Below are 144,179 nucleotides of genomic sequence, written 5' to 3'. Positions count from 1 at the left end.
CAGAAGTTGGAACTGATGGACATTTAAAATAACTATGATTAATGTATGATTAATGGAAAAGATTGACCACATGCAAGGTTGGATGGGTAATTTCAGCAAAGAGATATAATCTATAAGAATCAGATGGTAGTGCTAGATAGGAAAAGCACAGTATCAACTGGCTCATCAGAACACTCAACATCATGAGAGTATGCTTGAAGATAAGTTAACAGAAATTTCCCAAACTGAAATAAATACAAAGAGCAAAAAAGTGTGTGTTCATGTGGAGGGAACTAGAACATTTAAGTGGCTGTGGGACAATATCAAACTCTACCATATGCATAATTGGACTGAAAAGAGAGAAAGAATGGGGCAGAAGAAATATATGAAGAACGATTGGCTGAGAATTTTCCAAAATTAATGACTAACACTAGATCACACATCTAAGAAACTCAGAGGACACCAAACTTGATAAATTCCAAAACAAACAACACACACACACACACACACACACAGGCATATCATATTCAAATTATTAAAACAAAAAGAAAGAGGAAATCTTAGAGTCAGCCAGAGAGAAAAGCAAAATTACATACAGAGGGACGAAAATAAGATTTAAAGCAGATTTCTCATAAGAAAATAAGATAATGAAGTGACATCTTTAAAGTGCTGAAAGAAAAAACTTTCAACCCCAAATCCTACACTCAGCAAGAATATCTTTATTAGAAGGAAAAAAGAGAGAAATGAATACTTTCTCAGGTAACGTACACTGCAGAAATTCATTGCCAGCAAATCTACTCTACAAGAAACACTAAAGGTAGTTCTTCAAGCCAAAAACATACATCAGCCTGAAACCTGGATCTACACAAATAAGGAGAACTAGAAATGGAATAAATTAAACTAAAATTATTTTCTTCCTTATTTTTAATTACTCTAAGACAAAACTTACTGCCTAAAGCAAAATAGTAGAAATGCATTTATTACATGTTTAAAGTATATGTAAAACTGAAAGATGTGACAGCAATAACACACAGGATGGGAGGAAAAAATTGAGAATATATGGTTATAAAATCATTACACTAAATATGAAGTACTACATTATTATTTCAAGGTAGATTGTGATATATATATATATATATACACACACACACACACACATATATACACACACATATGTATATACACATATACACACACACACACATATGTCCATTCATCCATTCCTAGGGCAGCCACTAAATTTTTCTTTTGTAATCCTCACCCGAGGATATGTTTTTTATTGATTTTATTTTATTTTTATTTTTTTAAACACATCTTTATTGATTTCAGAGAGCGGAAAGGAGGGGGGGAGAGAGAGATAGAAACACCAATGATGAGAGAGTCATTGATCGAGCCCGCAACCCGGGCATGTGCCCCGACAGGAAATCGAACCCCGATCTCCTGGATCCTAGATCGATGCTCAACCGCCAAGCCACGCCCTGCTGGGCATGTTTTTTATTGATTTTAGAGAGAGGGGAAGGGAGAAAGAGAGAGAGGGAGAGAAACATCGATGTGAGAGAGAAACATTGAGCAGTTGCCTCCTGTGTACGGGACCACGCTCCAACCAACTGAGCCACCTGGCCAGGGCAACCACTAAAATTTTTCAAAGGAGGTATACATAATAATTCTATAGAGGAGATAAAATGGAATCATAAAAAGTGTTCAGATTACCCAAGAAAAGGAAAGGGAGGAAAAAAAAAAGGAAACAAGGAACAGATTTACAGAAGTCTAATTTAAACCAATGATAGTGTATCAATAATCACATTAAATGTCCCGGAATGGAGAAAGACTTAACATGTAAACACTAAGCGAAGGGAAATGGAGTGCCTATATTAATATCTGGTAAAGTGGACTTTAGAACAAGGAATATGATTGGGAATAAAGAGTGGTGTTACAGAATGATAAGGAGGTAAAGTCTCCGAGAATCGGCAACAATCCTAACTGGGTGTGCACCTAACAACAGAAGCCCAAACTCCATGAGACAAAAACTGTTAGAGCAGAAAGGAGAAAGGAGGATTCATAATTGTAGTGGAGGCTTCAACAGAACAAGTGGAAGATCATAAAGATCAAAAGACCTGAACAACACAATCAATAAAATCATTTTCCCTTAGCTTCCAGCGGTAAAATCCAGTTCCATTCCTTCATTCTTTCTGTGTGGTTTACCCCTTACCTGGAAGCATTTAGGATCTTCTCTTAGACTCTGGGATTCTGAGATGTCATGATAATGAATCTCAGTGTGGACCTTTTTCATTTGTTGCACTGGGTGTTTATTTGGTTGGCTCATATAATCTAGAGATTCTGTAATCTTTGATAATTTCTTTTTTTTCTGTTTCCCTGTTCTGTTTTTGTGGAATTTTTAAAAAATCCTCACCCAAGGACATGTTTTTACTGATTATTTTTTTGAAAGAGAGAGAAACATGGATCAGCCTCCTGGATGAGCCCGCACTGGAGATTTAACCTGCAACCTAGGTATGTGCCCTGACCGAGAATCCAACCGGCAACCTTTTGGTACAGGACGGTGCTCCAACCAAGTGAGCCACCCAGCCAGGGCTTTGTGGAATTTTTATTAGAAGATTTTGGATTCTTATATTAAGCCTCTAATTTTCTCATATTATTTCTTCTACCTTTCTGATTTCCATATTTTTTTCTTTTTAATTTACCTTTTTGGAGATATTTTCAACTTCATCTTCTATGCAGTCTATTAAATTTTTATATTATAGTTATACCATATTTTAAATTTCTAAATGTTCTTTCTTGTTCCCTGATTATTCCTCTTTTTTATAGACTCCTGTTTTGATTTCAGAGTGAGATGTCCTCTTTCAACTCTCTGAGGATGTTATTTCTGTTTAAGCTTCCTACAGCTTCCTTTACCGTCTCTGTTTTCTGCGGGTTCCTCTTCTCTCCTATTTGTTTTGCAATCTGACTTTCATATTGAGAACTTCCTTGAATGTCTGATTATCTTGACTGGAAGGGACTATTTATATTTAAGAGCTGACTAAAACGTTAGAGTCCATGGAAAGATGGGCTTTATTATAGAGGGATGGGGGCCTTTCTGTGGGTTGTTTTCAAAGGTTTCTAGAAATTTCCAGAAGACTTTTCTTTGAACAATTTAGTCTGTTCAAAAGTGACTCCATTAATAAACATGAAGAAGGAGTGGTGGGGACAAACCTAATAAAAAAATATATGAAAAGAATGGGGGTGGGGGTGGGGCTACAGGCAATAAAGGGCTTATTGGAATCAAAGAACATAGTGAAGTAAATGGTAGAGGGTGGGGAATTCCTTCAACCCAAATAAGGTAATAAAAGTTGGGGAAATTTAGTATAAAAACCTGAGTGTGGAGAGATATTAAATGTGTGGTTACTTGTGGAGACAGGGCAGGGGAGAGGGGAAAGCGCCTACAGTTAGCCTTTGATGTTCACTTAACTTTCCCTGTTGGCAGGCCCACACTTCACCTCCAGCCACCGCTGCACCCCACATCACTACATCGAAGCCTTCATGAGACCAACTCCATCATTCGTGGGACCCTGCACAAAATGAACATGCAGAGCCCCTCGCTCAAAAATTAGTAAGAATTTCATGGAGAAATGGGAAGATGTTGGTCAAAGGGTACAGATTTTCAGTCATAAGATGAATACATTTTTGGGTTGGGCTTGTCACCACAATGCTCCTTCACTAGGGATCTGCTTAAAGCTTTCAAACTGTTCTCATTTTGCTTTTTATAGCTACTGATTACTTTGTTTACCAGGTTGACCTTCGCCCAGAGGCTGGAGAAACAAGCCACTACTTCTCCGTCTGAACTGTTGGGTGAGTCGCCTTCTTTTCTCTCCTCCCTTCTGTTGGGGCCTCCAAGTTCAGGCCTGCATGCTTAGAGTGTCCAGATCTGACCCCACCTTCCCCGAAGTCCCGTTACTAATAAGGGCTGTCAGTGACTGGGCTCCCACAGGTAAGAGGGGCACACATGCTGCTCAAGGCCTTTTTTGGATACTCATGACAGAAATCTAGATAATATAAGGCGAAGCAAGAAAGTTTTGACTAAAGTCAACAAGCCATGACAAGCCAAGTAGAGCAGGCCTCAGAGACAGTAACAGGGCATTCCCTCCATTCATATCTCGGTTTCTGCCTGCATGGGGCTCTCATTCTCTCAAACCAGTGCGTACACCAGAGGCCGAGGCCACCAGAACTTCAGGATTCAAGCAGAACAGCCATTCCACTGTTTGCTACACGAGTATGTTTTTGGCTTTGTGAAGTTATCTAAGATATTGTTCACAGACCTAGAGGTATATACCTACATGAGGATTAGTGTTTCATGTTAAAAGACGTAGAGCAGCTCTGTAACACTGCTGAGAAAGTGATTATCTCCTTGGACCCTAAGCGACAATACAAATAGTGAATGACGTCAGGAAGGAAACCCAGAGCACAGCAGAATGCCATCTGTCTGGACCTTTGATCTTAGTCCACCTGGGCCAGCTTTGAAATGAGCTGTATAACTCACAAACATTGGACATATTCTGGAACTGAGGCCTTTTTTTGTACTGCACCTGAATAAACAAAGAGTCATGAGATTGCTTCCTCATTTCCCCTCCATCAGAAGTCAATTTCCTTCTTAATAGGCATACTCATGTTTCTAAATTAATATTTTCCCTGCCCAAAGAGTGATTTAATAATATTCTTTTTAAAAATATATATTTTTTATTGATTTCAGAGAGAGGAAGGGAGAGGGAGAGAGAGTTGAAACATCAATGATGAGAGTCATTGATCGGCTGCCTCCTGCGTGCCCCCGACTGGGGATCAAGCCCGCAACCCGGGCATGTGCCCTGACCAGGAATCGAAACTCGATCTCCTGGATCCTAGGTGGATGCTCAAATGCTGAGTCACGCCTGGCCGGGAAGTATTCTTTTTTTAAATATTTTTTTGTTAATCCTTACCCAAGGATTTTTTTCCCATTGCTTTTTAGAGAGAGTGGAAGGAAAGGAGAGAGGGAGAGAGAGAAACATCAATGGGAGAGAAACACACCAATCGGCTGCCTCCTGCGCGCACCCTGACCTGGGTGGGGATCGAACCTGCAATCCAGGTACATGCCCTTGACCAGGAATTGAACCTGTGACTCCTCAGTGCAAGGGCCAAAGCTCAAATCACTGAGCCACATAGGCCAGTAATTTCATAGTATTCTGATGCCACTTAACAGAAGAGGTAAAATTCCTAGATCCATTGGAAGAAATAATATACACTCCAGAAAGAAGAGAAAATAGGAAATGAAAGATTCTGAGGAGATGGATAGAAATGAAACTTAAATCAAAATATTGTTTACTGGAACAGAAAAGCAGAAGAGAAGAAAAAGTGAAGAACCGGTATAGTACTGGAGAGTACAGCTGAATGGGGATCTGTAAAACCTTCTGAGAAAGGAACATAGATGAATGGGTAGATGATAGATAGATGATAGATAGATGATAGATAGATTAGATAGAATGGATTAATGGATCCAGGTGTGACCCAGGGCCTGTGCTGCCTTCTTAGATGGCACAGAGTTGAGTGAACATTGTCTCAAACCCACTCACAGATGTCCACAGGTGCTGACTTACAGAAAGACAAGTGACATTGCTTAAAAGAGACTGGGGAAAAAATTTAATATTTGTAAATTATTAGGCAGGAGACAGAAGGCCTAAGGAATATACATAGTATTGTTGCTGCTTCTCGCAAGCTGTCTATGGGACGTTAGGAAATAAATAGAGAAGACATGAGGCATTTATCATTCTGGACCTTGACATAAAGGGCTGGAATGAGAAGTTCCTAACTGGAGAGGAGGTGGATCCCACAAAGATAGGGAAGAGCAGGCTTGCTCAGAGATTAGTTGAACTGCTCAGGAGGATTTTTCAAATACTAAAGCATATTTGTTATTTTGTTGTTGTTTTAAATAAAGGGATGTACAAAGATGAAAAAAAAAGTGATTCAAAAGCCTACTGTGTAGAGTAAATCTTAATGCTAAACAATAAATAAAGTAATCTAGACACTTGTTTAAACAGTACCTTAGAGATTTTTGTACAAAATATGGCTAAGGATGGAGGGGAAAAGCAAATACAGCATAGAAAGAAGAGGTCAGGAGGCTCCCCGTGATTCTTATGAGGAAAATAGTTGAGAAACAAAATGCTTACAGCCTCAGTTTCCCCAATGGGCAGGGAAAAGCCAATAAGGTAAGTTTATAGTTTTAATTAATTAAGACTGGTATGATAAAATTTTAAAGTAGTATATGATGGAAGAGCTTACTTTATTCAAAAGAAACATGTGTTAGGTAGCATATCAAGAAAACTTGCAGTGACCTTCACGAAGTGAATATATTTATCAAGCACATATAATGTGCCAGCAAGTGGTCTAAACATTGGAATCCAACACATGCTTTCAAGGAGCTTATGGTCTACAATCTCAAACTGCTTTTCAAATCCAATCACGTGTAAATAAGCTCAACTTGTTCTAGTGAATAAATAAGGACATACCTGTGAGAGAGCTGCTATTCTCTGAAAGGGCAGTCTTTTTGAAAACACAGAAGATAGAAAGAAGGAAACAGAACCAAGGGTGACTTGCAGGGTTAGATGCGTAAGAATGGTATCATAAACATTATTAAACTACAGTATACATGACCAAAAGCACACCAATCACAGTTGTATCGCTCAATTCATTTTCACAAACAGAACACACCTACATAATAAGCACCCAGATCAAAAAACGGAACACAGCCAGCATCTCCAGAAAACTCTTGGGCTCCTTCTAATCATCTCACACCCCACCCCCCCACCCTTGGCCAAGGTTAACCACTATCTTGATTTCTAACACTGTACTTCGTTTTGCCAAAAGCAGTTCACTATCTTAAAACTACTTTGTTTAGGTGTAACCAGTACATGTTTAAAGTGTAAAATTAAGTACCACCAAGTCAAGATACTGAACACTTATTTCCATCACCCTTAAAATGTCCTGTGTTATTTTGTAATCCAGCTCTCCTTCTGCCCCTGTCCCTAGGTGGCCTCTGATCTATTTCTGTCAGTAAGTGTTAGTTTGCATTTTCCAGAATTTACACAAATGGCATCATGCATGAAATGGGATCATATACGCTGTGGTGGTTTTTGTTGTTGTTGTTGTTGTTTGGTCTGGCTTCTTTGACTCAATGTAAGGATTTTGAGATTCATCTATATTGTTTTGTAATTCAATGGTTTGTTTCTTTGTATTGATGAGGATCATTCCTATCATATGGATATACCACAATTTGTTTATGCATTCACGTGTTGGTGGATATTTGGGTTGCTACTACCGGTCTTTTAATAGTTCAGTTATTCTAATGCATGTATAGGAATCTCATTGTGGGTTTCATTTGCATTTTTCTGATTACTGGTGAGGTTAAGCGCTTATTCGTGCTTCATGGTCACTTTCATATATTTTTTTGTGAATTGTCTGAGTGACTTTTTTTTTTAATGCCAAGAACAGCAAAAGAGAAATAAATGTTCAGGGGCAAGAGAAGGGAAAGTGGATACTAGATGCAGCGCTGACTGATAATTAGGACAATGCAGACTCTGTAACTCCTACTTTGCTTTTAGTCCACTATTTCAAGGAGAAAAATCTTCAGGCTAAAAGGAGGAAAGGCAGCCTCACATATGGGAAGAAACAGTAGATCCATAAGACAAACTGGAAGGTGAAGAAGAGACCTAGTAGTCCTCCAATAACAACTTCCCTCTTCTGTCTTTAAAACCTCAAAGTTTTAGCTAGATACAGGGTGACCAACCTCCCTGTCTATCCCAGACTGAGGGAGTTCCCGGGATGCAGGACTTTCAGTGCTGGTACTGGAAGAGACTTGGGTAAATCAGGATGAGTTGGTCACCCTAGGTAGGTCCTTGGTTACCCAAACTGAAGATGGTTATTTCCCAGCCTCCCTTACAGGTAGATGTGGCAATGTGATCAAGTCACAACAAATGAAATAAAAGCCAAAGTGGTGTCTGAATTTTCTGAGTTGCTCACATTAAAAGAAAAAACATGCTTTCCCTTTTCTTCCTTTCTGTCTTCCCCCTGGCTCAAATAAAGAAGTGGGAGAAGCCATCTTAAACTTAAGATAGAATCTGCCTATTAAGAATGCCAGAGCCACAGGAGAGAAGGACATGGAGTCCCTGGTTATTATAAAGTTGCCATAATAACCAGGTGTGCTTACCCAGCTCTTATTTGAGAGAGAAACAGACTTCTATTTTGCTTACGCCCCTGTATTTTAGGCCTCCTTTTACAGCTGCCTACCTAATATAGTATTTAAGAGCTCAACCAGGTAGGCTACATGATTTCAATAGGTTTAAATATTTTTTATCTTCAAAGAGGAAAGAAGGCATGGCCCATAAACCCCAAACTGGTGAGTTCCATGACAGTCTTGGGTCGTTTTCTGGAGTCGATAATGATAAAAGGATGTTGGTGATTCACTTTAAAAAAGGCAGCAGAGATTGCTAGGCTCTAAAATGCTTGCACCAAGAACGAGTCTTGTTGAACTGGTCTTGGATTCACCCTCTTGAGATGGTTGCTATACTGGTGGGTCAACAAAACATGCACTTGTAACAAGGCTACCAACAAGAACATACATGATATCCATGCAGACTTGTTCTTGGTACAAGTACAACACGGTTGATTAATGACTGGTTGAATAATCATACCCAAAGGGTATTGGGTAATGCATCAACATCAGCGAGAAAGGAAATTTCAAGAGGTAAGCCTGATCTAGCTAAATATTTTATCAGTGATTTGGATGAATAGATGGTGAAGTACTCATCAAATTGGCAGGTGACAAGAAAAAACAGTAAATTCTAATGCTGACAGAATCAGGACTAAAAGTTCTTGCTGGCTAGAATGACAGGATGAAACTAACAAAGTAAAATGATATGTGTTCATGCACTCAGACTTTAAAAAAACACACACCCATCCAGCAAGATAAGAAATGGGGGAGATATGAATTAGTATTAGGTATGGAAAAGAATTGGGATGTTTTACACGGTGACTCAAAATGAGTCAACAAGGCAAAGCTGAAGCAGTTCTGACTGACTGCCATGGGGGGCACGGCTCTGCTAGCAACATTCACAGTGGCAGTTCTCGCTCTGCAACATGAAAAATAGAGGCACAGCTTGAAGGAGTAGGGAAGACATGAAACTGACTTCAGATGCGAGAGGGCTGTCCTGTGGCACTCTAATTCTACAGAGCCGTGATCCCTTACTCTGATGCTCACATTTCATTCCTTTGTTTTATCTGACTGTCTTCCTCTTCCTGGCTTTTAGCATGGTACTCTGCTCCTGCTACTTATGCTCACGTATTGGTTCTTCCTGCTGTCTCTGCTTTGGGAACTCTGTCTTTTTGACCTGAAACTTTGATGTCAGGAAGATTGAGTGGACAAAAGAGTGGAGGAGCTAAGGTTGATTAGTGGGAATGTTATTCCACAAGTAGTTTCTCTTAAAGAGATGTCTGTTCAGATTGTGAGATGCATCAAGAAAGTAGTCAAAAGTACCAACTTTTTAATATGTTTTTACCTCTGAATTATAGAAGTTGCTGTGCTTCTGAGGACTAGTGGGTAATATGGGCAGTATAATTTACTACATACCTTAAATAACTTTCCTAAAGAGACAACTAAATACATGTAGTTACAAATGCATCACTGGGCTTGCCATAAAAAAGCCTCACAAGTCAAAAATAAAATGAAAGTTGAAATCCAAATAGAAACATAGCCATGGGGTTAGCTTTCCTTTTGAGGCCATCTGCCCAACCCTGGTGACCTTGAGCTTTCATTGGGTAGCAATGAAGAAAACAATGAACAGAAGCTAAAATTCAAGACCTGCTCAAAGTACAGAATCTAAAAGGATATCCTACATAAAGTTGGGAACTCTAAGGGGTATAGCATCAATATAATGATAAGCTACAAACAAATTTACCCTGATGAAAAAGACAACAAGGAAACTTGCTATCTTGAGTTTAGCATTGGGTAAAGGGGGGAAAAAATCTTCCCTGGTAATTTGTAAACCTCAGCAGGTCTCATTTGAGTGTTGGCCTGAATTCAAACTACCTACAAGGTTTAAAACCTCAATCGAAAAAGTTAAAGTAACTTCAGGCACCCAGAGAAGTAAGCCAAATCTTTTATTAAAGAATGAGGGAAGGGATAAATGGTGATGAAAATAAATAAATAAATAAATAAATAAATAAATAAATAAATAAATAAATAAATAAAAAAAATATGCCTTAAAGTCAGGCTTTAAGCAATTTCCATAAAGGTCCAAAGAACAAGAGCTTGCTGTCAAGTATTACAGAATATACAAGAAAACAGGGCAACATGAGTGAGAGTTAGCAGAGAGCAGACTCAATCTTCAAAAACTTGCATTAATTGGAATTATTGAATACTAAATATAAAATAAATTTGCTTAATTTGTATATAAAAATTAAAACGGAGGCAAAATATGATTAGAGAGAAAGACCTAATTAAAAATAACCAAGCACAATTTTAAGGGACTAAAAAGTAGTTTTCAAAATGAAAAATATAATATTACAAGAATTAGGCAAAAGATCAATAAAACACAGATGACTTCAATACTATAAATCAACTAGACCTAATAGACATACATAGATTCCATCCAATAACAACAGAATATACATTTTTCTCAAGTGCACATGGGACTTTCTCCAGGATAGAACATATTCTAGGCCATAAAACAGTCCCCAGTAAATTTAGAAATCAATATTGAAATCATACAGAGTATTATTATTTGACCACAATGAAACAAAATTAAAAAGAAATTTAGAATAGTCACAAATATATGGAAAATAAGCATAGTACTCCTAAATAACCAAAGAAGAAATCACGAAGGAAATTAGAAAATACTTTGAGATGAATCAAAATGAAACACAACATTCCAAAACTTATAGGATACAGCAAAAGCAGGGCTTAGAGGGACACTTATACCTGCAGATACTTATATTTTAAAAAGAAGAAGAATTCCAAATCAAGAGCCTAATCTTCTGCCTTAAGAAACTAGAAGAAAAAAAAAGAACTAAAATAAAAACAAGCAAAAGGAACAAAATTATAAAATCTCGAGAGGAAGTGAGTAAAAGAGCCACTAGACACACAATAGAGAAAAATCAACACTACCAAAAGTATCATTGATTTGGAAAGATCAACAAAAGTGACAAAACTCTAGCTAGACTGACAAAGAGAATAGATTCAAATTGCTAAAATCAGGAATTAACAAAGTGATATCACTTCCAACTTTTCAGAAATAAAAAAGATTACAAGGGAATACTATCAACAATTGTATGCTAACAAATTAGATAAACTAAATGAAATGAACAAATTACTAGAAAGATACAAACTACCAAAACTGACTCAAAAAAGGAGAGAAAATCTGATTAGAGCTATAAGAAGTAAAGTGATTGAATTAGCAATTAAAAAAAAAAAAAATCCCACAAAAAAAAACCCAGGCTCACATGGCTTCCCTAATGACTTCTACCAAACTTTAAAGAAGATTTAATAACAATCCTTCACAAGCTCTTGCAAAGATTAGAACAGATGGTACACTTCTCAACTCATTCTATGTGGCCAGTATTACCTGAAGCCAAATTAGACAAAGACATCACAAGAAAACTACAAACTAATATCCCTTGTAAATACAGACTTAAATAGCCTCATCCGAACACCAGCAAACTGAATTCAGCAGCATATGAAAAGAATTGTACACCATGACCAAGTGGGATTTATCACAGGAATGCAAGGTTGGTTTAACATATGAAAATCAATCAATATAATATACTATATTAATAGAATAAGGGGCAAAAAGCACACAATCATCTCAATAGATGTAGAAAAGCATTTGACGAAATATTATGCCATTTTAACAAACTAGAGATAGGAGAGAAATTCTGAATCCGATAAAGGCCATTTATGAAAAACACATAGCTAATAACACACATAGTGAAAGACTGGATGTTTTTCTTCTAAGATCAAGAACAAGACAAAACTCTCTCTTCCCACTCTCTTCCCACTTTTATTCAACATTGTACTGGAGGTTCTAGCCAGGGCAATGAGACAAGAAAAAGAAATAAAAGGCATACAGATTGGAAAGAACGAAGCAAAACTATCTCTATTCACAAATGACGTAATCTTACATACCGAAAATCCTAAAACAGTCACACACACACACACAAATGTTAAAACTAATAAACGTGTTCATCAAGGTTGTAGGATACAGCAAGAATATATTAAAAATAAATTCTATTTCTATACATAAACAATTAATAACTTTAAATCAAATTGTGACAAAATTATATATTTACAATAGCACCAAAAATTAAAATAGTTAAAAATAAATTTAACAAAAGAAGTTCAAGACACGTACACTAAAAACTACAAAACATTACTGAAAGAAGTTAGAGAATTTACTAAATGAAAATGTATTCCTTGTTCACGGATTGGAATACTTAATATTGTTAAAGTGGCAATAATCTTCAAGTTGGTGTACAGATTCAACACAATCCCTATGAAATATTAGCTACTTCTCAGGGAGGAATTGACACATTAATCCAAAATTCATACAGAAATGCAAGTGATCCAGAATAGGCAAAACAATCTTGAAAAAGGGCAAAGTTGTAGTACAGTTTCCAACTTTAAAGTTTGCTACAAAGCTACAGTTATCAAGATGGTGTGGTATGAGTATAGAAACATAGATTAATGAAATAGAGATGAGGGCCCAGAAATTATTTCTTGCATGTATTGATTTTTGACAAAGGTGCTGTCTTAATCAGTCTGGGTTTTTATAACAAAAATATCACAGACTGTGTGGGTGGCTCAGTCTATGATATTTCTCACAGTCTGGAGGCCGGAAGCCCAAGATCAAGGCAGAACAGACTCAGTGTCTGCTGAGGGCTTACTTCCTGGCTCATAGACAGCTATCTTCTTGGTGTGTCCTCACATGGCACAACGGGAGAGAGAAAAAGAGAGAGAAAAAGAGAGAGAGAGCCTCTGGAGTCTCTTTTATAAGGACATTAGTCACCTTCCAAAGGCCTAACCTTCAGCATATTGGAGGTTAGAATTTCACCATATAAATTTGGGGAGGACGCAAGCATTCAGTCTATAAAAGGCACCAAGACAATTCAATGGAAGAAAGAATAATCTTTTCAAAAAATGGTTCTGGGCCAACTGGATATATATATGCAAAAGAATGAAGTTGGTCTCTTATTTCATACCATATACATAAATTAACTCAGAATGGATCTGAGACCTAAATGTAAGAGTTAAAAGTATAAAACCCTCAGAGGAAAACATAGAAGCAAGACTTTATGAACTAGGGTTAGGCAATAGTTCCTTAGATATGACATAAAAAGCATAAACAATGAGTGAAAAAGTAGATAAATTGGACTTCACCAAAACTAAAAAATTTGTTCTTCAATGGACACCATCAAGAAAGTGAAAAGAGAACCCACAGAATGGGGAAAATATTTGTAAATTATATGTCTGATAAGGGACTTATATTCAGAAAATATAAAAATAAATTACAACTCAGCAATAAAAAAGACAAATAATTTGTTTTTTTAAATGGGTAAAGCATTTGACTAGCGATTTCTCTGAAGAAGACATGTGCCAATTAGCAAGTGTGAAGATACTCCACATGGTTAGTGATTAGGAAATTGTTAATCAAAACCATAATGAGATACTACCGCTCCACACCCACTAGGATAGCCATAATAAAAAAGATAGAAATAAAAGGTGTTGGCAAGGATGTAGGAAAATTGGAACGAACTCTCATACATTGCTGGTGGGAGTGTAAAATTGTCCAGCCACTTTGAAAAACAGTCCAGTAGTTCCTTAGATTATTAAACAAGAGTTACCACATAACCCAGTAATTCTATTCCTAGGTATAGGTATATAACCAAGAGAATTGAAAACATATGTCCACACAAAAACTTGTACATTGAATTTTCATAGCAGTATTATTCATAATAGCCAAAAAAGCGGAAACAGCTCAAATGTCTATCAACTGATGAATGGTTAACAAAAGGTGGTGTGGAATATGGTATGTAAAATGGAATATTATTTTGCAATAAAATGGGATGAGGTATGATACACCATGAATGAACCTTGGAAAAATTATGCTAAGTGAAAAAATTCAGACACAAAAGGTCACATATTGAAGGATTTCATTCAGGTGAAATGCCCATAACAGGCAAATCTATAGAGACAGAAAGTAGATTAGTAGTTTCCAGGGATTGGGAGGAGAGGGGAAAGTGGAGTGACTGCTGATGGGTATGGAGTTTCTTTCTGGGGTGATGACAGTGTTCTGGACATTGACAATGCTGGTAGATGCACAACTCTGTAACTATACTTTAAAAACACACTAAATTTGTGCACTTCATAAATCTAAAGTTTTCATCACAGGAAGAAAAATATATTTTCTTTTTTTTCTTCTTTCTTTTATTTTTATTGTATCTATATGAGAAAATGGATGTGAGTTGAACCTATTGTGGTAATCATTTCACACTATATATAAATCAAACTATCAGGCTCTGAGCCTTAAACTTACGTGGTATTATATGTCAGTTTTTTTTTTTAATGGAAAAAAGCAAAAAAATTAATTTGTGCACTTTAAAAGAGTGAACTTTTTGCTTTTTTAATTATAATACAGTTGCTATAAGAACAATAATTCGTATTAAAAACTCAGTAGTTGGGTAAAACTACTGAAGAGAAAAACTGAACTGGAATATAAATCTGAAGATATGACCCAGAATACAACGAAAAGATACAGAGAGATGGAAAATGTACATGAAAAGTTGAGTGATGGAGGAGAGAGTGAGAACATCAAATATTATGTCCAATTAGAGTTCTAGAAGGAAAGAAAAGAGAGAATGGAGAGAGCCCATATCGGAAGAGATAATGGGTAATTATTTCTCAGAATTGATTAATAACATCATTCTCAGATTCAGGAACCAGAACAGATTCCTAGGCACATCATAGTTAATCTGCAGAACACCAAAGACAAATTAAAGCTCTTAAAAGCAGCCAGGTAGAAGGCTCCTCAGCAATACAAAGGAACAAACTATTGATACACCCAACAACTTGGATGGATTTCAAGTGTTATGCTGTGTGGGGGGAAAAATCTTCAAATGTCACATATAGTACATTAGTCCTTTAGGCCTGCCATAAGAAAATTTCATAGGCTGGGTAGCTTAAGTGACAGAAATTTATTTCCCCACAATTTTGTAGGCTAGAAGTCTTAAAGTCCAACAAGGTTGGTTTCTGATAAGGCCTCTTGGCTTGCCGCTGGCTGCCTTCTCATTGAGTCCTCACATGGGAGAGAGAGAGGGAGAGAGAGTGAGAGAGTGAGAGAGAGAGAGAGAGAAAGAGATTGATTCCTGGTGTCTCTTCTTGTAAGGACATAAATTTTATTAGATTAGGGTCCCATCCTTATGACCTCATTTAACCTTAATTGCCTCCTAAGGGACCTAACTCCAAATACAGTCACATTGGGGGTAAGGTTTCAACATACAAGGGGATAAAATTCAGTCCATAGCATACAATATGATTCCATTTGCATAACATTTTCAAAAATAAAAAAAAATTATAGATATGGAGAACAGATTAGTGGTTGTCAGAGGTTAAAGGTGTAGGGGGTTTGGGTGTGACTATAAGGGGAAGCGTGAGGAAGATCTTTGTCATGATGGAACAATTCTGTATGGAAGCACGTGGTGCTTACAAGAATCTACATATGTGATAAAATGGCACAGAACTATGCATACACATTGTACCAATATTGATTTCCTCACTTTGATATTGTACTGTAGTTATGTAAGCTGTAACCATTGGGGAAAACTGGGGGAAGATACAAAGGGCCTCTCTGTACTATTTTTGCATCTTCCTATAAATCTGTAATTCTTTCACAATTAAAAGTGCTTTAAAGAGCAGCCAGAAACAAAAGACAGATTACTTATTAATAAATAGAAATTTGACTTAAAAGTAATTTCTCAATAGTGGCAATGGAAGCCAGGAAACAATAGAATGATACTTTTAATGTGGTAAAACAACTATTAATCTAAAATTGTATTTACATTGAAACTCTTACAAGAATCAAGATGAAATAAAGATGTGATCTGACAAACAGGAACAGTTTGCTAAGAGCAGATCCTTTTTTTTTTTTTTAATATGTATTTATTGATTTCAGAGAGAGGAAGGGAGAGGGAGAGAGAGATAGAAACATCAATGATGAGAGAGTCATTGATTGGCTGCCTCCTGCAAGTCCCCTACTGGGGGTCGAGCCCCCAACCCAGGCATGTGCCCTGACAGGGAATCGAACCCCAATCGCCTGGATCCTAGGTGGACGCTCAACCGCTGAGCCACGCCCGGCCGGGCTGCACAGTAAATTTTTAAAAGACAAGAAAGGATAATGGAAACAAAAACAGAAAGATAGGACAAATATAAAGCATAAAATAAGCAGTAGAAATAAATTCAAAAATCATTCTAAATAGAATAAACTCAATTTCAAAGACAAACCTTGTTGCATGGATTTTTAACATCTAGTTATGTGCCATTTTCAAGACATATCTAAAACATAAGGTACAGAGAGTTGAAAATGAAAGGATAGAAAAAATAGCAAAACAGAAAAATTGATGGTATAACTGTATTAATATCAGATACAATAGATGTTGAAGGTTAAACTAAAGAACACACATTCCCTGTAAATGTAAGAAAGAAATTTCTCAGGAAGCTTTAACAAAAGTGGAATGAGTGACCTCTGGAGTCACTGAATTTCCCATCCCTTGAGAAACTCAAATTTGAAGTCATCACTAATTGGTCCATATGTCAAGGAGGACATTAAAACACCAAAGAAGCCCTAGCTAGTTTGGCTCAGTGGTTAGAATGTCAGACCTCGGACTGAAGGGCCCGGAGTTCGATTCCAGCCAAGGGCACCTACCTCGGTTGCAGGCTCGATCCCAGGCCCTAGTTGGGGCTGGGAGGGGGAAGGCAACCAGTCAATGTGTCTCTCTCACATTGATGTTTTTCTCTCTCTCTCTCTCTGTCTCTCTCTCTCTCTGTCTCCCTTCTACTCTCTTTCAAAAGCAATGGAAAAAATATCCTCGGGTGAGGATTACAAAAATAAATAAATAAAAAATAAAACACCAAAGAAAGGAAAAGGATAAGATATATAGTTAATGAACATACAGTTTCTCCCTATCTTAAAATCCTAATATGTTATCTTATTTTCCCATTGTCTTTCCTGATTAGTCATGTATCAGAAGTAAAGCTCTGACATTCCCACCTCATTAAGACTACTCATGTCTAAAGTAAGAAGTCTGGTGTCCATATGTGTGTGTGGGTGTATGTATACATGAGTGTATGCATGGTTAGAGTGTATACGTACTCAATCACATCCATTGTTAGGACTTCAGTTTCCTCTGTTTTAAGATTTGCCTTCCAACCATTTGTTGGAGAAGGGGTGTTGAGAAAACTCCCAAAGGGAAATTGTAATGTCCTATCTCACCCAATTTAGTCAATAACAGTTAGTTGTCTGAGTTACTAACAGATATGCGAAGAAAGATAAACATTGCAAGGCCTTGAGAATATTGCAACACATTTTGAGGGTGGGGCAGGTGGCACCTGTTTGGCACTAGGATTCAGCTGGTCTTTCACAATACTGATACTCAGGTTTTTAACCGATAGATCAAGATCTATCCAAAAAATCTCAAAAATTTTCCTGGAAGATTTCTGGCATTTTGAGTGGATAGAGCCAGTTTTACCTGCTCCAAGATACTTCAAGGGTGGAGCCCAGAGACTCATGTTTTTAACAAGTATCTCCAGAGAATTCAAAATCATACTAAGGACTGAGAAACGTGAATTTAAGGTATCTCAAGGCTTTAGTGTAAAAGAAGTGGGGTCTTTTTCGATGTTTAATAATATTAATTTCTCTAGAATATTTCTTGTTTTATTTTACTTTACTCTTTTCCCTTTTTATTAAATTTATTGGGGTGACACTGGTTAACAAAATTATACAGTTTTCAGTTGCACAATTCTACAACACTGTATTGTGTGTTTACCACCCCAAGTCTAGTCTCTGCCCATCACATTTATCCCTCCTGTACCCTCCTGCACCTCCCTCCACCCCCCTTCCTCCGGCAACCACCACACTGTTGTCTGTGTCCATGAGTTTTCTCTCTTTTCTTTTTTTGCTCAATCTCTCCACCCCCCTAGTGCCCCCCGACACACCTGTCAACTTGTTTTATTTTATTGTAGACATAGAGATTATAAAGATACTTGGATATGGTATTATCACTTTACTCTTTCTTTCTTTTTTCTTTTTTTTTTGAAAACCAGCTTATTTCCAATCATCTCTCATTTATTTTCATCCACTGTGAAAGGAGATCATGTCGTTACTCGCTGTGACAGCAGGAATCTGACCTTAGTGGTCCAGGTGATCTAGAAATGTCCATACAAGAAAAAGGCAAAAATGATCATGGTTTTATTTTCTTTGCTGGTGTAGATACCTAGGTCAGGGGATGTGAGTTTTATGATCCTAAAGGAAAGTATAGCAATGGTCTCAAGAGGGTAAACCAAGCCAGCAAGTAACTCATTGTAGATGTGATCAAGTCACAGGACAGGCCAAAAAGAAGAAATGAAAACAATTTATTTCAACTCCTATAATAATTTACTAAAAAAAATGGCCTCTTATAATTTAAAATATTTATTTAAAACTTGTTTTTAAATGACAGGAGAAGGGTTAGTAGAAAAGGTAACTTTAAACAGAGAACAGAGCAAAGAAATGGCTGATTTTGTTCCCTCCTCACAGTCACAGAACTTAGTATTTTTATCAGTAGGTACAAAAATAAATAGTTTCTACTCTTCATAATCCCATCAGACACAAAACGAACGACTGAATTCAGTCTGGTTTATTGAGAATCCTTATGGCCCTAGTTGGTTTGGCTCAGTGGTTAGAGCGTTGGCCTGCGGACTGGAGGGTTCAGGGTCCAATTCTGGCCAAGGGGGGCATGTACCTCAGTTGCAGGCCCTGGTCAGGGCGCAGGCGGGAGGTAACCAATCAATGTATCTCTCTCACATCGATGTTTCTCTCTCTCTCTCTCTCTTTCTCTCCCTTCCGCTCTCTCTGAAAAAGCAATGGAAAAAATATCCTTCGGTGAGGAAGAAAAAAAAAATCATTATGTAAGAGCCACTTAAGAATTCATTCTTTGCCCTGCGGGGCGTAGTTCAGCGGTTGAGCATTGACCTAGGATCCAGGAGTCTGTGGTGTGATTCCCCGTCAGTGCCCTGGTTGCGGGCTTGACGCCCAGTAGGGGGCGTGCAGGAGGCAGCTGATCAATGACGACTTTCTCATCATTGATGTTTTTCTCTCTCTCTCCCTCTCCCTCCCTCTCTCTGAAATCAATAAAGATATATTTTTTAAAAAGATGAATTCATTCTTTAATCTAGATGACAAATGTCCTATAGATTGAAGCTCTCTGAGAAATAACTGTTTTCCTTTTCTATGCACCCCATATGTCTTCAACACTACTGACCATGTAATATCAAAATGCATATTGGTTTACTAATTGACTACTGTTTAGAAAGCACTTATTGTGAACTCACACATCCTTATGAAATTTCAGTATGCTAAGTTAAAAAGGGAATTCTTAAAGCTTCCTAAGAGCAAAAACTACTCATTAGCAAAGGGATGAGAATTATATTGGCTTCCAGATTTCCGTCTTTAGGCCAGAATACAATGGAAGAATGCCTTCAAAATGCTAACGGAAAGTCGCTTGGAACATAGAATTCTATACCTAGCCAATTTATCAGTCTGTAAGTCAGACGAAAGAATTTAACATTTGCCTTCCTTTCTGGAAAAAAAAATTACTTGAGCATGTGCTTCAAGAAAATAAAAATAGAAATTAAAAAAGATGAAGATATAGAATGCAAGAAATAATGTTCCCAACTCACAGTAGCAATGAAAAAGTTCCTAAGATGTTGGCTGGGCAGCAGGTATAAAGGGAACTGGTTCAAAGTAAAATGCAAAGTCAGAAAACTTGCAGACAAATGTATGTGATAAGAAAATGGATTCACTTCAACACATAAGTATGATTTAAGGAGTTCTATGAACTTAATGATAAGGTGAAGGCGATTGTTTGTTCTGTGAATAAGAAGAAGGTAAGGCAAACACAAACTCCATGAAAACTGAAAAGCTCTACAGCAAAATCATGGCCTATACAAAACAAATTACAGGTAGCATGATTCAGAATATCGTATGGAGCGTAATGAATGATACAACATTCAAACTTGGTTTTTGAAATAAGTGTTTTGGAGCTACATATATCTAGAAAAAGGGTTTCATTTCCTTCTCTATAAGTCCAACTACATTTCCTGATTCCGCAGAAAATAGTATTTTAATAGGACACAATTATAGTACTTTAAGTGTCCTTTATTGGATTTAGTTTTTTGAGTCAACTTATGTACAAAGCATGGACAGCTTAATTACAGTTCCAAAACAGAAGGGAAATGTTATTAACCTTCATAATGTACGAGTTGTGAGATGGAAAGGGAAGAGAGGGTATGAAAGTATAAGTGTACATATCTTCATTTTTTTATTACAAAGTTTTGAGAGATACGATTTGAAGTTGAATAATTGAGAAAGTACTTTCTCTGTATAATTTAAAGTTATAAAGTAAGCAGAAGAACTACTTATAATACAACTAAGAAAACTTTGAGAAAAGGGAGATAGAGGTAGTGTTAATAGGTTCAATATCTTATCTTTTTTCTTTTTAAAAAAATAAATATCTTTATTGATTTCAGAGAGAGGAAAGGAAGGGGGAGAGAGAGATAGGAACATCCATGATGAGTCATTGATCAGCTGCCTCCTGCACGCCCCCTATTGGGGATGAAGCCCACAACCTAGGCATGTGCCCTGACCAGGAATGGAACCACAATCTCCTGGATTATAGGTCGATGCTCAACCGCTGAGCCACACCTGCCAGGCAATACCTTATCCTTGATAAGTGAGAATCAATAGAAACTTATGTGTGATAGATGGATCATTATTCCCAACTTTTTGCTCCCTCTGGGTAATAGATTATACAAGCACACTCTTTTTTTTTTTTTACTATATCTTTATTGATTTCAGAGAAAGGAAAGGAGAGGGAGAGAGAGATAGAAACATCGATGATGAGAGTCATTGATCGAGCCCACAACCTGGGCATGTGCCCTGACCGGGAATCAAACCCCAATCACCTGGATCCCAGGTTGATGCTCAGCCGCTGAGCCACGCCCGGCCGGGCTACAAGCACACTCTTTGTCTTGTGAGTTCTGCTATGCCTCCTGGTTGGGCATATATACACAGTGTCATCCCTACCCCCATTGATTCTGGGCTTGGCTGTGTGAATTATTTTGAACAATGGAATGTGGGTGGAAGTGACAGAGGCTAGTTCTGAGTAGAGGCTTTCATAAGTATCATGTGTTTCAGTTGCTTCTCTTCTGCTACAGCCCTTTGCCATGGGAAAGGCACACCCCAAATAATGATCACTTCTTGAGCCCAAGTCCAAAATGAGAAAACACGAGCCACACCTAGCCAAGTCCAGCATAGAGGCAGCCAATGACCTGTGAGCTTGTAATATGTGTACATATTGGGGATTGTTTTATGGCAGCAAAAAGTGACAAACACACTGTCTAAAGTTGAAAAATCAAAAATTGGAACTGTAAGTGCATTATTTAGAGTTAGGGAGACATTCGTCAGGAGAGGTAGGGGTGGCAACCGTGAAACAGAATTAGTTAAAGGTGGTTTTGGTGATGTTCTTGGGGGACAGAACTATAGTTTTTGTTTCACATATTCCCGTCCCTTTTGAGTTTTGGAATCATATGTTTATATTACTTTTATATTTAAAATGTACAAATACAGTGCATACCATCTAGGAGGTGATATAAGCCTTAAACACATGAAACATTATAGCAACAATAGGATGAGGCAGCTAATTTGTGTTAGAAAAGAAAATGCTACGGATGATTAAATTATAGGAATTTGGAAAAAAGAAAAGATCAACCTGACTGAAGAGGTTGTAGAAGGTAGAGAAAATTACATGGGAACAGAAACCTTAGGGCTTAAGATAGGTGGAGAAAAGTAGTCAAAGAAGAAACAAACAGCATGAAAAATCCAAGAGCAGAGAGCAGTGACGTGGTGATATAGCTGGAGCGGAGAATTCTTAAGGGTGAGCTGTAGGCAAGGGGTCTGGGATTGGTGGGAATGGGACCAGTTGTGATGGGCCTGGAATGCTTGATTAACATGTATAGACAGAGAGTGGCTTCATGAACTAGGTGTTTTAGGAAGACCAACATAGCAGGGCTGTGTAGGATGGATTGCACTGGATACAGAGTCCTCAGAAATAAAGTAGAAATCATCTCAAGGGTCATTTAGGCGTGTGTTGTGGCCTATGTCAAGGTATTGCTATCAGGCGTCTTCTCTTACCACATCCCTTGGGGCTAAATTTATAAAAAAGCTGTGCTTCACTCCTTACTAGAAATATGTAGAATTGTTATTTAGATAGACTGGTGCCCTGTAGGACTGGAAAGATATGACTTGGGGAAAGAAGGAACAAAGAAAACATATTTTATAAATCTCTAAAACCACTCTCTTAGCTGGAAAAGACCTGAAGTCTTCTCCCCCCACACCCTACGCTACTCAGAATGGTTTTATTTCATTGCGTCTTCCTAAACACCATCTAACGATAGCATCCATTCATGGTCACTCAAAGCTACAATTTTGGTCAGATTACTCCACAGCATCTCTTTTGAACCAAGAGCCCATCATCTCTCCAGTTCTCTTAATTTCAGGTTCATGTTACTTGATTTTCTTTTCAGTAATGACTCTCCAAATCTAACACCCACCAAGACTTGCCTCCATTGTCCTTGCTGATTTTTGTATCTGACTTAGATTTTCCTTCTATTCTGACTCCTGCTTTCCTTAAAATTAAAAAAAAAATCATAAATCATAGTCATCTGACTTTATTTTCAGTTTCTTAGGTTCATTTCTGCCCACTACCTCCTTCATTCATCGGCCATATGTCTGAACTGTATATCCTGAGCCTCATCAGTTCAAGGCCAGTTCACCTGCCTGCCTCAGGCTTGTTCTCGCTTTCTCAACTCTTTCCCTCCCTCATACTTGCTGATTCAGACGCCATTGAGTCTCTGATCTAGCAGTTTCCAGCATTTTCCCCATTTTTTTCTATATGATAAACATTACAGCTCATATAAATGTTCAGAGTATATGTGTGAAATTTCCAAGAAACCGCAATAGGTCTTTCCTTTCCTCTCTGACTCGAGAAAGCCTATTGGAATGCAAGAAGCAGGGAGTGACATTTTAAAAGGCATAATCTGCAATCTGCTCTAATTTATGTTTTAAAACTTTATTCTCAGCTTCTGGTTCTAGACCAAAATGGAATAGTGGATGGAATACCCTTTAATTTTAAGAACTAAAAGCTCTGGACATGGTTCATAAAACAAACATAAGAAGGCTCTGAAAGGTGAGAGAAGAAGGCAGTTGACTAAGGACCTTGGGATCAAGGAATGACAGGCAACAAGTTCCCTGAGTTTTCCTTTTGCCTCATATATCCTGGACTGAGTACTGGAGAAGCTGGCAACTGGAAATACCCCGGGGACCGGTATGTTTTTAAAAGAATCTCCAGGATGGCGAACACACAATACAGTGTAACGATAATGTATTATCATTTTCTTAACCAGTGTCACCCCAATACATTCAATAAAAAGGAAAAAAAATTTAAAATTAAAAAGGAAAAATAAAATATCCAAGAAAGGCTTGCTTTATGGAGCCAAAGGGCCAGGAAAGGGACATCCTAGAAAACATTTAGATAGTAACTGCCCTATTCCGGCCAAACACTGCAGAAAAAAAAAGATGCAACATCACCTCTGTCCCAGTCAGAAAGGTTGAATAGAAAGCCTAGACTCCCACCTTCACCCTGTTGTTATAAGGCACTCCTTGTGACTGCCCTAACCTCTGTGGGGTGGTGTCAGAGAAGACCAAGTGGGGACAGAGTGATAAGCAAAGTCAAAACAAACAAAGTGACCCAACTATATGCAAGGGTATTGTACTGAACAAAAACGGTCACATCCTGTATGATTCCATTAAATAGCACTCCTGGAATGACAAAATTAGAGAGGTGGAGAACAGATAGTGCTTTTAGGGGTTAGAGATAGTGGGGGGGGGGGCAGGAGGTAGTGATTGTGAAGGGCTAGCCTGAGGGAGATCTTTGTGGTGACGGAATAGTTCTGTGTCTTGATTCTGGTGGTTATAAGAATCTGCACGTGATAAAATGGCACAGAACTATACACACACATTGTACCAATGCCAATCTCCTGGTTTTGATATTATACTATAGTTATAAGTTCATAGCTTTTTAAAAAGTTATAGCTATAAAACTTAACTGTGGGGGTGCAAAAAATAATTTTCCTCCCACTTTTCTAAGTTCTTCTGGTTGGACTAATAATCAAATTAACAAGAAACAGGTAAACAGGAGAAACTGTCCAAATTTATTACATATATACATATGGAGGCTCCATAAGAATACGAGACCCAATTGCTATAGATGGAAGTGGGGTTCTTGGGATACCGCTGGAATAAGCATTTCTGGAGGCCCCCACAGGAGGAGGAGTTATGGTAGAAAGCTTTATTTCTGTGGAATTATACCCCTGGGCTTCCAAAGTTTCATTTCTCTTAGTCCAGGCATAGACGTGTAGCTGGGGTTTCAGTAAAGCTAGAAGCAAAGCCACTGTCTAGACTTTCCTTTCCATGTTGGAGCCGGGTCCAGTTCAGCATCAGGCTAGTTACAGTCCATTACAGTGTGTGGGATCCACGTGGCCATGGGCCATGTGGGCGAATGCGGGGAAGCGGGAGCAAAAGAGTCCCACAGGCCCAGTGTCACATGTGTCCCAACAGAGCAAACTCCTTTGTTTAAGAGGGGGTTAAGTATATCCCAGACTTCTTGGGCTTGCAGTGGTCACACCCATTCTAGCCAATGACCTCTGTTCCCAGGTGTGACTAACAGCAAGCGTCTTCCCTATGTCACCCCAACTTTACTGGGCATGTGTCTATTTTCCCTTTGTCCAGTTCCCTTCCCCCAATGGTTTGCAGGGAACATGCCTATAAAGTCTGGTCTTCCCTTTGCTCTTTTTCTATTATTTAATAACTAGTTAATTACGATGGTATCACAAGGACGTTAGGCAATTGAGGTTTATATGCTCTTATAGACTAAGGAGAGAGAGGCAGGAGTCTGGGACTTCAAAGGGAAAGGAGGTAATTCACAGGTAAATGAGAAAGAGCAAACGTGGTAAATTCTTGCTGGGCCACCTGAAACAACGGGACACAGAGGGAAATCCAACAAATAGGCTTCACTAGGTTTCTTCCTGTCTGCCACTTTTAATCCATATTTTCTAATGTGAATAGCTAAAGTGAATAGCTCCCTTCCTTTAAGCAGATTTTTCTATTTTAATTCCCTTAGGCAGGTTAAGGGGGAGGGCGAGAGGTTTTTGTGAGTCTTTTGTTTCTTAATAATCAGTTTAAAAATCAATATTCCATAAGACAGAATTTGGGGTGGCAAAATCTGGGTCCCTCATAACCATCAGGGGGGAAAGAATAAAGGGTAGGAAGGACCTCTGTACAATTTTTACAACTTCTTATGAGTATAATTATTTCAAAATAAAGAGTTTTGGTCTAATTTTGATACTTCTGATAGTCATTAATACTACAATCCAAATTTTGAAGCTCTCTGCTTTTGGGGACAATGCTGGGATTGATTGCATTTCCCCACTTGTTAGGTATGACACATAGTTTGATGTGGCCATTGAAATGCATACTTAAAAGGGACAGGTCGGGGAGAAAGTGTTAGGAGACCATGCACAATCTGCATGTGCCTTCCTACTGTCCCTGCCAAGGGGAAACAATGTGCTGCTTTGGAGTCTTCTTCAGCCTGGGCTGAAGCCCCCACTCACCCTCCAAGGACATGGAGTATGGGCCAGAAAGGAACTTGTGTAGGTTTAAGCCACCAGGACTTGGGCTTTTAGATAAAGCTATCCAGTATAGTACTACAACTATTAGTCACCATTACCTGCTCACCCCTCACAAATGCCTGTAATGTACTGCTCTTGTCGCTAGATCCAAGGCAAGCACCCTCACTACCCGACCTTACCCATGATCACCACCCAGTGGGTGAGTGGACCAAGTCTCCTGCCTCCATCCAATTTGTTCCTCTTGTTCCTGGGAGTTAGAGCAGCGTGCAGTGGCCATGACGAGGGTGTTACGCGCAGGGGAGCTGAGAGAGGAGGAAGGGCACCCACGTCCCTGAGGCTTCAGTCACAAGGCAGGGCTGTCGGGTCTTTGGTTGACAAAAGCAAAAGCAAGGAGTAAAAAATGATAAAATAATAGCATTTATGTGTTCTGCACAATTAACACCTGCTTCATGTCATTTGACTCCTGTGTGGGCTTGTGCTTGCCTGTCTCTCTTTCAATGTCTCCCTCTTCTGTTCTTCTTCATCCGGTCGGCATGTGTGACACCCAGTTCTGTGTAACAGATCCCTTCTTTCCTCCTGCCTCCTCCCACATGGGCCAGTTATTCTTGGGCAGTTTACCCCGCTTTAGGCAATCCCCCCTCCCCAATTACAATGAATCCATCTGAGGCACTATTCTCTTGTTTTCTAGCTAATTGGGGACAAACATCTAGTTCTTAGTCATAAGTTAAAAGGATATTAGTATTATTCAGATAACAATCTTTTGGAGAGGGCCAGATAGAAACAATGAAGGAAGTCAATCATTCACTCAGAAGAGCAGGTCTACTTGAGTGCTTCTCAGGGGCTGTGGCGGAAAAAATGTCAGGGTAAGTAGACTACTCCCTGTGGGATAGTCCATTTCCAATGTGTCTCCACTAATTAATCTTCTAGGGATTAAATTTTTCTATGGAAAAATAATAGAAATCATTAAAAAATCCATAAAATCATGAAAACAAATGATAAATTACGCATTATCCAGCCCAAAGGTAGTGCTCCAACTGAAGGACACATCTGCACAACTAGAGGAAGCCAGTGGGTCCAGGGCACAGGGCCAACGGGAAACTAGAATAACATTGGGAAAGACTATGTCATTGTCCTTACTGTGGATTCCCAGTCTGAGCCCTCACGCCCCTCCCTATTGTAAGGCATCCAGTTCTTTTCCTAGCCTCAAATGTGCTTACCATTTCTACCCCATTTCCAATTATTTTAGCAACGTGAAGATACCTTTTTTAATAAATAGGACTTGATTGAGATGTGGAAGAGTAACTATGCTTGGTCATACAACCAGTTGCAAAAAGTACATTTTATTACCTTGTACTGTGCAACCAGCACACAATTTTCCATTTGTTTTAAAAGGATTTTTTTATTGCAAAGAACTTGTTGCAACCAGATAAGGTATATTATCGTGGGCTACTTAATGGTACACATATTTTTCCCCCAAAACCATTTTATTCAGGTAAAATGTACATGCCATAAAATTCACTAGTTCCAAGTGCACAATCCAATGATTTTTAGTAAATCTATAGTTGTGTAACCATTACCACAATCTAATTGTAGAACACTCCCATCACTCCAAAAAGATCTCTTGTGCCCTTCTGCAGTCACTCTCCATTCCCACTATCAGCCCGGGGCAACCACTGATCAACTGTATGTACAGACTTGCTTTTTCTAGACATTCTCTCTATATAGAATCATACAATATGTGCTCTTTTGCATCTGGCTTCTTTCACTTAGCTAATGTTTTTGAGGTTCCTCTATGTTGTATTTCCTATGACTATTTCATTCCGTTTTATTGCTGAATGAATAGCATTCCATTATATGGATATATCACATTTTATTTATCCACTCACCAGGTGCTGGACATTTGGATTGTTTCCACTTTTGGGGTATTATGAATAATGCTATGAATATATATGTACAACTTCTTATAAGGACATGTTTTCAATTTTCTTGCGTATATACTTAGGAGTGGAACTGTTGGATCATATGGTACTTCCATGTATAACTTTTTAAGAACCTAACAAAAATTTCCAAAGTGGCTGCACCATTTCACATTTCCAATAGCAATGTATGTGGGTTCTAATTTCTCTATCTACTCACCAATACTTTGTCAGTCTTTTTTTTTTTTTGGTCCTTTTTTTTAAACAGCCATTGCAGTGGGTGTGAAGAGCTTCTGCATTGTAGTTCTGATTTGCATTTTCCTAGTGACTAATATGAGCATCATTTCATGCTATTGTAGGCCATTTAAATATTTGCTTCAGTAGAACATCAAGTCAAATCTTTTGCCCTTTTCAATTGATTAGTCTTAGTCTTGAGTTATGAGTTCTTATATGTTCTGAATGCAAGTCCTTTATCAGATATATGATTTGAAAATTTCTTCCCCCAAAATACAGTATTTTGTAATTTTAGGAGCTACAAACTTCAAAGTGAAGTTTCCTTGTGGTATATTAACAGGTCAATGATTCATTTTGTTTCAAAATATTATATAAGTACTTTTAAAAAGCTACTTTTAACTTTTATTTTAGAATACTTGGAAAGGGTATTAAGCACAAAACAGGATAGTAAAATTCCAGAGATAATCTTGAGTAACATGTTTTGCTTACAGCCAGGCTTTGTTTCTTTTGGGGAACATACACAGCATTTACTTAAAAATAAAAATGAGATAATTTAATATATAAACACAAGGGTGTTATCATTCCGGCACTTGGCTGGCAAGCAGGCACATAAACCTCCGAATGATTTAAGTAGACAGTTTATTAGAAGAACAGTTGGTTGTGGCTAGTGTGAGCGACGGAGGGCCAGGGGTGGGTCTTCTCATCAGGGTGAGATGCCGGTAGGTATTGGAATCAGCGCCAAGGAGGAGTGTTTCCCAAGCGGGCACAGCGTCTGAGCCCCTCTCGGAGCAGGAGACACTTCCCCAACCTGCCCCCCTCTGCAGGAGGCCGGGCGTTTTGTCCCCCGAGGACTGGCTTCGCCTTCCCCTCTCACCGCCCACCCGGGGTCCCGGACCTCCGGCCTCGCCCCCGCCCGGAGCGGGGCGCAGCAGGCCCGGGGAGGCGCCGCCAACAGCCCTGGGGCCCCGAGCCCGCCTCGGCCGCTGGGGCGCCCCCGCCCGGGGCAGGAGCAGCCGGCGCGAAGGCCCGGCCGGGGTCGATCCCAGGACCTCCTCCGCGCGGTGAGGGCGCCTCCATTTCCTTCCAGCCCGTGATCTGCTCGACGTGCGCCGGCCCGAGGTCGGTTTTTCTTGCCGCTGCAGCCTCTCCGTCCTCACACGGGTTCGGGCTGAGACCACCCGCCCCGCGGCACGGCCGAGCTCGGCGCGCACGGAGCCGCTGGCCCCGGGGCCCTGGCTCCGCGCCTCCCCGCCAGCCAGGGAGGCAGGGGCAGAGCCGCGGCGACGCCGGAACCTCCCGGGCCCCGAGGGAAGCGCCGCGGCCCCGAGGTGGGCTCGCCGCAGGGGCGGGGGCGACGCATCCGGGTGAGCGCGCGGCGCCCCCGCCTCCCCCGCGCAGCCGCACGGGCCGCCGCCTCCGCGCCGAGCACGCCGCGCGCCGGGAGGACCACGCCCGAGCGGTCTGCGCGGGCGGCCCTGCGGCCCCGGCCCGCCGCGTGAGGCGGCCCCGAGCGAGCGGCAGCGGCGCGGCGACGGCGGCATGCGGCGCGGCCCGGAGTAGCGCGCCCAGCCCGCGAGGCCGGGCGCGGAGGCGGGGGGAGAGCGGGAGCTGGGCGGCGGAGGCGGGGCCCGCGCCGGGCCCGCCCGCCCGCCGGGGGAGCCGCCGGCAGTGGCCGAGGAGGCGGCGCGGCGGACGGCGGCCCGAGAATAGCGCCCGCGCTGCGGCCCGCGGGACCGCGCCGCGATCGCCCGGGCTGGCTCCGAGGAGCGCCCGCCGCCGCCGCCGCGCGGACCGAGGTGAGTGCCCCCCGCGCCCGGGCCGTCCCAGAGCCGCGGTCGTTTGCGCGGGGCTGGAGGCGGTGGAGGAGGCCCGTCCGCGTCCCCTGTCCCTTTGTGGCCGGCGCGGCCGTGGCCGGGGCGCGGGCGCGCTCGGCACCGGGTCCGGGTCTGGCTCCGGCTCCGGCTCCGGCTCCGGGTCCGGGTCGGGGACTCCGGGGCCGCTGGACACGCGGCGCCTCTGGTTGGCAACTGCGGCAAGCAGCGAGTTTCCGTCCTAGTTTGACATTGAGTTTGAACCGTTTTTCTTTAGAAGACGGAAGTTTGTTTTATGGACCAAAAATTCAGCTAAATATGGCTCCTGGGTTCGGCCCGGCCGTGTGGTACTTGGACCCCGGGTGCCGGGCTGACCCTCGCCGGGTCGGCGCGCCGGGGGAGGGGAGGACACGCGGGCGGCCCGGGCGGGGGCTTCCCGGCCGTCGGCGCGCGAAGGGGACCCGGCCCCGAAGGAGCCAGTGTCCGCGGGTGGGACGTAGTCGCGGGCGCCGGGCGAGGTGGCAGCCCTTCCTGGAAGAATGAATGAATGAAGTGTCATTTGCTCACCCATAATCAATACAATGCCCGCTTAAAGATTTGCCAGGAATTGTGATGATTTGCATTGTCATTGCCGCCCTTACCTGGTGAGCCTTGCTAAGTGAGGGTTCCCCCTCCTCCAAACTTATGACCTTGGCCCGATTCTCAAAGCCACTGAGCGAACCAAACCTTCAGCCAAACGCGCCTCTCATTTTCTGGCAAGTGTGGGCAATAGGCAGAGTGGCCTTTGTGATCGTGAACAGTTTCTGGAGGGCAGTGAATGGTACCTTAATTATATCTTATGCTAAATTGATCTTCCTGTCAACCCTGAGAGGTGGGTGTGTGGGGGGGGAGTCTCTTGTTCTCATTTCGCAGATGAAGAAGTTGGGATCCTAAGAAGTTGTAACTTTACACGGGTCACAAGCTAAGTAGCAGAGTTGGGATTCTAACGAGGCCTTACCTATCCAGCACCCTTTACATCACATCTGTGTCTAGACCTGGATTGTCTATTGTGGTAGGCGCTAACCACATGTGGCTATTTAAATTAATTACGATTAAATTGAAATAAATTCAGCTCCTCACTTGCACTAGCCACATTTCAGTTGTTCAGTAGCCAAATTTGATCACTGCCTACTGTTGAGAAGTGCTTGTCTAGACCACACATCCCTTTATTTCAATAAATAAATATTTATTGAGTGTCTTCTGTTTATGAGGCACAGTTTTAAGTTCTGGATATACTATGGTGAAAGAGAGAGGCAAAATGCCCTTGCCTTTATGGAGCTTGCATTTTACATGATAGTTTGAGGGATGTTCCCATGGTACTTCAGAGCCTTGCTAATTCAAAGTGTGGTTTGTGAACTAGCAGCAGTATCCCTGTCATCTGGGAGTTTGGAAGAAATGGAGAATCTCAGGTCTCAGCTGAATTAATATCTGTTAATGTGACTTAACAGATTGCCCGTGATAGATCGTTGATCCATCTCAGCTGATTTGTGTTCACGTTGAAAACCTTATTCAGAACACTGGTGATAACTGAGTTTAATGAATGTTCTGATGGATTGTTTGGTAGGGCTTTTAAGAAGCAGGCTGTAAAACTCTTGGGAGCATTCACCATGTATGCAAATGCTTGTTAAATGCCTGGCTTCTCCAATAGTGTATAAGCTTTATGAGAGCAGAGATTGTGTCTTCCTTTTGCAGCCATGTGTCCCAGAAACTTCAAAGTGCCCATTAAGTAGTGGGGCACTCACTAAATGCTTGTTGAGTACAGTCATGTGCCGGATAAGGAAGTTTTAGTCAACAACGGACCGCGTATAGGATGGTGGCCCCATAAGATTATAATGGAACAGAAAAATTCCTATTGCCTAGTGAAGTCATAATCCTTGTAAGCTGTAGTCCTTGGAAGTTGTAGCACAGTGCATTATTTATGTGTTTGTGGTGATGCTGGTGTAAGGAAACCTTTGCTGCCAGTTGTATGAAAGTATAGCACATACAATTATGTACAGTACATAATACTTGATAATGATAATAAACGGCTGTTAATGGCTTGTGTATTCACTATACTATACTTTTTTCATTTTTAAAATTTTTTATATATATTTTTTATTGATTTCAGAGAGGAAGGGAGAGGGAGAGAGAGACAAACATAAATGACAAGAGTCATTGATCCGCTGCCTCCTGCACGCCCCCTGCTGGGGATCAAGCCCGAAAACTGGGTGTGTGCCCTGACCAGGAATTGAACCGTGACCACCAGGTTTATAGGCTGGTGCTCAACCAGTGAGCCATAATCATTATTTTAGGGTACACTCTTTATACTTATAAAAAGTTTGCTGTAAAACAGCATGCAATGTTAAGCTGGCAACAGTGTCATATATCTCGTGTTCACCACATCTCTTGATTGCATAATTTTCTCTTGTGCTAGATTTAATCTCGTTTTGTAGAGTAACACGCTATAGAGCAGGAGTGGGAAACGCCCAGCCTGCAGGCCTAAATCATTTGGTCTGGCCCTACCAAGGCAACTATAGGCAGGACTTGAAACTCAATAAACCCAGGAGCTTTTTTCATAGCTAATTTTTAAGTTGATAATTTTGTATGGCCTGTGAATGATGTTATAAATATCCAAGTGGCTCTTGGCAGAAAAAAGGTTTCTGCATCTCTGCTGTAGAGGCTTGTGACCTAGGTGCAATAAGCTATACCACATAACCTAGGTATGTAGTAGGCTATACCATCTAGGTTTGTGTAAGTGTATCCTGTGATGTTCACACACAACACATTTGTCAGAATGTGACTCTGTCCTTAACACGTGACTATGTATGAATGGAAGTCAAAGCTGGTTGTTAATCTCAAGCAATTGCAGGCAAGGTAACTCTCATGGCATTAGATAAGAGCGTGGAACCAGAGCCAAAATGAAGGTGGATCTATATGTAGCTTCTCAGCTTCAAGCCCCAGCTACCCTGGCCTTGAGTTGCACTCTTGGCTCACTTGCATGCCCCATCTCTTTCTCTTTTTAATAATATAAAATAATAAATTTGAATCTTAATCATTTTTTAGTGCCATATATATTTTTAACTAAATTCCAGACTTTATTTGGATTTCACCAGTTTTTCTATTAATGTATACTTTCTGTTCCAGGATCCAATCCAAGCAAGATACTACATTGCATTTAGTCATTTTGTCTCCCCATTCTTTGTTCTGTGACAGTTTCTCAGTCTTTCCTTGCTTTTCATGACTTTGGTAACCTTGAGTACTGTCCTGGCCAGATAGGATCATCCAGTTATGGGAAAAAGCTCTCATATTCAGGAAAATAAGGCAGCAAGAATAACTCTATTTCTCTTTTTTTAAAATATGTTTTTATTGATTTTAGAGAGAGAGGAAGGGATGGGGGAGAGAGAGAAACAAAGATGAGAGAAACATCCATCTGCTGCCTCCCCTATACCCCCTACTGGGGATCGAGCCTGCAACCTGGGCCTGTATCTTGACCTGAATCTAACCAGTGACCTCTCAGTGCATGGGACAATGCTCAACCAACTGAGCCACACTGGCCAGAGCAGGAATAACTTTCTCTTTTGTTTGTTCATGTAATATGTACATCTATTATGCTTATGTAACAACATGCAACTTTAGTACTTTGCAGGGACAGATTTCTTGGGATACAATTACTTGCTAATTGGTTGTGATTCAGAACAGTGTTACAACATTGCAGTTGTGAACCACTGTTTTAAAATATACAGAGTTTTTATTTTTATGATGGGTTAAGAGCTGAGCTGAGGTGAAGGAGCAAGAAAAAAGGAGAGATTAGCTAAAAGAGGCAGTAGATCAGAGAGGGACCAAGGTGAATGGTGTGACAGATATCAGAGGAAGAGGAGTGGGGTAGCTGCATAGAAGAGATCTAGGAGTAGATACCATTTTTCATTTATTCGATTAATACTTTATTGAATACTTAGGGTGTGGCACACCCAGTACTAAATACACAAGATAATGGGATGGGACAGCACTAAACAAATGAAATGCAGATAAGTACATAATAATTATAACTTGTGATGAGTTCTCTAAAGAAAAAGTAAAGAGTGCTGGAGCATTGTGGGTGGGAGGAGCTGCTGCGTTTGGTTGGCTGGGTTGGTGAGGAAGGCTTCTCTGAGTAAGTGACATTGAACTCTTCTCTCTGGCTTTTGGGCACCCTGCACACACATGCTTCTTTATTCATAGGCACTGTGCTTATTTCTAGCTCTGTGTCTCTATATATGATTTTTCCCAAGATGTCCTTTTCTTCACCTCCACTTGTGGAAGTGCTACCTCTTATTCAAGGATTTACTCAAATCCCATCTCCTTTATGAAGTTCTTCACTGTTGATTTGTGCCTGTGTTTGTCAGTCTGCTTGAGCATATGGTGTTTGAGAGTAGGGATAATATTTTATGTTTATATCTGTCTGTCCTCACTTAGCCCAGCACAAAGCCAGGATTAATAAATGTTGTTAAGAGGGTCGATCTATTCTGAAGTGTTAACATTTGGGTGATGAACCTTAGAGTAGTAAGAGAAGGTCCAGTTTTTTGTGGGGTTTTTTGTGTGTGTTTTTTTAACTTTTTGTGACATAATTGTAGATCCACATGCAGTTATAATAAACTCAGAAATATCCCATGTACCCTTTACCCAGTTGCTCCCAACATATGGAAAGGGCATGATTTTTCTTCTTTAGCCTCCTTTTATGATGGATTGATTTATTTTTGAATTGAGCCTATCTTGCATCCCTGAAGTAAAACCCACTTGGCCACAGTGTATAGTTCTTTTTATATATTGCTGATTCTATTTAATAATGTTTTGTTGAGGAGTTTTTGCATTTATATTTATGGGGGCATTTAGTACCATAAATTTCCTTCTCAGCCCTGTTTCAGCTCTGTCCCACAAACTTTGATATGCTGTATTTTAATTTTCATTCAGTTCAATGTATATTTTTATTTCACTTGAGACTTCTTGGTACATGTAGATCGATGATTGTTACATTAAAAAACTAGATGTGCCCTAGCAGGTTTTGCTCAGTGGTTAGAGCGTTGGCCCTTGGACTGAAGGGTCCTGGGTTCAATTCCAGCCAAGGGCACGTATCTCTGTTGCAGGTCGATCCCTGGCCCCCATGAGATTGGGACCAGTGCAGGAGGCAACCAGTCAATGTGCCTCTCCCACACTGATGTTTCTCGCTGTCTCTCTCCCTTCCACTCTCTCCCTAAAGCAATGGAAAAAGTATCCTCAGGTGGGGATTTTAAAAATAAATAAATAAATAGATAAATAAATAAATAATAGACTGGATATAGGAAATGAAGCTAATGTACTAGTTCAGTTGACTGTGTGTACAGGAACATACAGGTGCATATTTAGAGATGGAATCAGATGTTCCTTTCAGTGAGTAAAGGAAAAAGGGAAGTCAGTCACTTGACCTCCAAGAAAGTGCCACCATTAACAGCAATGGAAAAAAACAGGAGAGTTTGTTTAAGGATAGTTAATGAGTGTGCCTTGAGACCTGTCCAGCTGCAGATGCCAGAGAGAGACTGGAGGTGGAACTAACCAGTAGGCATCACCGTTGTGGAAGTTGGTCTTGGGAGTCAGTGATGAGATGATGAAAACAGGGAGTGGTAAAGAGGGCTGAGAAATAAACCTGAGGCGGTGTTTATGGTTAGGACAGAGGAGGAAACAATCTTTACATCCTCATTGAGCAAATATATAGTGTTGTCGTGTGCCAGCTACTGTGTATACAAAGTGAACAAAAGAGACATGGTGCCTGTCCTTGTTGATTATACATTTAAATGGGGCAGAGAAAAATACAGACAAGTAAGTGGGGGAAATGACATTTCAGCTGAGACCCAGAGGTCAAAAGCATTGATACAAAGAGTGGGGGCAAGAGGATTCTAGGTAAAAAGAATGGTATGTGCAGAGCCCATGTAGCAGGAGAGAACTCATTCTGTTTAAGGAACTGAAAGATCAGTGTGGCTGAAAGGCCATTGGTGGGCAGAAAGGTGGAGTCAGATGAAGGGAGAAAAATCATTATGGGACAGGTGATGCAGGGCCTTATTCTCAGTGCTATTGAAAAGTTTTGAGCACCAGAAAGCTCTGCTTAGAATTTTCATTAGATCACCCGGCTGCTCCGTGGAGAATGGGTGAGAGGGTAGGATGGATGAAAGGGAGGCATGGAGACCAGTCAGGAGTCCTGGGCTAAAGTGGTGGCAGTGGACCTCTGTGAGGCCGAGGGCGGCTCTTGTGTTTCTTTCAGTAAGCTGCTCCACTCCCTGGCCTTCCCCTTAGTGCTGCTTTTTTTTGTGCTGCTTTTTTTCTCTATCAAATCATGGAATCATGTTGACACTGTCAGTTTGTCCGCCTGTGTCCCTTCCAGACTGTGAATTCCTTTGGCAGACTGTGAATTACTGGCCTTTTAAGCAGCAGTGCCTACCACCTGAGAAGTGATCAGTAAATGTTGAATAAATCAGTGTGCTTACCTTCAGAGGTGCAGGACTCTAGTCAGGTTTTAGAGTCTTTTTCTGTTGCTTTTTTCCCCCAGGAGAAACTCCAAAACAGGAGTTGGCTGGTAGCAGTGTTACAGGGAAGGAGTATGCTGACTGTTTGGGGGCCCGTATGGGATTCAGAGGTGTTTTCAGGTGTCTCACCTTTGGAAGGTTTGTGTGATTTCCTCAGTAGGAGAAATAGAAGAAAGCAGAGTCTGAACACCCAAGGGAGGAGACCTTATGAAGAATGACGGGCATTGACGTTCAACGCTTCTTCCTCTTTTTTGCTTTCTCTGCATTCTGTAGTTTTGGCAGAGACGTAACAGAAATCATATTACAGTGGGGTAGGAGTGAGTGCATGGTGATAAGTGGTGACAACAAATGTAGACTGTTCCTTGAAGTATTGTGGACAGGAGGAAGGAGGAGGGTGTATCTTGCATTGGGAGCAGTTGAGGAAAATATTTTTTAGAGTAGGAAGTAGCAGAACCAATTATTTGTAAGCAGTAGGGTGTGACCAGTGAGGGCCAGGGAAGTAAGGTGGATGAGAGTCAGTGTGAGTGATGGGACAAAGAGAGGAAATTGTGGTGCCCTGGAGATGGCACATGCCCCACTGAAAGGGGTGACCATAATCAGCTCCTAGGATTTTGCTGTTTGGGTATGCTTACTCGGTGGTTGCAGAGGATTCTGTTTGCTTTACCAGAGAAGCCAGAAATACTGATTATTCAAGTGAAATATTCTGATTTTTAAATGTTCTATGAATCTTTGCGGGGGGGGGGGCAAAACCCTCATTTCTGGGCATAGTTTGGCCTGAAGGTGACCTTGGGAGAAAGAGCTGGTGGAGCTGGTGAGTGAAGAGGAGGAGAGGAGTATTTGTGGAACAAGACTTCCAAGGCTATGGAAAGGGATGCAGTTAAGTGTACGGTGGAGAGCATTCTCCATAAAAAGGAGGAAGGACTCTGAGAGAGGAGCACAGTGAAAGCGAGGTGGAGGGAGCTGGAGTCTGAGGAGCTGAGACTTTGTGGAGCCAGAGGGCAGGATGGTGTCAGGTCGTCCATGAGAGTGCGCATGTGTGAAGTTGGGGTGTGAGGAGGAGTACAGGAGAACTGCAAAGGACATAGGCTCAATGGCTCCATTGGGTCCATCTTCCATTGGGCTAGTTAGTTAGCATAGGTTTACAGTGGACTCAGCCAGCCTTGTTTCAGAACTTTGTGATGTTAATGTCCTAGAAGTTGAAGCAGAAAAAGTGAGTTAGTGGGACTTGTCTAGGGTTAGGGATTGAAAGACTGAAAGGTCCCGTAGGTGAGGGATTTTTTTGTGTGATTTCTAAGTTGGTAGCTAAGCACATGAAACCAGAAACAGGCTTGAGGGGAGAACAGATGGGGATGTGGAAGCAGATGGAGAAGAGCAGGTTTGTCAGGGTGAGAGAATCTGAGTACCATATGGTCAGAGATCATGGTTGGATCTGTGTCTGGGTTTGATTTTGACTGAAGTGTCAGTTTAAGGTATCGATAGGCAAGTTGGAGCCAGGCCCTGGGACAGAAGACAGATCACACACAATTCTGGGCTGCTGAAGACAGTAACAGTGTTAGAAGACTGCTTAAGAGTTGTAGCCAACAGGGGATTGAGTGAGGGGAGTTGGAAGTGGGAAGGAAGATGGTGAATCTAGTGCTGACATCAACACACTGGGGAAGGTTGGAAGGTGCCTTAAACATCATTCTCAGAATATAAGGATAAATCTTTTGGGAGTGAGACCTAAATGAAGTAGCAGACTTCAATCCGTAATTCAAATTTAACTCTTACAATATGCTGTTGTAATATTTTGGAAAATATCCTATGAAGAAAAACACTCTCATATTTAACAAATAATAATATGTAAAAAGATTTGGACTGATCCATTTTGCTTAGGGCAGACAGGGTGGAGTCCCCTGGGATTCACTTCAGCCACAACCACAGAAATGCTCTTTTGCAGCCCTGACCTATTCTGCTCTGCTTTACCTGCAACTCCCGGACTTGCGAGACGTGGCAGTGACTAACCCAGTCATGCTGTCACCTGGGAATGTGGAAGTATATGCAGTACCACTTTCTGAGGGATTAGGGGCGTGGAAAAGGTCTTCAGATTTCCCTTAAACTTTCAGCAGTGAAAGAACATTATTTTGTGTAATAACCTGACCATAAATCTATGGCAAGAAGCTGCTGCCATCCACTCACCACCCTCCAAACAAAACTAAACAAAAATGATTAGGAATTTTGGGATGCTCTCTTCTCCTCCTCTCATGTTCACATGCATAAAAATACTATCCAGAGAGTAAGTAGAGTAAGATGACTTTTTTTTGCATTATTAAATAGGAATTTTTTTAAATAGAAAAAGTACTGTGTATGTGGTAAAATATTCTGACACTACCAAAAGCAATTCTTCTATCCCAGTATTTATTTACTTAATGGAAGTCATAGGTATTTCCAGGCCAGATGAAAGTAGCTTCAAGTGTGTGTGTGTGAGAATTAGAATATTGTGAAGGGATATGATTACTAAGCTAGAGGGGAAAGAAACCACCAGTTGGATGTGATTTCTTTTTGGCATTTTTAAAAAGTCAATTTTGCAGTACATTTTGGGAAATGGAATAAGCTAGGAGTGTGTATTTTGAGGAGAGGGGATGCTGTGAAGATGCGGGAAAACAGGAGAGTATTTAGGGAGAACATAGGACACTGGGTGGGTGTTAGATATAGGGAAAGATTAGGGTAGATTATGTCAGAGCAGAGAAAAGCATCTGAGCCCTAAACTGGAAAAACTTCTTTTTTCCGGAGAGCTAAAAACAGTAGCTTGATCCAGATTGGGCATGAAGGTGCAAGTAGGTAGACAAGTCAAAGTAAACCAGGATCTAGTGATGTAGACTGGGGTAGTAAAATAGAATTCCTGGAAAAAAATCATTGAGGACCTTAAACCTGGATAAGCCATCTGGGTAACTTCTATACTGTTCTCTCATCTCTGACTGATCTCTGCCCTTAAATACTATCGAGTTGTAATAGAGTTTCATCATGAATTTGAACCTTTTATATGCTAAAGTATAGTGAACTAGGGAAAAAGATTTCTACCAGAGACTGAGAGTAAGATGGGGAAGGTCCCCCCCTGTGTATCCTTGTATAGACAGCAGAAGTGAACGTGGACTCTTTATATCATAGAACTCTTTGAAGGAGATCTTACAAAAACACTTGCCCTAGAATTTCACCAGGCAGAAAGTTTCTGTGCGAAGTAGGTGTGCTCTCTTCCTCCCATGCAATCTGCCCCTCACACCACGGTTCTCCAGATCTCTGGAATAAACCTTATCCCAGTTCTCATCACATCTTAGTTGTCTGGTTTCTCCCTGTACTTTCTAAAGTATCTAAGACTTACCTTTCTCATCTTCACAGAGCTCCAATTCCATTCTTGAGTCCCGGCACAGTATGTTCATGCTATACTTCAGTGGCTGATCCTAGTTCACTTATTTGGGTTCTTTGGGTATCGGCAGCAGAATCCAACTCTAATTTAAGCAGGAGGTAATTTTTTGGAAAGGAATTGGAAACTTACAGAACTATCCCCACTGCTTGGGAACCAAGCTTCAAAACAGGTGGAAACTTAAGGCAGCTTTGGGGAGCTGGAAAGCAAGAATTACAAGAATAATCTGGTGAGAATTTCACCACTGGGATGAATGAATTTCTCCCGTTTCTTACATCTTTGCAAGTTACTTGCTCATGAGACTCCTGGAGAGCACATCTGATTGTCTGAGTGCAAGACACGGTAGGTATACCAGGGATTTAGTTTCAGGAACCTCCAGGAATCCTTTTGGCCTCCATAGTGGGAAAGTAGATACATCAGTTTACAGTCTCAGGAAGATTATGTAAGGCAGGGGAAAGGTAATTCTCCAAAAGGAAATTAGGAAAGGCGAATAGATAGATGCTGAGCAGCTAAAAAGAAGTGCACCTTTTCCATCATCGAAAATTTTTCCACATCATAGTAATTTACTTGTGTGAGACAAAGAATAGCTAGAATTCATTTAGTGCTCTGCTCAGTACAATTTATAGTGTGTCTGATCTCATCCCTTTACATGCTGCCTGCTTTGTCCCAATATTGTGATGTAGGTAACCATTTGGGTGAACCTCTGCTTGATAGTGGGTATCAAAGCCAGGCACAAACCCAGGTAGCCTGGAACTGCATTGCCCTATGCTGTTTAAAAAAATTATTATGAATTAGTTAATACTTTTAAATAAATTCGGGTTTTATTAATTTTAGAGTATTTTGTGCATAATTTAAAATGGTAGTACCATGTTTCTCACCCCACCCCCATCTCTAGTGCACACACAAATTATATAATTTATTCAGAAAGAGTGAGTGAGGTAAAGCAACTTCCCAAGGCTCTTTAGGCTATCAATTAGGAATCACTGCCTGTCCTTGTAGTGATGTGTGGTTCTTTCCCAGTCATGGCCTCTCTTCTTCCCTGCTGTGTTGCAGTTGGTCGTGGACTCTGAGTAATCTGAGGTAATCAGGGTGGTCCCATCCCCCTTGCTAAGGATTGATTTAGAAATAGACATGTTGCCATTTTAGGCTGAGAAAAGTTTGCAAAAGCTTCTGGGAAAGACTTTTTTCCTTGTCCGAGGCCACCCCTCTGTGTAGACATTGTCATATGTGATTGTGAGGCTCAGAGCTGCTGCGGTAATCTTGTTATCAAACCCAGGGAGAAAACCAACTCAAGAAGGTGGCAGAGCTGAGAGAATTACAGAGGGATGAGCTGGAGCTACTAGGTTAAGCCAACCCTGAATTCCACTCCACTTCTAGACTAACAGTTATGTGAGTCAGTAAATTTCTATATGTTTAAGCCATTTTGAGGTGTGATTTCTGTTTGCTTATTGCCAGCGGTATCTCAACTGATGTCATAGAGCAGAATTGAGATGGGAAGAGAGGTTTCTTCTGCTGGATGTTCAAAGTAAAATTATCAAAATAATGTTAAATAGGCTAGTAGCCTAACTTAGCAAGGTAGAAACTGCATGAATTAGAGTCAAAGGACCTGGGTTGTAGTTTCTATGTTGCCTGTGTCACCAGACCTAAATTTCCCGATCAGTAATAACAGGGTTGCCCTGGATGAGCTGTCACGTACTTTTCATCCAAAATATCCTCTAATTTTGGAACCCATGAAAACTTATCTCGTTAAACTTAATTAGGGATTAAAGAGATGGTTTTTGAAAACCAGTGAGGCGTCTCAGCTTTTTATTATAATCTAGTAGCCCCCAAACTTCATTTCTACTACTTATCTGTAAGTAGTGCTGGTAAAGTCTTTTTACAGTGTTTTTAAAACTTTTTTCTTTCTGAGAACTTAAAACCAGTAGCACTTAAAAAGTTTGTTTCTTTAAGATTTTTCAGATTGATCTTGGTTCAATTCCACAACTTTTTGTTGTGGAAAATTTCAAATATATATATATAGAAGTAGAGAGAACTGTGTCATGAACTCCCACACATCCACCTTCTCACCTCAATAATTGTCAGCACTTTGGCCATCTTTAAACAAGTGGCTGTAAGTACTTACATTTGGCTCTTCTCAACAGACTTTTCCAGCTACTTTGGAGCTAAATCTAGTCTCCTTTGTTTTAAGGCTTCAGTTTATTTAATACTATTCTTTTTAACATCAAAACAAGTTACAACTCTGAAAACAAGTCTTTATATTAGTAGTTATAGTCAAACAGTATGAATATTTAGGTATTCATATTTGTACATGTCAAGGTAGGGTGAGTTATGCTGTCCTAACATACAACCCCCAAATCTCAGTGGCTTAAAACAACACAACTTGTTGGCTTTGTTACCGGTTGACTGTGAACTCTGCTCTGCCTCATACCCTTCTGGGACCCAAACTGAGTGAACAGTTAACTGACTTGAAGGTTGCCAGCACTGTTACAGAGGGAAATAGAGCAGGTCCAATTGTGCAGTCTCTTAAAGCTTCTGTATGGAAATAAAGTATGCTATTTTGTTCGCATGTCATTGGCTAAAGCAAGTCACATGGCTAACCCATTCTTTCAAGGGGATGGAAAAGTGCAAACCTACCCTGTGCCTGCAAAGAGAACCAGAAACATTTGGTGGATAGCGCTAATGACTGTCACACTATTGTGACAAATAGAAAATCTCATCTACCTTTCACCTTTGTGTGTAACAGCTAAGTCTTCAAGACTTGTTAACTCTCATGGAACAAATGCAGGTAATGGTAAAATTAACCTCATTGTTTTTATAGCTCTTGTTTATTTAAAAGCCACTTTTACCAGTGAATTGGAAAAAGTCCTCAAGAGAGGAAATACCAGTTTCTAGATTGGATTCCTGTTTTTTTCTGGAAGATGCAGACTTTTCATTTCTCTTAGGTGATGCAGTATACCAGGGAAGGGCAGAAAAATCTAGCTTTTTTTACTTTTCGTTAGAGGATGACCTTCCCCATCTCTGTTTCTCATCCTTTTTAAAGTAGTATTTTGGATTTGAATTCTGACATAGGTAAAATCCAAGGTCAGACCCTTGGAATGCTTCATATGGGGTTCAGAATTTTAGATCATATCTATTGGTGTCTTTTGCATTTGGAGGTTGCAGTTTAAACAGATTCTGACCATCCTATGTGAGATATATCAGTCATAGCACTGGCCATGTTTTTATCACCAACTACTCAACCTCTGCAGTCCCTGCCTAAAGGTACATTTGGTTGGTCATATTTTGTACCCTTCAGAACATGCACAGGACCCAAGGTACTGATATGACTTGGCTTGAAAAGATAGGTAAGGCTGGCTAGCTCCTCTCTCTTCCCAAGAATTTATCTTCCAAGACTGAGATAGAGGCACTGAGTCTAACATGATGCTATGAGTAGAAAAGTTATGATCATCCATAGGCCTTGTGAGGAAGTGAAAGAGGAAGAGCAGAGATTTGATTGCTTGGGGTTGAGAAGGAAAGAAACAGGCTTTTGGAGTGCTGAGTTATCTTGTATTCCTTGAAGTACACCCTGCTAATTCCTGCTGGGCCTGGCGTTCTTTAGAGCTTTTGCATTTCTGCTTTCCTCTGTGAGGCCTGGCTCTGGTCATTTCTGTTCTCCTTGGCTTGGGATTCCTGGGTTCCTTGCATGCGTTGTGTAGAATAGGATTAGTTATCAGAACTCTTTACGAAGACCCAGAGTAAGCGTAGTTGAAGCAAGGAAGAGGTACTTCTCTCGTATCCAAGTCTGGACATAGACAGTTCATGGCTGGTATGATGGCTACATAATTTTCTGGGTTCTTGTAGCTTTCTCATCTGCCATCCCAGGTCCTAGACGTCATCCTCATGGGTTAAAATGGAGCTTGAACCATTATATTAATGTTCCACCCAGCAGGATGGAGAAGGGGCGTGCTCTGGTCCTTTTTTAGACACTCCTAGAAGTTGCACACAGGACTTCTGTTATATGTCAGCTAGAACTTCACTGTAAGGGAGACTGAGAAATGTATTTTATTCTAGTAGTCTGTGTGCCTTGCAAAAAATTTGGGGTTCTGTATCTAAAGAAGAAGGGGGCATGAAAATTGGAGGACACCTTGCAATCTGCTTTATATATATTGAAAGTAGACCCTGTTGTTTGAGGACGTCTCTGTACCTTGGTATGAAAGGAGTTTAAGTCAAAAATATCCTCCTTTCATTTTATGCCTATTTGTACCCAGGTTTCTGCTTCACTAATTGATTGTTTCAGCCAAACTAAACAAAGATTCACTTGTTTGTTCATTTACTAAACAGTTTATTAGTGTCTAGTATGCACTTCTAATACAGTCCTAGAGCCTGTTGCTATCACTGAGCCTCTTCTCTGTTTGCTCTGTCAGAGTATGTGTTAAATGTATGAGTTGAAAGCACTGCTCTACATAATGTTTATTTGCATTAATTATAGCTCTACATTTTGTTTTAATCCTTGACATCATAGATATTACTGAGGCTGTCAGAAAAAAGTTTTCCGATAAGAGAATTATTAAAAAAGAAATGGAAAGTGGGAAAGACAGATATAGTCAGAAAGATTTGAGATAGAGTAGTGACTAGGAAGCAAAGTGAATTATTTTTTTGCTACTGATTATAGTCAGTTTGCCCTTTGCTTAGTATTAATCCTTTTAGATTCTCTACTATGAAGACATGAATTGTAATAATGACACCCCAAATAACACTTAATATTTTTTATATTTAAAAATGAAACCAATCTATAACATTTGAATTATTTTCAATGTAGATTTGATTCTTTTTGATAGAGGTAGGAAACTTCAAGATGCTGACAGCAGAATATTAAACCAAATGTGGGGTCCTTCTAAGTGTGGGTTGTCATTGACTGCACAGGCCACACACAGGTCGATGGAACTTCCCTTCAAAAAAATCTCAGGGTTAATTTAGTACAGGCCCTTCTCTTTATAGATGAGGATGCATAACATTTATATGCAACTAGATGTTGATAAATTATTACAGTATAGCAGGACCAAGACCTCAACATTAAAAAGTGGGTGCTTCTGAAGGTTTTAACTTTTTTGCTACCTTTAAATCTGTAGGCATATTTAGTGAGTATAATTTAAAATTACTATCAGTTATACCTAGTGGTCATAAAATAATGGCATGAGTAGTTTAAATAATCCCAAAGAATTTTATCTTGAATTGTTTCCCAATTTTCCATCTAACAGTGGTTTAAAAAAAAAAATCTTTGTTATAGCTTCTGTCCTGCTGTAAATTTCTTTATTTTCCTATAAGTTCTCTAAGAGCTCTAATGGGCCTTGAAAGGACCCACAAGAAGGGGAATGAAGAGAAGAAGCAAAGAGCCCTTATAACCTACAGCATAGATGATAAGCCCTTTACAACTGGGAATGGAGCCTGTGTAAGTGTGGCAGGTACCTTATTGCTTGTAGGACACATGGAAGAATAATAGGTGGCATGTATTTGTTATTGAAAACCTGCTGTGTATATATACCCGTCACTGTCGTTTTTAAAATTAATTTAATTACTTTTATTAGCTAGTAATAATTTGTTTTTGTTTTTGCAAAATCCCTGTAATTATGACGCTGATAGAAATAAATGGAAGCAGCTGGCTACCTACGCATGATTCATGGTTAAATCACTTTAAAAGTTGAATGTTGACCTTCTAGCTACTTTGGGAGGCATTCTGTAACTTGATTTATTAGCTTACCCAATTTTGTATGGTATCTTAACTCACAGACAATATGATGCAAATTAGACCTACTCTTTTAGTATTGTAGAATACACTGGATAGCCAACTGAAGAGAACTACTGGAAAATTTTATGAGTAAACAAACTACTCAAAACATGTGAGAATTAGGAACATGATGGGGTTAAAGAAGTTTATAACGTAAACAGCTACTGTGTAGTAGAGCTGCCTCTGACATAACAGAAATCGGCTCAGTTGATGAGAAACAGTAAGAACTAACACTCTTCTAAATTAAATAATTTTGAGGATCATCTTTTACTATTTTGCTTGTGTGTACAGTTGCCAGTTCGAATGCTGAATCCACTTAACTTTCTGTTTTTGGCTGGCTGTTACTACAGTCCAGTGTCTAACAAGGAGCCTTTGCTTCCTTAAATGCTGACCTGGGAGCTGAGAACTGTGATGTGGATACCAGCTACCTCTTGTACATTAGGGTAGAAACAGAACAGAGGATATCCCTGTTTGAGAATGTTGCCCTTTACAAAATGGCTCTGAAGTTTATAAAGTGCTTTGCAGATGGAATTTAGTTCAGTAATTTGATGAATATTTATGGAGGCTCAGTGTTAGACTCAGTGGGTGATAGAAAAATAAGACATGATTCCCACCTTAAAAAGATTAAATGTAGCTCAGCCAGTGTGGCTCAGTGGTTGAGTGTCAACCCATGAACCTGGTGGTCACAGTTCTAATCCAGGTCAGGGCACATACCCGGGTTGCAGGCTTAATCCCCAGTAGGGGGCATGCAGGAATCAGCCAATCAATGATTCTCTCTCATCATTGATGTTTCTATCCCTCTCTCCCTCTCCCATCCTCTCTGAAATCAATTAAAACATTTTTTAAAATTATTATTATTTTTTAAATTTTAAAACATTTTTTAAAAAGAGGTTAACTGTAAAAATAATTATAGTTAGAATAAAAAATGCGATTCAAGGATTTAGTCATTTGTCTGATAGTTTTTAAACACCTACTGCAATAAACCAGGCATTGTGCTTGGCACTGAATTAAAAAATGCCTTCCAGGACTCACAGTCAAATGGGTAAACTTGGCATATAAAAATACAACTGCATGATGATATTAGTAGAGGTGTTTGGTATAGAGAGGGAAGTCTGAGGAGGAGAGGCTTGAGCCCCAGCAAATGTGTCAGCAGGCACAGCTGTGTGTCCTGGGAGTACAAAACCTCTGCCTTTGTGGAGCTTTGGCCTAAGTGTTATATGAGTTTGGCAGATGGACAAACAGACACCATTTCAGACAAGCCTTTTGGATCACCCAATGTAAAGGAACTGCCCAGACCCTTGCTAACATGCCACCTCTCCTTTTTATTTATTTACAGAGTGCTCCTTACTAGCTGACACTTTATTTCTGCTTGAGAGCAGGAACCTGGTCTGTCATGTTTATTGCTATATCCCCAACACCTAAAACCTAACTTAAAGCTGACATGTAGTGTTTGCGGAATGAATATAAGTATGGATTTTTTACTATGAAATTTTGGATTTTATTCTATAGACCAGTGGCTCTCAATATTATTGTTCTCTAGACCTCTTTACACTTAAAAATTATTGAAGACCTCAAAGAATTTTTGTTTTGTGGGTTATGTCCATTGATATTTGTCATATTAAAGACAAAAACCTAGACATTTTAAAAAACATGAATTCATTTGAATTAATAATGAATCCATTATATGTTAATACACATATATTTAATGAAAAATAACTGCTTTCCAAAACAAAAAAGTTAGAAGTATGGCATTGTTTTACATTTGTTCAATTTTCATTAATGTCTGGCTTTTCATAGCTAGATTCTCAAATCTTTTGTATTCAGGCTTTTATATCCTGTGAAGCCTCTGGAACTCAGCTATATATTCATGATAGAATGAAAGTGAAAAGGCACATAATGACTTGGTATTAGTATAAAATAGTTTTGACCTTGCAGACTCCTTAAAGGACCCTTTAGGATCTTCATGATCCTTTCTTTCAAGGGGATCCCTGTGCTACCATTGTAACAGCTGCTACTGTAGGTGGATGACTTTCAAACTTTTTAGTAGCAGGAGTATGTTTTCAAGTAATATCTTCTACCAAGCGCCACTGTATAAAACAGATAAAGGAGCTGTTTGGGTAAAGTGCATATGTTTTTGGGGTTCAAGGAGGGAAGGGGAGGTCCCTGGAGCCCTGCTTTTACCCATTCTTTCTCATTGCTTGACTAAACTGCTAAATTGGCCAAGGGATTAATACCTCCAGGGTGGGAATGTTATGTGTGAGAAAGTGAACATAAGTGGAGATTGTCTACTCTGTACCATAGTTTAACTCTCAGTATTTTATTTAATAGCTTTTTAATATATCTAAGTTTACTACATTTTAAGCATTGAAATACTAGTGTTAATATTTTATAAAGGCTATTTTCCCTTAAGTACATGATCATTGGTTTGCGTTCATTAAAAAAAAAATTTAATTACAACTAGAGACCTAAGTTTGTTCCTGAGGTATACTTTTCCAATTTTGTGTAAGTAAGAAAAATTACTGAAATTTGCAACAACTTTATAGAAATATTTTTATCATTAAACATTACCTAACTCGAGTTTTTAAGAGATGATTTGTTCTCTTTGCGCATCTGAGAGTATGTAAAATAAACTTGAATCAAGGCCCAGTATGTAATCAGGCAAAGGTAAAAAGGTGGAGGCAATCTAATTCTTCTTAAATATAGGAGGAGTTCTTAGGGCCTGTAGAGTGGAGAATGGTAGCTTGCAGGAGTGAGAGGAGCTTGGACAGTGCTTTTAAGCTGATTTTAGTTATGTTGCTGTGTGAAAATACAGTCGCTTGTCTGCCTGAGGAAACATTCTCAAGTCGATTTATTTTGTTACTACATGGAACTGTCTCTAATATTTGTCTTGTAAAAAGGATCACAAGAAGTTTCCTGTAAAGAAAGCTTCTGTTTTTGCAAGTAAATCTGTTTCTGAGTTTTGTAGGTTCTGTCCTTTGGGAGTTTTATCTGACAAACATCGTAAAGTGGCTATGCTGGAACTTTAATTCATTATCATCACTATATATTACCCGTATCATTAAAAAGATCATCTATTTATATAACAGTGTTTAAATAGAATATAAACTCTAGCTTTATTGTCTGCCGTTTAAGAGATGGAAGGAAAAATTGAGGGGTACAGAGAAAAGCAATGAAAATAATTACAGGACTGAAAAGTATTGTCTTGGATTTGGAGTTACATATTTTAAGGTGTGGTTTAATAACTCAACTTCATAACTGATTCTTATTATGAAAAGAGAAAAACCTGTTTTAAAGAGTGATAAATAGGGCACATCTCCATAAAAGACAGAATGAGATATAATTGGGCAAATTGCCTTCTTGATTAGGTTTAACACTCAAAAGAACTGCCTAATAGTGATACCAATTAACTTCTAATTATTTTTAGAAATTGGATAGATAATTCTCATTTAACCATTCTTTCAGTAAATATTTGTGCCTACTTTGATCCCACTGTAACTTTATTTTTACATTTTATTTATATTTTTTTGAATAGGTAACATCATAACTTTTTGGGCAACAGCTCTAGTTATTAAAGTGTGCCCCTATTTCTTTGAAGCGAATGGAGTCATGTATTATTAACATGTCTGTAGGCTGCTTGCCGTCCTACTTCACATCAAGAAAAGGAAAATACAGTTTATTATAATTTTTTGTTTAATAAAATTAATTGGTGGTATGTTGTGGGGAAATACTTAATGTTTTAGTAATAGCTACCTTATTTAAGATGGCAGTCCTCACGCCCCCCATTCTGGATCCTTCCGCCTCACTATTTCTTCTTTCTTTTCCTTGCCCTTTCTACCCTCTGTGATACAGTTCTATTTACTTATGTTTATTGTTTGCTCTCTGCACTTCTCCTCCCATGTAAGGTCTTGGAGTGCATTAATCCTTGTTTAGTTACTGACCAATGCCAAGTGCCTAGAACGTGTTTACCACATATTTGTTAACGAAATGAATCATTTTTCGTTTGGCTTTTAGAAGGTACATTTCTTCTGGGGGGGAAAATGCTCAGCTACTAGAACCGTTCAAAATGTTTTGAGGCTTCAGTTTCTGACAGCGTGGCAGATAAGAGATTTTTTTTAAAATCCTCCCTTATGAAACATTAAGAATATTGCACTAAATAGTCAAGATATCTTTTAAATGCCTAGTTGAGCTGACAGGCAAGCAAGGCAACTTCTCAGAGGTCAAAAACAAGAAACCTTGAATGCAGGGAGATAAGCTAATGGTGATACTGGTTGTTGTGCTGGAGGTGCTGATATCTCTAGAATTCTAGAGCTTTGGATTTTGTAGGGTGACCATGACTACTAGACTGAGTCTAGAGATCAAGCACGGTGAGAAATAAGATCCAGAGACCCTGTATAAAGCTGAAACCCCTTGAAAGGGACCAGTAGGTAAACTAGGAAAAAATTATAAACCTGTTCCACAGAGCAAGAGTGGGGGGAGAAGTGTGGGATGGGCTGAGTAGGAGGAATGAGGTAAGGAGGGTTGCCTCTCTCAGCTTGTCTTTCACTAGAAAGGTAAAATGGTCTTCCCTGAGAAATTATAAGTACAAGCCCACTTGCACATGTTTGGGGTGAGAGCTCATACTACCTGAATGGCTCCTGCGAGCTCCCTCCCTCCCTCCCCCTCTCCCCCCTCCCCCTTTCTCCCCCTCTCTCTCCCTCACCCTCCCTCCCCTTCCCCCCTCCCTCTCCCTCACACACCCATACATCTCCCCAAGCCAAGAATTTAGTAAAAAGTGGTAAGAGGTTGTTAGGACTGAGAAACCAAATCCTCCTGGGGAAACACAGGAACACAGACCTTAGAGAATTGACACAGGTAACGTTTCTAGGAACATGAACTCACACTTTAAAAAAAATAAAAATAAAAAAACACTTCAAATAAGTCACGGTGAGTTAATTAGCAGAACTAGGAAACCATTCGGTCAGCCATTCAGAAGCTACAGATATTCTAGTTGTCAGATACAGAATATAAAATATTTAATATGTTCAGAGAGTATAAAAATATGGCAGTGGAGCAAGAGGCTTTCAATAATAGACAAACTGATACTGAATGTCAATTATAACTGGGGGGGAAAAAAGAACCAAAAAAAAAAAAATTAGGCAACCTGAATTCTTCAGCAGTGTATAAAGGAGATACTACATAATGAACAAAGGGTTTCTTTTAGGCAGGCAAGCTTGGTGTTCTGCATTAGAAAATCTATTGTCATTATCCACATAAACAGTTTAAAATTGAAAAACAAAACAAACCAGTATCACCCGAAAAGATGCAGAAAAAGCATTTATTAAAATTTACTCATACCAAACTAAGAATAAGAGAGAAATTCCATAACTGGACAAAGGACATCTACAAAAACTCTACGGCAAACATCCTACTTGATAGTGAAACATTAAAAGTACTCCATTAAAAATCAGCAACAATACAAGCATGCTTCTTGTTACCCCATCTCTCCAGCACTGCACTGGAGCTACTAGTCAGTCAATATAGCAAGAAGAGTTATGAGGCTGTAAGGAATAAATAAAATGGTTATCCTTAGAGTCAGTATTAACATTTTCATAGAAAACTCAAGTCCATACATTTTTAGGATTTATAATACTTAGCAAGTTGCTGAATATAAAATCAATATAGCAAAACCAGTTCTATTACTCTAACTTAGCAGCTCATAATAAAAATGTAATAAAAATATTTCACAACAGTAAAAAAAAAAAAAGCTACCTAGGAATAAATATAAAAAGAAGTGCCAAGATCTTTATATAGAAAGTTATAAAGATGTATTGAAAGACATTAAAGACCTAAATAAATGTGGGGGCATACCATGTTAATAGGGAGAAGGACTGTCTCTTGTAAATATATCAATTAACCTGTTATTAATAAATTCATTACTATTTTAGTAAAAACCTGCAGTGTATAGTTTTATTTGTTTTTGTGGAAATTGACAAGTTAATTCTAAAATTTATTTGGAAAAGCAAAGGGCCAAGAATAGCCAAGATATTTCTGAAGACTGCTTGTCCTACCAGATTTTAACCTAATGTAAACTTTATTTCTTATTTTTTAAAATATTTTTTATTGATTTTAGAGAGAGAGGAAGGGAGAGGGAGAGAGAGATAGAAACATCGATGAGAGAGAGAAATATCATTGATCCAATGCCTCCTGCACACCCCCTACTGAAGATCAAGCATGCAACCTGGGCATGTGCCCTGACCGGGAATCTAACCAGCAACTCTTAGTGCGTGGGAAGATGCTCAACCAACTGAGCCACACTGGCCGGGCAAGTTATTGTAAACTTTAATAACTGAGTTAGAATAGTATTAGGGCAAGGATAGACATACAATTGGCAAAGGATATTTTAATCACTAACACACATATGTATATATATTCATACATACATACATATATACGTATGTATATGTCAGTGTAAGATAAGTGGGCAAAAGAAAGGAAAAGCCATTTCATAGACGAAAAATGAATAGCAACTAAGTATTTGTCATTAGGGAAATGCAAATTAAAACTGCATTGACGCCAGGCCAGCATGACTCAGCGGTTGAGCACTGACCTAAGATCCAGGAGATTGAGGTTCGATTCTCAGTCACGGCACATGCCTGAGTTTTGGGCATGATCCCCATCAGGGGGCGTGCAGGAGGCAGCAGATCAGTGACTCATCATTGATGTTTCTCTCTTTCTCGCTTCCTCTCTGAAATCAATAAAATATAATTTAATAAAACTACATTGACAAAATTGTAAAACTTGTGCAATATCAAACATACCACTGCCATCCTCCATGGCAGAGGTCAGCATACTTTCTGTAAAAGGCCAGATACTAAGTGGAATTAAGTGGAATTTAAAAAAATAATGCAGAAGAAATGTTTTAAGTTATTGATGTGAATTAAATAGCAGGATTATTTTAGAGACTTTTAAAACAACTTGTTAATTTTCTATTACATTGTTAAAATCCTAATCACAGTGGTGTTTTTGGTCCTGAGAGCAGAAAACAAATCCTATAATCTGCCCCCAAAGAGAAGAACAAGTTCCAAGAAAAAGGCAATTGGGAGGTTGTCATCTACTGTGGATCTTAATTAGTATCAATGCCGAAGCAATCTGAGACTAGGAGAAGACTGAATTGAGGGAATAAAGCCTAGAATAGCCATTCACAGAAATAAAAGGTAACGGGCCAGAAAGTTGAGTAAGATCAGCAGGAGAGAATGCAGAACAGCTACTAAACTTGTAAGCTGAGAAGTTAAGTGGCATTAGGGTGAAACCAAATAAGAGAGAAACCAAATTAGGAAATAAAAAACCACAAAACAAAAACGGATGTACCAAATTGCTGACTAGTTAAGGAGAAAATGAAGAATATATGTGTTTTCCCGTGTGTGGTACCCATGATAAATCTATGCAGTAGAATTCATGATTAACTGGAGCACTGTCTTTCTTAACATGCTAATAAATGAACAAGGGTTTTTGTTTTGTTTTGCAATTAATTGCATGGCAATTAAATATTTCAGGTTATTATCTTGGGCCAAAATCTACCCCTATCCCAAATGTTAGATAGACATGAGCAGAGCATGGGCCAGGTACAGAAACTAACTGGGCACAAAGCCCCAGATGCCTAGCAAGGGGCAAAACTGGGAAAACAAGAACCTTGTCCCCAGGGTAACCGATCCTCCCCTAGCATATTACTGGTTATGAGGTTTAGACCCTCTGAGGGTTTCCTCCCTAAAGATAACATCTAGGCCTCAGTTGTATTTCAGCTCCAGGCCCAGAAAAGCAGCAAAATCAGACAAGTGGTGCCGTGGCCTCCTAGGGACCAGCTACATTGACTAATGACACACACACACACACACACACACACACACACACACCCCACCCCACCCCCACCCCACCACCCCCACCCCCGCCCTGGCACGACCAATCATTGGAGACTGTGACCCTGAAAGAGCACAGCTAGAAAACTCATGAATATTCTGTTGAGACTTCCCCTAAGATTTCCACCTGCAAGAAAGAGATAAATATGCTCAGGACAAAGGACCCAGTGTGCACTCCCCACCAGCACCATCTCCTTCCCCCTTCTTCCACCCAAGGGGACCCCATGAGGCTTGCAATCAGGGGAGCAATGGGCAGCGGCAGCTCGTCTGGGCTTATCCCCTGAACCTGTCTCCAAGGACCCCTTCTCTCTCTGACTTCTCAGTGAGCCAAAGCAGCCCAGCCTTGGCTCTCCTGTTACTTCTGTGCACCTTCCTTGTTTCACCCTCCTCAGTATATTTTTGCTGCCATCATGGGACCCAATACCCTTTGACTCAGTGTTGTGTAGCCCCTTCCCTTTGGATATTCCCATTCCCCATCCCCTTTAATTAAATAAATTCAGTGTTTCCTTAATCACCATCTGAGATGGCTATTTAGCCTGCCTGTGCACCACCGACTTGAACCTTTCGCCAAATTTCTGTTCTTAGTCTGTTAAAGTGTAAAACTTTGTAGATTTCAAAACATTGCTTCAGTAATATCCAAGTAACATCACACAATGTTTTAAGTGAAGTAATTCTCAAAAGAACCTTCAAGTTTGCAATTGTAAAAGACAAGTAAACTTCCTCTTAGGCTTCTGCCCTTTGATATTTTTTCTTCTCTCTTCTTAGATGATTCAGTTGTGGAGGAGAAGTATAACACAACTCTGGGGAATGCAAGAAGGGAAAATAGGGGAAAGAGAATGACAACAGTTTCCATTTAGTCTGCAGATTGTTTTTGGTCTTTTTCATCCCTAACTCAGAGCCAAGAGACTGTGGTATCTTACAGTCTTGTTTGTTATCCAAACTGGCAGTAGCAGTGCTGGTAGTGATAGTGTAGTGACTGCTCTCTCCCAGTGTGGTTGGTCAGTTTCTAGTGTGGGGGTGAAAAATAAATTTTCCTTCCATTTTTTTAAGTTCTTTTGGCTGGACTAATAGTCAAATTAACATGAGACAGGTTAACAAGAAAATGGCCAAATTTATTACATATGCATGTGGAGGTCCCATAAAAATATGAGACCAGGAAGACAGGTCCGGTAATTGAGGTCTGGGACTGGGACTTCAAAGGGGAAGTAGGACATTCACAAGTAAATGAGAAAGCACAAACATGTGGCAAACAAATTCTTGTGGAGCCACCTGAAACAATAGGACACAGTGGGGAGTCCAACAAACAAGCTTTGTTAGATTCCTCCCTGTCTGCCACATTTAGGATGATGCTCTCTTCTTTTTTCTTCTCTTGAACTTTTTAAAAAGTATATACTTCTATTGATTTTGGACAGAGAGGAAGGGAAAGGGAGAGACAGAAACATCCATGAGAGAGAAACACGGATCAGCTACCCCCTACATGCCCCCTACTGAGGATTGAGCCTGCAACCTGGGCATGTGCCCTGACTGGAAATCGAACTGGTGACCTTCGGTGCGTTGGATGATGCTCAGCCAGCTGAGCCACACTGGCCTGGCTGATGCTTCCTTCCTTAAGCAGGTTTTTCTGTCTGAATTCCTTTAGGCAGGTAAGGGGGGAGCATCAAAGTTTCTTTCTGAGTCTTGTGTTTTAATAACCAGCCTAAAATCAGTATTCCAAAAGGCGTATTTTGGGGTGGCAAACTTTGGTGCCCCTCACTAGTGAATATCCGCTCTGGTTAGCCACGTCATAAAGTATACGTTTTGTATTTTGGCTTTATCTGTTGGCTAATAGTTGTCTATGGGTAACATTTGAGAATCTTTGTTTGAAATCAGAGATGTAACAGATGTAAGATATATATATTTTAAATATATCTTTATTGATTTCAGAGAGAGGAAGGGAAAGAGAAAGTTGAAACATCAATGATGAGAGGGTTGTCACTGATGGGCTCCCTCCTGCAGGCCCCCACTAGGGATCTAGCCCACAACTCAGGCATGTAGAACCGAACCACCATCTCCTAGATCCTAGGTCAGTGCTCAACCACTGAGCCATGCCCGGCCAGGCAACAGAGATTTTGTAATAAAGAAATTTAAACATATATGAAAGTACAGTAGCACAAGATAAACACTCATGAACCCATCTTTCCCCCATGTCTTAACATTTTCTTTATTTGCTTCTCTGTCATTTAGCATCTAAAAGATCCCTGCACCCCTTCTTCCCCCCCAAAAAAGTGCTTTAAAGGGAGTGTTTTCCACTCAGGATATGGCAGCTTATGTGGTCATTAGGGATCCTCTCTTTTTATCTTCTGCTTTGCAGTCCTTAGCTTGTAGCTTTCTTTCTCAGGGTCATCTCATGGTTGCAAAGAAGGTCCTTCTTGCAGCTTCACCCTCATGCTCACATTACAGGCAGGAGAAGGGAAGGAGAAAGGGCCTGGGCTCAGGTCCTGCTAAAGCCAGTCTCCCTTTCATTACTTTTCCCATAGCTCCACCCCATGATTGCTGAGCTTACTGGCTGCCTAATCTGCATGGCAGGCCAGGATATTCAAATAGCCAGCCTTAGTAGTACAGCAGTTTGATCATCAGAAAAGGAAAGTAGATATTAGGTGAGCAACCAGCAGTCTGCCTCTATTGAGATCTTTTATATAAAAAAGTTCCAATGAAGCCCTTTTCTACCTCCTTAGAAATTAAAACCATGATGTGAATTTGGTATATTATTCTCATGTGTATTTCCTGTCTTTAAGATACATGTTTGTGTCCATGAATAATATGTCTGATTTTAATATGCTTTAAAACTACATATAATGGAACATGTTTCAGTTTTGTTTACCCATATTGATGCACATAGTTGTAGTTTAATTTTAATGCTATATAGTTCATTTATCCATGTTCCTTTTGATGTATATTTAAAGTTGTTACTCTTTTTTAGCCGCTATAAGCAATGCTGCAGTCTTTGTACATCTCTGTATACACATGTGCAAGAGTGTTTCTCTAGGGTATGTACCTAGAACTGGAATTACTGAGTGGTGGGATAGTGCTTTCTTCACCTTTCATAGATATTGCCAGATTACTCTCCAAAGTGGCTGTGCCAAATTACATGTGGAACATTATATAAATGTCTTATTTATTTATTTCTTACTAATGTTGCCAGTGAAAATCTTGTTCTTCCATGGGATTGCGAGGAAAGCGTTTCACAGACCCACGCAGGGGAGATTGTGGTGTGGTGGTAAGATTTATTTGGGTGCTCGATGCAAAATCAAGAGTGTGCCCTTCCTGCATCCCCAGTGTCCCATCTCTGTCCATTCTGCCATGGAAAATCAGAGCCAGAAATAGGACTAATGTCCAGGTATCCTGTGCCATATTAAAGCTTATTCCAGTCCAGCATCCAGCTAGCTTAGTTTGTGTTCCCAGCTGGAATCTGTTAGAAGTAGGTAGGTAGGTAGGTAGGTAGGTAGGTAGGTAGGTAGGGAGCTCTCTTCTTTGTTCTTTTATACCATCTCAGGCTTGGGAAGAACCAGGAGTTTTTTCCAAAGAATCAATTTCCCAAGCTTTACTGGGCTTCTGATGGATCCACACCCCTTAGCCAATGATCCCTGTCCCAGGTTAGACTGACAGGCCTCTCTGGTCAGGCACCTCCCCCTGCACCAATTTGGCTTCTATTCTGCACCTGCTTACCCCCCCCCCCCCCCAATCCAATATTGGAGAGCCAGGGAAGGGAGGGGTGTAATCCTTGGTGGGGCAATGCTGTGATCCCCTGGAGTGTGTGTGAAGCTGTAGCTTCCTGGTGTAGTAAACATGCTACTCATGCTCCCCAGTTTTATTATGCCTAATGTTTGATTCCCTTTGCTCCCTCCCTTTATTAATATAGCTACCCAAGGTAACACTAACACTTGTGTTTTTGCCAATCTTATGATGTCAAATTCATTTCCCTGAATACCAGTGAGGTTGAACATATTTTTATATGTTCATTGGCTATTTGTGATTTTCCCATTCGTGCCTTTTGGCCATTTTCCACTTGTGTGTTGTTGTTTGTTTGGATTTGGAGAAGTTTTTAAAACATTCTAATACTAATTTTTTGTTGATTATTTCTGTTGTGGCTATTTGCCTCGAGTCTTTGGCTTATTTAACTCTCTCTGATGTCTTTGGTTGTATTAAAATTTTTAATTTTCAAATAAACTATAAATTACTCATTTTTTTTCTTTTATGGTTTGTACATTTTGAGTATTGTTTAAAAAGTTCTTCCCCAAGGATATGAAGATATTTGCCTATATTTTATTTTAAAATTTTAGAGATTTATGTCTATAGATCTTTACCCCACCTGGAAGCCTTTGGTGTTTTGTATAGTGTGAAGAAGGAATTTTATTTTACTCTTACATTTGGATAAACATTTATTAAGTAGCCCATCTTTTTCACACTGGCTTGTAGTACCATCTATTTCATATATCAGGTTTGCATATTCTTGTGGGTCTGACTCTGGACTCTCAGTTTCATTATTCTTTTAATCTATCTTTGCCCGTTTATCACACTGACTTAATTGCCGTAGCTTGACATATGGTAGACACAGTTCTTTCACCTTGTTGTTCTAATTATATTGGGTTTCTTGGCTGTGCTCGTCCATGTGATTTTTAGGATCTGCTTTAAGTTCAATACAATTATAAGTTTTAAACTTTAAGTTCAATAAAAAAATATGTTGAGATTTGATTCATCTACCTTAATTAATTAATATTGAGGGAATTTACTTCTTTACTGTAGTACACCTTCCATATGTGAGCATGTTCTCCTTTTTTTTTTTTTTAAGGTCTTTCTAAACAAATTTCTAGTTACTGTTGGCAAAAGAATTCAGCTGGATTTTGTATGTTGATCTTGTATTCAGCAACCTTGCTAAAAGTTCTCATTAGTTCTGACTGTCTTTATTTTATTGGATTTCCTAATACTTGTTTTTCTTCTTTCTGGTTCTTAAATTTGTTTCTTTTTTTACTGTTCTGCATAGGACTTCTGGTACATTCTTAACAGGAAGAAGTGATAGACGGCATTTTTTCCTTTTTTCTAACTTGAAAGGGAATCTCTGTTGCCACACTGAACAAGGATCCACTTGCCTGATGAACAGCAAAGCCACTGAACTTTGAGGTTTGCAAGGAAGAAATTAAAGCCGTTTTATTTGCAGATCACCAAGCACAAGGATACAGGAAGCTATCGCTTAAAACCCAAACTTCCTGATGGCTTTTAATCAAGGGCTTTTAAAGGCAAAGATTGAGGGTTAGGGGGGAACAGGCCAGTTTGGAAGTATCAGTGGTCCAGTTTTTGATTAGAGAGTTTTGGAACTTGGCCATTTATGGTAAGATATGGTAAGGGACTTCAGTACCAGATCTTCCCTCACCAAGGACCTTTCACTTCTGAAAGGGTTCTGGTGTGTAAGCTTCAGTTATGTCCTGGTCCTTTGGTTTCATGATGGAAGGGGTGGGGGATAGGTGGGGGGGTGAGGGGAGATGTTGGAGGGTGTGTGGGGAGAGTGACTAAACTTTGGTTCCGGGGGCAAATGGAGGTCAGCATTTTCTCCTCTGCATATGCTTTGGTGGCATGACTTGAGGTTTTGGTCTGTTGCCTCTGAAAAGGAACTCAGTATATTGTTAGAAACAGGATCGGACATTTTTAAACTGGTTCTGCGGTTACACTTCTAACACATCACCAGTATGTATTTTGTTTACTGTAAATTTGGGGCAGCTGTCCTTTATCAGGTTAACAAAGTTCATTCCTATTTCTAGTTTGCCAAGAATTCTTTGTTTTTGTTTTAATTATCATGAATGGGCCCTGAGTTGTAGTATTTCACATAAAATTTAAGTCTCTTGCAACTATATAGTTCCAGTTAACTCCCACCTCTATCCTTTGCTCTAATTTTTTGTGCATCATATCTATATATTAATAAATTTTATCATGCAAAGTTATAATTTTTGTTTTAATCAGTCATATGTCTTTTAAAGAGATTAAGAGGGGAAAATAGCCCTTTATATTTATTCGTGTATTTACTATTACCGAAATCTTCATTCCCCCTCGCCCCCCAGACCTGAGTTTCCATCTGGTGTCATTTCCCTTCTGCCTCAATAACTTCCTTTAGCATTTCTTTTAGCAGAGGTCTCTGGGAAAGGACTTGTTTTGGCTTGCTTTACCTGAACATGTCTTTGTTTCATGTAATGAGAAGTCAGCCATTTTTCTCTATATATTATATGTTGTTTTTCCTCTGGCTGTTTTCATGATATTCTCTGTATCTTTAGCTTTCAGCACTTTGAATAATGATGTGTTTTAGATGTGGTTTTCTTCATATTTATCTTGCTTAGGGTTTAGTAGACTTAGATTTGCAATTTTAAGTTTTCCTCAAATTGTGGACATTTTCAGCTGTTAATTTATTATTATTATTTTTTTAATCTTTATTGGTTTCAGAGAGAGGAAAGGAGAGGGGGAGAGAGAGATAGAAACATCAGTGATGAGAGAGTCATTGATCGGCTGCCTCCTGCACGCCCCCAACTGGGGATTGAGCCCTCAACCTGGGCATGTGCCCTGACCGGGAATCGAACCCCAATCGCCTGGATCGCGGGTTGACCCTCAACCGCTGAGCCACGCCCGGCCCGTCTCAGCTATTCATTTTAAATATACTTTTCTGCGTATGTTTCTCCACTCTTTTTTTGGGACTGCAATTTTTCATGTGTAAATTTAATGGTATCATATCATTGCTCACTGAGGCTCTCTGTTCATTATAAAAAATTATTTCCCATCAGATCTTCAGATTCGATCATTATGTTTTTTGTTTGTTTGCTTGCTTTTCTTAAAGAAGAGGGAGAGAGAGAGAGAGAGAGAAACATCAATGATAAGAGTCATTGATCGGCTGCCTCCTGCACATCCCCCACTGGGGATCAAGCTTGCAACCTGGGCATGTGCCCTGACTGGGAATTGAACCTCAGTCTCTTGGATCCTAGGTCGATGTTCAACCGCTGAGCCACGCCCTGCCGGGCTGGATCATTGTTTTTAATCACTTTTTACGTGGTCTGTAATCTGCTGTTGAACCTGTCAGGTGAATTTTCCATTTAGACTTCGTATTTTTGTGTTGTGCCTGGTTCTGCTTGGTTCCTTTTTATAGTTTTTATTTGTCTGGAGAGTTCCCTCTCTTCATTAATAAAGTTCTTGAACATATTTATAGTAGCTGCTTTATAGTCCTCAACTGATTCCAGCATCTAGGTCATCTTGTGTTCAGTGTATATTGATTGCTTTTTTCTTGACTGTGGATCACATTTCCTGTTTACTTTCATGGCTAGTAATTTTCTATAGTAAACTGGAAATTGTGGATGATATGTTTCTGAGACCTGCAATTCTGTTTTCTCCTAAAGTGTGTTGATTCTTTGTTGTTTTAACAGGCAGTCACCTGCCTAGACTTAAGCTCCAACCTGCATTTGGGCAACAGCTGATATATTTGCTCAGAGCTTTCAGGTATCTATAGCTGTTGCTTTTCTTTGGGGCCTCTGGACTCTCTCCTGTGTTGTGTGATTCAGGGCCCAGCTAAGGATTATGGTGGAGTTTATAAACATATATTTTGGAGTTTTCTGTTTTCTAGGAAACTTTGTAGTTGCTCTGCTAGATCGAAATTTCATCCTTTGATGTCTCAATCCAGTAAGATTGTGATTTCCTTCTTGAGTTTCAGCTACTGTGAACAATTTAGGCTGGTATCTATCCTCAGCAAGCATATAAAGGGAAATCTCACCAAGTATAGTTCTCCTCTTTCAAGGGTTGGCTTCTCTCTGGTTTCTGCCATTTGGTTGCTCTCCAGTGCTTTTAAATAGTTGTTTTTATATTTTGGCCAGAATATATAATTGTTGTTTGTTGGAGGGTTAGTCCAGTATAAGTTATTTTACCTTTCTATGTGTAAATCTCCCATACTTTCACTTTTTAAAAAGGCTTTGGTTTTTAGAGCAGTTTTAGGTTGAAATTGAGAGTAAGGTACAGAGATTTCCCACATACAGAATTTTTGCCCCACACATGCATAGCCTCCCCCATTATCAGCATTACTCACCAGAGTGGTACTTTTTTGAAAAATCAAGGATAAACCTACAACGACACATCATAATCTCTCAAAATCCATAGATTACCTAAGGGTCACTCTTGGTGTTGTATATTCAGTGGGTTTAGGCCTATGTATAATGACATATAGCTATCATTATAATATCATACAGAGTATTTTCACTGCCCTAAAAGTCCTCTGTGTTTTCCTGTTTACCCTGACCCTCCACCCCTGGTGTTTTTATTTTTACCATAGTTTTGCCTGTTCTAGAATGTCGTGTAGTTGGGATCATACAGCATGTAGCCTTCTCAGATTGGGTTCTTTCACTTAGTAATATGCATTTACAATTCTTCCATGTGTTTTCATGGCTTAATATAAGCTCATTTCTTTGTAATACTGAATAATATTCCATTGTCTAGATGTACCACAGTTTATCCATTCACTTACTGAAGGACTCCTTGGTTGCTTTCAGGTTTTCGCAGTAATGAATAAAGCTACTGTAAACATCCATGTGCAGGTTGTTACATAGACAAACGTTTTCAGCTCCTTTGGGTAAATACCAAGGAGCGTGATTGCTAGATGGTATGGTAAGCATATGTTTAGATTTGTAAGAAACTGCCAACCTTTCTTCCAAAGTGCATGAACCATTTTGCGTTCTCACCAGCAGTGGGTGAGTGTTTTTGTTGGATGAGAGAGAATTCCTCACAAGCTTTTGGTGTTGTCATGTTCAAGGTTCTAATAGGTGTGTAGTGGTATCTTATTGTTGTTTTAATTTGCATTTCCCTGATGACATATAATGTGGAGCATCTTTTCATATGCTTAGTTGCCATCTGTATATTTTCTTTGGTGAGGTTGCTTTTGCTTTTAACTTTTCTGAATCTTTAAGTTTTTAGTGTATGTCTCACAAATAGCATATAGGTTTTATTTTAAAAATCCAATCTTACAATTTATTTATTAATGTATACATTTAGTCTTTTTTATCTTTATTTTAATTGTGTTTTGAGATCTGGTTCTACCATTTCATTTTGTGCTTTCTATATTTGTGGAGTTTTTTTTCTGATTTTAAATTTATTTCCAGTTTTTTTGAATTGATTGATTTTCTTATTCCTCCTTTTTTCAACTTTGTTTTTTAATTTCACGTCTTTACCTAGTTGTTACCTTTTAATTTTTAATAATAATTGATCCTAAAAAAGCCTAAAGTAAATTAAATATTTCTACCTTCTGCCTAAACACAGCAGCCTTAAAATGCTTTAATTTCAGTTACCTTTATTCCTTACATGGCATTGTTTTCTGGTATTTTTATTCACTTAACAACTAATTTTTAAACTCTTCTACCATGTGTCTGTCAGATACTATTCCGGGTGCTGTAGTAATAGCCTTAAACAAAATAAAATATCTGCACTCATGAAGCTTACAAGCTAATTAATAAACTGATTAATATATGTTATGATATAAATTAGTGTTTGGCGCTAGATTTGAAAGTAAAGCACTAGGAAACTATAAAGAATGATGTTGGGATGGAGTATGCTATTTTGTATTTGAGTTTCTGCTGTCTTCAGATATTTCATAAGGTTTTTAAGGCTCAAATATGAAAAACATAATTCTCATGCTAGAGGAGCTTGTAGCCTAACCAGAGAGTACCAGGAAGAAGTTACAGATATGGAGCCATTGGTGCATGGTAGGTGAAGCTTTCCCACTGGTCAGTTTCCAGGGAGGGTGTGTAGAGTGTTAGGCAGCCTGAGGACAGATCCAGGGCAGAGTGATGTGAGTCGGTAAAGAAGACTAAAGCATAGTCAGAAAAGTCGAAGGACGAGAAATGACCCTGGGAGCCAAGAAAAGAAGAAGTTATATTTTATTTATAGCCTGCCTATTGCAAAAGTAATTGAAAGGATGAGATAGCAAGTAGAATGAGTCTGGGGAAGAGATTGGTCTTGGTAGTTAGGTTATTACAGTGACTTGATCAGCCAACAGTTTCATTGAATTGAAGCTAGACTACACTGGGTTAAGGAGTTGAGAAATTAGGACAGAGAATAAAGACTACTTGTTTAGAAGGTGGTAAAGGTAAGAGAGTGATAATTTGAGGGGAAGAGGGCAACATTAGAACTCAGGGTTAAAGTTGGTGTTTCAGCAAAAACACAGAACAAAAACCTTGGAGATTTTGAGGACCAATGGCCAGAAAATACTGTGGATCCCTGCCCTGGAGGAGATTCCTGCCTGATCCTTTACTTGCCAAAACTGCCCCCCAGGATCCCTGGGGGTTTCCATTGTTGATGGTGGCAGTATATTTCTAGTGTCTGAGTTCATGGTTGAACTGCATACTGAAACCACAGTATTCTGTTGTAATGATTTGGCACTTATATCCAGGAGATAAAAGTAAAAGCGTGGGTGAACTCCCCCTGACCATTGCTCTTCACATTCCTTAGTGTGATAGCCAAGATTACCCCCATTATGAACTCACCCCCTCAACCATATCTCCCAGTTTTTCTGTTTGCGGTCCCCTAGACATTCCCTGAATTTTCGTGCCTCCCTATTTTCGCTCAGACTGTTTCATCCACTTGAAATATCCTTTTGCCTTTTCATAACCCAAATCAATTCCCCTATCATTGTCCCCTACCAGTTTTGCCTCTTATAATTTAGCACCTGTCACAAAGACGCAAAATTATTTTGTAAATTGTGACGTGCCACACAGACTTGCCTTGCTGTGTCTCCCCATAAACTGCAAGCTTGTTGAGGTCAGGGACTGAGTCGTTTTCACATTTATGTACATCAGATTTTACTTGGCATAGTGTCTTGCACAAGTTTGATATTTATTAAAATTTGAATAAATTAGGGATATGAGATTGTGCTAGATTAATGCTGTGTCTAAGATGGGCATGTTATAAACCAAGTTCTAGTTTGTAGCTTTTAAATTTTTATTGAAATTCTGCCTCTGTGTAATCCTGTAAAAGTAGACTCCTTAATTTAGATTCTCCACTGATGCACATCTCACTTTTTTTCTTCTTCACAGAATACATGCCTATCTTAATCAGTAATCGTAGGTTGCAGAGTAGTGTATTGGGATTTTTTCACTGTAGTGGTAGAATACCTACTTAAACAATGAAGGCTTTATCAACTCACCTAACAAGAAGTCCAGATGTAGGAGATTTCATGGTTTGTATGCTCAGTGACTCCGTATGTCTTCACTTTGCCATCCTCAGCATGTTGGTTTTCCTCATGACCTTAGGATGGCTGCAGCACTTCTGTGTATTCTGTACAAACAGTATTCAAAGGTGGAAAAGTATAGTTTCTCCTCCAGCATCTCTGTGAGGGAGCATAACTTTTCCTGACGGCTTCCTAACAGACTTCCCTTCAGGTGCCATTGGTTGGAAATGGTCATTTGCACTGGCAAGAAGAATGATCACTTGAATTCAGTTGGGGATCTAATGCCTTGGAAAACATAGAGTCTCTGAGGGTGAGATAAGGAACAAACAAAAAGGACCCTAGTGCACTGCTGGTGGGAATGCAGCTGGTGCATCCACTGTGGGAAACAGTGTGGAGTGTCCTCAAGTTATTAAAAATGAAGCTGCCATTTGACTCAGTGATCCCACTTCTAGAAATATATCCTAAGAAGCCGGAAACACTAGTCAGAAAGAACTTATGCACCCCTGTGTTCATGGCAGCATTATTTACAGTAGCTAAGATCTGGAAACCGCCCAAGTGTCCATCAGTAGATGAGTGGATAAAAAAGCTGTAGGACATTTACACCATGGAATACTAGGCAGCTGTAAAGAAGAAGGATCTCTTACCCTTTGAGACAGCATGGAGGGACCTGGAGAGTATTATGCTAACTGAAATAAGCCAATCAGAGAAAGACAAGTATCACATGATCTCCCTTATGTGTGGAATCTAATGAACAGAATAAACTGACAAAGTTGATCCAGAGATATGGAAGCATGCAACAGACTGAGGATTATCAGAGGGAAAGGGTCGGAGGGGGAGGGAAGAGATCAACCAAAGAACTTATATGCATATATGTGTAACCCATGGACACAGACAATAGTGGGGTGTGGAAGTGGGGAGGAGGGGGGACAATGGGGGAAAAAGGGAACATCTGTAACACTTTCAACAATAAAGATAAATTTTTAAAATAAAAGGAACAAACAATATCTGCCACACATGCTATTTATGTGTCTTTGGCTTGCCCATCTGGAAAGTTAATATCCTCATAGATTTGTAAGAGGAGGCAAGTACTTCCATTGAGCTTGGTGTTGGTTCCAGTAATACTTTATTCATTGTCGCATTCATGAGCCAGACATTAACTGAACACTTTGTGTGCCAGCACTGGGAGGTGTGGCTGACCTGTAGTCCAGTGGAATAGGGTGGCTGAGGTAAGGCGGAGGATAGAGTTATTCTTTAATAAACTGATAATAGGAAATTTATTTTTCAACAGGAGATGTGGGACATATGGATTTGGGATATGAATTCATTTGAAAAACCACTTTGGGGTAAGTTGATAGCTGGGAGTGAATGACTTCAGGGTTCCACTTCTTTTTACATTGGTGTTTGTTCTTATAGCTCTGAAGGTTTCAAACGTTTGTTGACTGGACTTTATGCCTCATATACACACAAGAAGATAGATGGCTTGTACTAAAATTCCAGTTTAGTAATTTGAGATATTTAACCATCAGGCATAGCTCAGTACTAATTAATCAGTGCATTCACTTTTCATTAGGGAGTTTAATTTGAAGACTAAATGAAGACCAGGTTTAGAAATAAAAACATACTGACTATAGAGGGTTTAACCTGCTTGAGCTTACCCACTAATCCTGTCATGTGGACTCATAAATCACTCTTGGAGCCAGTGTTGAAGATACAGGGTTAAAGTTTGTCTCTGAGTGTCTCTTTTCAGTACTCCAAATGGCTGTTTGAATTCTCATTGCATCAGTAAAAATATAAAAGGTCTCCAATTTTTGTTTCATATAAGAAAGCACTTCTAGAAATACAATGTAATATTTACTGACTGTGTACTATAGTATCTGAGTATGTTGTACATTACCTCATTTAATTTTGTGTTACGGGACTATAAGGTGGGTGTGATTTTTTCATTTAGAGGCCTAAAGAGGCCCATGTTTATAGAATCACATAACTAATACTGTAGAAATTGAAATTTGAACGCAAGTTTTAATATGCTGCTGTGTTAGGGGCTTTCAAGATCACCCTCAGGTTCAGTGATTGGCTAGGGGGGACTCATGGGATTCAGCATATAGTCATAATAATGGCTAAGATTTATTACAGCGAAAAGATACAAAGCAATATTAACAAAGAAAAAAGTTCAGGGGGTGAAGTCTGGAGGGAACTAGGCACAGGCTTCCAAGAGTCCATTCCCAGTGGAGTCACTCAGGATGTGCTTTATTCTTACAGCAGTGAGCTTTGACAACACATGTGAAGTGCTATCAGCTAGGGAAACTCGTTAGACTCGTTGCCAGTGTTTTTATTAGGGCTCATGGTGGAAGCACCCTCTGCCTAGCATGTACCAAAATTTCAGGCTCCCAGAAGAAAAGCAGGTGTTTTGCATAAACCATACTGTTTACAAACAGTATAGGCACAGTGGGGCACACTTGTCCTTTTTTAAGATAAGTTTTTATCCTGGTGTGGGGAACTACTTATCATTCAAGTTCCCAAATGCCAGCTAAGGGCCAACCTTACAACCAAGTCTTTCTGAGGATAGCAGTCTCAGGCCTACTGTGTTAGCTTTTACCCTATATACTGATTATTCATTTAAGGAGATTGTGATTATGATTGTTTAGCTTCTGAAAACTGAGAGATTCTTTAGTGTAGTTTGTTTTGTGGATCCCATGACTGCCCACTAGTTTGATTTGCTGGAAGGACTCACAAAACTCAACATAATGTTGTACTCATGGTTAATTAGAGCAAAGGATACAATGCAGGAACAGCAGGAAAATATATGTATAGGTTAATGCTAGAGATCTGGCACAGACTTCCAAGTCTTTCCACTATGAGAATTACATGGACACAATTTCCCCTCTGGCTGTGAATGATAAGAGACATGTACAAGATGTCTCTGGCTAGGGAAGCACATGAGTATTATAGTCCGGAGTTCTTATAGAAAGCTGGTCACATAGGCACATTTCTGCCATATGGCCCTAGTAACTGAAACTTAGAAACCAGAACAGATAAGGTACACATCATAAATCTTGATGATTACTTTAAACAATGCTAACATCTTGGTACATCCTGACCCACTGCCTCTAACATCCTTAACCAGTGACTGAATATTTCAGGAGTTTAGTTCTCAGAGTTTGGCCAGGGGTCATTGCTATGGCTCCAGGCATTCCCCCAGAGATTAGCAGGGATTGAGTAAAACAGACCTGCTGTGTTAGCTCCTTCCTCACAGTATCCTACATGAAATAATGTTGCATTTGCTGAATGTAGTATTTAGTGCTGATATATTCTTTAGAATATGATATTCTAAACTTAGAAAAAATAATTGAGAGTAGAAATAGTTGACAGATTTCACTTCTCTGAGGGGAAATTTGTAGAATATTTTCTTTTAGGGATTTATATAATGGTGACTTTTGGATGTCCCATTTTCGTCCACAACTTTTGTATTATATCCAGGTATATGTTATGTTAAGGAACAACACAGAGATATGAACTTAAAACAGATCAAGATACTGGACAGAATTAACTTTCACTTCATGATGGCCTTCCTCGTGAGGGACTTTTAAACAGAATGGGATCTCTTTTTTACAGAATTTGCAGATTTACAGATACATCAGTTTTGCAAAAAGAAAATAACTCATAGTTTAAAAATTGCCTGTTTCCAGGATTTGAAACCAATCTCTACTACTCTATTTATTGCTGTTTGAAACCTGCTTTATATTATGCAAAAAAAAAAGACAAAGTATATGGGAAAAGTTCCATGCTTGAAAATGAGAAGTTCTGAGTTAATAAAGTTAAATAGGTTTCCTTATTGCAGAACTTCACAGAACCTTCAGTGCCATAATACACAGTATGAATCTCCCAGGGCAAAGAGAGCTTACAACGTTTTCCTAACTTAGTTGACCATAGACTTGCTTTAGTAAGAACTCTCAGGTTTGGTTCCTGTAGTAACAGTGTTCTTTATTCTTTAGAACAAAACAGAAGAACAGGGGGAAGCCATAGAGGGTTTTAGATAGAGGAGAGATAGAAAACAATTATAGAAAAAATTTACTTTAAAGAGAACCTTGTTGCAGAAAGTTTAGCATCTTTTACTGCCTTCTGATAAAACCTGTTTAGAAACTTCTGTATCTGGATGTCTTTTCCCTGCCAAGTTTCCTGAATTTATGTTTGTGTTATAATGTGAATGGCGTGTCTCTTAGACTAGTGATTGGCAGTGTGATAAGAGCTTCCGTGGTGTGGATCATTGCCTTTATGCTTGTACTATACACAGTACCTGACACGGTATCAAGAACATAGTTGGCAAGGACTCAGTAAATATCCAGAGAGCTTGTAATGAGTTGTGACTCTAAAATACTAAAACTTTTTTTTTAAGAAACACCATATAGTAGACATAAAAGTTATTTTGAAAATGGTATCATTTTGAGAAACATTTTTGGAACTTAACTATTAAACTTGAGTTTAATTCCTTCCTCAATACCAACTTCTTTTTTATGATCTTTATGATTTTTAAAACTTATTCCCTCAGAACAGAATTGTTTCACCATAGTCATGTAAACAGTTTTAACTACTAGATTTCTTTTGCAGTGGATGGAATATTATTTTAAGTAATTAAATGGTCGATCATAGCTAAGGAAGGCCAATAGGTCGAGAGTAGCCAAGGCATTTCTCAAGAAGTGGTGAAAAGTGAGACGCCTTGCTATAAAGCTGTAATAATTAAGACATCCGTGTGGTGTAGGGATAGACAGATAGACCAGTGGAACAGGAAATAGAACCTTGGAAACCAAGCTTATGACAAAGTTAGCATTACACACCATTAGGAAAAGGGTGAACTTTCATTAAATAGTACTGCGACAGTTGGTTATCCACATGGAAGAAAATGACATTGAATCTCTACTTAAACCTGAAGGATAAAACTTTAAAATAGTCTCTACATAGAGAAGAATTTAAGATTTAGAAAATGTGAACCATTAAGAGACAGCTCTTACTAAGAAGATAAGCTGTAAACTGGGAAAAGATACTTGCAGTATGTGTACTGGCACAGGTTTATGATCCAGACTATAGAGAGGTCTTTACAAACTAACAGGAAAAAGACAAATCAACCCAGCCAGTAGAAAAGTGAACTAGACTTCAGTAAGAGGAAACAGAATGGCCAGTAAGGTCAGAGATGGTGGGGAAATGCAAATAAAAGTACATTAAGTTACCAACTACACAAACAGCAGATTGTCAAAAAGTAAAGTTTGACATCAGTAAGTGTTGCCAAGGATAACATACAGAGCTCTCATTTTGCATTCTGTTTTGCTTCAACTATCTGGGAAAGCAAATTGATCATATTTAGTCATATTTAAAATATGCATTTCCTATGACCTAATACCCCTAGGGATATACTCTAGATCAGGACTCATAGTTAAGAAAGGTTTTTAACATTTTTAAATGGTTAAAAAATTAAAATAATATTTTGTAATTTGTGATGTGAAAATTATATGACATTCAAATTTCAGTGTCCATAAATAAAGTTTTTTTGAAATGCTATTACATTTACTTGTTTACATATCATTTACTCTTCTTTTGTGGTATCAGAGTAGAGTGCTTGCAACAGAGATTTCCCACGGAGCCTAAAATATTTACTATCTGGCCTTTTGCAGAAGAAATTTGCCAACCTCTGCCCTAAATAAATATATTTGCACGTGTGTACCAGGAAATACGTGCAGAAATGTTCATAGCAGTACTGCTTGTAATAACAGAAACCTAAAAAGAACTAAATGTCCATTAAGAGTAGAATGGATAAAATGTGGTATGCTAAGCCAATGGAATACTATTCAGTAGTGAAAATGAATTAACAACTATATGCAACATATGGATGGATCTCAGGAACACTGTTAGAAAAAAAGCAAGTCTCAGATTTTTGTATTTATAAGCAGTTTAGAAACAAATGTAAACAAGCATTGTTAAGGATACTATGAGATAAAAGTATCAGGAAAAGGTAAAATGATAGGTTCTGAATAGAGGTTGGCATTGAGGAGCTGCAGAAGAGAGGATTGGAGAGGGAACATTAAAGGTGATGTTCTTTATTCATCTAGGTGGTAGATACGTGTGTTGTGCTGTGATCCTTTATTACTATGATGAGTTTTTACATACTTAGGATATTTAATGTTTTTGTGATTTGGGGCACTAAAAAGTATGAACCAGAACCTGCTTGATTTTACCTATAATTTCCACTCCTCCTCTCCCCCTGCCATCCCAGGTGTTCTGGTTGTGTCAGGAATTTAATTAAAACTATCTTAAGCAGAAAGGGAGATTAATAGAGGATTTCTGGGTGTTCACAAAAGCCAAGGAAGAGTCAAGGACTTGGTCATCATCAGGACCCTCTGCCTCTTGTTCTGTATGCCTCTGCTTGTCCTCATTCTTTTGGATTGCAGGTGGGCTTTCTCTGTGTGTTGGGTAGTGTCACTGACTGCAGTCCTAGATACACAGGCTTCCTGCTCTGTAACTCAAGAAGCCAAGGGATGAGGTCCTGTGGTTGGCCTGGCCGGGTCATGTGACTGTCTTGTGGTCAGGAGGCTTAGTCTGTTACCAGAAGAAACCCTTTGGGGAGGGCAGGGAGAGCTAAGGTGAGAATCATGAAGCAAGAAGTCCCCTCAGTTTTTATCCATTTTATGTCTATTCTTTAGGTGTAAAACAATATGTGGCATTTTGACATAGCTTTGTGAATATCAGGGTGACCATTAAGACATTTGATGTTGCCTAACATAGGATACTCAGTGGTTGGGGGTGGGGAAGAGGGGTTAGAAATGTCTGTTGAGCATATTACTTTTAATAAAAAAAAAACACATAAAAATACAGCATCACCATGAAAGTACCTTATGATCACATCCATCCCTTTTTCTTTTCTCCCCGATAAGAACATTAAAGAGACAAAAATGAGGCAAAATAGATATTGCAGACTTGATTTAAAACATAACATTTCTTCTGTCTATTCTGAATGACCGAATGAACACTTAACCCATTGGTAGTAGTAGTGTTTATTAGGGTTTATAGGTGGTTTTCTGTGTTTGCCAAGTTCTTTGCATTGAGCATGTATTTATTTTTTTCTAAGTTTATTATTGTTGAAAATATTACAGATGTCCGCTTTTTACCTCCATTGATCCCCTACACCCCGCATCCACTTCCACCCCAGGCCTTCCCCAGAACAGTGTCTGTGTCCATGGGTTATGCTTATAAACATATAAATTCTTTGATTAATCTCTCCCCCCTTCCCTCCTCCCCACCTTTCCTCTGAGATCCCTCAGTCTGTTGCATGCTTCTGTGTCTCTGGGATCCATTTTGTCCATCAGTTTATTTTGTTTATTATATTCCACATATAAGTGAGATCATGTGGTACTTGTCTTTCTCTGACTGGCTTATTTCACTTAGCCTAGTACTTTCTAATTCCCTCCATGCTGTCCCAAAGGATAGAAGAGTCTTCTTTTTTACAGCTGCATAGTATTCCATCGTGTAAATGTGCCACAGCTTTTTTACCCACGCATGTACTGATGGGCACTTGGGCTGTTTCCAGATCTTAGCTATTCTAAATAATGCTGCTATGAATATAGGGGTCCGTAAGTTCTTTGTGATGGGTGTTTCGGCTTTTTTAGGATATATTCCTAGAAGTGGGATCACTGGGTCAAATGGCAGGTCAATTTTTAATTTTTTGAGGAAACCCCATACTGCTTTCCATAGTGGCTACACCAGTCTGCATTGCCACCAGCAGTGTACTAGGGTTCCCTTTTCTCCACATACTTGTTGTTCATTGATTTGTTGATGGTAGCCATTCTGACAGATGTGAAGTGATACCGCATTATGGTTTTAATTTGCATCTCTCTGATGATTAGCAACATTGAGCATTTTTTCATATGTCCCTTAGCCATTTGTATGTCCTCTTTGGAGAAGTGTCTATTTAGGTCCTTTGCCCATTTTTTAATTGGATTCTTTGTCTTCCTTTTGTTAAGTTGTATGACCCTTATATATTTTGGATTTAACCCTTTATCAGATGTGTCGTTGGCAGATATGTCCTCCCATACAGTGGGATCCCTTTTCGTTTTGTTGATGGTTTCTTTTCCTGTGCAGAAGCTTTTTATTTTGATGCAGTCCCATTTGTTTATTTTCTCCTTAGTTTCTCTTGCCCTAGGAGATGTATCAGCAAACATTGGTACAAGAGATATCTGAGATTTTGCTGCCTATGTTTTCTACTAGGATTTTTATGGTTTCATGTCTTAAATTTAAGTCTTTTATCCATTTTGTGTTTATACTTGTTTGGTGTAAGTTGGTGGTCTAGTTTCATCTTTTTGCATGTAACTGTCCAATTTTCCCAGCATCATTTATTGAAGAGACTTTCTCTACTCCATAGGTTTTCAATTCCTTGCTCTCTCTTTTCTCCTTTGGGTAGCCCCATGATACAGATTTTGGCATGCTTGAAGTTGTTTTGGATTTTTTTTTCCTTTTTGCTGTTCTGATTGGTGTTTCCTGTTTCCTTATCTTCCAAATCACTGATTTGATCCTCTGCTTCATCTTCACTACTGTTGATCCCTTGTAATGTATTCTTCATTTCACTTATTGTATTCCTCATTTCTGACTGGTTCTTCTTTATGCTTCCTATCTCCATTTTTATGGTTTTCTATCTTTCTGCCGAAGTTCTCAGTTCATCTGCTCTTCCCCTGAGTTCATTGAGCATCCTTATAACTAGTGTTTTGAACTCTGCATCTGGTAGATTGTCTCCATTTTGTTTAATTTCTTTTCTGGAGTTTTGTTCTTTTTTTCATTTGGGAAATGTTTTTTTGTCTCCCCAGTTTGGCTGCCTCCCTGTGTTTGTTTCTATATATTAGGTAGATCTGCTATGTCTGTAGGTTTGGTAGAGTGGCCTTATGTAGGTTTCTTGTAGGGCCCAGTGGCACATCCTCCTCAGTCGCCCAAGCTGGGTGTTCCAGGTGCACCTCCCATGTGGGCTTTGTACACCCTCCTGTTGTAATTGAGTCTTTATTGATGGCACATCAATGGGAAGGATTTACCCCCTAGACCGTTTGGCGGTGAGGACTGACAGTGATTCACAGCATAGGATCTGCTGTGCAGGGGCCAACCCCATGGAGCAGGACTAGCTTCAGTGGGGCTCTGGTGCCAGCGAGTTTGCCCCTTGAGTGTGTTGCTTGTGAAGGTGGTTGGGTGGTGCTTTAGTGTGGTCTGAAACTGTCCACTGGGTGCACTGGCTCAGGGGTTTCCCAGGAGGTGCAGGCCAAGGTCAGCTGCTGTTTGTGCTGCCCGCCATGGAACATGCTACATAAAGTTGCCCTTGTAAGGGGTTGCAGCATTGATCATCGGCCTGGTCCTTCAGAACATATGCTCATGTGGTTTTCATGTGGGTCATGTGTGCAAAGTGTGTGCTTCCTCCATCTACCTCATCAGAATGCACAACTCATCTGAATGCACTTGGTCAGTGTCCTAATCAGCAGTGACATGGGCCTTTGAGCCTTGCTATCAGCTGCTCAGTAGATGACTCCATACCTCTTTGAGGACTTCCAGACTGTTCCAGAGCTCCCCAAGATGAACTCCTTATGTGCCAGAAATATTTCTAGTCAAACTACTCCAAATGACTTTCTGGATTTGGTGACAGTTCCTCAAGTCATTTTCTCATATTTTAACAGATGGGGGTGTGGGGTTTGGGTGGGAAATAGAAACTAAAGATCAAGGAGGTCTATAAAATTACCGTCAGAGTCAACAGGAGGTCTCAGATCTTATGATAACCTTTTCTTTTCCAATATAATTTCCATGAGTCTGTCTCTGAATGGCTGCTGACTGTATCATTTTTGGAATGGGATAGAGGGACAAGAATAAACGTCTATAGTACAGACTCCTAGGAGAACACGTATTGTATATCTTTGGACCTTAGAAACTGAATGTGAGTAGTTGAAATAAACCGGGAATCACTGGTTTCTTAAAATCCTGTGGCAATCAATGGTTTAGCTTTGCCTACGCACTTAATATAGTAATTGACTAGAAGGCAGTTAAGTCTCATGTGTTTGATGGACATAAGATAATAGCTCACTATTGTTTTAATGTGCATTTTCCTAATTACAGTGAATTGAGCACTTTTCTACATGTTTATTGGCTATTCAGGTTTACTTTCTGCAAAGTGCTTGTTACATCCTTTAATTATTTTCCTGCTGGGTTGTTGTATATTGATTTGTAGGAGTTATTTGTATATTTTTGATACTATTAATTTTATGTATTTTACAAATTTTTCTAAGTCTGATTTATAAACTTATTCTCCATAGTAAAATTTCATATAGAGTAAAATTTCATATTCTTAGAATTCATTTTATACATTCAGAATTTTTAAGTTAATGTGGTTTTTTTTCTCTCTATAGGTTATGAACGTGATTGCTGATGAACCTGAATTGGAAAATTTTTCATGATCTTTGTATATTTATATATATATATATTTTAAAATTTTGCATTTGACTTAAAGTGCCATGAGAAAATTTGCATATTGCAAGGTGGTCCTAGCCACCTCCTTGATTTGGGTACTCTTGGATATGTTCCTGCTGCTTTACTTCAGTGAATGCAACAAATGTGATGAAAAAAAGGAGAGAGGACTTCCTGCTGGGGATGGTGAGTGACATTTTATAATAAAACACTCATTTTGATAAGCATTTCACTGTTTTGGTTTTTTTGTTAACTAATTAGGCTACTGTAAAATTTTAACATTTTGAAGTTAATAGTAATCCCTACTTTCGTATATATGATGATCACTTTTCCAACAATTCTCTAGGGGGTTCTTCCAACAGTTATAAAAATATCAAAGTATCATATATAGAATTGCTGACTTTAATTTTCGTGTTCAGTGTTAGGTGTAGTTAATTTTCTGTTGTTACTAAATAATATAAGGAATCTCATAGTTGGAACTATCAGAATTGTACAGAAGATTAGTCCAATGCCACAGTGCTGAGTGGAGCATTAAAATTGCATTTTCAGGTATGAAAAGATACTCCTCCTACCTTCCAATCTCAGTCCTATGGGAGGAAGTCATTCTAGATAGATGTGACCTGGAGAGTTCTCTTGATGAAAGGAGGAATAGTAGCTCCAGTGAACACTTTTAGAGAGGGCTTTTGAAAAGATGAGGCTGTAGAATAGGGGCTATAGTGAGGACACTGCAATATTGGGTGTGGAAAAGAAAGGAAACAAATATGAAGGATCTGGGTAGGATATACTGACATTTTTGGCAGAGGACACTAGAAAAACTCACTTTTAAACTCCTTATATTCAGCAAACATGCTGCCTTTGTTTTTTTCAAAACATAATGAAAATGACTTTGCATTGTTAATAACTCAGCTGTTCTGGGTTCTGAACTCTCTGTGATTAGTTGTAGAATACTGGCTCTATAGTAATTCTATTTTTAAGAAATTATGTATAAATGATTACTATTTTAACACAAGTTTTATTTGAGTAGCCACATTTAAATATTTTATACTTTTATATTTTAGGGTACCTGGTTCCCTAAAATTTATAATCTAAAATTATTTGTATTGATAGTTGTGTCTACTTACTATAATTTTTATAGATGGGGTTGTGTAACCAGTTCTGTTTATTTCATCTTGGGAAATTTGTCTAAAAATAGGCTCATTGCCAGCACTGAACTCTAGTAATACCTAGGCTAACCCCTAACTTTTTAAATTTCATTTCCCCCACAAGTTTTAATAAAATACATTTTTATTCAAAGTCAGCCTATCTGCTGATTTTCCTGGTTTACTTTATGGCCCTGTTGTTAAGTAGCTTTGTTGTGTAACAAAATAATGCTTCCTGAACTGTTGTTATTAGAGCTGTAACTCTCTGTCTTCATTTAAATCAAAGGGCAGATATTACCATTCACCAGTAAGAGACTAGGATATTTTTTTCCCAAAGAGAACACATTATCTTTCCCTTCACTGCACCTTAATTCATTGCTAATTATAGTGGGAGCTCGTGGTGTTCTATCTTAAATGCAGAGGCATGGAAGTAAGAAAGAATGGTACCTGTAGTGTGTGAAGTTCCACTTGGCAAATGTTTTTGAAACTCTGATTTGTGTTGGGTAGTGTAATAGGTGCTCGTTATAGTCAGTTCCACAATAACCACAAAAACACAAAATTTTCCCCTTTGGAGAATTGCAGTCCTATAGGAGAGAAAGAATAATAGTAAAATACTGATATATAAATAGCAGGCTAGAGATGTGCAAAAGAGCAGAAGGAACACGCCAAGGTTCAGTAAGAAAATAATGTTCCAGTTGAGTAATATCAGGGTGAATAGATGTTTGCTGGTTTGATGGGGAACACCTTCCAAGCAAAGGAAAGAAGCATGTGCAAGCTAAGCAAGTGAGAGAACAGAGTTGATGTATAGGAGAATGTGAGGAAAGAGCACAGATGAAGCTTGGGAGGTTGGCAGCGGCCACATCACAGAAGGCCTTTATGGCAGGCTAAGGGTTTTGGACTTCACCCTATAGGAACTGGCATGTCATTGATGGATTTTAAACAAGGGAGTAAGTAACCTGATGGGATTTGGATGTTCAGAAGTTTGGTGGCCATGTGGCTGACACACTAGAAGGGAATGGAGGCCAGTTGTAAGATAGTTGTGAAAATTTGGAGAAGTTATTGTAGCCTACACTAAAATGACACTAGAGGTGGAAAGGAAATAAAATGTATGAAAAGTATGTAAATAGTGGAATTTACATACTGTGGAGAGCCATTGAGCATAGGTCCAAAGATGATTCTTAGGTCTCCCTGTTTGGATGAATTGATACAAGATAGGGACCTCAGAGGCAGAGCAGCTTTGATGAGAAGGTGGCTGGATGTGTTGGGTTTGGAATATTCAACTCTGAGGTGCTGGTAAAGGATGTTCTGCGGTAGAATGGTTGAGGGTGGAGCACATAGGTGGTAGTAGGTTAAGCCTTGTCTGTACATGAGACTGCACTTGGAACGTACAAAGAGTTAGAAGAGATAGACCCAGTATTGGAGAGCATCATGGAGGGTCAGGGAAGGAAGAGAGGCCTCTCAGGAACTCGGAGGTAGAAGGAGAAGCCAGAGTGAGTGGGGTCATGGAAACCCAGGAGTGGTGTTTTTTCAGAGACTTTATCTGAGATGAAGACCAGGTGTTTCTGATATGTTTGGAACGGGGTTTCTTGTGAACCTGGCAAGCGCCAACCCAGTACCAGTGGATTTGAGGTATCAGTGTAGTAGTGGAGATGTATAGCTTATTCCTTTAAAACAGTTAATAGAAAGGAATGGAGCCAAGGCTGATTTTCTGTGTATGTATTTTTAATGTATGTTTAAGGAGAGATTTAAAATTTAAGGAAAAGAAGTAATGCTTGAAACAGCAAATATTCAGCAGGTGAGACTGGTATCAAAACCATAAGACAAGGATTTTCCTTGAAGAGGATTCTAAGGTTAATACAGATTTGAAAATCACTAGTGTCATGAGCATCAAAGAAAAGGAGTAGCTTTTGTACAAAGTACACAGTAAAGGAGAAATGGTCTGGAAGTAACAACATGGAGCTGTAAGATAGCACCATTACCTCACAAGGAAAGGGATGAGTGGACAGTTCTCACAGAGGAGGTGGTGATGAGGTTAGCAGGCCCTTGGGGAGAGCCAGATTTGAGTCAGATCTTGGGTAGATGGGCCTCTGTGTTGAGAAGATAAGACATAAAGAAGCTTTATGATAGCCTGGGGGTGTCAGGGTGTTTAATGGGACAGACAGGGAAGGAAGTCAGCAGTGGGAGAAAGAGAGAAGGGCTCAGCCCTAAGCCAGAAGGTGAATAAATAGCTAAACTGAAAGGGTTTCAGAGGTCAGCAGTTTCAGATGGGGCCTTAGAGCCTCTTTTCAAATTGTGATTTATATAGCCTTAAGGGATTGACAGGAAAGAGGGGGAAATGATTTGGGGAAAGGGGAGAGTTTATACTAAGCCAGAAGTTCAAAAAATCTGCTCTAATGTGAAGTTTTAGTGCAGTGGGAGCCGAGAAGTCCCAAGTGACTTGAGAGCACAGAAATTTATTAAGATTCTCAATAGGTGAGGAATTGCTGTAGTGCCTCTGAAGCGATCTTTCACTAAAGGTGTTGGGAGAGAGTGGTTAGGTAAATGGAACTAAGGATTTGGAACTTGGAACTTCTTAGTGGAATTAGCAAGTACACTGAGTCACCTAGAAAAATGTAGGTCTCTTTTGATACAAAATGTCTCCAGGATCTTCATTTTCAATGGCATTTGGAAAACCAAACAAAAAAAACAAAACCAATGAGCAGATATAACACTCCAGAGTAATTGTTTCAGTATTGTAAGGATATCATTTCTGAACATTCTTTGAACTGTTTTACAGTGCCAATTTGGTGAAATGTACCAAATTATGTTCCGTATACCATGAATAAAGGCGTTCTATTTTTTGTTGTTGATTGACTTAAAAAAATTTTACTGAATTTATTGTGGTGACATTGGTTAATAAGATTATACAGGTTTCAGGTATACAATTCTACAATACATCATCTGTGTATTGTATTGTGCATTTACCACCAAAAGGTGTTCTGTTTTTAAGTAGAACAGATTGATTATTCTTATGATAATGCTGAAGACCTCTTACAGGACGGTTATTGATATAATTAATTATTTACTTGTTACTTGCCTGCTTCTAAGTACTACAGCGGGCCAGCCTTTGGTGATTATAGAGAGGTTGGTTTTTTGTTTTTCTGAGTTCTCATAGTTTTCTACTTGTATTTTATACCCCAAGCTATCTGAGATTAGCAAGCTTCTGTTGGAGAATTTGATTGGGTTCCTCTTGAAAAAGCAAGATTAGTGTGGATTATGTCTTAGAAATATTTTTACTACTCTTATGCTTTCCAGAATTAGCTCATTTATGGATATGGATGTTGTCTAGAACATTCAGTACTCTCACAGATGCAGTTTCAAGTAGGAATTGATCCTTTATTGCCAACACTATACTTGATTTTCAGATCATTAATGTGTTGACGAATCAAGTTTTCATTGCTTATGCTAGAATTATTTCAACTGTCAAACGTTAGGAAACCTATGAGAACATAGTTTATGGAAGAAACTTATGATTAAAAACTTTAAAATATTATTAGTAAATGCTTTCAGAAACACTTTGTTACATTTTTTTACATGTTTAGAATTTTATATACTGAACATATAAATAATATGAACATAAAATTGGAGTGAGGGTTGAAACTGACAAGGATGTTGAGGTAGCAGAAACTTACCAGTAGGTTTGTTATATATATTTTGATTTTTTTTTTTTTAATCAGGTAATTTGCTACATTTTGTATGAATCCTCAATAATTGTTAAGTATATCTAACCATCTTATAAGAGGTCTTTAGCATTATCAAAATATCTTACATACCTTTGTTTATAGATATTTATTTATTTTATATACCACTAAAAAAGCAAAAACATTGCAATTACCATCATAAGCCACATCCCAATCAGATATTAAAATATTTAAAAATATTAAAAGGAAAAATATTTTGGAATAGGCAAAACATAGTGCATCAAAACAGCAAAGATGATAGTTATGTAATAAGATAAGAAAATCCTTTGAGAGAAATTATTATAACTTTCATTGGTATTTTTTCTCCAAAAAGTAACTTTGTACCTCTTTATTTTTCTATGAGAAAAATATAAATTAGTAATTTGTAAGATTTATAAAGTACATTCAAAAGTATGTCATGTGATATGTATATGTTAATTTTACTTGGTGTCATACAAGAGGGAACTTGTAGTTTTCTTGATAATTAAGTTTTCTAAAACATGAAATTTCTTTACATTGTCACATAAATGAAATTTAACTGAAGTATAAAATATCTTTGTTCTTACGTATTACCTTGGAATAATACCTTAGTCACTCCCTTATCAAAGTTGATTTGAGTTTTAGAAATGATCTTTGTATTAAATTTTATGCCAAGAAAAAATTCTTTTTTTAGTTCAGGAAATTGATGATATCCAAATCCCATTTTGGTTACTTTCAAACAAAAATTTCACTGAACTCACTTTTAATTTACGTAAAGGACTGTTTAGAATACATGGAAAGTTAATGCTTACCATCTTTTTTGTTGGTGTTTTTTAATACTGCAAATGCAGTAGTAGTAAAAGTATTCACTAACCACATACATTTTATCCTGGTCTTTTTGCCAGAGAAAAGTAGTTAATTAGTCCATTTAATTTTTCAGGATAATGTAATTTCTAAATTAGAGTATTCTGGTAGATTCTGTAAGTCATACAGTAGTCATATAACTTTTGATTAATTGTAATTTTAAATGTGTCTGTGAAATCTCATGTGTATCAGTGAGTTAAAATATATAATGTGGGCACTATATTAGATATTCAGACAAGTAGCAGATCAAATTTGTAAAATATTGCAGCCGCAGGATTGTATATGTTGTATAGTTTTGTGTGATTCTTTAAAATCTCAAGGCCAGAGTTTTTTACTTCAAAATGATGGGGCAAGATTTTAACTTTTCTGGTCATATAGTCTCTTATGCAATAGGGATAAAATTTATACTAAGTTCTTATAGTAAAAATTTCTTGAGTCCTCCTTCATGATCCCTTGAGCCTATGGAAAATTTCAAAAATAAACAAAAGTAGAAAAATAGAAAATTTAATTCCCGTATACCCATCCTTTGGCTTCAACAGTTGTCAACTCAAGGCTAGTCTTGTGGCATGGATACATGGATACCTCTTTCTTTTTACATCCCTCCCCCCAATTTTTGGTTATTGTTGAAGAAATTGGGTTCTCTTTTTCCAGTTTTCCACAGACAGGATTTGCATCCCTTTAGTGTTTTTGTTTTTATCATGTCTTTCTGTACCCTATGTGTCCTGTGAATTTGTAGGTAGGTTCAGGTGCTTGGTCAGATTCAAGAGCTCCCTTCCCTTCAAGAGTTGGAAATACTCCTAATACTCCAAAATTGAGCAGCATGAAAATGTTCCCATTTTAACTCTTCTTTAAAGCATCATCTTATACTAAAACAGGGCACAGATAACTGAAGGATATTTATTATCAGCGCCACTAGATGTCTCCCACCTACTCTTTGTGTTACACACTATGTGTGCACTAAAGATAATTGTCGCTTCCAGAACTCTGCTGCTTTCTCAGTCCTCAAATCTGTTGATTGCTCTCTATTTTCAGAGACAGGTAAGTAAGTAAAAGTGGTTCTAAGAGTTTTATAATTTTTAAAGTTTTAAAAGCTTATGTGGGCATTATACTTCTGTAACTTGTATTATAGTTTTTATCATAGTTGTCATTGAGAATTTTTATAAATTCTGTCAACTCTTATATTTAAAGAGCTTACTTGCTGAGCAAACACTAAACAGGATTTGTTTTTAAAAACTATTACATGAGTTTTCTATAATTTTTTAAACTTCTAATATTTTTACGTACCTCCTAAAATCACAGTTTATTCTGAGAATGGGGAGTTATTATATACCATATTTTTCTTTGATGGTTCTCTAAAGTAGATTTTTATATTCTAGACAGTTGTTAAAGACACAATGAATGATTTCACATGCCACAGCTTTCATTTTGGTAGGTTGCTTTGTTCCACCATCTGAAACCATCTTCAAGTTGGCTTTACCAGTTAGGCAGATGAAGCCTGGCTGAAGAGAGATGGTTTGTCTGTTGCCTTGATGTCTCCATTTTTATGCAGAGATTTTGGGGGGATGCCTAGAGAAAAACTGCAGGAGAATAAAACCTTCAGTTAAAAAAAAAAAAGTAATGTCTCAGATATTTTCATCCCATTATTGTCCTCAGCTCATTGTATATCCATCCCTTTTAGACGGGAAGTTTAACACACTTTTATCCAAATTTAATATATCCTAGAACCTGTTCTTCTTGGAATGTTTTTAACATCTCAAAAGCATTTAACAAAGAATAAGATTTGGGAATTGTGGATCTGGAATACTACTCTTTATGTATATATCAAGATATATCATTACTTCTGATTAGAATTATCTTTCATGATGCTCCACCTTGCGTGGTGCTTATATAATATCTATTGTTACCAATTCTAGGATTTCATTTCGACCTATTTTGAATAGCACTTGTACTCACATTAGTTCAACATATACTTATAAAACTCCTGTCTATAAGACAGACGGTACATGAGTGAATTAAAACCCCCCAGCTAAAAAGAGATCATAACCTTGTGGGGGTGGAGTGTGATAAGAGGTTTAGCAATCATTATAGTAAGAAATAGTAATTGGGCTCTCTCCCTTTGAGGAGCACACCCACACCTTTCTTCCCTCAGGTGTGCATCTTTACTTTTGTCAAACTCTGTGGGTCTTCACGAAACTTATAACCAGGGGAGCAGTGGACAGTGGCAGCCCATCTCAGACCAACCCCCTGAACCTGTCTTCAAGGCCCCTTTTTCTGACTTTTCAGTGAGTTGAAGCAGCCCTGCCTTGGCTCACTTCTTTCCCATGGTGCTTCTAGAGAGCCAAAGCAGCCCTGCTTAGGCTCTCTCCTATTGCTTCTATGCTAAGCTGCTCCCTGTTTCACTGTCCCCAGCTTTAATAAAATACTCTCTCAAAATAAAAAAATTGTGATTGGCTAGAGACATAAGAACTCTAGATGAAATGATGTGGTAGTCAAGAGTAGTAAATGGAAGGATTCAGAAAAGCTATAGGCAAGAGAAGCCACTTTATTAGCTGGACCTTGAAAGACAAGGTGTTTGGTATTGCAGAGTTAGGAGTGGGAAGGAGGTACAAGAGAGAGGGGACTTGTGTGAGCAAAGGCACCAAAGCAAGAAAACAAGGCATATTTGGGGGAAAGTAGTGAGTTGCTGTTTGAGGATGGAGTACTGGGGAAGAGCGTAGCAAGTGGTTTGTTTGGCAAGTTATGTTAAATTTCACACTGAAGAGATTGGACCTTTGGAGACCATGGGAATAACACAGTGAAGCCTATGTTTTTAGGGAGGTTAACATGGTAACGATATTTGAGATGGGTGTGCCAAGGCAATTCAGTGATTCAGGTGAGTGGCGCAAGGTAAGAAGGTCTTAAGTCGTGACACTGGTGTGAAGTGGAGGGCAGGGCAGCTCCTAGGAGGTGTTACAGGCTGAGACAGGCTCAGAAATGGCTCTCATTGAGGGCACAGTTAAACTCAAGAGTTATTAAAAAGAAACTTGGGTCAATTGCTATAAAATTGTTAGTTAAGTTTCCTCCTTATTCTTAGTTCTAGAGCCAGTACAAAAGCCTCATGAAGGTCCTGGAGAAATGGGGAAACCAGTCGTCATTCCTAAAGAGGATCAAGAAAAGATGAAAGAGATGTTTAAAATCAACCAGTTCAATTTAATGGCAAGTGAGATGATTGCACTCAACAGATCTTTACCAGATGTTAGGCTAGAAGGGTAAGTACTTAGTATGGTCCTGATGGTGTTTAATTTGAATGAAAAGTATGAATTCCTAATTAATCACATGTTAGTGACTGTTCCTGAAGTGAATGCTCTATCACTAATTTACTACTTAACCCCACTTAAAAATAATTAAATGCTGATAATACGCCCAGTTACTAGTGATCATTAGGACTATTATTTCAGGCTTTGGAAAATAATAGTTTATCTTAATAGATTAAGATGGTAGAGGGTTTTAAACTTTATTATTATCAAAACATTCATAGTATCAACTTTTAAGAAAAGATTCTTTTAAGTTTTCTGTAACTTAAAACAGTGAGGTATACAGTTGTAAGTGTACAGGTTACTAAATTTTTGTATACGTATGTACCTGTCTGTCTGCCAAATCAAGATGCAGAACATTTCCATCACCCTGAAAGTTCTTATATGTTCCCTTCTGGTCAGTACTTCCACCCCAAGAGGCAGCCTTTGTTTTGACCTTTCTGACCATAAATGAGTTTGTCCTTTTTTGTGGTACTTTTTATAAATGGATCCATACAGTATATCTGTTTTTTCGTGTCTTTGAAATCCATGTTGTTGCATACATTAGAAGTTTATTCTTTTTCATTGCAGTGTAGTGGTTTGTTAATGTGAATATACCATAGTTTATTTAGTCATTGGTAGACATTTGGGTTGCTTCCACTTTTTGACTATTACAAATTAAACTGCTATGACATTTTTGTGCATCTCGTTACTGATTTTGGGGGGAGGATGGCACATCAATTTGTTGCCTCCTGCATGTGCCCTGACCTGGAATCGAACCCGCCACCTTTTGGTGTACCAGACGATGCTCCAACAAACTGAGCCACACAGGCCAGGGCTCCAGGGAAAGCTTTTAAAAGTTGTTCAGAGAAAGCAGAATGAGGGGATGGAGATTATCTGTTTAGCAAATTGGTTAAGTGGAGATCAGTCAAGAGAAGCTTCATTGTAAATTTAGATTTTACAAGCTATGTATACTTTCCTGAACAATTTAGGAATAATTGAAGAAAGCTAGACTTTTCAGGGAAGCCTACAGTTAAAATCCTAATAATGTCTATATTAAAAAGAGCCTCAACTATAATTGTTTCTTGTAGAGTTATTTTTCTGATTTTAATAATTCCCCTGAGCACATAACCACTCTCAATACATTTTATTAAGTGTTTGTTTTTTAATCTTTTATGTTTCTTGGAGATACTTTTATTAATGAATAACTTTAAAGTGTATTAGAAGTCCCAGTTTTTGGACAGTGAACAACTTCATAATGTTAAGAACAGTGTTTAAATGGAGTGATACATATGCTTGTGCACTGAATTTTGGGCTTGATGAGGACTCCTCATACTTCAAAAGATTCTGTTTCCTGCAAGCTGCTAATACACAGTCCTGGCCAGCCATTCAGTCTTTGTGGGAATGGGCTGCTTGTGGGAGAGAAGGGGGCACAAAGTCACTACTGCCTCTAAGTAGCCTTTTTATACCTTCTTGCTCCATCTCTGTGGTGGTATCCTATTTTTGTTTTTTTGCATTTTATTATGGAAAATATCAAATGTGTACAAAAACAGATAATAGTATAATGAACCCTCATGTATTCATCACCTTGCTTCAGCAATTCCTAACAGCCTTCTATTATACCCTCTAAGATGTCCTCTGACAATCTCCATCTCCTGGTGTTGATATCCCTGCACGGCCTCTCCCTGTGTTGTATGACCAGTAGAACACAGTACAGGGGATGGAGTGTCACTTTCAGGATTAGGTTATAAAAGACACCGTGGTTTCCAATTTGGTCTCTTACTCTCACTTGGATCGTTGGCTCTGGGTAAGCTTGCTGACATGACAGGAGCAGCCCTATGGTTTTATGGTCTTTTGTGATCAATCTGGTGAGTGAGATTAGAAGCAGATTTCCCAGTCCCAGGCAAAGGCATACCATTTGTAAATATTACAATAGGTACCTCTGAAAGATAAGGACTCATTTTTTTAAAAAAAAGAAAGGAAAATCATGGTACTGTTTTCATACCTTGAAAATACTAACAGTGATTCCTTAATAACATGAAATACCCAGTTAGTGTTCAAGTTTCCCTAGTTATGTCATGTACTTTATTTTATAGTGTTTGTATCAGGATCCAAATAAGGGCTACACATTGCAACTAGTAGATATGTCAAGAAGTCTTTTTTAGCCTGCCAGGTCCCTCTCTATCTTTTTTTCCCCTTACAGTTTATTGTGTCCTTGTTGGTAGTAAAAGTATGAAATCTGGTCTGTCGTGTGCATCATCATTGGACACATCTATTATCTGTCTCATCTGTCTGCTTTCTCTTTTGGGAACTCCTGTTAGCCAGGCTTTAGACTGCTGGAATTGATTCTCTTAGTCTCATGTTTTTGTCTTATTTTACTTCCAGGGAGAAATCCCAGACTCTTTCAGCTACTTACTTGAATTTTTTATTACTAAGTCTTTATCATTATTGTCTGGCTTTTAAAAAATATAGACGCGAAAACCTGTAATATGCCATTTTTATACATACAAATATTTGTGAGAAAATTAGCATAACAATAGCAGTTTGATCTTTGTAGGTTTTGGGGTAATTTTAACTTTGGTTTAAAAAATAATCAGTACCACGAGGCAGGCTGCTGTTAAAGTGGCTCAGAGAGTTTGCTATAGCCCGGGATAATGAATGGGGTTTGAATCCAAGTCCTTAGTTCCCTTCTTTCTTGACCTAATTGCTGAAAGCTATTTTCTCTCATTTTTTTAAACTATTCCTTTTAATACTAGATTAAATTCTGGAAACAGGTTAAACTCATGTATTCAGTAGAATTCTGTTTATTTTCTCTTAGCAGATAAATGTCTCTAGATGATTTGATGAAATTATGGAAGTTGCTTATAATTTTTAAAGATGTATGGGGTTGTTGTTTTTTCAGGTGCTTTCTTCAGTAACTTTGACATTATTCTATAAAGAGTAATTGGTAGTTCTAAAGCTAACATGTATTTTGTTTCAGTTAAATAAGATTTTGGAAACAAAATATTCCAACATAAATATTACTTTTTTTGTACCTGTATTTATCATCTTGTAGTTTGGTGTCTACCTTCTTCATGAAATGTAAATTGATCTATTACAGAAATTTAGTGAATTCCCTAACTTTCGTTTGTTTGTTTTATCTGTTGTCTCAAAGACACGTGATAATTTGTAGTTTAACATGTACTTTAAAATAATTTGTCTTGAAGTATTTTTTATTATGCTTTTTTTTTTACTAGTGATCTATCAGAAATCTTTTTTGGAAAAAGTAGTCTTCCCTTTCCTTATTTTAGCTATTAATTTTTTTAATAAAAATGGTCTAAGCATTCAGAAAGCTGTAGGAGATAACAAACCTTTGTACCAACCACCAGCTTTATCAAATCTTGATAAGTTACCTTTTTTTTTCATATTTTATTTTTTGCAATAAAACTTTATAACTATAGTTGGAGCCTTTTGTATACCCCTCCCCAATTCTAATCTGCTCTAACCATAGGTCTGATTTTTGCATTTATCATTACTGTGCATGTTTTAAAAGTAATGATAAGTGCAGAAATCAAGCCTACAGTTTCATAGTTTAATAAATATTAGTACAGCATATGCACATAATCCTTCTGTAACTTTTAAATTTGTTTTTGCTCAGGCATAGATTTTGAGATTTATCCATGTCAGTACATGTAGTTCTAGATCATTCACTTTAACTGCTTTTATGAATATACCATAATTTATCTCTTGTTCTTTGTGTATATATTTGCCTTTTAGTCATTAACAGATCATGAAATCAATTTTGTGAGTATTTTAATTAGTGAAGTAGACTAGGAGATATCAGTATTTCTCATGTAGTAAAGGTATTTTTTTCATTAATCATTGTTTGAGTATGTATGTGCTATATTAACATAAAATATATTTGTTCTGTGGGTTATGGTAAAAAAAGACCATAGATGTGAAATTACTATGCTATAAGATGTGTTTATTTCATTCAATTAAAAAAAAATTGCTCCCAAAGTAGTCTTACCATTTCACACTTTCCACCTGTAGTGGATGAGAGACATTTTCTGCATATTCATGCAGAATATAATAGTGGCATGAGTAAGACACAGTAGTGGCATGGACTGGGCTGGCACATGTGAAGAAGTTTTCAATTCTGATTGCATTTTTAAGACAGAGCCGCCAGAATGCTAATGGGTTGGATGTGGAACAAAAGGGAAGAGGAGGAATTGCAAATTCAGGCTATCTGGATTATAGTAATACTTGCCAGGGTGGAAAGAAGAGGAAAGAAGAAATATGGGGATAGAAATTAAGAGTTCTTAGCACATATTTGTAAAACCTGGTAGCGCTGGGGAGAGGAGGAAGTTGGGTCGTCAGGGACGAGAATTTAAAGACATGGGCTGGCTGAGAGAGCTTTGGGAGCGGATGAGATGAAGAGGTTAGAGTGAGGGGAGGAGGAACTTCTGGCAGGGGTCTGAGAAAGATAAGATGCGCTATGGGGAAAAGTATATGGTGCCTAAGAAGCCAAGCAAGTGTTTCAAGGAGGAAGTGGTCAGCTATGTTAACTGTGCTGCTCACAGGTAAACTAAATTGACGTCTCTAAGTTGACCAGTGGATTTCAGTATGTGGAAGTTGTTGGAACTCAGACAAAATTATTTTGAAACCCAGATGAAAAAAAATAAGGAAGACTTCCACTTCTTATAATTGTGGCCTTGGTGATCTGTACCAACTCCCCTGTTGAGGACACCTAGAGAATTAGAAAAAATATAAAAATCATCTGCTTGAAAACATCCTGAGGTTAGAAGGCAGAGCTTAAAAAAGGCAGTGAAGAATTATAAAGCCAAAAAATACGGGAGAAGATGGAAACCCAGAAAATTGAACCTAGAATTTGGAGGCCACTTTTTACCTAGAGGCATCTGCTGAATCCAGGTGTATATTAAGAAACTTAGTACCGCTTTTAACAGTCTTTTGGTACTAGAGCATAAAAACTGTGGAGTCTAGGGCCTACCAAGTGCATATGTGGGGGTGGGGGGAAGATCTGATAGCCCCTTCTCTAATGCTTTAGTTTTAGGCTCCTAGAAGTAATGATGGAATTGAAGTAGATCGGCCCTTGAAGCCCAACTTCAGACTACAGTGGTACCTCAGTTTTTAAATGTAATCTGTTCCCGAAGACTGAGTTCTGAAACGTTGGAAAACCAAGGGATCCACAGCCGACAGTTAGGCCTCAGGACCTTGCCCTCAGCAGAAGCCGTGGGGCATGTTCGACTTCCGAGGTGTGTTCAAACCGAAGCACTTCCTTCCAGGTTTATGGCTTTCGTAAACCGAAATGTTTGTCAACAGAGACGTTCGAAAACCTGAGGTACCACTGTATCTCAATGCATGAATCTGAATTAAGGTGATTAGGATTTACTAGTGCCTCTAGTTCCCTTAGAAGCAACTATCTGGCTTGCAATCAAAAAGAGCAGACATGTGAGGAAACAACAACATGAAAGGAAACAACAGATAGTGGAAATAGACCAAAAAGAATTCCATATAATGGATTTATCACACACAGACTTTGAAATGATTGTACATACTATAAATGTGTTCAAGGAGATTAAAAACAAGATTGAGAATTCAACTTCAAATGGAAATTTTAGAACTGAGAAAGTACAATAAAAATTAAAAACACAGTGGATGGGTTTAGCAGGAGATTACACATAGGTGAAGAGAGAATTAGTGAACTGAATTATAGATCAGAAATAAATATCCAGAATGAAGCATAGAGAGTTAGAAGGATGGAAAATAAAGGACAGATAGTAAGAGATAAAGGTTGAACCATATGAAATCGACATTCACCATTTTTGACTTATGAAAATCACTCATAAAGTTCAGCCTAACGAATCTTTTTTTCTATTTCCCACCTTTTTCATTTACTGTTTTTCTAATTGATCCAGTTTCAGCTGGCAACATTTTTAGTATTCATGTTTTTCTCTCTCTGTTTGGAACCTAGATTCATCTTCAGCTACATGCTCAGTGCACATAGTATACTTTTGATCTGAGCATGCATAAGTCTTCAGTTCTAGGACAGTTCTAGCAATAATATCAGATGTTGCTGCATCACCGTTCTCTCCAATCTATTCATCTGGAACTACTCATATGTATATACTAGTGCTTCTCAATCTATACTGTCATTTTTTTCTCCTTTTTTGAATTGTATCTAGATGAATTTCTTATTCATATCTTGATAGTGACAAAGTCCAGGTCTAGCTCTGCCATTTACTGGCAATATGGCTTTGAACAAGTTGCTTGACTTTTCTGTACCTCATGACCTTTATCTGTACAGTAAGGAAAACAACAAGGGTTTCTGTAAGGATCTGTAGTGCTTTGAATACTTCCTGGCACCTAGGATATAAGTCTTCATTCGGGGAGTGAGCTGTTCTCAGGAAAAGCCAACTCCAAGCATGTTTTTCCATCTCCACTCTTTTTTACTAATCACTGTCTAACTTCTGAAGGGTATTCGCAATGAAACGTTAAGAGAAATATCAGGTTAATACTTAACTATACCTATATTAAAGCTGGACAGAGCTGGCCAGCAGGTGCTTTTCAGACCAGTTCCCAGAGGTGGAAGGATAAGTAGTGTGGGACAGCCCCTTGAGTGCAGCTTTTTCATCCCCTTTTCTGAACGCAGAAAAGTCTTGCTTAGTCTCAGTCATGGGCTGGACTGGTGGCCATGCCCAGATCACCCTGTGCCTGCCAAGAACCTTTACTACCTTGAAGGGCCTCCACAGGCACATTTCCTGGAGGAAACTGGAGGAAAGCATAACATTGTTCCAGTGTCAAGAAGCGTTATGCAGAAGTAACACTCAAAGAATAACTTTTGTAATGTGTGATCTTAGGGAAGCAGGTTTAACACAAATATCAAGTCACTTAATATGGCAGTCTTATTCTGTGTAATTACTCTTAGATGCTTAAAAAGTGATAATACAATTTATTGCATGTTTATGTGCTAGGCACTATATACATGATATTTAAGCAGTTGCGCAAAACAGTAAGTGTATGCCCAGTTTATAGGTGGGGGAACTCAGACCTTGGGAGATTAAATGATGTATGCTAAGGATGGTTAATAAGTGGCTGAGTGAAATTTGTCAGTGACAAAACAAGTAATCTTAATCAGTGTGCTTTACCATTACTTTTTTGGATAAGTGTTCATAAACCTTGCCTGAATGAGCATACACAAAGAAGAAATTATGTAATATTGCCAAACACTGGCAGACAGGTAGCCAGACATCTTAAGAAATATAGACTTGGCCATGGTAAATGGTGGTGACAGGCTAAATTTAGTGGATGACAAAGAATACCTTGAAAATCATAGCTCAAAGGGACATGGAGTACGAGAGTAGATTATATGTGCATATTCATTTAGCTAAGCCTGTTTCCTCATCTGTAAAATTGGGATAATACCTCTGTCTTAGGTATTGTTATTAAGGATTAAAAAAAAAGTGGGATAATGCATATAAAACTCAATGCCATTTCAGGCTGTAAGAAGGTTAGGATAAATAGAATGGAACTTTAACAGTTGAAAAATAACAGAAAAAAATAATTGTCAAAGGACTTCTGTTGTTCTTCATTCCTAAATTGTTAGGTGGATTGTCTGGTAAACCCAGTCTTGCTGAGATGAACACTATTCTAAGCAAATTTAATCATCTATTTCCTGAAACACCTATGACTCACCCAGGCGCTCAAGCTAACTCTCAGACAGTATAATGAATTCCATGCATTAGAGTTTATTCAGTAACTCTTTCATTCACATATAACAAGAGTGCTCATTAAATAGGCCACCTTTTATTTCATTTATTTATTTATACAAACTGAATATATTTAATGTATACAATTTGATGAGTTTGGAGATATGATACACTTGTGAAACCATTACCGCAATCATGGTAATAAACATATCCATCAGCCCCCTGTCCTTTTTTTCATCTTTGACCCTTCTATCCCACCACCTTTAAGTCAGTGTACATAGGGGACATAAATCAAACACCTTGTGTTTTGATTCATTGTTTAAAAACCAGAGGTTTTCAGTCAACTCCAGCTCTACTCCAGTATATAACTTACTCCCATTAATAGCATCCGCTCACTATGGTAGTGATTGGTGGTGTAGTTGGAAACAGTGCCCATCTCCTCTTATCCTTTCTCGGTCTGTGCTCTCAGCCAAAACAAAGGAGTAAACTAAGGAAGAGGAAAAGAGGAGATCCAATGTGTAAGAGGAATAATAGAACCCCCAGGGGCATGGTCAAGGGCGAGCTTCCATGTTAGTGGTACAGGCATGGAGGCAACCAGCTCAGAAAATTTCGGGAGAGATTTCTTTAAGAAGACTTCACTGATACTATAGCTGGTGCTTCTAAATATCTTAAGAGACTGTTTAGACATTTTGTAGAGTCTGGGTTTGAAGGCTGTCCAAAACACAAAAGTGCACATAGTACAGAAAGGGAGCCCCAAGAGAAACCTCCTTTCTGGCCTGAGGAACAAGAAAGGGATCTCGTAATGGTTAGAGAGTGGAGAAATACCCCTATGTTTTCTACTCCCCCACTCCTTGCTTTCTTTCTATTCTATAGTCTAATCCCGAGCCAGTATTGCCAAGGCAGCACCACTACGGGAGCAGTATCCAGGCAAGCAACTAAAACTCAGGGAAGGGGCATCTGCTCTCTGACCACAGGGCCTCTTGTCTCCAGAGCATGGGCAGAATCCCCATTGCTTTTCTTTTTCTGTCTCCTCTGCTTGTCCAAGAACAAAGATTCAGTCACAGGAAGTGTGCACCAGAGTAAAAAATTAAAGTCCAGCTATGCTGGAACACTTAATGTCAGTTCTCTCCCAATGGATGTACAAATTTAATGCAATTACATTCAAAATCCCAGCAAGGGATTTAAAATTTTATATGGAAAGGCAAAAGAAATAGAGCAGCTAAAATAATTCTGAAAAAGAATAAAGTTAGAAGACATATAGTACCCAATTTAAAAACTTACTATGAAGCCACAGTAATAGAGACAGTGTAGTATTGGCAAAGAGACAGAAATATAGATTAGTGGAACAGAATAGAATGTTCAAAAATACACCCACACAAATATGGCTACTTGATTTTTTACAAAGGTGTAAAAGCTACTTATTAGAGAAAAGATTATCTTTTCAACAAATGGTGTTGGAACAATTAGATATTCAAATGCAAAAACATTAATCTAGGCCTAAATCTCATGTATTATATGAAAATTAACTCAAACTGGATCATAGATCTAAATCTAACACCTAAAAGTTTATAACTTTTAGGGAAAATATTCAGGACCTTGCATTAGGCAGAGAGTATTAAGACATGACGCAAAAAGCATGATTTCATAAAAGAACAAAACGGATAATTTGATGAACCTCATCAAATTTTAAAACCTTCACTCTGCTAAAAACACTGTCAAGAGTAATAAATGACAAGCTATAGACTGGGAGAAAATATCTGCAAACCATACTTTCAATAAAGGACTTGTATCTAGAATATAGAAAGAACTTTAAAAACATACAACCCAATTTTTTAAAAAATTGAATGCAATAAAATGTCAAAAAACTTGACACATCACCCAAGATGCTATATGGATGGCAAATGAGCACATGAAAAGACACTAGCCATTGCGGAAATGCCAATTAAAATTGTAGTGAGATACCACTTTATGCCTATTTAAATAGCTAAAATAGCCTGACCAGCATGGCTCAGTGGTTGAGCATCAACCTAGGATCCAAGAGATAGCGTTTTGATTCCTGGTCAGGGCACATGGCCAGGGTGTGGGCTCAATCGCCAGGAGGGGACGTGCAGGAGACAGCTGATCAATGACTTTCTCATCATTGATGTTTCCCTCTCCCTTCCTCTCTCTGAAATCAATAAAAAATATATATTTTAAAATAGCTAAAATAAAAATTACAGTATCAAGTGCTGACAAAGGTGCAGGACAGTTGGAACTCTCTACATTCTTGATGGGCACAAAGGAAGTCTCTGGGGTATTGGTGACAGTCTGTTTCTTCAGCTGAGTGCTGACCACTTGATGCTTTCATTTTGTGGAAATTCATTCAGCTACATACTTAGGATTTGTCAGCTTTCATATATATACATATATATATTATTTCAATGAAAAGTTAAGACTATTCCCTCTGCTTCTAACCCACAAAGCTGTACATAACTTTTTTAAAAAAGTAGTACAACCTTACACTGGCCAATTTTCATTAATGACTCAGTTGGGACAGGGCAGGTGAAAGCTGCTTCATAACACTGCCTGTGGCCTTCCTGCTCATCAGCAGCTCTGTGTCCCCCACCCCCAGAGCAATCCCCAGCTCTTACCTCCACAAGAACAGGTAGCTCCTCCATGGGAAAAGCTCAGCTAGAATGCTGAAAGGATCTTTGGTTCTTCTTAAGTGTCTTGTGGCTTTCCCAGGTAGAGGAGGGTATGTGTGTTTATCTGTTCTGAGATCTGTTATCATGCTTTTCCCCATGTTTTCTATATATATTTTCTATTTTGCTTTGAGAGAATACTTGTGAATTTATGTTCTCTGAATGATTAAATTTAATTGATTTAGGAAATTATTTTCTTTTTTATTAAAATCCTAATATTTGCTTTTCTTCTTTGGTTCTTCGATCCTATTGGGAACAATTTCCATTTTAGTCTTCTTTATTTCTAGTGTTCTTACTTCCTTTCCATAGAATTTCAGAATTCTTGAACATATTATCGAAGAAATAAATCTGGCTTATCATTTCTCTTCTGCAAAAAACCTGCCATGTCAGGTGTTCCCGTTTTCTCCCTGTGCACTTTTGGGCCAAGCACGTGGCTCGTGCTGCTGACTGTACACTGCGTTGCCTAATCACCTTGTGTCTCACGCAGTTTTGTTCTTGTTGTTTTGGTAAGCTAGCAGCTTTGTTAGTCACCTTGGCTGTTTTTTGCTTCCTAATTCTCCTATAATAAGAAGTAGGATTGCCCAGCCAGGTGGTTCAGTGGTTGAGCATCGACCTCAGATCCAGGAGATCCGGGCTTGATTCTGGGTCAGGGCGCAAGCCCAGGTTGTGGGCTTGATCCCCAGCTGCCTCCTGCCTATCAGTGACTCTCATCATTGATGTTTCTCTCTCTCCCTGAAATCAATAAAGATATATTTTAAAAAATAAAAATAGGATTAATTTGGGGAAAGAGATCAAATATGACTTAATATGATTCAGTTAAATAATACCAGAAACTTTTTCTGAACCCCTGTTACCTGTATCCAGGCCAGTCCTGACTTCAGAGTCCTGTTCAAGCAGGCTGTGAGGCTTTCAGGATGCGTCTTCCCATGAAAATGTGAGTGCCTTGGCTTGCTCACCTATGATGTGCCTGAAGCATAGTACTAATGATATTTTATTTACACACACACACACACGTAGTCACCATTTGTGACAAAAGTGTTTTGATGGAAAACGATTTTCAGAATTATTTGGAATGCTAAGGACACATTATCCCATAGCCTACACAACTAGTCTTTTGGCCTCACCTCCATAGCCCAGACCTGGAGGCAGGGAAATGTAGACAGGGTGGCAGGCTGTACGGTGGCCTTGTAGTGGATCTTGGAGTGACCATAGGAGAGGGGAATGGACTGTGACATGGGAATGAGGTGATGGGTCTTTTGAGTCATTGAATAGTGAGGTTACTAATAATAGGAGATGGAGACCATTCTGTGAACAGAGGGTCTTGGGAAGAGTAAAGAGGATGGGAGAAGCTGAAATGGGATTTCATGAGGAGGACAGTGGAAGCTATTTGTTTTCCCTTTTCTCCTTGGAGAGAAGGAGGACCAGTGCTGATGGGGCCCCTATTAGTGAACTCGCCTTTCCATTTCTCCTTTATTCAACCCCTTGACCATGTCAGCTTCTTCCCCTTCCATTTTCTTTTTCTTCCCGCTGCCAACCAGCAGCCCCAGGGTGGCGCTTTCAGTAAGTACGGTTGTTGTGGCAGCTTCTCCAACAGGGTTTTGTTGATATTTTTCTCATCTCTTCCTCCTCCTTTCCTTCTTCACTCCCATTGACAGGTAATAACAGATGAGACTGGAGAGACCACAGGTTTGGGGAGGTTGCTAGGGAGCAGGAAGAAAGGTGGAAAGAGAAGGCTGGAGCAACAGTGACAACTTGGGGATACCTAAGAGTTCCATATGCACTGTTTAGGAGTGTTTATGTTCTAAAGCACATCCCTTGGTATCTGGTTACTTGCTACTATTACTGTTCTCTACTGGCCTGTTACCTGGTAGTTTCATCTTGCTGACTAGATTGAAGGGAGAGACCATGTTGCCTAAAACAACATGCTAGAAGCATAGTTAATACATTGATTCTGTGTGCATATATTTTTTTGTGTGTTTGGTCTTTCTGATGATTGCATTTCTAGACACTGTCTTTACTAAACGATGCATGTTGATATTTCAGTGTGGAGGAGGCAGCATTGAGAGCTTGGTAAGCAGAGCATACCAAATGGAGTTCTAGTCTGTGGAGTCCTCATTCAGGCTCTGCTGCTCCCTGGCTGTGTCTGTCCTCAGCTTCCAGCTGTGAATGTGGCCTCAAAGCACCTCACAGAATTATTAGGAAGCCTAAGTGCCTAGAACACCACAGATACTCACTGAATATTAGTGCTTCCTTTGTGGAAGGTATATTTTTGTTTAGGTTATTAAATTGTGTAGATTCTAGTGGTTCTGGGTTTGTTTTTTTTTTGTCCATTTGGATTCTTGAGATAAATTTGGTTTGGGATTGATACACAGCCTTAGTACATTCTCCATTAAATTGAATCAACAGAAAACGTTCCTCAGGGAGAGGTACCTAGTTTTAATACAATTGACCTCTTTAAAATAATTTTAATTTAAACATATAACTTTAAATAGGTACTAGTTATTAAACATGCAACATTAACCAAAACTTAAATAAATAAAAAGTTTCTAAGATTCCCACCACTAGAGCAAACTGTTTTTATTGTTCTATTACCCGTTCTAGTCTGGATTCATTCACTGTGCTAACTTAACAATCACTTTTTATAAAGGCATTTGCTTTGTCTCTAGGTGTAAAACAAAGGTGTATCCAGATAATCTTCCTACAACAAGTGTGGTGATTGTTTTCCACAATGAGGCTTGGAGCACACTTCTGCGAACTGTCCATAGTGTCATTAATCGCTCACCAAGACACATGCTAGAAGAAATTGTTCTAGTAGATGATGCCAGTGAAAGAGGTAAATTTTAAATTGTAACACCAATAATATGCTACACCTTTTGTCATTAATGATTAAAAAAACTAGTTGCTATCATTTTTAACCTAATAACTTCATACAAACTTCTAATTTATCCTAAAAATATTTGTGGCATTTGGACTCATTCACATATGCAAAAAAAATTACATACTGTGAAACTTAAAATATTACTTTAATTAGCTTTTGTGTCTCATCTTAATCTTGTTTTTAAAAAGAAATGCTATATAATATAAACATTTATGCAGAATAGTAAATAAATCCACATAATTTTATTAGGATTTTCTCTGTGGGAAGCTGCAGCCCCAAGTTATTAGAAAGAGACTGGATCTTATTTAGAGCCATGAATGGAGAAATTTAGTTCCATGTACAGTGAGAAGTGTCTGTGACCCCAAAATGAAGCCTTAGTGGGTGAGCTTTAGTTCCCCAGATTGTTCCTAGGTTTTCCCATTTTACTCCATTTCTAAGTTCAGGACCGACCTATAGCAAGTGCAGAAAAGGATGACGAAGGAACATAAGAAAAGGTGGTGTATGACCCTGACCTGTCATAAGTCTCCATGGTGACTCCTGCCCAAATATTCTTCTAACAATCTCAGAATTTTTCATGAACTTAGAATCTCTCAAACTGTTTCATGAAATACTCTTTTTGGAAAGGTATATTAATTAAAAATACCTTGGCCCAACATTATTTATTCTAAATCCTTCTTGGAGATTTCACACTACAAGCTAATGTAGAAAAAGGTTCTGCTTAGTCCATCAAATAAAGCAATCTGTTAAATTCAGAGTTATCCAGTATTTCCCAGGCTTCCCCTCCATCCCAGCACACCTATTTAGATCATTGGTGTCATGTGTTCCCCCAATATTCTTAAGCTCACATGAGAAAAATTTGGAGGGAACTACAAAAAATGGCTCTCCCTTCCATGATCAGCCTTAAACTTCATAACCCATCATTTCAACCTCTTTTACTAGTATCTTCAACTCTCTTGCCTAATCTCTCATTACATCTGCTAAGATAGTTTAGTCATGTATTATATCTTCTCCTTCCATTGCCCACACTGAATGTGTATATATATAACCATGATTAAATTTAATCACTTCATATCCCAATTATTGGGAGCAATTTTCACATTAATAACAGTTTAAATCTTATTACTTTGCCAGATTATAGAGGTATAAATGAATAATAAATTATAGTCCTACCTTGTCACATACCTTACAGTTTTATCTCCCCACTCTAATTAAGGAAACAGTTTATAATCATACAAAACATTTAAATAATAGTATAATATATAATGCAATTAATGTAAAAATTAATGAGAGCTGTTATAAATTAAGGATACACTTAAAACAAATAATTACTGTTGACAATAGAAACATAAACCTTGTGTGGATTGTTTGCTAGGAGTTAATCCTTTAAGAAAATTAACTGAAGTTCATTTAAGCAGTGATCTGTACAAACATCTTTACTGCAGTGATTTGTATTTGTTTTACCCATATGTTGATATTTGCTAAATTAAGTATTCAAGAAGAGATATTTTTCTTCAGATGAATTAGTTTTCCATTTCCTCCTTTGGTTTCTCTATTATTCTGTTGGGTGCCTGAGAAAGCTGTGTGGAATAGTAAGTTTTTGTAGGATGTGGCCTAATTACAAAGACATGTGCCCACAACTCTAAAAGTGACAAAGAAACTCACATAAATCAGTTATTTTTTCCCCTTCCTCAATCTGTAAGAGAAAACATGCAAGCAGACATCTACCTCACTGCTCCACTTGGGGGTCTTAGTCACTCAGCAGGGTCCCTAAGTGTTCCCCAAAGCCCCCAGAAGAGGTCTGCTTCTCCTTTATCTTCCTGCCTAAAAAGCCTCAGGAGCTTATGTCACCGTTTCTGATATTTGGGAACCACTAAGCATTGTGTCTCTGTGGTTATAATTGTAGACTTGCTATCCAGATTGAGAATTATCTAATGTAATTTTCTTTGGCTCTCTTGTTTAGGTGGTAACTGTTGGGCCCAGGAACAGAGCAAGTTCTTTATTTTTAAGTAACTCTCTAAGTCTGCTTTTTCTTCTTCATGAGACACCTTGAAGCACCATCATTTCTCACCTGGACTGGTGAAATATACTAACCCATCTTCTCATATACACTCTTACCCCACCTCATCTGCTCACCATGCTGCACGCAGAGGGAGCTTTCAGACATGCATGTCTGATCATGCCACTGCTCTCATTAAAGTCTTCCCTCAGAGGCCCCGTGGCCTGGCTTTTTGCTGCATCTTCAGTCATGTCCTGCAGCATCCCTGCCCACCCCACCCCACCCCACTGCTCAGCTCAGAAGTTCACTCAGAATCAAGTTACATTTAGAGAGACCTTCCTTGACCTCCCAAGATCAGGTTTTATCCCTGTGAACACGTCTTGGAAGACTCTGCCCTCCTCCACAGCTCTCACCAGAGGTTTAATTGTTCACTTTCTGCTGATGACTATCTCCTGCCCTCCCCTCCCCGCAATCCTCCAGTTAGACTCTACAGACTCTATACTCCATCAGGTCTGTTTGTTCACCATTATCTCCTCAGCATCCACAGTGCCCGTTACTCAGTAAACAGATTTATTTAATGAATGAATGAGTAACCTACCATTCAGTTTATCTTTGCTTTTACTTCTTGTCTGCTCAAGCTTCTTAATTAGGTTGTATAGCCTGCACAGTCTGTTCATGGCCTCAGGATACTTGATTTTTCAGTTAACCTATTGAGTTGTCAGTAGCTCCATTTATTAAAGAAGTATAGAGTAGATTCTGTAATTATCTCTATTTTATTGATGAGGAAAATGAGGCTTAGCATAAACTAAGGGCTTGACCTCTTAACTGCTCTGTACTTTATGTCTGTTATAACTTTACTGTTACAGGGTCTCTAATGAGGACAGTCTAGACGAATCCCTAGTTCATGTCAGAAGTTATGTAATTGTCATCTCAGGTTATCATAAGACTTAGAACTGATAGAATGTTCCTCATCTGAGATGATACTGTTTTTTTTTCCATTTTACACAAAAGGAAAGGGAGGCTCTTATTTAGTAGGGATTAGGAGTCAGATTTATTAGACTCTAAATTCCTTGCTCTTTTTTTCTATAGCTCTAGAGTTCTGGCTAAGATTTCTCAGATTTTCTATGAGCAGTGAAAGTTTCCCTGTCACTCCTGTTCTGAAACCCCACACTCCCTGATGGGGAGATGCCTAGGCATCCATTTATAGGCTAACAGCTGTAGATATATTCTAATAAACAACATTCTCTTATTTTTAGATGACAATAGTAGCTTCTAGTCATAATCACTTAACCCTACCTCCACCCCCTGTGCTCATTTTTGTAAAATAAGGCTTGAATAGTTACTAATCCTCCACCAGCCCTGAGTTCATAATTCTGTATCAACTATTAGGAAGACACCTATTTCTTAACATTATTGCATGAAAGCCACAAACATGTCAAACTAAGATGTCAAGAAAATTTGTGGAATAGTAACTTTTTTGAGCTACCAGACCAAAGAATCATGTGTTTTTCATTTTATTTATAGACAGGACAGCGTATTATAGCCTTCAAACATGTGCGATTCAGGACTTAGATTGCTTTGATTCTTAAGAAGCACTTTAAACTGTCTGGTATTTTGGCGAAAACATATTGGGAGACACACTGTTGATGACACACCCAGCTATGACTGGTGTAAAGTACTAGAATATAGCTCATACCCTTCCACAGGAGAGTCTATCAAACTCTGGACATAAAGAAATTCAAGTGTTTGTCAAATCAAATGATTCCACAGTCGCAAATTGTTCTCTCTGTAGTTTCCTGCTAGAATTTCTTACAATGAATGAAAAGATGGGCTTCAAAGTCAGGCAGACATGGCTTTGAATCTTGAATTAACCCCTTAACAAGCTGTGTCACCTTGATTATCAGTTCATTTAATATTGAGCCTCATTTTCATGTCTAAAATATGTGACAATCTCCTAGTGTCTTTGTATTAAATGATATCAAATTTGTAAAAAGCCTTCCATTGTGCTAAACAAACACAAATGATAGCTACTGCTGTAAAATGTTGCTTTTCTCTGGGATTGGCACTACCCTCACCTTTTTACTCAGAGTCAAAGTATATCTTTCTGACCCTAAGTTTGGTTCATAAAATCACAGTGGTGATCAAGTAGAAGTTCTATTCCAGATATTTCTCAGATACTCTTTTAGCTCAAATATATTAGGAAATACAGTAGCAGCAATGGCTGTTCTGGTGTAGTGGGACACAGGCCTCTCTCTGTCACAGTTTTCATATCCCTAGTTATTTCAGTATTGAGTCATTCTGGTCTTCTTACCAATTAAACAGACAAGAACCATTTCACTCCTCTTTGTCTTTCCCTCTCCACTATATAAGAAGCCCTTTGGATCCCCACTTTCAGTGCTTAGAGATCCCCTTAATATGTACAGCTTGATTTATATGTGACCTTCCCATAATTGGAGTCCTGTGGGACAAAGCCAGTCATTGACGTCTCAGTAATTCCATCTCAAGTTTTTCCTTCCCTAGAGAGATTATTCTCTTTATAAAGAAAGTGTACCTATTGTGTGGGGAGTAGTTGGAAGGACAGTTGGCCATACCATCATCAATAGCTCCTCTGGCATAAATACCATGAAATAACCTGATCTGAAGAATTCTTTCTCTTTACTTTGAGGAAGCTGAGCCTTGTCTACTCTTTAAAGTCAATTATGTACTTTGGAGGCAGGATATCCATGGTTTAGGGTCATACACTATCTGCACTGCTCTAGGATAGCTTTTAATTCCATATGCCCACTTTTTCTCCCTTTCCCTTTTCCCTCTTCACTTGCCCTTTCCTCTTAAAACTGTTTTTACTGAGACCTACTTGTCTGTTAAGGATCTCTGTTTGGTCTTGCAGTTACAATCCAGCATTTCTCTTCTGAACTTGTCCTTACTTTCTACCTCCTGATAAAAGAACTACTAATCAAAGACTGTAGTAATCAATAAGACAGTTAGTTTCTATCTTTGAAGAAATCCACAATTTTCTAACTCTAACAGCTATTACATATTCTGTTCCTTTTCTCTGTTGCGTTCTGGATTTAATGCTCTCGAACTATATTCTTTCTGTTCCTGATCCTTAAGCATGATTAGAAAAAGCAAAATTGAGCCTAAGAATCGCTTAGAGAAATGTGGTAACGTGTCCATCTTTGATTGAGCCTGAACCCAAATCCTCTTTCCTAATTCCTTGTGTAATAAGTTAGAGGCAGCCCTAGTATTTTCTCTCAGGAAATAAAAAGGCTCCCTATAGCAAAGTGGGATTGTGAGTCAGAGAGCCTCACAATTTACTGAAAGTGCTCGTTAAGTGCGTGTTGAATGAATATTGCAGATCAAAATTGCTTTCCATCTAGATCATGCCAGGTCACAGATTTTTCATGTTATTTTTGCTTTGTTAATTTTTCAGACTTTTTGAAAAGACCTCTAGAGAGTTATGTGAAAAAATTAAAAGTACCAGTTCATGTAATTCGAATGGAACAACGTTCTGGATTGATCAGAGCCAGATTAAAAGGAGCTGCTGTGTCTAAAGGCCAAGTGATCACTTTCTTAGATGCTCACTGTGAGTGCACAGTGGGATGGCTGGAGCCTCTCTTAGCAAGGATCAAACAAGACAGGTAATTTTTTGGAGTCCATAAACTTGTTTTTCAGTGCATTTGTCCTAAACTATATGGTAAGTTGTATTTGTGAATAAATACAAAAACAATTTCCATTGAAGTTTCCTTTAAAATACCCACGAAGAAGAGCACGCTAAACTATGAAGAAGACCACATTCTAAAGTCTGGGATGTTTGCAAACTGTCCTGTTAGTGAGGATGGATTAGGAAGCTTGTTGTTAAGAGTATACTGTGTATGTACTCTGTTCACTGAGCGGGAGCAGAACAGACGGACAGTGAACTCAGGGAAGGTAGGATAAAACCCTTTACTTGTCCCTACTCTGTAAAGCCAACACCGGGCAGGCAGGTCATCCCATCTCTGTCTGCATGCTTACTGGAACTGTAGTACAGCAAGAAGAAGGGTGGGGAGATACGTGTTACATCCTGAAATGCTTAATTGCATATTGAAAAGGACTATAATCTTAAACAATACAGGAGGAGCATTGGGAGCTGTGGATGCCCACTGTTGTAGTCTTTCATAGTGCACATTTTTTACTTATTTATTTTTTTAAATCCTCACCCGAGGATATGTTTTTATTGATTTTTTAGAGAGAGCAAGGGAGGGGGAGAGACAGAGACAGAGACAGAGAGAAACATCAGTGTAAGAAACATCAATTGGTTGCCTCCCATACACGCCCCGGCTGGGGATCAAACCTGCAAACTAGGTATGTGCCCTGAGCAGGAATTAAATCCCCGCAGCCTTTTGGTGTACGGGACAACGCTCTGTTCCAACCAACTGAGCCACCGGGCCAGGGCCATAATGCACACTTTGAAAGAATGGTCTGCTGGGCTCTGCCTTATTTTATGTATCAGGAGAGCACCCAGCTTCAGCCTGCTAGACCTCTGTTAGTTGAATTTCTGTTTGTCATCACAGTTTGAGCTAAAGCCTGTCTATGTCAACTTAACCTTGGGGTCTAGATTTTAACAGGCTAAACTTTTACTAGTCAAGTGAAGCACAGTGCAAGTCAAAGCCATTACATCTATTCTGTTTGTTAGCAATTGCTGGACTTACCTCTCTCCCCATTCAAAGATGAATAGGAAAAACCAGCGCTGGGGGGGATAAGATATAGCAGCTGTAGGAAGAACATTGCCTGAAGAAGGAACAAAATATCTCTGTACACTGTTTTCTATAAGTAATAGATGACTGATTTGGGAAATATTTGCTTGCATAAAGACAACATATAGCCTTTATGAAGCAGGAGCCTGGACCTGTGGAGAGAAGCAGTGAGGTAACAACAAAAATAGGAAGGGTGAATTGCCTGAAATAGTCACAACAGCTTCAGTTTGGGCTGTATGGTAGATTAGGGATCCCGAAAAACTTTTCCAGCTGGAAAGCTAAAATGCTGGGTAAAATCCAAAAAAAACCCCGGTTTTAAATGCATCACTGCCTTGGCAGCAAGTAAGAAATTTTGTAGATCTCAAAACAAAGTGAGAACGAGTGAGCAGTTCAGACACTAAAGCCAGCTTTCACTTGTACAGTTTTTGCTGAACTTGGGGGGACACTGAGCTTCTGCCTTGAAAGACAGAATAGGAGACAAGGCCTACCCCCTACGTAAGGTGGGAAATGAATAGCAAACTCCTGTGTAAAGCTAGGATCCCCACATCTGTGCCTCAGTGTAAGTGAGGAGAAACAAATCCCACCACCCCAAAGACAGCGGGGCCTGTTTCCACCTTGGTATGGGGTGGCGCAGGGGCAGCAGAGCTCTCCTAAGAATTTATAAACAGAACATAGAAAACTAGAGAGCCAACTCTACTCTTTTTATGAAACTAGTATAACCTTGATAGGAAAACCAGAAAAGACGTTGCAAATTATTCAAACCTGCTCATGAATGCTAATACAGAAACATCACAGTACCAGCAAACAGTCCAGCTGAGGGGGTTGGGGGTCATATGTGTTATATATACACGTGTATTAATATGTATAATATTTTATATGGACTTACATATATATCATAACCAATTGGTTTAGTTTAATATGAAACCAATTCACATAATACACCCCATTAACGTATTTCTGCAACTATGATTATCTTTCATTAAAACTCTGACCACTTCAGTAGATACAGTAAAAGAGTCCATTTATAATTAAAATTACTTAGCAAACTTATAAAATGGAAATTTACTAATCTGAGAAAGGACAGCTTTAAAAAAGCCCAACAAAACCTTAGCAAGCAAACATCATATTAATGGAGAAATGTTGGAAGTATTTTTTAAAAGGTGTGGAGCAAAATAAGGATTCCCTGCATTACCGCTGTTCCTCAGGATGATTAGAAGCCTTAGGTTTCAGATTGATACAGGAAATACAGGGCATAAGGATCAGCAAGGAAAAAAACAGGTGCTGTCAGCTGCAGGTGATGTGTTTTTTTCTATAAAGAAAAATAATTTTTCTGCATAACTAATTGGCTATAAGGCAGTTTTGTTTTTTTGATTGATTTCATTTCTCCATTGATGAATCAGTCAACTTTAGTAAAAAAGATAAAATAACTTTTTAGCAGTTTTGATTGATTTATTTGGCTGGTTGGTTTCATTTCCCCATTGACAAAGTTCTTGCAATTACTCCCATTTTTATATTATATATAAATCTTAGCTAGCCCTCCAGTGCTTTATACAGTGACGAGTAGATGTGGTGGTGGTCTTAAAATAGTTAGCATTTCTTTCAGATGACAGTGATTTGCCTCAAGAGTTTGCTTCTTATTTTGAAACAGTACATTGGGAAGAGAAAGAGACTGAGAGCCCTCTTTGAGGTCGCAGAGTTGAACCCACATTTCCCACAGGTCAAATCCACAATATAAAATCAGTTATTTGCACAGTATTGCCATGAATCTACACACATTTCCAACAAGGTTTTAAGAATTTTGTTATTCCTGTTTCATTATATTTTATGTTTTGATGTCTCTTAATTGTTGTGATTTTATCTTTTTTATGGCCAATTAGTTATGCATTGAAAATGCCTGAGGCAACAATGTTTTCAGCAATGCTTACAGTGAAAATACAGATGTGGCAGTTTGATGGCAAATATGTAACAGTATGAATGAAAAAGGGATGGAAGGTTATCAACAAGTTATAAATAAATGTGATAATTATGATGTTAGCTTGGTAGGGTGTAGCAGGAAATCTTTTCACCATTCTCTTTAACAGTCATAGAATGTATTTTTATTTTAAAAACACTTAGTAGGCAACTGTTATAGTAGGCCTCAAAAAGGAAAGTTTTAAAAGGGTTTTAAATTTGCCTTTATGATTTTAGGAAAACGGTGGTGTGTCCCATCATTGATGTGATCAGTGATGATACCTTTGAGTACATGGCAGGTTCTGATATGACCTATGGCGGATTCAACTGGAAGCTCAATTTTCGCTGGTATCCTGTTCCCCAAAGAGAAATGGACAGAAGGAAAGGTGATCGGACTCTTCCTGTCAGGTAATTAATTTGTCAAACATTTTCCGTAGAGTGTTACTGGCAGGGCATTGTGAAGCTTTGGGAATCATATTATAAGGATTATAAGTGTATTTTGAGAAACATGAAGCATATGGGTACCATCTTTCATATATATCATTACTTTAAAGAGGGATTTTCCCCCTGATCAATTAATAAAATTAGAAGTTTTGTTTATATAAATCTAGTGCACTTGAGAAATGATGGTGACATACATATACTCTTTCATTCCTATGTGAACAACATTTTACAAATATATGTCAGATTTGTGCTTTAATTCAGTTAAGGATAATAGTGAACTTGAATCAAACTACCCCTTAGTTATAAGTGTTACTTTATGAAAACATTACTTAAAACTGGGTCCTTGTACCAAAATGTAAGATTTTAAATTCAGACTGGCACCATCTGGATGATAGTTACTGACTGGTAAGGTTAAAAAGCTTGTTTTAAATATAAAAAGAACTAGAATTGAAAAACATCTAAAAATGAACTTTTATTAATGCACTCCTGAATGTTCTTTTGTTCTACATTTGGTCATAGATTTTTTTTTTCCAGGTAGTGATAAAAATCTTCCTGCTATTCAAAATCTTTAAATTGAGACCTTGAGCTTTCCAGGATTTATCCCAGTTGCATCAGCCTGTTGTTTCTGGAGTAACAGAGTTCCTTCAGAACCAGGCTTTTTAGCTTCTTCTATCCTGAGCTTCTCAGATCTGCCTTCTCTTGAATTCAAGTTCATTTCTGACAAAGTACAAGAGGTTTCAATAATTCTCTTTTCTCCTAGCCAGTTTGAGATCTGTCCTAGTAAAGGGATTTTCCTGCTCTTTTGCTGACTGGTCATATCACCAACTAAGCCAAGTGTTCCTAAACATTTTGTAAATGATGGACTTCTTTGAAAAATCTGATAAATGCTATGTCTCCTCTAAGGAGGGGGTTTGCACATATATGCTATATCTTCTGTTTGCATAATTCTAGGAAACTTAGAGATACCCCAAAACCCAGGTCAAGAAAGCCCTGTGCTAAATAACTGGATGTTCGCCCATTTTCTTTGACTCCTACGCTACTCGATTTTCTCTTTCTTTTTCTCTTCTAAAATAAAAATAAGTCCTAACTTTTTTGTGGAAACAGCTATTTTTACTGGGCAAGCAAATGTGCCACTCTCACTAGGGCATGGAATGAGTACATTTCAGAGTAACAGAGATGGCCTATTCATCCTAAAGTGTAACCTCCATAGTGCTTCCCTAGAACTTAATTTCCTCCTAGTTGGAGCCTATTTTTCTTCACACTCATTCTGAAGGAAAAAACGTGTTTGGTATTTGTTCAGTAAAATCTCCTTGATTACCATTTCTCTGCTTAATTCCACCTATTCCCACCTGCACTGCACATGTGGGCCATGTCTTGATGAACTAGGCTCCTCTTCTGCAGAGGATATACCATACTTGGTCAGGATGATGATCCCCTTAGAAGAATGTATAGATTTTATCCTTTACGTATTCGTCTCCCTTCCTCAAAGGTTCCTGTTAGGTATGTGGAAAGGGCCACGTTGTTTTCATCCCGTTTAATCTTACAGCTTTGCAACATTTACCACAACATTTGCTGCCCTTTAAAACCTGGTGTGTTCAAGTTGCTAACATGAGTCCAGTGGGTTGACATAGTTGCTAGGAACTAGGGAGTAGGTGCACTCTCAGGGAGGATTTTTAGAGGTAGCTTCAATTTAAGGAGTTTTTGGATGGATGCTCAGAACCTGAGGACCACTAAAGGTTCTACAGACAGGAAGAGCCCTTGGGGCTAGAGAGATGGATGTCCCTGCAAAAGCCGTGACAGTATCACCAGGGTGCAGGCCATGTCTAGAAACCAAATAACAGCATAAAAACAAAGAAAGCCCTGGGGGGGTAGGAACATTCCTGAAGAGTGTGGGAATAAGCATTTATTCTGTAGTTATAAACAGTTACTAAATAACTTAACAAAAACTGATTGTAAATTTTAAATTGTTAGTTAACGGTATAGTATTATGATTGAATTTCAGGACGCCCACAATGGCAGGAGGCCTTTTTTCAATAGACAGAGATTACTTTCAGGAAATTGGAACATATGATGCTGGAATGGATATTTGGGGAGGAGAAAACCTAGAAATTTCCTTTAGGGTAAGTTCCCTTTGCAAAAAGTAATCCATTTAACCTCAAATAAGGATATCCCTTAATTATTCATGTTATTGCTAAATAAGAAAATGAATCTAGTATGAGTTTAACCAGACTTCAGAGCTTTCATTCCACAAAAGGTTGGTAATACTATTAAGAGTTCATTATAAACTATTTTAAGCTAATAATCCAGTTATCTTAATAGTCTACTTATAAAACGTATTCAGGATTCCCTATTTATTTTTAATTTCTGTTATTTTCAAGGAAGTAATTCAAGCTCTAAAAATAATCAGCATATTATGTAAATGACATTGTGTATTTCTAAACATAATCAATTTTTGGATGCACAGCTTATAGTGGAAACCACAGTGAACTGCACTGTAATCGAAACCAACTGGCTTCCCTAGTGCATGTCTTACAGAGGGAGAGGTTTGGACTCTCAGTCACCTTTGAGATTCTATCCGGCTTTATCATTTTATGATCCTGGAAAAATGTTAAAGTAGGCACACTGAATATTTAACAAAATCTCAACTTTTCAAAATAAGTTTTAATTGTAAGCAGTTGGTAGATTTTTAGCTTATGAAAAAATGTATTTTGAAAGGACCAAAAGGATAATTTCATTAAGGATGTGAAACAATACTTGATCTGTCTTTTATCCCCTTTTTGTTTTACGCTCACAAGGACAGCAGAGTGTGTTATCACTGTCTCACTGAATAACTCATGAGAGATCCAGTTTAGAGTCCTAGGTCCTTTCTGTTTAATGTACAGGCTATGACACAGGTTTGGGGAAGGAGGAACAGATAGGACTCTGGCTGAGTACTCTGTGGTCAGAGTTTTGACCGTGAACCATATTAATACATACATTATTCATTATACACACACAACACACAAAACAAACATTTCATGAAACAGTATGTCCTTGTTAGCAAGTACTGGTCGCAGTTCATCAGATTTGAATTTATGATCCTTTTATGAGTCATGGTCTGCAGTTAGGAAAACAGTGCTCTAGACCTCATGTCTTTTCTGTATTTAGCCTTTAACCTATCTTTTCTGAAATTAACCTTCACCTTCTGGTTTAATCAGAACCAAACAGAGAAAGGTTTGCTCCTGAGGCGGCGCTGGTTTTATGACCATATATCAGGAGCTCTACTATATGCCCTTGATTCTGTGAAATTCCAAGTATGAAACTCAACGAGTGTGAACAAATTTCTGTTTAAGCTATCAGTGTTTAAATCTAGTCTTCTTTGGTGTTGTGTTCAGATTTGGCAATGTGGAGGAACTTTGGAGATCGTTACTTGCTCACATGTTGGACATGTGTTTCGGAAAGCTACACCTTACACGTTTCCAGGAGGCACAGGACAGATTATTAATAAAAATAACAGACGACTTGCAGAAGTGTGGATGGATGAATTCAAGAATTTCTTCTATATAATTTCTCCAGGTTAGCATCATTCTGCATTAGAAATACAAGACTAACTTTCTTGTCCCTGATCCTAATGCCTTCTGAGGAGAGGTAAGAAGAGGTAGAAAAAAAGCTTTGAGCAGAGTCCAAACACCTACATAAGTCATTATAAGACATAAATGAAATCACACACAGTATAAAAAGCACTCAGCAGCCCTGACCAGTGGCTCAGTTTGTCGGAGCGTTACTGCGTACACCAAAAAAGGTGGTGGGTTCGTTCGATCCCCAGTCAGGGCACATACGGGAGACAACCAATCGATGTTTCTCTCACATTTATGTTTTTCTCTCCCTTCCTCTCTCTAAAAACCAATTAAAACATATCCTGGGGTAAAGGATTTAAAAAAAAAAAAAAAAAGGCATTTAGCAGAATGCCTGGTATAATACATTATTAACAATAATAAATTACCCAGGTCACTACTGCAGAAATTACTGTTAGTCCAGGTGTTACCTGTGTGTGTGTTAACCTAACTGCGACATTTAACATGGATATGAAAGTGCTGAGAATCTCAAGGCCAGTGCAGAGCCCAGTAGTAGCATGCCTCAAGGGATTGTTCTCCTGGAACTTTTCTTTGCTCTTTAGTTTTGTGGGAATAGCTATTCCATCAGCTATAAACCTGCCTCTCAGCGTTACCATTCCATCCTCAGTTCTTAATTATACAAGGCTGTTGGGTGGCAGGGCACACAAGTCAGTGAGTTGTGTGAGAGAGACCTGCCTGGAAACAATTGTTCTATTTAATTTCTGTTCAGTGTTTGGGCTAAACTTGATTTTTGTTTTTGCCTTAACATTAAAATTTTCTGATCCCATATAACATATTTGTATTATTATTAGCATGTATATCATTCTCACATAAGTTTAATTTTTCTTTGAAAAACGTATATACTAATATATTTCTTTGTTTTATACTTTGGAAAGTGGATTTATGGTATATCACTTTTGTATAGTCACACATCACCAAAATGGTACTTTTCCCATTCCTCTGGCTTAGATGTAATACATAAATAGAAATGTTCTACCCAATAGAACATTAATAATTCAGTCACTCATTTCTTTTAACAGGTGTTACGAAGGTAGATTACGGAGATATAGCATCAAGACTTGGTCTAAGACACAAACTCCAATGCAAACCTTTCTCTTGGTACCTAGAGAATATTTATCCTGATTCACAGATTCCACGTCACTATTTCTCTTTGGGAGAGGTAAAAAAAAAAAATGTATTCAATGTGGTTATTACATTCTCACTTATATATAAAAATCAGTAGAGGTTATACTTCCAGTGAGGAGTTACCTTCATATTAAAATTACATAACCACAAGTGGGGGGAAATTCTTTTTAATCGACACAGTCTACATTATAACTTGAAACCTCGTTAATGTTTTATCATGTTATATTTTCTACCTCTAGCCTTTTTCATTGTTGAACTCTTGTTACAACATATTAGTGTATTCCATAGACTTGTTTTAACAAACTGACCCATTTAGTTGAAATTGTATATTCCTAGTGTCAGTTAACCCAAATCAAAACTTGAGAAATTTCAAAGTAAAGATAAAGTGTAAAAAACTAACAAGGAAACTTGCAAGAGCATTTATAATTAATTGTATTTTTAGCACTCTTTTTTTCATTTGTGAGTTCTGAATCTGTTTGAGTAGGGGCATCGGAAAGAATGGTGGTAAGCATGTTTGTTTCTGATGATGCTTTAGTTATTGCTCTTATAATTCAGCAGCAGATTTTCTTGAAACCTGAAATAATGTCCTTATTAATGCTTATAATTAGTTAATGCAGTTAGTTGTGCTCTGGAGTTTGGCCTTTGTGTCCTTATGGGTGCCCATAGTACAGGGTTTGGTGTGAGAGAGACTTGTCTTCTTACCTTCTCTGGTATAATTACCAGGATGGTCCCAAGAAACTGTTTCTTGTGTCCCTGTCTTCAGTATTCCTAGTGTCCCTCCACCTCCCAGCCAACACTGTGCTCTGTGCATAGGAAATCCACGTCGGTCCTTCTTTTTAGCCCAGGGGTCTGATCAAGTCAAGGAGTCTGTTACTTTCTTAGGGTTTCCATAAAAAAGTACCACAAACTGAGTAGCTCGCACAATAGAAATTTATTGTCTCACAGTTCTGAAGACTGGAAATCTGAGATCAAGGTGTAGGTAGGTTTGCTTCCTTCTCAGGTCTGTGAGGAAGAGCTGTTCTCTGCCTCTCCCCAGCTTCTGGTGGTTTGCTGACAGTCTCCACCTTTATCTTCAAATGCTTTTCTTCTGTGTGCATGTCTCTCTCCAGATTTCCCCTTTTTATAAGGATATATTAGATTAGGGACCGCCCTAAGGACCTCATCTTTACTTGATTACCTCCGTAAAGACCCTGTCTCCAAATAGCATCACATTCTAAGGTAGCAGGGGTTAGGATATCAGCATATGAATTTTGGGGGATACAGTTCAACCTATAACAAGGATTGAGCTAGGTGGGGCGAGGTTACAATATGGAAAACCTCGGTTCACTTCTGGCCCATTTATGTTTCTTAGGTCTGGTCTTCCAGGGTTTCGAGTAATCGCATGCCAGGATCTCTGTCTCCTCAACTCTGAAAGTTTTGCCTTTCTTTAGGATAGCACTTTACCCTTCTACCTTACTGAGGGGAAAGACCAATGTTAATTTTTGCAGGAATTTGTGGAAGATTTCTGTTTTCCAGCCCCAGCTTTCGGCCCACCCAGAACTCAGCAAATGTCCCTAAATTTGGGGCCCCTCTAGTTTTTTATTTGTCCTGCCAGCCTCACATAACCAAATCACCACTGTGATCTTTCCCTGGGGAAAGGCACTTTTTCAGGCCATGGCCTGTCCTCTGCCTGCACCATTAGCAAATGCCCTCGAAGAGGAAGACAACTGTGATGGTCAGCTCTCATTGGCAAGGACTCTTCCCTTTCTGAAATTAGAGTTCACCTCGTCTTAACTGCTTCCATGGCCTCAAAAATAGGACTTTTGCAATTTCACTGTTTTCCCCCTACTTGGAGCAGAAGTACTGTGCTGCTATGTCCCACTGAGTAGTGTTTCTCCTTTACTGCAGTGTAATACCCCAAATCAGTGGGCCATAAAGATTCTAGGTGTCCTTTCTCAATAATCTTCTAACTCCCCAGATCCCCCTCTTTATTAGGTCAAGGCGGTAATTTTCAGTTTTCTGGTCTCAATCCAGTAGTGGCTTATAAATCACTTTAGCTGCTTACGACCACCATTTTTTTAATAGCCTAGAGAAAAGTATGTGGAAGGTCATTGCTTATATAAAGGAATTTTGCCAACTGGGTCAATCTGCAATTCATTGTAAGTCTTTCTAAACTTTTAGTTATTAACTTAGAGAAAGCACATGAAGCCACGTAGGAGGTTGTCCCTCTTCATTCCTTTCATTCAATCAACAAATATTTGAGTAGCTGCTATGTGATAGGTATTGTTATAAGTACCGGGAATACGGCAGTGTTTTTGTGGGTCTTACAATCTCTGGAGGAAGATTTGTTTTTTAAATACACGGTATGCCAGGTGTTGTAAGGGAAAAGAGATAGAGAATGACTGGTGCTAATGAGTAGTAGTGCTGTTTCATGTAGGGTAGTTGAGAAAGTCTTCCCATATAAGGTAGTTTTTGAGCAGAGATCTGAAGGAATTGAATGTGCGAGCCATATTAATTTCTGGGGAAAGAGTATTCTGGGTGAAGGACTTGTTTCAAGAAAGGGAATGATTGTTAAATGCTGCAGAGAAGTTGAGTAAGACAAGTACTGAGGACTGTCATTGGATTGGCAAGGGAGGAGTGGTAGGTGTGCTCCATCTTACTGTGTCAGGAGGGTTCCCGTGGAGATTGGTAGGGACAAAATCCCTGATGGCTTCAAGGGATCTAGGGAGAAAAGGAAGAGGAGATCATGAGTGGACAAGTCTTGGAGGAAATTTGGTTATAAAAAAGCAAAGCAATGGGTGGTAGCTGGAGGGGAATATGGGGTTTCAGAAGGATTATTTGATTGTTTATTTTTGCTGTGATGAAACTGTGTGCAATGCAAATGACCCCAAAAAAGGGAAATGTGAACATGCTAAAGTCAAGCCGCTGGTTGTAGGAGTCCTGTGGGAGGCGATGTGTTCCGGTGCGCAGTGTAGGTAGTGGTGAGGGCAGTTCATCCACTGATGCAGAAAGAAGGTAGAAGGCAGGCGGCTAGTGCAGGTCATTTGTACATCTGGGGGTAGAAGCTGGTGGTGTGTGGTGGAAGTGTGAGGAAGTTCTCTAATGACGTGCTTCCTCAGATAAGAGTGAAGAGGCAGTATTGGTGATGGGGCCTTGGGGAAAGGGGAAAATATGTGAGTTAGAAACAAAGTAGTAAATAGATCCCAGAGGGAGCCAGATCCTGGTGAGTTAGAGTGAAACCTTTGGACCTGGTTGTGTTTCTCCTGGGCCAGAGCAAGCAGATTCCCGTGTTCATCCTTAGTAGTTACTGAGGCTACTTCAGGGTTGAAAGTTCCCTACCTCTGAGCTTTGCTGTGCTTTAAGGAATTCACCCTCAAACCAGGGACACAGAGTTCCTTGACTCGTTAATGAACACCTGCTCCCTTGCTGTAGCCTCATTCCCCTGAGAAAGGCCTGAGGAAGGCGATGTGCCATGGGAAGGGTCATAGCAGTTGCTCTTATACCTTGCCTTTAGAATAGAGAATGGAAAGGTGGTTTTTCTGAACTGACCCAATTTTGGACAACACCTAGGCATTGTTAGCTGGGCCAGAAGGTAGGTGTATCACAAAGAGCCACTTGTCTAACCCATCGTAGGCGATTGCCAAGGCAAACTTGCCTTTTACCTGCCTCTTGCCAGCTGGCTCTCTGTATAAGGAACAGATTTAACCCCTTGTGGCCTGCTTGTTCTTTAAGCAGCTGGCCTTAAGCTTGTGTGCCCTTAATAGCAGGCCACACTATCCAGATGAAAGCTCTGATTTCTGGGTCCAGGTCCTTCTCCACCTCTGATGGTCTGAATTATTTGTTTCACCTGTGTGAGCCTGCCTTCAGTAGAGACTGGAATTTAGCTTTTCAAGGATCTTTTGTCATACTTCAAGGGCGCAGGGAAACCTGAAATCATAGGATTTTAGAGTAGAAAGGGAAGTTAGAAGGTATAAATTTAATCACTGGTTTCACTGAGCCCAACTCTCATAAGCTTCTGTAGGACCTGGAACTGAATTAATGTGTTTCATTGTGATATCTAACAGTTGTTAATTCAGGAGATAAGTATTCTAAACATCCACCTCAGAAAGCGAATAATTCAGACCTTTGATGGTTTAGCCAGTCTTATGGACTGACCAGTTGCTTCTCCAGGCAGATCTGAGAATCCTAAGATTTAGTGAGCATGAACTGCATGCCAAGCACCAGTCTGAGTGCTTTACAGGTATGAACTCTTTTTATCCTCACGTTAACACTGTGTGATATAGGTGCTATTATCCCCACTTCACGGTAAGTAAATTGAGGAATAAATAAGTGGTTTAAACAACATTGCTCAGGTCACAGCCACAAAGTAGAAGGAAGAGGCAGGATTTGAACACAGGCAGTCTGGCTTGAGAGCTTGTGCTCTTAACCACTAATCCCCATACTCTTTCTCATATCTAACCAATCTTTACCATAAGGCAAGGAGTAAAAAATGTGAATCTAAAAATCTTTTAACCACTTACATTGTCCACCCTAATAGAGACAGCAAGATTCTGGAGGAGGCTATAACAGAAATTAAGGAACGTAGGCTCCAACTTCTTCCCTGTTTCCCAAGAATGAGTGCATTCACAATTATTTTCAGCTCCTAAGGTCAAAAATGATATTTTGGTGAGAGTTGTGTAAACCTAAGTTGCTAATTCAGGAGTTAAAGAGTTGCTGGATCTGTGCATAAGGAAGGGAAACCAACAGTCATTGTGGGCTTACTATGTGTCAGTTTCTGCTAAGCCTCATTGAGAGGTTTCAGCAAACCTGAGATTGTGATCCCAGTTTCACAGGTGAGATTCTTCCAGCAACATTTCCCAATTACTGTGTAAAGAATGACGATATCTGTTGTCCCTCAAGTTGCTTGCTCAATTAGAAAGGGTGGAGGAGGAAGGGGTGGATTTTGTGGCCAAAAATGTTTGGAAAATGCCTTTTATATCCTCTGTACTACCAGTCCCTACTCCTACCAAGAGTCACAGCATGTAAAAGGCTTTGAGAAGTCCTTCAGTAAAGAAACCTATTTAAATTTGTTTAACCTGGTATTTCCCAAACATGTTTAATCACAAAACCCCCTTTTTAATGGCCAGATACTGTTGTTCAGATCGTGGTTTGGGGAATCACTGTCTTAGGATCCTGACCTGTCGATGGTCTCATGGCTAGTAATGGTAGAGATGGGAGTGAGGCCTAGGTCTGCATATCCCCACACCCAGTCTCACACCTACCCATCTACCTCCACCGTGGGAGTGTGACTATTTCCCTGACCACCATAGTTCAGATGTTGCTATGATTCAAGTAGAAAACTCCCTGCTTCTAACAACTCCTCACCCTCTGGCTATTTCACAATTATACATGGTGCCTACAACCGTTGGCTCATTGACAATTGGTTCATTCGCAGTTCTAGTTCTATAAGGAAAGATGTGTTGTTCAGTCATAAAGAAATCATATAAAAAGGATCATTAATCTACAGACCTTCCCCCTTGATCATTTAGGTCCCCTAGGATGTCTACTAATTCCAAAAAGTACTAACCAAACTTGGGCACTTCCACATGCCTTCCACAGAGTACCAAGGATATGGTAACAGCTTTTTTAGCAGGCTTATGCACTGTTTCTCATCACTGACAGGTAGCCCTCACAAAAGGTGAAGACTCTCTTCTATGTGTCAGCATCTAGTCCTGCACATCCAGTGGGGTAGCCACATGTGGCTGTTTAATTAAAATTAAATACAGTGCAGATTCAATTACTCAGTCACACTAGCTACATACGGCTAGTGGCTACCATATTGAACGGCACAGATATAAATAAAACATTTTCATCATCATAGAAAGTTATATTGGACAGTGGCGGAGGCATTAACACAATAGCCAATAAAGGGGGTTATCCATCTATCTTGCCATCATTCCACAAATTTCTCTCCTTGCCCTAAAGTTGGGATGTTCGTATTTGCTTATCAAACCCAGTGTCTTAAAAACTCATAACTACTGTATACTCTCCACAATCATCTTTATTCTCATATAATTTAGAATATGTACATCCAAATTCCCAACCATCCTGTCAGTAGTTATTTTCTGCTCCATTAAGGAGAACATCAGGATCACATTTATATTAAGGATTATCTACTCCAGTGAGGAAAAGCTCCCTTCTTTTTCCATATCAAATCAGTCTTTTTAAGTGTCCTTAATAATTTAGAATCTCAGTTGGCATTGGACATCCTGATAATCACCAAGTACCAAGTTACCAAACAAGGGGACTGCTCTTATTTCTCTTTCCAAGATGGACATCAAGATATAACTTGGAATCCAAATAAACTAGAAGGAATTCATTGTGTAATAAGACCACTGAGCATTCTTGGTCGATCTACACTGTATGTATACCAGAGGATGGGATAGAGCCCTCTTAAAGTAAGAGAACCCCAAAGCTAGCCCATCTTGTCCTTAGATTATACTTCAAAATACTTTCTAACTTGTCAGAAGGTTCTCTCTCTTTTTTTTTTTTTATCCAACAAAGACATTTGGCTAGAACTTCCTTACATTAACCAGTCTTAAATTCTTTCCTATAATTTCTCTTCTGCCTGGTCACATGCCTGTACATTTTATGTCGTTCTGTATTTTCCATGTGCTTTTTTCCAATGAATTTTAAGTGTCAGGTGTTGGATAATCAACTCTAGTACCTGTTTGCATCCCAATGTAAACACTGGAGCAAGTATATGTCACCACCTTTTCTACCGTCCACACCTCACTAGAAAGCTCGTCATTGGTTACACAGCCTTAAAGTCATATGAAATTACAGTTTTGAACATCTACACCTGATTCAACATCCCTAGAAAATGTTTGTTTCTAATTTTTCCCCTCCAAAGACTTTTCAAAGTTAACTCCCAACCAAACCTATTAACTGGTATTCTAAAGGACAGAATTGTTCCTCTAGTCATCCTGATCTTTCATGTCCTCAAGAAATCATCTTACACACCCCATAGGTGAAGTAATCCACATGTATTCCTACCAGGAGAAGGATATTGTCTAAAAACTGTCTTCTCCAGCCCTCCAGTGTGTAGAAGATCCAGCCTGGAGGAAAGCAGGTGTCCCCTTCAGCTACAAAGATACCACATTTGTGGAGCCAAACAGAATCCTCTCTGCCTTCTAATGTTAAAGGCACCCAGGGACCAAAACACGAATAGCTGCTCCCTTAGAGAGGTTCCTGCTTCACCTTGGATGTGCAGGGCATCACTCCCAATACCCCCTGCATTTTAGAGGAACACTGTCAGGTCCCATCAGAGCCCACAACCAAGTCTCTGACCATATCTTGCTGATCAAGGTTCATTGTCACTCTGACAATTGGTGAAGGCAATGGTTTCCAGTCCTTGAAGAAACTGTACCTTTAATACTTTATAGTCAGTAGTGACCCCAAGGGATAGAGACTTAGATCTCTCATGTCAGAAAACTCGAATTATTCATAGGAAAGTTGTTAAGGATGGTATAAGCTGTTACATGCAAAACTCATAGAACAATGCCTAGCACAGAGTAAGGGTAATGTATTTGCTACAGTTAGCAACATCAGTTATGGAAACAAAATAACCAATGTTGATTATAAGATAGTTACAGAGTGATAAAAAAACCCTATTACTTTTGAGGTTTGGAGATTTGTATTAATTTTGAGTTTGGTAAAAGCGCATCAGTTATTTAACCAAAAGGCAATTCCAGAGAAGCCAAGGATAACACTGGGTCTTCTCTAGTCTTTTCTATGACATTTATTACCTTTCTTCAGCAATCTTTGCATCTGTATTTGAAAGGAAAAAATTAAAGAGGACTGGAGAGTTTCTCATTTTTTCAAAAGTACAAGGAAGTAATTATTTTATAAGAATATATCAGATAGACTCATTTTGTCACAATCTGGACTGAATTTTTTTTCAAGTAAGGTAGCCATGATCATCAAGTATTGATTACTCACTAGAGTGCAGAAAGATGTTTGATGCAAATTTATATCTAATTATAACACCTTTTATAAAAACCTGTTTATGAGGTAATAGGTTTCTGAATTAAAATAATGGGTAAAAAAGGTAATGTGAATTTCACGGTAAAAGAACTCCTGAATACTGATATGTGTTGAACCCAGAAAAGAAAGGACCCTGAGATTTCCATCTTGAATACTTGCACAGATTATGAGATTATTAACAAAAATAGGATATCAGGAGAAAAGAGGAATTTTTGGAGGACTGATAATGAGGTTTGTTTTAGATAGCAATTCTCAAGGTCAAGGGTAGAGTGGAAGGGGCATGTTTAAATACTGGGATGAGGAAGTATTATTATTATACAGTTGGAAAATCCTGTTTTGCTTGAACTGAGTTGCAGGTTGATGGAATAGCAAGATGAAGGTGACTAGCAATAAGTAGCAATGAAGATTGTTACTATTTCTGAGCTTACTATGTGCTAGACTCTGAAATAGGTACATGGATGCAGTGTCTTACCTAACCTCAGTATAACGCCAATGTTATCTCCCAGTTACTGTTAGAAAATTGATCTCAGAAGGTTTGGGTCATTTGGATTTAAACCCAGGTCTCACTTATAATAAAATCCCAGTAATCCCAGTTCCTACTCCTGACAGCCTGTGAATAATAGTTTTTCATACCTAAGTCTTTGTATCTTTATAAGAAAAAAAATGCATATGGACTTACTAGTGCCTTATATTTTTTGTAGACTACACATTTGTTTATAAAAACAAATGACTTATTTGTGTTTTTAAATTTACCCCCACTTTACTACACAAAATTACTTTTTTTTTCTATCTACATGACATTACGGATGTAGTTTGTCACACATCTCCCTTTGGTTTAGCTGCTACTGCTATCCATGAGAACAGATTTAGGACTTTCAAATGTCTGTTAGTTTATAATATGCTTTTAAACTGCAATGATTCAGAGGAAACAATGTCAAGGGGCATTGCCTAAAATACTCTTCCTAATTTTGATAACTGTCAGTTACATAAAAGGAATTTAAATCAGTTATCTCACAAAATAGTGGTGTTTGCATCACACCATGCTCAGGCTCCTAGTTAAGTCAAGCTCCAAACTTTGATTAGAAAATATCTACCTTGAGTGGCCTAAGTCATCAGAATAGTCACCAAAAGCAGTGCCCCTTAACTTGTGGTTAACAGTGTCCACAGGAAGTTGTTATTTGCTTTAAATTATTAGGCAAAATAGAGCTTATTGAACTAAATACAAATCCTAGAAGAACAGTTTGAAAAAAAATGAAAGAAATAAGGATTTGTCCATGAAACACAAGTTACATATATATATAAAGAATAAGACCTTTCTAGACCACAGAATTTTAGATAGCCAGTGAATTTCCCCCCAACTCATAGCCCTTTGTCAAGCATCTGAAGTTATTCTATAACAGTGGAAAGTTTAGGTCGATTTTAATGCGTGTGTATCTTTACGTGGGTCTGGTTAACGTCTTTAACTCCGAATGTTTTCATTATCCATTGTCCCATAGATACGAAATATGGAAACAAATCAGTGTCTGGATAACATGGCTAGAAAGGAGAATGAAAAAGTTGGCATTTTTAACTGTCATGGTATGGGAGGTAATCAGGTGAGTTTTTACTAAAGCTTTAAAAGGGATAATTTTCAGATTTTTATGTCCTTTTAATCACATGTCATTCAGGAAATATTTTCCTACCTTTACAGAGAAGACAATAAAGACTTTTAGGAGAAGGGAGCCTTCAATCTAATGATTATTTTTAAAGGAAACTTTGTAAAAGGCCTCTTGTGAGAACTATGTTTACATTGCTGTGCGTGAGGTTTATTTTGCCCTTTTAGTCAAACAGATGACAGTCCTTGACAATACACTCCGTGTATACAGAGAACTTTCTTTCCTGTGTGAAATTGGTGGTAGCTTTTCTGAGTCAGCTGTTCTCTGTTACATTAATAAAGCTCAGAATTGTGTGTCTTGAATCCTTTGTTCCTTCCCTTCCAGATATATTGGGCATATAAAATGCTGGCTGATTTCACTGTTAAAGCTTACATGTGTGCATGTTTGTTTTCAGGTTTTCTCTTATACAGCCAACAAAGAAATCAGAACGGATGACCTCTGCTTGGATGTCTCCAAACTCAATGGCCCAGTCACAATGCTCAAATGCCACCACCTAAAAGGCAACCAACTTTGGGAGTATGATCCCATGGTAAGTTATTCATTTATATATAAGATAAAATATATAAAGTTATGTGTGTTGCTGGGTATATTTATATACTTTATAGCTAAAAAATGAATTCTTGGGGAGTTTGAATATAAGTCAAATTGTTCTTGTACTCTAAAAATTGACAGGTGGAAAAAGCAATGTGGGTAAAATAAACATGTTTTAATCTCCCCGGTAATAAAATTAGTCTTGCCTCCAGTCCCTGGGTCCTTGTTGTTACTCAGTAGCCACTGTTCCTCTCTATGTCGTCAAGCTCTGCAGTCTAGCATGGGAGAAATGGAGCAGTAAGTAGGCTTTTTAATTACTGAATTAAACATTTAGGTAAAAGGTGAGCATCAATTAATGAAGTTCTCTGACTCATAATGATACTTCAGTGACATATATAACAAAACTTTTTATATTTATCTTTGCTTTCCCCTGGAGCTTCTCTCTCCCCCACCCAGTGTATGTTGTACTCACTCCCATAGAGGTACTTCAATCACAGCATCTCCAGGAAGCCTCTCCCCCTCACCTCATATCTGACCACCCTCCCACCTTGTGTGTTTACGGTTCTGGAACCAACACCAGCATCTTCAAGATGTCTTCTCTGGTTCTTTTTTCTGCTCACAAGCACTAGTGTTCTTCATGTAAGGAAGGACTCTTGTTCCTACTTTACTTTCTGCATGCCCTCCGACTTTTCTCCCGTGTTGATTGATGGTGAGTGCGTGGCCAGTGCTCGTGCCTCTGCTGCTCCCACCCTGGCTCCTGCGTCAGCCAGATTCTAGAGGCGGCTCCTGGGTGCAAAGCCAGGAGCAGCCCCGTCTTTTTCCTTAGCTTTTCATAGCACTTACTATTGCTGAGCTGATGACATTTTAAAATCCTCTTATCCGTGGGCTTTAGATACACTACTGTTTTGTTTCTTCACTTAGCTTTCTCTCTGTTCCTTTTGCCTGCTTGACTCACTCTACTTTTTCATTCTACCCCTTAAATGAAGATGGCCACCCGTCTTTTCTCCCTGTGTTGTGTCATATACAAACCCTGGCCTACTTAATCATCCATCTGCTGTGCTGTTCCCTGAACTTATCCTGTACTTTCCCACTTTACATTTAAGATCATACAGTTCCCTCTGCCTAACAAATCCTACCCATTCTTAGGGGCCCATCTTTGATATCACTTCCATGAATCCCAGCCAGAAATTAGCTCTCTGTCCTGATTTAATTATAACTCTCTCTGACCCCCTCTAATGCTGTGCTTCTCTGTTTTTTTGGTTTTTTTAATCTACCAGTCTTTTCTCCACTATAGATTATTAGACTCTAGAGGGCAAACACCATGTTTTATAGTTCCTGGGTTTCCCTCCACCATGCCGAACTGTAGTAAAAATAATGTTAAATATAGCAGTAGCTCAGTTAAAATAACCATTGGAAACTGCCTGAATATTCAGTTCCAGGGTTTCCGTGGTATGTGCTACTACTATTTGGGGTGTGGCTACCATCCACATCCTGCAGGGTGTGTAGTCTCTGACTCCAGACAGTCAATACCAGTGGCATCCCACAGTCACTGTGACAACCAAAATATTTTTTTAAAAAGCCTCCTAATTGTATATTGATTGAAAAATGACAGTGTATCAGTTGGGTAGCATAGAACTTGTTTATAGGAGCATAAACAATAGGGGTTTACTTGTCTTAATAAGCCTGGAGGTGAGTCGCTTCTGGTGTGGATTCAATTGCACCCAGCGTGGAGCAATAACCTGTGTCTTTGTTAGGAGTTCATTTTAATAAATCTAAATAAGTGAGATATTTTTAGAAATTGGGACGAGAAAGGACCAGTTCCCCAACTAAATTTTTTGTTGTGTTTAATTTTTATATTTTTATCAATACAGTGGGCCTGATGAAGGGTGACAGTCAGAGAAGCTTTTCAGGGCCTTCTGGAACGTCTGAGGGGCTTTGTCTTACACGTGACGAAAGGCCTTGGCAGCTAGTGGTGTGCTTGGGGACCTTCAGCTCTCTGTTCTGCCAGATTGCGTTCGTGGCTACTTGGATGTTGCTAGGATATTGAGTTTTCCAGTAGTGAGTGCCATTTATCAAGAACTTACTCTGAGCTAGACAGCACTTTCTGTACATAATCTTTTGGAACCTGGGACTCAGAAAGGTTTTTGTTCAGGGGCAAACACAGTCATGTGCTGCATAACGTTTCTGTCAACAACAGACCACATATACAGTGGTCCCACAAGATCACAATGGAGCTGAAAAATTCCTGTTGCTGGTGACATAGCTGCCACAGCACAGCACTCACCTGTTGGTGGTGATGCCGGTGTATACCTACTGGGCTGCCGAGTGGCATAAAATTACAACTCATACAGTTACGTACAGTACATAACATTTGATAATGGTAACAAATGACTGTTACTGGTTTATGTGTTTAAAAATAACCAAGTATAGTAACCTATTCTTTCTATGTATGAACAAAATTTGCTGTAAATCAGCATGCCGTGTAAGCTGGCAGTAGCCTCATACATCCTGTGTTTACTGTGTCATTTTCCTGATCGCATCAATTTCTCTTGTGCTTGACTTAATCTCCTATTGTTTTCTATAGTGACGTGCTGTACTGGCTTGTAGCCTAGGAGCAATGGGCTATACCACACAGCATAGGTGTGTAGTGGGCTATACTGCCTAGCTTTGTGTGTACCACTCTGTGATATCTGCACAATGATGATATTGCCTAATGACACATTTCTCAGAACACATCTCCATCATTAAGCAGTGCATGGCTGTAGTTGGTATGTGACAAATCTGGAATTCATTCTAGAAATGTCTGACTGCAAAGTCCTTCCTCTCAACAAGTAAACTACAGAGCATCTGCATAAAAAACAATCACAACCATGCTGACTCTGGTCCAGGTTCTATTCTTATGCATTTATAAGAATTAACTTATGCAATACTGAACCTAAAGTCAGTGTTGGTAGTAAACTATGACATCTGCAAATGTGTACTGCCTTTTGCCAGTTTCCACTTTGACCACAATATGGAATAAATGATTGAAAGCTAAAATAGTTGTATTGTATACAATCATTAGGTTTTAAATTCAAATAGATACAAAAAAGGTCTATGAAAACAAATTGTTCCAGATAAAAGAATTACATTAAAATAGAGCCATAAGTGAAAAGTGATATAAATGTATATTAATAAACGTATTTCACATTTCCTTTAGATGTGTACACTTATAGGATAACTCTTAATGCAGATTCCTACACAGTTGCTTTTGGCATCCTTACCCTGACCTGGGCACTAATAAATACCAGATTCATTACTGTGAGTCAGTGTGTATCTGTTAGCTCTCATCTGTCCTGTCCTTTTAAAATTATATTCTAAACTGTCATGTTAATTTTTAAGATAAACAGGTAGAAAGATATACAGCTGTTCTATTAGCCATTTATTAAGGACAGCTTTATAAATCTTATGATTTCTTATGATTTTGAGCCTTCAAAAGGACCGGAGTTTCTAAGGACTTGCATGGAATCAGAATTAATTTGAACAGCCTTATCATAGGGAAATGAAACAATTTTAAATAGCTTTTTGAAAATAGGTTAAGGCACCTAAATTAAGAACCACTAATCCAATCATATTTTTAGGAAACTGAAGCACAAAAAAATAAAATTTCTCACAGAGCTTTTGGCAGGATTGGACTTAGAATTTAGGTCATTCTACTGCAAGTTCATTATAACCCGCTGGACCCCAGGGCCTTTCTCCCTCCCACATAGCTCTCATGCTATCTTTACATAGATGCCTTTTTTCTAGTTACTTAAGTAAATTATATTACAAAACCAAACAAAAATATCCCTTCTCTACTGAGGAATTTAATAATCACCAAAAATGATGGTTGAGAACATGTTTTTGTTTTGTTTTCCACTTTCATGGTAATACTTTTTTTGTCATTTTCAGAAATTAACCCTGCAGCATGTGAACAGTAATCAGTGCCTGGATAAAGCTACAGAAGAGGATAGCCAGGTGCCCAGCATCAGAGACTGCAATGGAAGCCGGTCACAGCAATGGCTTCTTCGAAACGTCACCCTTCCAGAAATATTCTGAGACCAAATTTACACAAAAAGAGAAAAATAAGGATTGACTGGGCTACCTCAGCATACATTTCTGCCACATTCTTAAGTAGCAAAAAAGGAACAGTGCTTCCTCCTGCAGGATGTAAGGTTTATCAGCCATTAAAACTTAGACTTGCTTCTCACTAGCTGTGAACCAGCCTTCCTGTCCAAGGACAAGCAACTACAATGTAGCGAGACTGTGCACACTGATGTTTACAAGATTGAAAGAGTCTTTAGTCAAGAATCATTGTAAAGACAATTCGAAAACGAAACAACAAAATGTGCTTTCCGGAAAGCTGCACCTTCTAGGGTTTGCTTGCACATCAGTCATTTCTGCTGATCGTGCTGTCATGATGAAGATTTCCAAGATTTTTTTCTGACTAGAACTGGTAGCCAGTATATTAAATATTGATATAAAGATATATGAAAAGAACTGGAACCAGATTCAGAATCATGGAAACATTTTTACAATAAAAAACTATATTAAACAGGGTTTAAAGGAAATTAAAACAGAACTATGAGAAGTACAATTTGTTATAGTATAGAATCAAATTTCTATATAGATTTTATACCTCAGTGGGGAAAAAGAACTGATTCCAATGACATTTATTTTGTTTTCATCTGTGATAGTCATGGATGCTTTTTTATTTCTCCTTGGGGTGCTGAAACTGAGCTGGGGGAAAAGGCTCTTTGAACGTAGTTTTAATTGCTTTCTACAATTTTTAAAATTTGGTTTGTGGGCTGTTGGAATTGTAATTAATTGCCTTCCAAAAATGGAGATTTAAAATAATGTCTGGTCTCACTGAACAGTTAGGTATCTCAGTTGCTCTTGGGTCAACTGGCTTATAGACTTTCACACACACACACACATTTCTTAGATTTTCAACATCTTAACTTGATTCAGTTGATTATGCTTAATACCCAAGATTCATACTACTGTACTACAGATTTGTTTTCACAGCAATAAATCTTCAGTTTTTGGTTTATTACTCCACTCAACAAAAGGCCTGCAGAGGTGATTTATTACTTGGGTATTTGGAGATGATACATTTGATGTTTTGTTTTTTTTGAAAACTGTTTTCACTCCATACTCAGATGTGCTTCATTGTCAAGTGCATATTTAGATTAGATTCTTGAATTGTAATGTTGATCTGCTGCTTTTTTAAAAAAAATAAAATTTGACTGAAAATGTTTAATTGGCATTTTTCAATGAGTTAGCCAAAGAAGTGCAGCTGTTATTCCATATTATTAACCACGCACTTCTCCCCTAAATTTATATAAATCAGTTTTCTTTTCCTGATTTCTAATACTGCAAAAAATAACCTGAGTATCGACTAAAAGTTGATTGTTTTAATCTCATTGTGACATTTTTCCTGATATATAAAGGAGTCCATTGGCAAAAGTGCATATATTTCCCTTTCTATTTGTAAGATTATATTTAAATGATATTCTTTTCTTTGATTATCAAAGACTTTCACTGCAGGCAATGCTATTTCTTGTGCCTAAGAATGTTTCTGAAAGTTGCATCACTAATGATACTTGCCAAGTTGAGTGTACAGAAAAATCTCATATCCTATTCAAGTTAATGTCAAGCACATGTGGATGCTTTAAGGTGAGTCTGTAGTACAGAATGCAAAATTTTGTCCCCAGGAAATTTGAAATTAAGCAGCGCTGGATGAAATTTTGTTCCTGCTCCATGAGCTGTGTTAATTCTATCTTCAGTAGGCCTAATGCTTGAGTAAGTCTAATCACTAAATTATTTTCATGGTCAGAATTTCAGGTTTTGTACTCTAGCATAGCTTGGTTTTCTTCCTTACTGTAAGAAAGCTTAATAGTGGTGTGATTTAAGGTTTTGTTTTGTTTTTTGTTTTTTAAGAGGGGGATGTGAGTGATTTATAATTCATGGGTACTTTTAGAACCTGATAGATAATCCCATTGCCTTTATTTTTCTAATTAAAGAATTCCTAAATACTTTGGAAATATAAAATATTCCTGAAGAGTTGTGCCTTACATTGGTGTTATTTAAAGTTAAAATGGGTCCCTGTTCATTGTATCCATTTGGAGGTTAGGCAATATGCTAATCACTCTGTTGTAAATCAAACTGGGAAGAACGAATGAAAAAGGCAAGCAAAGAATGAAAAGATGGGACTGTTATTTGACCAATGAAGAATTCATAAATGTGACAAAGATAATTTAAATATCACAAATGTATCCACCCTGCTCCAGTCTCATCCATTTTAACATGTCTTTCTATTCTTATTGGCATCCTTGAAAAATAGTACTTTGTTCACCATTCTGCTAAAAAGGGCAGCATGCAGGCCGTGTCCTCATTTCCCTGTTCGACATTCACTGGAAAACAGGTTCCTCTGTAAAGATTTGGTGGTCTTCTCATTTCCCAAGAAAGCCAAAAGCAAGTCTAACTCCAGAATTACATGTTGTTCAAGGAGAAAGAAAATCAGAAGGTAATGTTTCTGAGGTGATAACTGTGAAAAGGGGGTGAATCACTTTTTACACTTTGAAAAATTAGATGTATTTCTAGTCATATAAACTGCTCCCATTCTCTGCTTTTTTTATTTTATTATTAAATATATCTTTATTGATTTCAGAGAGAGGAAGGGAGAGAGAGAGAAACATCAGTGATGAGAGAGCCATTGATCGGCTGCCTCCTGCATGCTCCTGACAGGACAAGCCCACAACCCAGGCCTGTGCCCCGACTGGGAATCGAACCCCGATCTCCTGGATGCTGGGCCAGTGCTCAGCCGCTGAGCCACGCCCTGCTGGGCCTCTGATTTCCTGAAGATTACCTCGATAAATGTACCAGAACTAAAAATTTTGCAGGATATGAGACAAAACTCTAGTTGTACTGTCTATACACCAGCCGAAACAATTAAAATTTTGATTTAAAAATATAATAGCAAGTCAAATACCTCAAAGAAAGTTAATAAAAGATGTGCAGGACTCCTATAAAAACTACAAAATGTTGCCGACAGAAACCATAGAACACTGCAGCGAGTATGTTATGCTCGGATTGAAAGACTGCATAATGTTAAGATCTCAGTTTTGCATAAATTATAGATTCAATGAAATCAAAATCCTATAAGGCAGTCTTGTATAAATTGGCAATATATATAGAAATGCAACAGACCCAAAATAGTCACAATAAACTTGAAGGGGAAAAAATTGGAAGACTTACACTACTCAATTTCATGACTTGCTTTAAAGCTGTAGTAATTAAGAGAGTATAGTACTAGAGTTAGGACACATCAGTGGATAGAAAAGAGTCCAGAAATAGATACGTGTGTGTGTATACACACACATACACACAGTCATTGGCTTTTCAAAAACACCAAGCAATTCAATAGGGAAAGGAAAGTTGTTGGTTTTTTTAGTTGGAGCTGGAGTAACTGGATTATCTGTATGAGAAACAAACATTGATGCTTTCACACAATTACACAACTTATTCAAAATGGATCACAGACCTAAATGTGAAGGCCAAAACAATCTAGAACACAATATCTTCATGACTCTTGGGGCAGGCAAAGAGGTATCCTTAGTACACAAAAGACATTAACCATAAAAAAAAAATGATAAATTTCACCAATGTTAAACCCTTTTTCTAAAAAAGATACTGTTAAAATGAAATGGCAAGCCACAGCCAAAGAGAAAATATTTGCAATAGATGCAACTGACAAAGGACTAGTATGAGAACAACAACTAAAAAGCCATTGTAAAAGCAACACAATGTAAAAATAAATTACTGAATATACGATTCACAGAAGCTATCAGATGCACAACTGGCCCAGGACAAGGTACTTAACATCAGCCGTTGAGTGCCAAACGGAACCACAAGGAAATGCCACTGCGTACCTGCCCAAGGTGAGACTGTGGAGCAACTAGAAGGGTATGTTAGTGTGATCATCTTGGGCAACAGCTTGTCGATTTCTTATAAGGGTAAATATATGCGTACCCTATGATTCGTTAATTCCACTTCTGGAGATACAACCAAGAGAAATGTGTACATACATCCACAATAAGATTTGCACAAGAATACTCATAGCAGCTTTATCTATAATACCTCCAAACGGGAAACTACTCGTATCCACCCACAGGTTAATGGCTAATCAAATACTGGTATATTGGAATACTATGCAATTTTTAAAAAATGAGTTGATCATAAGATGGGTAAGTAAAAAATACTGCTGAACAAGAAAAACGATGTTACATTTATATCAAGCTCAAAAATAGGCAAAACAAATATAGGGTGATAACCTCTGGGTGAGTATAAATTAGAAAGGGGCATGAGAGAATATTCATGCATACATATTATAAAGTTTGTTGAGCTGTATACTTAGGATATGTGCTTTTTATTGTAGGTAAATTATACCTCAATAAAACACTGAGGGGAAATAAGGAAGATAGTACCCTTTTGGCATCAAGGTTTTCTAAAGGCCAGGGAAAAACGGATACATAAACTTAAGCCACAGAAGTAAATATGAACATCCTTCCTCTCCTGTGAACAAAATACAATAATCAGAATTTGGGGAATGGGAGCTTAGGCTTTCGGCCTGAACAAAGTTGGAGTCTTGAAGATCCCTGCATAAAGTTGGAATGGTCAGAGGGATTACACAAGGAAAGGGGTGGGTAAAAAAGTCTGCCACCTTGTGAAGGAAACCAAAGGGTAAATTAACCCTGCCCCTTTCCAGGTAGTAAATGGTGATGAGAATGATGCCGCTTGGCAATCACAAGGCCTGGTTTCACCATAGAACAAGGGTTTAAAACCACAGCCATGAAGTCTACAGATCGAGAATAAATGAGTAGATTTATGGCACTTGCTGGAAATCATTAGAATACATATCTTTTTGGGGGGTGGAAATTAAGCCCCTACACTCCCACAAATTAAATAACAAAATCACTACCAAAAAGAGGAAATAAGCCCCCAATGTGGATGTTAAAGTTCTGGCAAAGTGAGAATAGCTTTTGTCAGACTAAACCTTTTGCCAATAAGTTCATAACCCTGGAAAAGAATATTTGAAGGCCTGGACCTTCACTGAGTAAGATGACCTATTTGTAGCTTTTCCCCAGAGGGTGTCTCCAGTGCACACAACACACTAGAGTGTTCATACAGATGGTGACTTGTCTCAGGCCGACCAGTCAGAAATGTTAAGGAGAAAACACAGTGGCTGGAAATTGAGGGAGGAAATCCCAAACAGAAGGAAGTCACAGGGGACCCCCCAAATCTGCATACAAATGTTTCCTCAAATCCTTGGCTGATTTGATTAAGTGTGTACAGGGTGAGACTCCAAAAAGCCCAGGGGAAACAACTGGGAGGCAGAAAGATCTGAGCAGAGATCTTAGCCGTTGCCCAGTACCAAAATACAGTTTTGAATTTAGTCTTCCAATTTGGAAGGGCTGCTAAACACTAGACTTTATGTTGAAACCCAGGAAGGGCCATATGTAAAAATAAAGACCATTTCTTAAGGATTTAGGTCTATTCCTAGGGACAAAGACAAAATGGGAAAAGACTGGACTTTACAAAGAGTAAAACCAAGCCTCTGTAATATCAAGTTCATCTGCCACTGATTGAACTTTCTTGGATAAATCAACAGTCTGTTGAAGATAACAACACAGAATCCTTTGCATGTATCAATGTCTAGTATACAATGAAAAAGTAATGAAAGTGACTATTATTTTTTAAAATCGTCAATAAGAAGAGACCCACTGCTAACCTAGATAATGGAATTAACAAATTCATCAATACTAAAAAATTGATTCCATAAACATGGGGAATTTCAGAAGAGATTTAGAAACTAGAAAAGAGAAAGGTAAGAATCCTAACACTGAAAAATACCAGAAATTTTATTGAATGGAATAACAGCAAATTGGACAATATAGAAAAATGGATTATTGAACTTAAACATAAGTCAGAAAGTTTCCCAACGGAACCACAGAGGAAAGGACTGGGGGGAAAACAGCCTTGATGATCAAATACTTGCATTTGAGTGAGATAGGTAGTGGAGACTGTGAGGAAACATTTGCTTCATGCCTCCTCACTTCCATGGTTGTTGGCAATCCTTAAACTTGTGGATACATCACTCCAGTTTCTACCTTTGTGTACACATGGCATTATGCTCTCTGTGTGTCTGCGTCATTGTATAAGAACACTATATTGGATTTAGGGCCCACCCTAATTTAGTATGGCTTCCTCTTAACTAACTGCATCTCCCAAGAAACTGTTATGGGTTAAATAGTATCCACCTAAGAATGATATGCTAAAGTCCTAACCTTTAGTACTTTTCAGAAGGTGGTTTTATTTGGAAATAGGGTCTTTACAGAGGTGATGAAGTTACAATGAGGTCATTAGGGTGGCCCTAATCCAATGACTGATGTCCTTACAAAAAGGGAAATTTTGGACATAGAGATAGACACATGAAGAGAGGAGAAGAGAGGAAATCATCTACAAGCCAAGAAATGCCTGAAATTCCTGGAACAGATGGTCTCTCACAGCCCTCAGAGGGAACCAACTCTGCCAACCATGATTTTGAACTACTAGCATCCAGAACAATAAATTTATGTTGTTTAAGCTACTCAGTGTGTGGTCCTTTGTTACAGCAGCTCCAGAAAACTAATACAGATCTTATTTCAAAATTAAGTCCCATTCTGAGGTTCTGAGTAGACATAAATTGGAAAGGAACATTATCCAACCAGTACATCTACTAAACATTTAAAGAAGAATTACCAATCCTTCACAAACTCTTCCATAAAAGAAAGGAACACCTCAATTCATTCTATGGGACCAGCATTACCCTATACCAAAGCCAAAGAAAACATAAGGACAAAAAATCAACTAAACACAAATATTTTTCTAATGATTATACATGCAAATATCTTCAAAAAAATACAAGTAAACCAAATCTGGCAGTATATTGAAAGAATTACATGCCATGATTAAGTGAAATTTATCCTAGGAATGCAAGGTTGGTGCAACATGAAATCTGTATTATACACATTAGAACAAAGGACAAAATTCACAGTCGTTTCAGTAGATGCAGTAAAGGTATTTGACAAAATCCAACACCTTTTTCACGATAACACTCAACAAAATGGGACTAGAAGGGAACTACCTCAGTCTAATGAAGGGCCTCTGAAAAATCCACACCTGCATTATATTTAATGGTGAAAAGCTGGATACTTTTCTCCTAAGATCAGGAACACAAGGGTGCTCGCTCTTGCCATATCCACTGTTGCACTAGAGGTTCCTAACCAAGGCAATTAGGTAAGAAAAAATAACCAAATTGAACAGGAAGAAATAAAACCATGTCTATTTGCAGATGGCATCATCTTATATATAGAAAGTCCTAAGGAGTCCTCTAAAAAACTGTAAGAACTACTAAATGAGTTCAGCAAGTTTTCAGGATACAAAATCAATACACAAAAGTTAGATGTATTTCTATACCATAGCAATGAGCAATTCAAAAATATTTTTTAAAAAACAATTCATTGCCCAGCTGGCATGGCTCAGTGTTTGAGCATCGACCTATGATCCACAAGATAAGGGTTCGGTTCCTGATCAGGGCACATGCCCGGGGTTTCGGGCTTGATCCCCAGTGGGGGGGGGGTGCAGGAGGCAGCTGATCGATGATTCTCTCATCACTGATGTTTTTCTCCTCCACTCCCTTTTTCTCTCTGAAATCAATAAAGACATTTTAAAAATTCATTTAAAATGGTATCCGAAAGAATAAAGTACTTAGGAATAAATTTAACCAAAAAAAAAATACACATTGAAAGCTAAAAAAAAAAAAAAAAAAACTAAAAAGTTAAAGAAGACCTAAAGCATCACGTGTCTGTGAATCAAAAGACTTAATATTGTTAAGATGGAATATTTCCCCAATTGAGCCAGATGCCCTTTTTTTGCAGAAATTGATAAGCTGATACTAAAATTCATATGGAAATTCAAGAGGCTCAGAACATTCAAAATGATCTTGAAAAAAAGAAAAAATGGGACTAACTAAATCTCCTGATTTCCAGTCTTACTACAAAACTATAGTAATAAAGAGTGTGGTATTGGCATATGGATAGATGTACAGATTAATGAAACAGATTTTGAGTCCATAAATAACTTTTTACATTTATGGTCAATTGATTCTTAATAAGTGTGCCAAGAAATTTTAATGGAAAAAATAGTCTGGATATCTACTGGATATCTACATGCGAAAGAAGCAAATTGGACCCCTAAATCATACCATATACAAAAATCATCTCAAAATGGATCAAAGACCTAAATATAAAACTAAAACTCTTAGAAGAAAACATAGGCATACTCTTCAGGATCTTGGATTAAGCAGTGGTCTCTTAGACATGAAACTAATAGCACCAGCAAAAGTTTAAAACATACATGGAATGTATCAAAACTGAAAGTTTTGTGGTTCAAAGACAACCATCAAGGAAGTGAAAAAACAACCCACAAATATATTGGTTAATAATATATCCAGTAAGGGACTTGCATCCATCATATATGAAAAACTCTTACAACTCAACAATAAAAAAGAAATACCTGCCGGGCCAGGCATGGCTCAGCAGTTGAGCATCAACCTAGGATCCAGGAGATCGTGGTTTGATTCCTGGTCAGGGCACATGCCCGAGGTGTGGGCTCGATTCCCAGTAGGAGGCGTGCAGGAGGCAGCCGATCAATAATGACTTGTCATTGATGTTTCAACTCCCTCTCCCTTTCTTTGAAGTCAATAAAGAGATATTTATTTATATATATATTTTTTTTTAAATTTTTTTAAGGAATACCCAGTTAATGCTCTTGCCCAGAAATAGAACCCGCTACTCTCTGGTGCACAGGCCGACACTCTAACCACTGAGCCATGCCAGCCAGGGCAACAATAAGCAGCTTTGGTGAGGATATAGACAAATTTTTAAAACCTTTATACATTGCAAATAGAAATGTAAAGTGATGTGGCTGCTTTGGGAAACAATTTGGCAGGTTCCCTAAAAAGTTAAACATCCAATGATCACAATAAGATTCAGTAATTTCACTCCTAGGTTTATATTCAAAAAAACTGAAAATGTCTAGACAAAAACTTGTTCACAAACAGTTACAGCAGCATTATTCATAAAAGCCGAAAGAGTGGAAGCAACTCAATGTTCATCAATTGATGAATGGATGAATAAAATCTGATATCTACATAAAATGGTATATTACTCAGCCACAGAAAGGAAAGAACTACTAGAAAGTACATCAGCAAGATGGTGAAGTAGGAGGCTATAGGCCCCCCCCCCCCGCAAAGACCCTGAGTCAACAACATTATACAAACCATGCAACCTTTGTAAGAACATTAGAGACCATTCGAGAAGCTACAGCACCCAACCCAGACCACCATAAAAACAAGAAATAATTCCAGGAAAATTCACCTGGTGCACCTGTTCATGCTCCCCCCTCTATGTGGCATAGTACAGAACAACTGGAAGAAATCCCTCCTTGCCTCAGGATAGAAACAACAGAGGAGACCATGTATACAATTCTTGCTTATCTGGAGGCAATTTGATGGATAGGATCAGTACTAGAATTTGTAAGCTGCTGAAACAGGCAAACAGCATATTAGAGCAGCAGATCTGCAGGCAGACACCAAAGGGAGCAAAAGGTAAAATACATAAATACTCAGAAGTCCTAGAACCTACAGCTAGGCTGATTGGTGAAGGCCTTCCCCACACAAAGCCAGCATGCAAAGACTGGAAGAGGTGGTGTTTTTGTTTTTTCCCCTCAAATGCCCATATTCCGGGGGAGAGGGGGAATTACAAGCCATATAAGAAATGAAAACGTGGCCCAATCAAAGGAACAAAGTAAAACTCAACAAACCAATCCTAAAGAAATGCAGATCTATGATCTGCCTGACAAAGAATTTAAAATACTCAGCTAAAAAATACTGTTATAAAAATACTCAGAGCTAAAAAAGAACACAAACAACTAAACTAAGAAAGTAATGCATGAACAAAATCAGAATATCAACAAAGAGAAACTGTAAAAAAGCAGCAAATTCTGGAGCTGAAAAATACAGTAACTGAACTAAAAAACTCAATAGAAGGGTCCAACAACAGACTCGATCAGGCTAGCAAACATGAAAACAGGCCTTTTGAGCCCGGCCGGGCATGGCTCAGTGGTTGAGCGTCGACCTGGGATCCAGGCGATCGGGGTTCGATTCCCGGTCAGGGCTCATGCCCGGGTTGCAGGCTGCAGCCCATCAGTGACTCTCTCATCATTGATGTTTCTATCTATCTCTCTCCCTCTCCTTTCCTTTCTCTGAAATCAATAAAGATATATTTAAAAAACCAAACAAACAAAAAAAACCAGGTCATTTGAAATTATTGAGTCAGAGAAGCAAAAAGAAAAAAGAATGAAGAAAACCAAAGAGAGCCTATATAACTTACTGTCAGAGGCACCAATATACACATTGAGGGGAGAGAAAAAGGGCAGAGAGATTATTTGAAGAAATAATAGCTAAAAACTTCTGAAATCTGAAGAAATAGACATACAGATTCAAAAAGCTTTAAGCTTTTTTTTAAAAACTCCAACTAGAATATATCCAAAGCAAACCACACCAAGACACATTTTAATCAAATTGTCTAAACTCAAAGAGAGAGGGAGAATCTTGAAAGCAGCAAGAGAATAGCAATTCATCATATACAATGGAGCTTCCATAAGATAATCAGCAGGTTTCTCAGCAGAAACTTTGAAGGCTAGAAAGTAGTGGTGTGATACATTTAGTGCTGAAAGAAGAAAACTCAACCAAGAATACTGTATCTGGCAAAAGTGTTCTTCAAAAATGAAAGAGAAGTTACAACCTTCCCAGGTAAAGTGAAAGGGTAGAAAAAGATATCCATACAAATGATAACCAAAAAAGAGTAGGAGTGGCTATACTAAAAGCAGACAGACTTTAAATAAAAACTGTTACAAAAGACAAAAAAGGGCATTATATAATAAAAGGTCAATTCACCAAGAAACTATATCAGGTATAAATAATTAGGCACCAAACCTCAGATCTCCTAAAGTATATGAAAACTGATAGAACTGAATCGAGAAACAGACTCAATACAATACTAGTAACATTTCAGTTCTCCACTTTTAATAATGGATAGAACAACCAGACAGAAGATCAATAAGCAAACAGAGGAATTAACAGTATAGAGCAATTTGACGTGAACAAATAATACAGAGCACTCCACCCAATTATAGCAGAATGCACATTCTTCTCAACTGCACATGGTACAGTCTTCAGAATATACCACATGGTAGGCCACAAAGCAAGTCTTAACAAAATTCAAGAAGACTGAGATCCAACAAGGTATGCTTTCCTATCACAATGTAAGGAAACTAGAAATCAATAGTTCAAGGAAAATTAGAAAATCCACATTCCACAAATATGTGGAAATTAAACAGTACACTCTTGCCCAGCTGGGCGTGGCTCAGCGGTTGAGCGTCGACCTAGGATCCAGGCGATTGGGGTTCAATTCCCAGTCAGGGCACATGCCCGGGTTGCGGGCTCAATCCCCAGTCTGGGGCGTGCAGGAGGCAGACGATCAATGACTCTCTCATCATTGATGTTTCCATCTCTCTCTCTTCCTTTCCTCTCTCTGAAATCAATAAAGATATATTTAAAAATAATAATAAAATAAACAATACACTCTTAAACAACCAATGGATCAAAGAATTCACAAGGAAAATTAGAAAATACCTTGAGACAAATGGAAATTAAAACACAACATATGAAACTTTATAGGATGCACTGAAAGCAGTGCAAAGAGGGAAGTTTATAGCTGTAAATGAGTACTGTAAAAAAATTAGGAATATTTCAATTTAACAGCCTAAATTTACACCTCAAGAAACTAAAAAAAGAGAAAAAACTATAACCAAAAATAGTAGGAGGAAGGAAATAATAAATATTAGAGCAGAGATAAACTAAATAGAAAATAGAAAAGCGGCCTGGCAGGCATGGCTCAGCAGATGAGCATCAACCTATGATCCAGGAGATGGCCATTTGATTCCAAGTCAGGGCACATGCCTGGGTTGTGGGCTTGATCCCCTAGTAGAGATCATGCAGAAGGCAGCTGATCAATGACTCTCTCATTGTTGATGTTTCTATCTCCCTTTCCCTTCCTCTCTCTGAAATCAATAAAGATATATTTTTTAAAAAGAAAAGAAAATAGAAAAATAGAAAAAAATCAAAACTAAGAGTTAGATTTTTCAAAGAAAACAAAATGACAAATCCTTAGCTAGATTAAGAAAAAAAGAAAGAAGATTCAAATAACTAAAATTAGAAACAAAAGGATTGTAAGAGAATACTATAAACAATTGTACACCAACAAATTGGATAACGTAGAAGAAATGGATAAAATTCTGGAAACACAACATGCCAAGATTGAATCATGAAAATATAGAAAATCTGAGCAGATCAATAATGAATAAGAAGACTGAGTTGGTAATAATAATCATCCAACAAAGAAAAGCCCAGGACCACATAGATTCACTAGTGAATTCTATCAAACATTTAAGTAACCGCAATCTTCCTGAAACTCTTCCAAAAAACTTAAGGGTGCACTTCAAAGCTCATTCTTTGAAGCTAGCATTACCCTGATACCAAAGCCAGACAAAGACAATACAAGAAAATAAAACAACAGACCAACATCCCTGATGAATATTGATGCAAACATCCTTAACAAAATACTAGCAAATGGAATTCAACAGAACATTAAAATGATTCTACAACACGACCAAGAGGGATTTATTCCTGGAATGCTAGGATACTCAACCTACAAAAATCAATTGCTATAATATACCACATTAACAGAAAGAAGAACAAAAACCACATGATCATCTCGATGCAGAAGTAAGCATAAGAGAAGATTCAATACCTTTTAACGATTTAAAAACAAACAACAAACTGAAAATAGAAAGAAACTACCACAACATAATAAAAGCGATATATGAAAAGCCCACAGGTACTATCATACTCAATGGTGAAAAACCAAGTTTTTCCTCTAAATCAGGAACAAGGCAAGGATGCCATCGCTTGACACTTCTGTTCAACAAAGTATTGGAAGTCTGAGCCAGACACTTTGGCAACAACAAAAAAATTCCAAATAGGAATAGAAGGAGTAAATTATCTCTGTTTGCAGATGAGATGATCTTATATGTAGAAACTCCTAAAGATCACACACACACACACACACACGTGCACACACACCTGTTAGAACTAATAAATTCAGCAAAACTGCTGGATACAAAAATCAACACACAGAATGGCAGCATTTCTATACACTAAAAATGAACAATTTGAAAAGGAAATTAAGCAATTCCATTTCTAACATCAAAAAGAATAATATACTGAGGAATAAACCTAACCAAGGAGATAAAAGATTTATATCTCCTATAAAACTATGAAACAAAGCTAAAAGAAATGAAAGAAACACAAGTGGAAAGTTGCCCTATGTTTATGAATTGGACAACTTAATATTGTTAAGACGTTTATACTACTCAAAGCAATCTATAAGTTCAACACACTACCCATCAAAATTCCAACAGCATTTTTGGGGCAGCAATAGAAAAATTCCATCTCAAATTCTTAGGGAATCTCAAGGGACCCTGAATCACCAAGACAATTTTGAGAAAAGGAAAAAAAAAGACAAAATTGGAGGACTCTCACTGCTTGGTTTCAGAACATACTACAAAGCTACAATAATTCAAACAATATGGTCTTGGCATAATGCAGGCAAAAAAGACCAATGGAATAGAATGGAGAGCCCAGAAATAAGCCCTCACATATATGGTCAAATGATCTTTAACAAGGGTGCCAAGATTGCTCAATTAAAGAAAGGACAGTCTCTTCCAAAAATTGTTGGAAAAACTGAACTGAATATCCACATGCAAAACAATGAAGTTTGTCCCTTATCTTACACCATATACAAAAATTAACTCCAAATCGATTAAAGATCTAAACATAAGACCTAAAACTATAAAACTCCTGGAAGAAAACAGGTGAAAATCTTCATGACATTGGCCTTGGTGATGATTTCTTGGATATGACACCAAGAGCACAACTAACAAAAGAAAACGTACATAAATGGGACTACATCAAACTCAAAAACTTCTGTGTGTCAAAGGACATAATCGACAGAGTGAACAGGCAACCTAAAGAATGAGAGAAAATATTTGCAAATCATATCTGACCAAAGGAGTTAATATCCAGGATTTAAAAGATCCTACATCCTGGCCAGGCATGACTCAGAGGTTGAGCATCAACCTAGGATCCAGGGGATCATGGTTGGATTCCCAGTCAGGGCACATGCCCAGGTTGAGGGCTTGATCCCCAGTCAGGGGCGTGCAGGAGGCAGCCGATCAATGAGGACTCTCTTATCATTGATGTTTCTATCTCTCTCTCCCTCTCCCTTCCTCTCTCTGAAATCAATAAAGATATATTAAAAAAAAAAAAAAAAAGATCCCACAAATCAACAAAAAATAACTCAGTTTAAAAATGGGCACACGACTTAAATAGACATTTCTCTAAAAGATGGCAAACAAATGGCAAACAAACATATAAAATTAGATGCTCAATATCACTAATCATCAGAGAAATAAAATCACAATTAGATATCCCCTTTCACCCATTAGTATGAGTAATATAAAACACACACACACACAAACCAACCAGAAAATAACAAGTGTTGACAGGGATGTGGAGAAGTTGGAACCTGTGCACTGTTGATGGGATTGTAAAACCATTGCAACCATTATGGAAAACAGTATGGAGTTTCCTCAGAAAATTAAAAATAAAACTACCATATGATCCAGCAATACATATACACTTCTGGGTATATATTCAAAAGAATTGAAAGCAGGGTCTCAAAGAGATATTTGCACACCCATGTTTATAGCAGCACTATTCACAACAGCCAAGAGGTATGGAATATTCTTCAGCCTTAAAAAGGAAATCCTTACAACATAGATGAACCTTGAGGACATTGTGCTAAGTGAAATATGACAGCCACAAAAAGACAAATATTACATGTTTCCACTTACATGAGGTATCTAAAGTAGTCAAATTCACTGAAATAAAAAACAGAATTATAGTCTACCATGGCTGTGGGGAAGGGGGAAAACAGAGTTGCTGTTTAATGGATATTTTCACAATGTGAATATACTTAACACCACTGTATTGTACAGTCAAAATGATAAATGTTATGGGGGGGGGTTGTTTTTTGCCACAATTGAAAAAGGAATGCACCAAATGCTAGAGAGAATGTGAAGTAACAGGAACTCTCATACATCGCTGGTGAGAATGCAAAATGGTACAGCCACTTTTGAAGACAGTTTGGCAGTTTCTTACAAAATGAGATAACTCTTAACATATGATCCAGCAATCACACTCCTTGGTCTTCGCCCAAAGGAGTTGAAAACATATGTCCACACAAAAACCTGCACGTAGATGTTTATAGACGCTTTACTCATAATTGCTCAAACCTAGAAGCAACCACGATGTCCTTCAGTAGGTGACTGGGTACATAAACCACCGCACATCCAGACAATGGACTATCACTCAGTGCTAAAAGGAAATGAGCTATCAAGCCATGAAAACACACGGAAGAAACTTAAATGCATATTGCTAAGTGAAAGAAGCCAATCTGAAAGGCTACATATTGTAGGATTCCACCTATTTGACATGCTGGAAAAGGCAAAATGGAGAGAAAATGATCAGTGGTTGCCATGAGGTGAGGGGATCAATAGGAAGAACACAGGATTTTTAGGGCAGGGAAAATACTCTGAATGATAATATAATGATGGTATATGTCATTAACATTGGTCCTAACCCACAGAATATACACCACCAAGGATGAACCTTAAGGTAAACTATGGACTTTGGGCGACTATGGCCTGTCCATGTAGGCTCATCCTTGGTAACAAATGCACCACTCTGGTGAGTGATGTTCGTAATGGGAGAGCCTTTTTCTCAATTTTGTTGTGAACCTAAACTGCTCTAAAAAAAATTGTTTTTAAAAAAAGGAATGAAATACTAATAAAGCTGCAACATGGATGCACCTTGAAAATATACTATATGAAAGAAGCCAGACACAAAGGGACACATTTTATGATTCTATTTATATGAGATGTTCATATTAGTCATCCATAGAGACAGAAAAAAAGATTAGTGGTTGGCAGGGCCTTGAGGAAGAGGGGCTGGGGAGTGACTGAAAAATGGGTTTGTCTTAGAGATTATAAAAATGTTCTGGAATTTGATAGTTGGATATGGTGCAAACTCTGTAAATACATCCAAAATCACTGGATTGGAATACCTTATAAAGTAAATAAACAAGTTAACAAAAAATTGCCGGTGAAATAAAGACATTTTAATACAAATGAAACCTAGTCCTGAGCTATCAGAAATGCTAGGAGAAGTTCTTCATACTGGAAGGAAATGGTAGCAGGTAAACATTCAGATCTACAAAAGGAACAAGGAGCACTAGAAGTGAGAAACATGTCCAACAGCAACAAACCCACAAAATAGGAATAAATTTAGTGAAATATATTCAAGGCATTTATGCCAACAATTACAAAACACAATAAAGAGAAATAAGATCTAAAAATGAAGAGATAAGCCATGTTTATTAATTGGAAGATTCCATGCTTCCAGCTCCAAGTAACGTAAACCCCACTTTCAAGGGCCTTAAAAACAAGGACATTTATCATCTCACATAAGAGAGGTCCAGCGGGAAGCTCTACTTCACTGGCCCTACAATTTTCCTCTCCTTGGGAACCTCATACTCCCCCACTCCCAATGTAGACCACATCTGGAGACAGTCCATTTGTTAGGGGCAAGAAAGCCTGTTCTAGAACCTCACTCCTAGTTCCTCTCACAGCTGATCGCCCGGCTTGGGACGCTTGCCCTCACCCAGCAGTCACTGATGAGGGGGCTGAGAATGCACCGAGAGGGTCAGACTAATGATTTAGGGTGAAATGAGCGCTGAGAAAGCCGCCTCAACCCCTTCCTCCCCACAGGACACTGTTCGCTGTGTCACCCAATGTCCCCTTCATCAAGCTCAGCACTGGTACCTTCCCCCAGGCTCTCGTCTTGGTGCACGCTGGCTCTGTGCCCTGCAGACACCCTGCTGAGCCCCCTCTACCCTGGCTGCTAGGAAGCCCCGAGCCTCATTCGCAGTCCTCCAGCCACTGCGCAGGAAGGATGCTTGCTAGGAAGCACGTGCGCGGGAATTACTTTGCCTTCATCTAATTTCCTGCCCTTATTTCCCCCCTTTCCGTATTTCCTCATTTCTGTCTCAGTGGACACTTTAAACACTCAGCGGCCATGAAGAACAGTCTACTCATCAAGGTTCAGGAGGAGGCACTGACCTCGCTGCGAAGGCCAGAGCCGCAGGGGAGCTGCAAGCAGACGGCCTGGACGTTTCTGGAGGCCTGTTGGGGGTGCTTGTTTGTGTGAGCAAAGGGGTCACAGCAAAAGATGCAAACTAAAGGGTGAGTCGAGTAAGTGGCAGAGCGTCTATTTCCCCAAATGCCTGCTGAGTCCAGGATTTCCCTTGGAGGTGGGGTAGGGGTGAGGGGGTGGGGCGGGGTCAGGAACCCTCCCAGTCATCCGGGAGTGGGGAGCCCATTTACTGAGGAGCCTTCACCTGCAATGGTTTTGCTTGTTCCTGTACCCGTCTGACAGCCATCCTTTGGGGCCTCCTGCGTTTGGAAGGAGCTCCCTTAAGAACACTTTGGCCCAATTCCATGCTTTTTAGCCAGATCCTTTGTTTCATTCTGATAATCCTGGGCTTCAGTCAAAACTCACTCCTTTCTGCTCTCCTCCTTCCAGAGTTTTTGGAGGTGGAGAGGGTTGGAGAATCTCCCAGGCAACTTCACCCTGTTCTTCCCCCACTTCCCCCCAGGGTGGGGTGGGAATGGCCCTCTGAGGCCAACTCCCAGGCTGTGGGTTTTTTTTTCCATCTTATTGACTCTTAGGAACGAGGGATTCCTCCCCAGGCAGCTCTCACCACATACTCTCTCTCTGCTGTTCAGGTGGTAGAGGGCACCCAGCAAGCACCACCGCCCAGGCAGGTAAGCAGGGTGTGCGGTGCCAGGCTCCCCTCCAGGCAGACACCTCTTTTGGAGTGGGGACACGTCCTGGAGAAGGGGAGAGGCTCACGGTCCTCAGAAGGACTGGTTTCTCTCACCCCTCCCCACCCTTCCCTGTTCAGACCCTGGGGTCTGAGGTAGAAGGGCTGGGTCAGCGCAGGGGGCTGCCCTGACCGCCTCCTAGGCCAGAAAGAATCTTCATTTTCTGTCCCTGCTTTGGGCCTCTGCCAGGCAACATGACACTGCACATCCTGAGGAGAGAGGGGGAGACAGTCTCTGTTCATAGCTGTGCCGTTTGAACAGCCAAAGTGAGGGAGGGGTCAGCGATGAAAGGAGACAGTCTGGCACTGTGGAAAGAACACAGGTGCTGAGGTCAGACCATCCCC

The 144,179-nt window shown here is 38.8% G+C and overlaps 1 protein-coding gene across 2 annotated transcripts; it reads left to right on the top strand.

The window, feature by feature from the left end:
• Positions 1 to 29,858: 29,858 nt before the first annotated feature.
• GALNT1 (polypeptide N-acetylgalactosaminyltransferase 1) lies at positions 29,859 to 127,669 on the top strand. 2 transcript variants are annotated; one of them, XM_081149808.1, is made up of 13 exons: positions 29,859 to 29,990; positions 66,110 to 66,164; positions 75,237 to 75,480; positions 84,069 to 84,243; positions 97,324 to 97,490; positions 102,962 to 103,169; positions 106,452 to 106,622; positions 108,661 to 108,778; positions 110,033 to 110,213; positions 111,292 to 111,431; positions 120,898 to 120,996; positions 121,451 to 121,585; positions 125,518 to 127,669. In XM_081149808.1, the coding sequence occupies exons 3-13, from the start codon at positions 75,342 to 75,344 to the stop codon at positions 125,662 to 125,664; spliced, it is 1,680 nt and encodes a 559-aa protein (XP_081005934.1). In that variant the 5' UTR covers positions 29,859 to 29,990; positions 66,110 to 66,164; positions 75,237 to 75,341; the 3' UTR covers positions 125,665 to 127,669. The 2 variants fall into 2 exon arrangements, with proteins under 2 accessions (XP_081005934.1, XP_081005933.1); XM_081149807.1 differs by lacking the exon at positions 66,110 to 66,164.
• Positions 127,670 to 144,179: the final 16,510 nt, after the last annotated feature.

The sequence above is a fragment of the Miniopterus schreibersii genome, assembly GCF_964146895.1.
Source record: "Miniopterus schreibersii genome assembly, chromosome: 10".
NCBI lineage: Eukaryota > Metazoa > Chordata > Mammalia > Chiroptera > Miniopteridae > Miniopterus > Miniopterus schreibersii.
Note: the sequence above shows the minus strand (reverse complement) of the source record. Positions and strands in the feature narration are given on the sequence as shown.

What these genes read in the sequence shown, in the direction of transcription:
- GALNT1 (XM_081149807.1), top strand. Translation starts at nt 75,342, where the DNA reads ATGAGAAAATTTGCATATTGCAAGGTGGTCCTAGCCACCTCCTTGATT. An exon ending in CCAGATGTTAGGCTAGAAGG is followed by an intron (nt 84,244 to 97,323) that starts GTAAGTACTTAG and finishes CTTTGTCTCTAG; the next exon opens with GTGTAAAACAAAGGTGTATC. An exon ending in CTTCTATATAATTTCTCCAG is followed by an intron (nt 110,214 to 111,291) that starts GTTAGCATCATT and finishes TTCTTTTAACAG; the next exon opens with GTGTTACGAAGGTAGATTAC.